At 37.8% G+C, this 129,002-nt stretch overlaps 3 protein-coding genes and 1 long non-coding RNA gene across 5 annotated transcripts; 3 read left to right on the top strand and 1 right to left on the bottom strand.

Moving 5' to 3' along the window:
- Window positions 1-425: 425 nt before the first annotated feature.
- c5h12orf10 (chromosome 5 C12orf10 homolog) lies at window positions 426-59,407 on the top strand. The gene is made up of 7 exons (XM_004068672.4): window positions 426-750; window positions 1,488-1,600; window positions 7,152-7,311; window positions 9,956-10,105; window positions 13,796-13,918; window positions 14,272-14,453; window positions 58,902-59,407. Exons 1-7 carry the CDS (start codon window positions 478-480, stop codon window positions 59,089-59,091), a joined length of 1,191 nt encoding a protein of 396 aa, XP_004068720.1. The 5' UTR covers window positions 426-477; the 3' UTR covers window positions 59,092-59,407.
- Window positions 59,408-65,233: 5,826 nt separating this feature from the next.
- LOC101160062 (leucine-rich repeat-containing protein 3) lies at window positions 65,234-70,243 on the top strand. The gene is made up of 2 exons (XM_011474861.3): window positions 65,234-65,616; window positions 67,228-70,243. Exon 2 carries the CDS (start codon window positions 67,295-67,297, stop codon window positions 68,150-68,152), a length of 858 nt encoding a protein of 285 aa, XP_011473163.1. The 5' UTR covers window positions 65,234-65,616; window positions 67,228-67,294; the 3' UTR covers window positions 68,153-70,243.
- Window positions 70,244-71,248: 1,005 nt separating this feature from the next.
- Window positions 71,249-123,705, bottom strand: col2a1a (collagen type II A). Of its 2 annotated transcripts, XM_023954654.1 has the most exons (54): window positions 123,365-123,705; window positions 119,859-120,068; window positions 118,316-118,332; window positions 117,784-117,816; window positions 117,202-117,234; window positions 116,901-116,954; window positions 115,674-115,775; window positions 114,981-115,058; window positions 113,250-113,294; window positions 112,320-112,373; window positions 108,489-108,542; window positions 107,435-107,488; window positions 106,863-106,916; window positions 106,716-106,769; window positions 106,451-106,495; window positions 106,302-106,355; window positions 105,945-105,989; window positions 105,747-105,800; window positions 102,314-102,412; window positions 98,771-98,815; window positions 98,367-98,465; window positions 98,139-98,192; window positions 97,862-97,969; window positions 97,597-97,650; window positions 94,862-94,960; window positions 93,507-93,560; window positions 92,982-93,080; window positions 92,649-92,702; window positions 92,108-92,161; window positions 91,714-91,767; window positions 91,348-91,401; window positions 90,528-90,572; window positions 90,352-90,450; window positions 85,654-85,761; window positions 85,506-85,559; window positions 85,240-85,293; window positions 83,443-83,496; window positions 83,246-83,299; window positions 80,997-81,104; window positions 80,612-80,665; window positions 80,476-80,529; window positions 79,784-79,945; window positions 78,659-78,766; window positions 75,851-75,958; window positions 75,681-75,734; window positions 75,286-75,393; window positions 74,934-74,987; window positions 74,711-74,818; window positions 74,549-74,602; window positions 74,266-74,373; window positions 73,313-73,604; window positions 72,895-73,079; window positions 72,515-72,757; window positions 71,249-72,412 (listed from the first exon to the last, which is right to left on the bottom strand). In XM_023954654.1, the coding sequence occupies exons 1-54, from the start codon at window positions 123,456-123,458 to the stop codon at window positions 72,266-72,268; spliced, it is 4,476 nt and encodes a 1,491-aa protein (XP_023810422.1). In that variant the 5' UTR covers window positions 123,459-123,705; the 3' UTR covers window positions 71,249-72,265.
- On the top strand, window positions 85,571-93,872 carry LOC110015112. The gene is made up of 2 exons (XR_002290197.2): window positions 85,571-85,788; window positions 93,482-93,872. It is a non-coding gene; the product is annotated as an uncharacterized LOC110015112 (long non-coding RNA).
- Window positions 123,706-129,002: the final 5,297 nt, after the last annotated feature.

The raw sequence follows: 129,002 nt of genomic DNA, 5'->3' as shown, positions 1-129,002 counted from the left end.
AGAAAATAATACTCATCAAACAGGAAAACACAAATTTCCACTGTGTTAATTTTTTAGGATCTCATCCATCCACTTAACAAGACTTGTTTTAGATTTTATTTCTTTTTCCTCTTTATTTCTTTCTGTTTTGCCCATTCAGTTTTTGAGTGTGATTATGTTGTGTAATGATTTTGAAGTTCCCAAAAATAAATAAAAAATGCTAACGTATGTGGTTTTATTAATTATCCACTTCACATGTGCAAAAAAAAAGGTACAAACATTGTTAAAAATATTACTGTTTTTTGTTTTTTAGGTCTTATATGTGTGTTAGATATTAACAATTGTTTATTGTGCAAGTGACTGTGAATGTCTATAAATTGAAAAATGTACAATAAAAAAAAAAAAAAAAAAAAAACTTCACATGTGCAAATACGTCATATCCGGTCCGGCTCTCAAAACAGTCCGCCGTTGTCTGCCCTCGTTTGAAGTCTCGTGTTGATGTTTTCTGTTAGCGTGTCTTTACGTAAATTAACAAAAATATCGTTTTATGTTCCTTTGTGCAAACGTGTCGGTAGTTTGTTGAGTTCACCACACAGCTCTGTATTCACAGTAAATTGTAGCTGCATCGTAAAACGACACATGTCAAGTGAGCCCAAGAGAATCCGCAAAGAAAAAAAGATGAGCGCTAAAAAGATTGGAACTCACAATGGCACTTTTCATTGCGACGAGGTTTTAGCCTGCTTCTTCCTTCGTCAGTTACCGGAATACGCTGTGAGTACGCTGCCGTTTACAATTGAATAAATTAGACATATTTAAATTGGCGAGGAGTGAGTCATGTTTATATTACAAATCCTAATTTGAGGAGTTTCAAAAAATATTGGACTCAAGTGTAATGTTAATAAACAACCACAAGGAGGCGCTGTTGTAGAAATAAAGTAATCTCCTTAAGAGCAATCTCCAAATGTCATGTTTGCTTCGAGGTAACTACATGCGTACAACGTAATACAATAACAGCAAATTAAATGTACAGTATCCTTGTGTAGTTTTTTTTAAAGAATAAATTGCCCAAGTATATCTCTTTATCACAATTTATCATTTATTTATTAATAACAATAATTAGGTATTTGTTTTCATTAGATTTTTTTCTTGTGCCTAAACATTTACCAGTTCAAATAAAACATTGAATGGAAAAAGAGTCATTATAGTCCTGCTTTCTAATTAGTTATAAAAATGCATACAAATTTATATCAATCAGTATAATCAAACCTGCCTATAGTCTGATGTGAAACTATGGAAAAATAATGTAGGAATTTAATGAGTTCAAAAATGATGGAACGGTTTTTAAAGCTTAGATTCGTATATTAAATCATGGTGACATTGCTTTGAAATGCAAATGTATGAAAATGCAGGACGCTTGAGGCAAATATGAACTCCATAATTGATTAACATTAATTTTCATTCTTTTAAAACCTAATCAGAGTGTTTATTTTTTGCTGCTCCCGGGTCAGGATGCTGAGATTGTTCGCAGCAGGGACCCCGCCGTTTTGGCCGAATGTGACGTTGTTGTCGACGTTGGAGGAGAATTTGACCCAAAAAGGCATCGCTATGACCACCATCAGAGGTACTAATCTCTCTTTTTTTCAACTTTATTTAAAATAAGGTTACTGTCCTGCGTTTTAATTTTGATAACAAATACAACATTTAAATTAGTACAAATAAAACATCTAGAAAAACACAGAAATGTGTTAAAAAGTGCAGCAAATCAAAAAAAGCCATGATAAAAGGCGTGTAGTGGATAAAGTAAACCTGAGGTTTTACCTGCTGATTGCCTCCTGAAGAGAATCCTTTAGGGGTTTGTGCACCACGTAGAGATCTGACAAGTATTTATTTTCTGCACCATTAAGCTTAACTGCTAGCTGATGTAGGGACTTAAATGACAGTGGTGATGTGTTCACTTGTTCATAGTTCTGGGTAACATTCTAGTAGTGGTCTTGAAGCAGGAGGGGACGGTCCTCTGGCTGAGGGAGAGGTTGAAAATGGAGGTGAGGACGTCTGTCAGCTCGTCCAGGAATCTTGTCTGGTCCTGCCTCCTTGTGGGGGTTGATGACACAAAGGTGTAGTGTGGTCCCACCCACAACTTAGAGGCGGATTTCTGATAAACTATGCCGTTCTGCAGAAACTGGGTCTTAGAAAATGATAGTTTTTTTTCTTTTTGGCCAAAAAAGACATAATTCTAATTAAAAGACCACTAGGAATGCTTTAAGTAGATCAAAATATGATCAGGGTCACACTTTAAGGTCCACAAACAATAATTGTTGTCTCATTGGGCCAGTTGTTCAAAGGTAAGCTGATCGGATTTTGGTGATCGGATTGGATCAAATCTTGAAAATGGATTGTTCAAAAGGGAAAGAAGGAATCTGAAATCGGATTAGATCCAATTCTAGTTCTAATCTGGATCAAACTTTCAGTTTGTGTTGTTCAAAACTTGTCTGTAGGATTTGGATAACTTTGATCCAAAAAAACTGGATTATCCTGATCCCAACAGGGGGTAGGATTTAAAGGTGGATTCCAGGAGGGAAATGTAGAAAAACTTTAAAATTGGTCAAATAATACATTTGTTTCATTTAGGGTTTATACTTTTATTTATATTTGGCTCTTGACTTGTGTAACCGTTGTAACAGTGATGAAGTAGATACAGTAGACATAGGCTACCAGTTAAGCTATTCAGTAAAGTAAAAACAACCAAAGCAGAACTGCAGATCCGCCTCCTAAAAGCAGAGCTTGGAAATGCTGGTCTCTCCTCCTCAGATTAAAAAACTCCCTGAACATTCTTTATTTTGTTAACTATCGGACATTTAGCCATTTTATTTAAGACGTTTTCAAAATATCCACAATGTATTTGTTAATGTATATTTGTTTTTTTATTTTTTGTGATTCAGTCGAGGGGTCATAAAAGAAATTATGAATGGAAGTGGATGTTTGTTATTTTTGTGTTTTGTCTCAGAATAACAAACTCTTACAGTGACCCCATGTTGGCTCTTCTACCTGTTCTTTACAAAGCTGGGAGCCCGTGTTGTCATATGTTGTCCCATTTAGAGCACAGGTAATCTGGATTTGGTAATCTTGAAAACTGTGTATCTGGATCAGGGTGATCCAGTCCAATGTTGCTTTGAAAAACCGGCATAAAAGTAAGACGGATTACCTGATCCTGCTAACGAAAAAATGTGATTTCCAAATCCGGATCATTTTGATCCAGATTAAACTTTTTGAACAACTGGCCCATCGTTTTGCTATTGTTTCCTGTTGGTGAGAAAACCGTTTTTCATGATTTTATTTTCTTTTAAGAAACTTCAATCCCCAGTTATTGAATTATTTGCTCAAATGTCATCTTGAAAAAATACCAGGTTAATGTGGTTTTGGCTTTCAGTTGATAAAAAGCAGTTTTAGTTTCTGATAGACAAAATTGGCAACCTATCATAACTCATCTCTGATATTAGTCGTGGGCTTTTGCTGCTCCAACATAAAAGTGCTGCTGTCGTCGTCATTATCTGGCGTGATGAATGAATGGGAGCAAACATTTCCCAGTAGCTCCTCTCATGATTTCCCTGAAGCGCTCTGATTAGAAGGCGGAACAGGCTCCAAGCTTTTTATTTTTAATATCTTCCAAAGTTTCCTTCTAATGTTTGTGCCGTGATGTTGAGTGATAAGTTCATTCCAGTTAGGTGTCCTAATGACAATCAGAAATGGCTTTTATGGCCATGACAAAGATCTGACAGGACTCTTCTCCTGGCAGGTGGTTAGTGATAATTAGCACTTCTTCAATTGATCGCCCCCCTGCTGATGTTTCATAAGGCACAGAGTCTGCCACATCACAGTTAGCGGGGGGGGGGGGGGGGGGGCTGTCACTCATATGGCTGTGATGGGAGAAATAAATGGGACTGGACAAGATTAAATGAAGAACATGAAGTTGACAGTAGCTTTGGTGCAGAGCGAGTCGATGTAAAAGCATTTCTTTAAACTTTTAAATATGTATTGCGAGTTTGACAGCAGGTAATGGCAGATTTAAACACCTTAACATTTACGCTGCTGTTTTTTTTTTTTTTGTATCCAGTAAAAATAATTCAAAGTTTTACTTTACAGAACACGCTCTGATGTAAAAACATCATTTTCTTCCTGGACTGATTATGATTTATGATTAAGAACTGTACTGAGAACCAAATAAAAGCTGCAAATAGTCAACTTCTGTAACTTTTGCCAAAAAGTTTTTCTGGATTTGTTCAAACATCTACATTTAATTTCCCAACGTTTACAAGAAAAATGTCCTTTTTCAAACTCAAGTTTTGCAATATTTCTGGAAGGACAGGCTGCAGGGAAAAAAACACAAATAAAAATGAATTACAATCAGCAAACAGGATAAGTTATTGATTTTAATTGCTGCAGATAAATGACAAATTATATCAATACTGTGTTACGTCTTGGCGAATGATTACTTTTCCCTGCATCATTACCAGTAAATTCATGTGATTGAGCTTAGAGATTAGGTATGGAAATGTGTAGAAATCATCTTTTCATCTATTGTAAAAGTGTTCCCAGTGGTCTTATGATGATGCCGTTTTTAGCCACAACAAAAAAACTCGTTTTCTAGGACATATTTTCTGCAGAGCGGCAGAAATTCATTGGAGATTCGCCTTTGATTTTTGGGCGGGACTAACCCTGCACCCCCTTCCCCTTTACTGTTACTAGGAGCTCCTGCTAGCTTACAGCCCTTCACAACCACAGCCTAACATAACCGGTGCAACAAAAATGACGAGCAATATTGGAGATATCCAGCCGTACAGTTTTGAGTCAGATACCACCTAAGACGAGGTAAACAAAGACGTTCATGGATTTATTCAGTTATTAGTGGATGCATAACAATAGAGCGGAGCAGAGAGTTTGTGACCCATCCAGTGTATTTGGGTATTTAACGAATTATCTCTTTTTCCAATGGTCTTTTTTTTGTCGTCTTCTAATTCACAACAATTTGAGTTTTGAGCTGAATTTTCTTCATATATGTTACAGGAAAAATGTACCTGCCCCAGATCTTCAGATGTTCCTTATTAGTAAAAAAAAGATATATTTCTGAAGGGAGAGATGGAAAATACCAAACAAAAAATAATCATAAGCAGAAAATTGGATCAGTTATCAATTAAGATTGCTGCAGATAACCGCAAATGACATCAGTAGTGGGTTTAGTCTTAGCTAATGAGTACTTTTCTGTGCTTCATTACCACTGAATTCAAGTGATTAAGCTTAGAGATTAGGCCTGGAAATGTATAGAAATGGGTACATCTCTTTAATGGAGGGTTTATGGACACAGCAGGGCTGCCATTTCTCTGTTCTTGATTATGTGGACACACTTCACTCGTTTATTTTTGGCAATTCTTTTTCAGTTTTTTTATTTACAAAGAACAATAACTGGCCGAAACATCAAGATGTCCTTTATGTTGTGACTGTACGGCACACTGAGGAAAATGCTGCAGGCCGGAAAAAAAAATCAACCCTCACTCTCTGGAGGCCACTTTAGGTGCTATAGTTCTACTTTCATTACAGTGCTTCCTGAAACACCCTGAAAACTGCTCTGACGTGCCTTAGTGGACCTGAGAACGACATTTCTGTGCCTTCGTCTCTGAAGCGACCTCACTCATCCTTCCATCCTGTGGAGACTGCTAAACAATCCCTCGTTGATTGCAGTTCTTTTTAAAAGCTCGGGGTTTCTGCTCTGGATTCTGATGTTACACAACTGCTTTTAGTGTCATGGCTGACGCCCTGAAAAACCACAAGCCAAAGCCATCATCCATGTTTTGCTTCAAATTTTAATTTCTCGCCTCAAACCAAATCGTTTTCTTTATTACCGTTGTGTAACATTTTTAAAGAGTAATGTTTACGCCCGCTTTAAAACCACACAGCCATTCCACTCAGGGATTTTCCTTTCTCCTTTCTCCTAATTATCATGTAGTGATAATTAGCAAAGGAATGTCACAGCTTGGCCAATTAGCCCTTTAATGGAGGTGATTACCCCCCACTCCTCTAACATGTCACTCATTCATTTGCCGCTCTGTTTTCCTCTGTGCTGGAGCCCAAGCACCCTAATTACACCAGAACTAAATGCTTCTTCTGTGCTGGAGACCACCCATCCCAGCACCTGTCAGGGCAGAGGCGCCCTGTGTTCGTCTGCGCTCTCACTTCTAAACACGCACAAGAAAACAAATGTCAAGGAGTGGTGAAGAATTGTCCATTACTGTGATTTTAGTGTTGGAGCAAATACTCTTTTGATGATTCTGTTCTCTCTTCCGCCTCAGCTCTACAGGTAAATTTGGGCATTAATTCTCTATAAACCTTTGATTTTTACATTGATAGCAGTTAGATCCATCATTTTGATGACATTTTGCTGACCAATCATTGAAACTGTCTTGAGGTTTTAGTCTATTGAGAAAAGTTAAGATAACACAAGGCATTTTAGTGACTTTTAGTACTAAAATTAATAGGCTAATTACAGAAACGTGTATTTGACATGAATATAGTTTGCAGTCAGGCCAGATCACGTCCGTGAGTAGGGATTGTTCCGAGTTGGTCTGAATCAACATCTCTTTGGCAACCACTCACCAATCAGGACTGAGCTTGTTGAAAGGCCACACCCCTACCACTCCAAAGCGGGCTCAGGAGAAACTGTCGAAATGTTTCCAATGTTTGATGTGAGACCACGTACTTTTATTGAATACGGTTTGTCAGTTTAGACGATTGGTCAGTTTATAACCTGAAAAATTGCACTAAAGAAAAAATATTTTCAAAAATAAACGCAAAATAAACATTAAATAGAATGATTGAGTTGTTCACCTTTCGACTTATCCCATCATGGTCGCCACAGCAAATCAGCTTTCACTGATTGCACAGGTGGTTTTGCAGAGAGTTGTGTTCTTCCTGACACAACCCTGTATTTTATCCAGACTGGGGACTGGCACAGGGAGATCCATCCCTTGGCTAGACAGGGTCTTGCCCAAGGACCCACACTGGATAAAGCTCATTGTGCCCTCTGGGAATCGAACCCTGATTTCCTATCTGCCAGTTCTGCACTTAACCGACTGAACTTGGCAATACTTGAATTCAGTTATTTTTGTGTTTGTGCTCTTCAGGGGTTTTACCGAGAGCTTCAATAGTTTGTGTCCGGAGAAGCCATGGGTCACCAAGCTCAGCTCGGCCGGCCTCATCTACTTACACTTTGGCCGTCGGTTGTTGGCGCAGCTGATGCAGTTGAAGGAGGATGACCGGCTGGTGGAGTTGCTGTATAACAAGGTAAGAGATTACAAATTGATGTCCAACACCCAAAAATACCTACATAGCCTACAATGCCTTACATAGAAAACCAAACCTAAAGAGGCTATTTTTAAAAAAAGCTAAAAGGATCGATTACAGTTTCTTTAAAAAAATTACGTCTTCTTGAAATGTCTTTTCTCAAACCACAAGTGTTTTCAAACTTGTTAGTATTTAAAAGTAACAATAGTCTCTGGTCTATCTGTTCGGTGACATAGTGAGTGGTTTCAAGATGGGAAGGAAAATCATAGATATTCATGCTGAAGGTGAAAGCTTTAAGACCATCTTCAAGCAGTTTGATCTTTCTGTGACAACAGCTGCACATTTGATTCAGAAGTTTAAGGCTCAGAGGACTAAATTCAACCTCCCTGGTTGGGAAGTCAAGAGGAAATTTAAGAGACAGGTGACAGAAATGGTTATCAAAGATCCCTGAACAACCTCCAAAGACATTAAAGGTGAAATTCAAGATCAAGGTACGTCAGTGTCAGATCGCGCCATTGCTGTTTGAGCCAAGTTAACCTCATGGGAGACGATCAAGGAAGATGCAACTGTTGAAAGCAAGTCCCAGGAAGAAAGAAGTTCAGAATGAGAAGTCACAAAGCATCTGGAAAAAGGTGCTTTGAACAGATTAGATTTTCTTTTTCGAGGCACACCAGCTCAGTGTCCAAAAGGGAGAAGTTCAGAGAAAAGAAGACTGTCTGCTCCGTAAAACATGGAGGAGGCTCGAATATGTTCTGGAGCTGCTTTGGAGCATCTGTGCAGACATCTCAAGACTATGAATAAAGAAACCCTCTGACATGCAATTTTATGCTGAATTTTTTTTATCTATGTCACCATCTTCAGAAATTTGCCACAAGAACGTGTTTAAAACACCACAAAAAAACACCAGTGTGTCTTGAAGGAAAAAGTGCAGCCTAGGTCTCAATTACAGACTTTGGCTATGTCTGTATTCCCACCCTAACCCCTATATAGTGCACTATGTAGTGTGGTCCCCATTTTGTAGTTCTGTCCGAATCTACAATTCCCAAATCGAGTGCCCTAGAAACTTCCCAGAAGTCTCTGCGAAAAACCAGTGAGCATCGATGCTCACGAGATTGGAGAACATAGACCACAATGCATTGCATCTGAACAATTTTTGTTCAAAGAAATGTATTTAAATGTATTTTTTTAATAATGTTTTTATCTTCAGAAGACAGTGGACTAATAAATAATTGTTGCAAAACGCTCCTATCAAATAAATCTTAACTTCATGAAATCGATGACGTCATATTCAACTTAAAAAAAAAGTAGTGAGCATGGTGTCCGAATTGCTTTTAAAATTCAGGGCCCTATATAGTGCTGCACTATATAGTTTTTTAGTAGTTGGGGGTTAGGAAGGGAATTCGGACACAATTCATGTCCCTTCAACATCCCAACGACCCAAAATACAAACATTAAAGCACCGGAGTATAGACAGCACCGAAACGTTGAACGGTTTTGAAGTGTTCTTCAGTTGGTCCTGATTTAAACCAGAATACACCCTTTAAACCTGAGATAACTGGAGCACTTTGTGTATGTATGACTGTTGTAAAGGCAATTTACCTGCAGTCTTTGTTTTCAAAGGTAAAACTGGATTATTTAGTTTTTATATATTATTTTTCTTTTAAATTTGCAGTACCAAATGTGATTTTTAGTGAATGTTTTATTATCTGTGTCATTTTTAAGTACCGGTAGCCATCTTTTTTGTTGTTGTTCTTTTTCAATTGTAGTGTAAGCAACAATGTTATTCTTTTGTTCAAGATTATGGGGAGGCTGTGGTAGAGCGGTTGACCTTCAATCGTAATATTGCGGGTTCAATTCCCGCCTTAATCCCCCCATGTGTCAAAGTGTCCTTGGGCAAGACACTGAACCCCACCTTGCCTCTGGTGGAAGGTTGGCGCCAGTGTTCGGCAGTGGAGCCGCCACCAGTGTGTGAATGTGTGTGTGACTGGTTGAATGGGACTGTGACTGTAAAGAGAGGTAGAAGAGCGCTATATAAATGTACGCCATTTACCATTATAGACTAGAAAAAAAATTAAAAACATATAAATGTTTTTATTTCCACATTTTGGACAAACGTGTTCAATTCTTGTTACATAGTCATGTATGTCTGTTAAATAGTTAAACCCTCAGGAGCTGCTGGTACCCAAAGGCTCTCAGTCATTTCAGTCAGCTAAATATGACACCAAAATAAATAATATATCTTTTTAGGTCACTTATTCTTTTAATATGTCTGTTTCCTTTTAGTCCCAAATGATCAATTGTATTGTATTTTTGAAGTGATGCATGTCTTGTTGTCAGTTATTAAAAAAAACAAATTGAACGCTCCGTTTTTTTGTTCCAAACCTCAGTTTCATTTGCATTCGACTCATAAAATGTCAGCTCTTTGATAAATTAACCTGGTGGTGTTCTCAGAATGTGATCTTTGTTCACTAAACATGTCTCCTTGTGTTCTGTGAGCTGACACCGGAAAAATGGCTCCTCTCCAATCCAGCATGTTGTCATTTCAGCTGACGCTTCCTCTCTGAAAGTCTTCAACTGATTTCATTTGGAACATTTACATAGGCATTTGATTATTATGCCACATGTCTCTTTTGTTTAACTGCAGCTGTATGAAAACTTTGTGGAAGAGGTGGACGCCATAGACAATGGCATCTCACAGTATGACGGGAAGGCTCGTTACAAAATCTCCTCCACACTGAGTTCCCGGGTGGGGTATTTGAATCCTCGCTGGAACAGCAAGAGTCAGGATACAGAGGTGAGTCTAATTCCAACAGTATGACTTAACAAAGTGCAAATGGTGTTAAAAGCATTGTTTGCTAGGGCGAGGTAGATGTTATTGGCACCCGAAAACAGAGTAGCCATTGAAGAACCATTGCTTTGGGTTCCAAATGGAGAGAATGGAGCCTGAGGAGGTACCAGGTACATTGGCTGGAGTTTGCTCCACCAACCTCAAAAATGCACCAAATCAGGTGAACCTGATAAAATCTTTGGGAATTTTGAGTTCACTCACCTGCCAATCAATGAACACGGTTCCAATTCTGCAGAAATTTGAGCTTTAATAAACCAAAACAGTTTATTTTAAAGCTAATTGTTAGTGTTTTGTTGGATGTTTTAGGATGGGAGTCAATGGAAACTGCTCCTTTTTCAGAGTCCAGATGCTATCCAGGCTGTGTATGTGTGAGACAAAGTGTCTCGCCTCTTGATGATGAACCAGGCTTGAAGAAAGCAACAAAGCTTTGGTCTTGGTCGTGGTGGAGAGGTTTTGGTCTGAGCGTTTAAGGTTGTGGACGGGTGTCTCTCTAAAGAGACCAGGTCAAACAGGTGCTCCTAACTAATATACAGGTAATGAGAGGAGGAAAGAAGAGCTTCTTAAAGAAGACCTAACACATCTGTGAGGGACAGAAGTCTGGCTTGTTTATAGAAGGTAAATACTGGGGGTGGCTGGGCGCTCCTCCTTCTTTTTCACATTCCACCATCCATTTTAGAAGAACATAAACACTCACCTGAGCACAGGTGTTAGCTCACCTTTGCACTAATAGTTTGCATGATTGAATGAATGAAAGATTTCACACTAGTTGGTTTAAAGGCATAGGTATGCGTTCGTGAACACTATCTGTTTTGTGTACATGTTGACATGTGAACATTTTTTGCAGCTAGCAGGTGTGTTGATAACATTTGAGTGTGTGTGGACAGGCCCCGCCCTTTTTGTACCACATTTGAACCATACCGTAATGATAAACAACCAGTAAACCTGTCTGCTTTATGCTGCTTCATGGTCTTACCCCCCCCTCTCACTATCACCCCCCCCCCCCCCCCTCTGACATCCCTCCCTCTTCTTCCCTTCTTTCCTTTTCCGTCCGGTCCAACACCAAAGATTTTCAATCATGGTTGAAATGAATAAAAGTTTGGCCTCAATTACAAAAGGGGTTTGTTCAGTCGCACCTTTGGTTTGTCTGAAGATTAATAACCCCTCTTGTTAAAGTAAAATATGTCCAACACAAGAGGCCCTCAGCTCTCATCTGCCTGCCTAGCTGTTGGACAGGACAAGTTAAAAAAAAAAAAAAAAAAAAAAAAAAAAAAAAAAAGAAGGTAAATACTTATTTTCTGTACCGTTAAATTATTTGAAAATCCTCAAATGAACATTCCTAGATCATTTTTGTACATTCTGTCTTTATTTTTGATAAATATTACATACCTCCCATGTTGAACTTTTTGCCCCTCCATAAATGTATTGTTTTTGCAATGTAGGATGAGTTGTAAATATATTATTACAAATGAAATATGCAGGTAATGCTGCTGGTGACAATTTCCATTTTAGAACTGCAGATTTCTGCGGCAGGAACTTTCCCTGCAGTGATTCCCACGCTTTAAACTTTCTGATGTATGTTAAACCCAACACCACCTATGGATTCAAACAGATCCACTAAAAATATTAAACAGATGGAGCAGCGCTGAAAAGTGTGCAGCTTTTTAAATATGAAAATAAAGGACTCATTCGGAAAGAAAAGGCTAAAAAAAGACAGCATCTCAAACCAAGACTGCAACAAAATGCACATCTTTGAGCACAGTAATGTTTCCATTCTGCACAGATAGTAAAGAAAAGTAATGTTGTGATTTCATGCACCTTCACGGACTTTGCTTCAGTGGTTTCAGCATTCACAGCTTGCATTATTCTACTATCTGACATGTGGGCCATGCTGAGAAACAACTTACAAGCCTGGACAATTTGTAGCAGAAATGGGAGGGATACAAACACACAACTTCAACTACTCACTTTTATCTTTTTAACATCTGAAGATTATATCAAAATATCTACAGAATTAGAACTGGAACTTGATTATATTTCAGAATTGAACAATTCTAATAATTGGATTTGCCGATTTACAAAAACAGTCATACAAATAGTTGGCAAGCATTTGGAGATTATTTTCCAACATAAAATAATATTTAAAAAAAGATTGAAAAAAAACATTTTTATTGTATTTATTTATTATAAGCAACATTAAAATTAAAAGTTCAGATGAACGCTAACAGACGTGTTTTATATCCTTTAACATTATGTTACACCAGACTTTTAAAGATCCACTTTGATGAAAATTGTGTTTTTGTTGATTTTTTAATTTTCTTGTCACATTTATATAACAAAAATAAAGAAAATTAGGCTTAAAATTGGATTTCAGAGTATTTATAAATCAAATCATTGTAAATCAGGAGTGGACTGAAAATGCAGTTTGATGAAGTTTGTAGTTATTTGGAAGCTACATCCGGCAGGCCACAAGCTTCCTGCTCCGCTCCATTCCGATGCATCCACTTGCAGACAAATAGATCCATGAACATCTTTGTTTTCCTCGTCTGAGCTGACATCTGGCTCATAACTGTACGACTGGATAGCTCCAATATTGCCCACCATTTTCGTTGCACCGCTAATGTTAGCTTGGGTGCGTGAGGGGCTGTAATCTAGCGGGAGAGAGTGTAAACAAATGGGTGATGGGAAAGGGGGGGTCGAGTTGCTCCACGCCAACAGTCCCGCCCACAACTCAGAGGTGAATTTCTGATGACCTCCTGCCGCTCTGCAGAAACTATGTCCTAGAAAAGCAACACAGGTTTTTCTTTATTTTGGCTAAATATATAATAATAATAATTATTATTATTACAATTAATATTTTAATTAAAAGACCACTGGGAACACTTTTACAATAGATAAACTGATATTTGGAATTGGACTTAAATAACTTTTCTCATTGATAAATGTCAATTGATTATTCTTAGAAAATGTGATCTAAACTGTAGAGTCATATATATTTTCAGTTTTCATTTCTTTAAAATATAAATAAAGGTTTTTCTAGTCTGTTGACAGTCGCTGTGGCTAAACAACAATGGAAAATGTGCAGAGTGTTGTGGGGCAGTGGAGTCAAATCTGTGCCTGAAGGTTAATTATAGGCAGATGCAAAGATAGACTTGGAAAAGGACCTAATTTATTTATCTTTGTTGCAAATGCCGAGTGGAAAAGCCGGTCAGGAAAGAAGCAGATGTTCTTCAGCACAGAGAGCACAGCTTCTCACTCAAGTCCATTATAAAGACACGTTTTCATCTTATTGGAGTTTTCCGGATGTATCTTTCATTGTGTCAGGCTTTCCTTTTAGCTCCCTTTAGGTGATTCTTGAAGGCCATTAGAGACTGCGGCTCGGCGGGCTGTTGCAGACTAGGAACAGATCTGGCTCGAGTAGAACTGTGATGATTTGTGTGGAGCTGCTCGTTCAAATCTTTATCTCCTCTGCTATCTGACTTTAAAACAGAACTCGGTTCAGTGAAATTTTGGTGACAGATGTTAGAAATGAATTGATTATATAAAAATGGTATCTCAGTTTCTAATAACCTTAATGATAATTCTAACTTGCGCTCTTTGTTTTTTCTTCTTTCTTTTAAATGAACGACATTGTGTTAGGAGGGTTTCAGAAAGGCAATGAAACTGGTTGGGGAGGAGTTCATGGACCGCGTGGATTTCTACAAGTCCTCCTGGCTTCCAGCTCGTGAGGTGGTGGAGGCAGCAGTCAAGGAGAGACATCAGGTAACAGAACTTGGTCCAGATTCTGTTTCTATCGTTTTGGCCAAATGCAGCAGCTGCAGTGACTGACTGGTTGTTCTTCCCGTTGTGTTTGCTTTATTAATGAAGAGTTATTTATGACTTGCCATTTACTCCTCAACACCGATCTGATTGGTGGAAGCTAGTTGCAGATGGACAGTCATTATAATGGCTTTTTTTATTCAGACATTTTTCTGCAAGTGAAAAGGATAATTGGTTGTGCCACCATATTTTATTTTTTATATTCTACGTCGTGCTCTATATTAACCCTGATCTCCATGTTTTTGCAAACAATGATTGAGTTCCATGATTTTGTGCTTGTCCTTTATTGTTTTCAGGTTGATCCCAGTGGGGAGGTGGTACTGTTCTCTCAGGGAGGATGTCCGTGGAAGGAGCATTTATTTGACTTGGAGAATGAGCTCCAGGTGGAGACACAAATCAAGTTTGTCCTTTACCCGGACCAGAACGGACACTGGCGAGTCCAGTGTGTCCCTGCTGATCTCCACTCCTTTCAGAACAGGTACTCCTTTAGTTTTTAGGATTATTTTAAGGCAAGAATCTCAACCACCGTTTGTTTCAAAGTCACTTGAAGGTCAGTCCTGCCCTCACGAGAACAGCTTTTGATCGTTCATGTTAGGGGAACGCCTTGACGGAGTTACAGTTCCAAAGTCAGGCATGCGGAGCTCACAGGAGAGTTGTGACTGTCTTACAGAAAAGGAAATTTTACCACAACAAGCTTCTTTGAAAACACAGCGACAAGCACATCTTTTGGGTTTTCCAGCTGATTTGAGCTCTTGTGACAGAGATGAAACAGGGTACATGATTTAGCTTTCATGCTTGCTCTGGCGTTTGACAGCCGCCCGCAGAGGGTGTACATGTTCTATACTGAGAGAAGATCTCTTAACACAGATAAAAATACTTGTTTGTCATAAGACAGAGACGCTTTTGTCAAGGCAGCGGTTTTGTTCTCACATTGCTCCCACAGGAGCTGAAAAAGATGTAAACACTGTGAGCCACCTGAGTCCCGTTTTACACGCGCACACACACCTGCACGCACACCCACACACACACACACACACACACCCACACACCCACACACCCACACACCCACACACACACCCACACACACACACATACACCTATCACTCAAGTGTTTCTTTGCAGGTTTTTTTCATTATAATGCATATTTATGCATTGTTGACCTTTCTCATGTTTAAAAATGTTTTAATAGCAATATGACTTTAAATAATAGCTGCGTTTCTATTGCAAATATGCGCAAAACTTAATCGAAATTCTAGAAATGCCAAAAGAAAACTGCAATTTCGCAATTACCGGTACTCTGTTTCCATAAAATCATTTATGCGAATAAACACAAACCAACTCGCATTAAGTCATTCAAAAACAGGGATGTGAGCTAAGCTTGGATTTGCAGCATAACGTTTCAAATTTCCGTCTGTGTTTATCTCATGGAAGACACAGAGGATATTTAGAGATCGGATTTTTATATTGTGATTGTCCACACATGTTGATGCCAGGTCTGAAGAGGTTACAGAAAAGAATCCCACAATCTCTAAAAAACAACCAAAACTAATTAATGGTTCCATTGATATGTCATGAATACTCATCATATTTATGCTACAAAATAAAATCATAATTTATTTGTCAGAGTGGAGATGTATAAACTACATCTGATTAAAAATGTTCAATGGTTGTGGAGATACTAAAGCTACAGTCACAACACTTTCCCCACATGACTAATCTTTACTAGTTAATAGTTAACTGTTTTTACTAGTCAATATAGCTGTACTAGTTTTACTTGACTGTCAAAGCTACTTCATAGAAGTGCTCTGTGTAAGTGTTAAACAATAAATGAAGGTTAATAAAAGAAAAATAGGGGAAAAAACCCAGATCTGTTTATTAAATCCATTCATTTTTTAAATGTTTTACAAAAGTCTCGGATTGGGACTCGGAATCGGCAGATACTCAAAATCAAATGACTCTGAATCGGAATCAGGGCCAAAATAAAACCTGATTGGGACATTCCTATAGATTACAGTTACAATGTTTTGTGATTATAAATCTGACAACATTAGAATAACTGTAAAGAGCAGGTCTGTGTACTGTCCCCCATCAAAAAGTCTGTACCTGAGTACAGGTAAGTGGTAAGCTTTAGGCTTTTTTATGCAATAGTATTAGAAAACATTAAGGAAGGTCTATGTTTGTGCCTTTGGGTGTAGCTCAGGTACTTCTAAAGACTGTCAATGAGAATTTGCACTGTAATGTTTTTAGATGATGATCTATGATATAGAAGGAACATTTAGATATTTAAGCCTCTGATGAATAATTTGAACCTAATCTTAAGTTAGCTACAAGTAAAATATTCACAGAGACATCATTTTAGAAGGTGATAATAGGGCTGAAGATAGATGACTCCCTTTGGTCTTGGTTGTAGAATCATTGCAGACGTTTGTCCTGTTTTTAGGACTGCATCATGCTATGGTGGTTTTCTCTAAACAGACATGGAAGCTATGCTCTTAGTATTTTGATTTGGGATCAGGAACCAACACTTTTTCTGTGATATATATTTTTACTACAGGACGTTTTACAAAACGTTATGGTCTAAAAAGGCAGATCCTGGAAAATTGTAAAAACAAAAAGTGTCCTGGACAGAGTTCTGTGAATCTCATTCTTTTAAAAATGTTGCAAGTGTAACAGGTAATGAAACTAAATGTAGGTGTAACTGAAACAGAAAAAGCAAGAACAAAAATTAAACAAAAAACAGGAAATAAGAAGAAATAGAATAAAGAAAGCCTTTCTTTAGGATTTTTAGTCTGCTTATATTTTGACATGAAAATACTTTTCCAAAGTTTTGTAAACAATATATCAAGCATTTAAAAAGGTATGGACAAAATAATTGGACAAAACATGATTTAAAACTTAAAATGTAAATAATTGCAACAAAATAAAATAAAAAATTGGGCAGGGTCCATTTTAAGGTCACATATTTACAATATTATTATCAATATTTATGTAGAAAGTAAAGTAAGAAGTTTCAAAGAAAAAAAACATCCCTAAAATCGAGACTTGTGGAACCCCAAAGGAGCTGTAAAGCAAGTAATGCTCACAAATAGCCAATCGGGTACCGTGTACACCAAATCTCACCAAAGTTATGGCGCCTGGAAAGTAAAATTTTGTGGTGTTTGCAGTAGTTTCAAATTCTTTATTTGAGACACAGATTCTCATCTGCTGATGTTTTTGCTCAACAAATGCTGACTGTTAATTCAGTGAGTCAGTTGCTTTGATTTTACACAAATTCAAACACAACCGGATTGGAAGGAAAAGTTTATTTAGCTGGATCTAATGAGTGTTTAGTGTGCTAGTTTGTCTTTTGTTTGTCTGTCGTCTTCTTTTCATGTATTTAAAGTATTATGTATCTTTCATTAACCAGATGTAAATATTTTAAGTGAGAGAATGTCTGCCTCACACAATCTCTCACACACTGCACAGCAACAGCAGTCAGATAATCTTGATTTCTAATCATGAGCTTCAGCTGCTGTGCTTCATGCTTCTCTTTGAATTCAACTTTTTAGTTGTAGTTCAGGACAGATGCCTCACGTTTGGATCAAAAGGCAAAAATGAAGCGTAATTATAATACCAGTGTGTACCATTTTTACCTGCTTAGCAAGGAAACAAGTTTTTAGTGTTTTCTTAAATTGTAAAAAGCAAAAGGTACACTGATGGTGGCTGGATATAAAGTTCCATGGTATTTGAAATAAAACACTTTCTCGACGGCAGATTTTATCAGCTGTCTTTTCATTAAAGTTAATTCTGTAAAAGCCATAATTAAATTTCATCTATCAGCACTCTGCAGCTGGTGCTGACACTCGGACGAATATTGTTTGGCAGTGAAAAGGCAAAAAGGTTTTGTAACAGCGTAACACAACCACAAGTTGTTTTTCTGTTGTTTCTTTGAGATATTTATTTGACATTTCATTTGTTGTGCTGCTTATCTCATATTTAGGCAAGTCTTTTTACACAAATTTATTTAGGAAAAGCAAAAATAAATGTTGTTTTAGCGGGACAGTGTTGATTTTATGACTTCTTTGTGACTTGGTATCACTTTTAAATGAGCATAGGCACACTTAATGATAGTTTAAAGGTCAGATTAGATTGACAAATATTACCATCACTTTTCATAAACTTTAGATTTGGTTATTTTTTTATTAATATGTCCTACTACATGAATCATTAAAGTTTAAAACATGGATTCCTCTGTTCTCATCTCGCTGATGCTGATCATGTGTAAAACTAGATTCTTTAATATATTTATAATGAAATATTTGCAGGAGGTCAGGGTTAGTCAGTGCTAGACGGAGGGATTAATTGTTCTTCACTCAAAATGAAATTAAACTTTAATATCTACCATCTTTTTGTTATTAATATTAAAATCGGGTGAGCTTTTACTCACATATGTTGGAATATGGGAGTATGTGTTTTTGGAAACAGCGTCGTTTAGGGGATCAATTTAGGACAGACTGAGCAGATGACGATAAATGCTTGTCCTCTTTTTGCTTTTTAATTAAAACTCAAAGTATTTTTTTATTACATTAGAAATTGCTGCTGAAAAAAACTTTTTAACAAATATTTATGAATTTAGGAAGATATTCTCCAGAAAAACAAATCAGTAATGCAACAGCTACATTTTGAAAATCATAAAATGGAAATAATTTAGCAATAATACACTTTGGTGTTTCCTGTCTTCATCAGACATTAAAACCTATTTCGTGTTGGAGAGTCATTCTTTCATTTGTTGAAATGCTAGAACAGAGGAGTTATTCTTGAACTGTCCTTTTACTTGAACCAGAATATGCTTTTAGCTTGGCTATTCACTGGTCTCATTACTGATTAAGGGTTGTTTGAGAGCAGTGGGAGCCTTAGAGGGCATTGTGCCCGTTGACACTGGTAGAACGTGAATTGCCATTCTTTGTCAGTTTCATCAGCAGGTGCTGTGTCTATATTCACCTCTTTTTACGATCTGCCTCTCTGGCTCTCTAACAGTTTTTTTGGTTCTCTGCTTCGTTCCTCATTTACTTCAGTTTTTTTCTCTCCATAGCATAATCGTCTTTCTAGTTTTTGAATTAATTTTTCTCTTTAGTTTCATATCATTATCGTTCCTTATGCTTTATGGTCATTGAAATCGTTAAAACCCTTTAAGCAATTAAAATCTTTCATTAATTGAAAAGTTTAGCTATTTTCTGAAGTTTTTCTAGTTTGTAGCTAAAACTAAAATGTTTAGCCTTTTAAAACCTCAGATTTTCAGCATATATTTCTAGTTGGAAAGATAATAAATCAGGAATTCTCCCTATTTTATAAGACTACCGTAATTTCCGGATTATAAGCCGCTACTTTTGTCACACGCTTTCCACCTTGTGGCTTATTCAATGATGCAGCTAATTTATGCATTTATTTAATTTTTTTATGCATTTTTCTGACAGGCGCTCAAGCAGAAGGGGTAAGAGTGAGACAGGGGGAATATGGTCTATGTGTCGAGGAAGACACAAATTTACTGTAAATTCCCGCATTGTGAATGAATAGCACGAACAGACCCTCATCATGGAAAATGCAAGAAGAAATGCATATGACGCAGCTTTCAAGTTAAAATTAATCATTTAAAGCAGTGTGAAAATATCCACTATCACCAACGGGTTTGGAAAAGCCGGTCTGCTGCGTGACGGAGAGGACAGCGCAAGCTCAGGAGAGAATTGGCCTCAGGATGAGAGTGACACTGACAGTGTCACTTAGACGTGCGCCTATAAGTTACTGCTGCTCTCAGTGACTTTTTTTTTTAACTCTCTCTCTCCGTGACTTTTACCGGTATGTTTTTTTAACCACCCCTGTTAGTGCTCTTACTACCATATAGTTGCCGTGTTACTGCCGTGTCACAGGCACTGTTTGGAAGAAAAGCTCAGGTATATTATTAAAAATGTGAAAAATCTTTCTGTGTACCGTCTTTCTTTGTAAGTGTTGAACCTTTCCTGCGATTAATTTTTTCTTTCTGACGGTGGTTGGAAAATGCAGGTGGATCTTCTTTTGGGGTTCACTTCCCCGTTCGGAACCTCAGAGCCTCCATAGCGGGTTAATAAAGAATCATTCACAGCTCTTCCGGGGGACACCTTCTTTTATTACAGTTCCCCTTCACTCTGTATATCAAACATAAACGTGCACCCCCAACACACTTCCGCTGTGTGCTCTCTCTCCCTCTTGCACTGCATGAGTTCTCTCTGCCTTCCGCTGCACGCGCTCCCTCCTCTTTCTTACACATGCACACCATTTCAGCACATGCACATCCTCATTCTACAAAACATGTTTCAATGTGGGCACATGCGGCTTACGTATGTACAAAATGTCTTATCCTTTAAAAATGGAATGCGGTGCGGCTTATAACCAGGTGCGCTCTATAGTCCGGAAATTACGGTATTAGTCTGAAGACAATTTTTTTTACAATTCCAATACCTGGGTTTCCCCATTGACTGCAGTGGTTTTTCAATGGGGAGAAAAATGTTTAATAGGCCTGCACAATATACCGCAAATTTATCGTTATCGCAATATCCAGCTCTGCAAGATCCATATCACGAAAGACAGCAAAAATCGCAATAAATTGTAAACCTTAAATGTGTTAATACAACCTTATGGCAGCTTGAAGCATTTAACAAATCAAATAAATCCCTTTATGCATTTGACCAATCGGATGGACGCCTTCACGTTGTTGACCAATCAGGTGGAGGCCTATGATGGTAGATGTTTGTCACCTATGTCGACGAGGGTCATTTGGAGTATAATTTTTAAACTGTTACAATGAAATCAGAATGATATTTTTGGTTATTTTGCCATTTGTTTATATACCGCAAATTATACCGTTTTCGCAATATTAATCTCTAATATCGCATATGGCAAGTTTTCCTCATATCGTGCAGCCCTAATGTTTAGTGTATGATGCAAGATGTGTGAAATCGATGTGACAGAGGCTGAACATGTCAAACCTAGAGGGACACTGAGGAGACCTTTAAAAACTGATGTGACGAGACAGAGCCTGTTAAAAATTAAGAAAAAGCTTTGGAGGCGGAGCCTGTCATAACTCTGTAGAGTAGGAGAGAGGTTTAGTACAGACTGATATAGGCAGAGCCTTTGAGAAACAAAGGAAACTGACGCACAGCCTAGTGTATTAGCGACATAGTGTGTCAAAATTTGGTGTTGCCTGTGAAAAATTGTTGTGAATGAGGCAGATCTTGAAAAAGATTAGTCTGATGGAGGCGGAGCTTGTGGAAAAAAGAAGTGTTAAAACTGTTTTAACAGAATCATAACGTATTAAAAATGTGTGTGGCAGAAATGGAATGTGTAATGGATTCAGAGCCTCTAAAAGAATGTTGGATCAGAAAGGGACTGTAGAAATGCCTGTATGAAGGAGGCGGAGTCTGTTAAAATTGATTTATTGGATCCAAAATTAATAAGTGCTCAAAGTACTTTCCAAAACAAGATTTTTAAATTTGCAAACATCTTCAAATCTATCTTGAATAATATTAGAGGTTTGAAGAAACTAAGGCAGAATCTGAATTAATTCCCCACCCCTACGGCTTCTCCCTACCCCCTACATTTGCCCTCCAAATGGAGAGGGAGAAATGGTGCCTTCAAAACCGGATGTAACTACCACTCAAGACGTCATTTTAGAAGTCATTACTCACATTTAAATGTAAACTTGTGTGCTTCAGAGCACACCCCGTGAAGAAATTTGTTTCTCCTCGACGTCACAAGCGCAGCGCTGATCTCCCTACCAGCGGAAGGATACCCACCCTTAAGTCTCTACAGCTCCCCCTAAAAAAAAAAAACCAGTTTCGGAAACTGCTAAAGCTCCAAATGCCCCTACAATTGGAGCAATTGGGAAGAGCCGTAGGGGTAGGAAATGAATTCAGATTAGGCCTAAAATGTTTTTTTCCACAATACTTCCAGAGAAAAAGTCACTTATAGACACAATGACCAACACAAAAAAAAGAAAACAAGAATGCCCAGTGTTAGAAAACCTCCATGTGGAGCCTATAATGTTAAAAATGAAAAGAGTTTTGGTTCAGATAATTGATCGATTCTCCAGAATTATGGAAAATTTTAATGAGAAATTCATCAGAGTCAACTGTTATTTCAGATCATCTTTTCCCTACTGAGACCTGAATGCATCTTAAATCTTATATTGACTCGTTACATCATACTTAAAGATCACCCAGCTTATTTAGATAAAGACAAATCTAAATGGATTCCATCCGATAATTGCTTCAGTATAAATGTCATAAAGGCAGAAATTCATCGACAGAACCTTCAGGCTCACAGTTGGGGAGGACACTGAACCTTGTTTCTTCGGGTAAACCTGCTCCAGGTCAGAAAATGTTTCTGCAACAAGTTAACAACTAACTCAAGCAAGTAACTAGTCCACTTTCTAAATTGGTTAAGCATAAATTCCAGTAAAAAATTTTATGCTAATAATGTAGCCTAAACTTTTTTAGGATTTATATCAATTGAATTTTATTTATTTTGTTTTAAACAAACTTTTTCATGAAATTAACCCATGGTTAGGTTTACAGTTATAACACCTGTTTGTGTTTTAGCCAATGATCTCCCAGAATGCAATTGTGATCTTAATTGTCTATACGTTCACTCTCATGAGAAAAGTGCAGCAAGAACATTTAAAAAACACCCTAAACATGATTTTCATTGGAGTGCTTGTTTAAATGTTCCAATTATGGTTAGGAATTTTTTATTTGGAATAAGCCACAAGAAAAACTAGAAGGAGCTGCATTTCCAGAAGAAAATGCAGGGTTGAATGCTGTATTGCTGAATGAAAGCAGAAATATGATGAAAAAGCTGAACATTGTAAAAGTAGAATGTCTAAAATAGGTCAAACATTGTAGAAGGAGTTAAGCATGAAAGCGAAAATTGTTAAAAAAAATGGCTGAACTGTCTTGCAAAATCCTGAAATATTTTCAAAAGTTTAAGGACCACCACGACAAGTCAAAGGTGAACAATGTAAAAGTAGAATGACCAAAACAGGTCAAAATTTGTAGACAGAGTTGAGCATGAAAGCTGAAATTGTTGAAAGATTTTGTCATAAAAAGGCCACCAACATTAGGTTGTGTCGACATCCCATAATGATTTCTAAACGTATTTTATATTCCAAAGCCTTGTGATCATTTTAATGTTTGAACGGTGTCTCTAGCTACAAGTATGTTGAAGTGACACAAGTATGTTGAAGTTATATTAATTTAAACAAACAAAGCATTCAGATTTGAAAAATACAATATGGCTACCAAAGAGTCTCCATCCAACACTGAAAACTTGATGTTATAATCCAAAGCACCAATCATTTGACAGTAAAAGTGGAGTCACGTCCTGCAGCACGAGACACTCTGGCAAATGCAGAGCCTCAAGATCAATTCTCTCAACTATGCATGTGCTACTAGTCTTTGCACACACTTCCATGTATAAAGGAGAGATGTATTGATCTTCAGCTAGCCAGCTGAATGATGCAGCATTATGTTTTCATTAAACCACTAACTTATGTGGTGCAAAAACATGATAGTCACTTCTCGTAACAGCCACCTAACTCATGGTTTGGGAATCAACACTTTCCCATGAGCCTTCACTTTTGAAAAGTCGAAGAATTTGAAGGACCAAAAGTGGTGGTAAAAAATTTTTGAGGTAAAAAAATTGTAAAAGGAGTTAAACAAGGCCTGAAATTATTGAAAAAATGGCTGAATTAATGAAAATTTGAAGATTTGAAGGAAAGGAATGAGCTGAACTGTTTCATACAATGGTTAAAGTAAGTAAAAACCTGTAAAAGAAGTTTAGCACAAGGATTCTCTATGTATTTTAATGGAGCAAAAAATCCTGGAAAATCCTGGAATATCTTAAAAAGTTCAATGATTTGAATGACCAAAAGTAATAACTGTAATAAGTTGAAAGAGCTCAACATTTTAAAAGTAAAATGGTAAAAAATTTTGAAGCGTCCGAACCGGGAGTCGAACCGGGCGACTTGTGCATCATAACTTCCCAATGCATTTTAATAGGGCAAAAATTCCCGGAAAAACTGGAATATCTTAAAAAGTAAAAGGATTTGAAAAACCAAAAGTCATAGCAATAATAAGCTGAAAGAGCTGAACATTTTAAAAGTTGAATGGTAAAAATCGGTTGAAAATTGTAGAAGTAGTTAAGTGTCAAAAAACGGCGGAAGATAGTAGAAAATGCAGGGTTGAATGCTGTATTGCTGATAGAAAGCTTAATTTGTAAAAGAAATGGCTGAACTGAGCTGAAAGAGCTCAACATTTTAAAAGTAAAATGGTTAAAAAAGGTGAAAACCTGTAAAAAAGGTTAAGCACAAGAATTCCCTATGTATTTTAATGGAGCAAAAATCCTGCAAAATCTCGGAATATCTTAAAAATTTTAATGATTTGAATGACCAAAAGTAATATCTGTAATAAGTTGAAAGAGTTGAACATTTAAAAAGGTGAATGGTAGAAAAATTTCAAGTGTCCGAACCGGGTGTCGATCCGGGAACCTCTTGCACCATAACTTTCCAATGCATTTTAATAGGGCAAAAATTCCCGGAAAAACTGGAATATCTTAAAAAGTACAAGGATTAGAAGTACCAAAAGTCATAGCAATAATAAGCTGAAAGAGCTGAACATTTTAAAAGTTGAATGGTAAAAATAGGTTAAAAATTGTAGAAGTAGTTAAGTGTCAAAAAACGGCGGAAGATAGTATAAATAATAATAATAATAAATAAAGAGAAACAGGAAAACAAAGGGTTGAATGCTTTACAGCATTCAACCAACTAGAAGGAGCTGCATTTCCAGAAGAAAATGCAGGGTTGAATGTTGTATTGCTGAAAGAAAGCTTAATTTGTAAAAGAAATGGCTGAACAGAGCTGAACATTTTAAAAGTAAAATGGTTAAAATAGGTGAAAACCTGTAAAAGAGGTTAAGCACAAGAATTCCCTATGTAATTTAATGGAGCAAAAATTTGCTTCAGATTTTGTCATAAAAAGGCAACCAACATTAGGTTGTGTCGACATCCCATAATAATTTCTAAACGTATTTAATAGTCCAAAACCTTGTGATCAATTTAATGTTTGAACGGTGTCTCTAGCTACAATTATGTTGAAGTTATATTTGTTTAAAGAAACAAATGCTTCAGATTTGAAAAACACAAAATGGCTGCCAGTCTCCATCCCATAATGACTTCAAACCTTGATGTTGTAATCCAAAGCACTAATCATTTGACAGTAAAAGTGGAGCCACGTCCTGCAGCAGGAGACATTCTGACAAATGCAAAGCATCAAGACCAATTCTCTCAACTATGCATGTGTCACGTGGTTTTGCACACACATCCATGTATAATGGAGAGATATATTGATCATCAGCTAGCTAGCTGAATGATACAGCATTATATTTTCATTTAACCACTAACTTATGTGGTGCAAAAACATCATAGTCACTTCTCGTAACAGCCACCTAACTCATGGTTTGGGAATCAACACTTTCCCATGAGCCTTCTCTTTTGAAATGTCGAAGGATTTGAAGGACCAAAAGTGGTGGTGAAAAAAATTTTGGAGGTAAAAAAATTGTAAAAGGAGTTAAACAAGGCCTGAAAATATTGAAAAAATGGCTGAATTAATGAAAATTTGAAGATTTGAAGGAAAGGAATGAGCTGAACTGTTTCATACAATGGTTAAAGTAAGTAAAAACCTGTAAAAGAAGTTTAGCACAAGGATTCTCTATGTATTTTAATGGAGCAAAAAATCCTGGAAAATCCTGGAATATCTTAAAAAGTTCAATGATTTGAATGACCAAAAGTAATAACTGTAATAAGTTGAAAGAGTTGAACATTTTAAAAGTTGGTTGGAAGAAAATTTTGAAGCGTCCGAACCGGGTGTCGAACCGGGCGCCTCGGGCACCATAACTTCCCAATGCATTTTAATAGGGCAAAAATTCCCGGAAAAACTGGAATATCTTTAAAAGTAAAAGGATTTGAAAAACCAAAAGTCATACCAATAATAAGCTGAAAGAGCTGAACATTTTAAAAGTTGAATGGTAAAAATCGGTTAAAAATTGTAGAAGTAGTTAAGTGTCAAAAAACGGCGGAAGATAGTATAAATAATAATATTAATAAATAAAGAGAAACAGGAAAACAAAGGGTTGAATGCTTTATAGCATTCAACCAACTAGAAAGTCTGCATTTCCAGAAGAAAATGCAGGGTTGAATGCTGTACTGCTGAATGAAAGCTGAATTAGCTCAAAACAGGGCTGAATGGACAAAAAAATGATGACGAACAAACTCTTTTATTTAGGCTCCTTAGGCTCTTTAGGTCGGGATTCTTTTTGGCTGAGAGAGCCATGAACACCATACATTTTTAAATGTAATTACATGAGAGCCATACAATATGTTTAAGTGAATGTGTGAATTTTATGTAATTTCAACAATTTTAAAGTACAAAACATCTGTGGATTATTTCTTAATATGATTGTGATGCTGTTGCTATTAATGATAAGTATTTCTTATGCGACTTCTGGTGCTGCATGGTTTTGCTCATGGTCTTGTAATCTGGTTCATACGTAATAAAAGCTCAACTCAAAAGACGATTTCAGAATTTGATTCGCAGATTTGGGGTTTTGATTCCTGGTTTTACAGTTTTAATGCCAAATAGTTTAGGCATTAATTTGACACCATACCTACATGGTGAGTTTAAGGTTCATGCAGGTGTTGAGACTTCCACCCGTTAAACGTGATCGTAGGTTAGTCTTAATGTTCTTTAGATGTGAGAAATACTGCTCACGTGCAGACGTAGAGCCAAACATTGTCAGTACAGCAATACTCACACGCTGCAGTGTGTGGTATGTGAATGATGGCTGGCTTGACCGCAGTTCTGTTGTGACCCACATTATTTTAAGAGAGGACCGGGGGCTGCCGAGCGGTAACGCCGTGCAAACACCCAGCCTTTCATTGCGGAGTGAAAGCGATCAGCGGCGTGAGGCTTTTTGCAGCGCATTAAGCGGTGGAAAGCCGCCGGCACCGCGCGATCCGCCGCGGATGCGCTGCGAAAAGCCCCGTGCCTCGGATCGCGCGGTACAGGAGGGCATCGCTTCGCACCGCATGATCCTCTCTTGAAATAATGTGGGTCACAAGAAAACTGCAGACAAAGTAGCTCTCATTCGGATCTGCGGTGTCAAATCAGCCGTCAGTGTGACAGGAAGCGCGTTTCAAGTTTTGACGATCAAGTGGTCTGCGTGTCAGCTTTTTCATTTCTTGCCACTTTTGTTGGCTTGCCAGCTCCGCTTGTCGCCGGCGACACAGTCACCGCTGTGTGGTGTTATTATAGAATGTCATTCCAAAACGGAAGAAGAAAATAAATGATGGATCTTGTTAACTGAGCAGGTCTCGACATCTCGTTCTTACAACTCGACCGACAGAACACGCTGACACGCTCCGGTGAAACGCTCCGGAGAAACCCTTTGTCTACGACCCAGATCATGTGGCCATCAAAAGAGCCAGTTATGGATCGCGAGGGTTCCCGACCCCTGGTCTAAACGGTGATAATTTGTGGGGGGAAAAAGGTTTAAATTAAGAAATAATCAAAGTTGACCATAAATAAAATTAAAAAGAAAAGCAAACTAAAAATATATATATTTTTGTAAAAGCTGATGAGCCGGGTCTTGAACCGGCGAGCTTCTGCAGGGGGTGGTGGGGGGGTTTCCTATGTATTTCTATGGGGGAAAAAATCCTGGACAACCTGGAATATCTTAAAAAGTACAAGGATTTGAAAAACCAAAAGTCATAGCTGGAATAAGCTGAAAGAGCTGAACGTTTTAATAGTCTAATGGTTAAAATTGGATAAAAACTGTAGGAGGAGTTAGGTGCCAAAAAACGGCGGAAGATACCATAAATAAACTAGAAGGAGCTGCATTTCCAGAAGAAAATGCAGGGTTGAATGCTGTAGTGCTGAATGAAAGCTGAATTAGCTGAAGAAATGGCTGAACTGTACTGGAAAAACCTTGAAAAGGTAAAGGTACAAAAGTCCTAGCAGGAATAAGCTGAAAAAGTTGAACATTGTAATAGTAGAATGGCTAAAATAGGTCAAAGTTTGTAGAAGGAGTTAAGCATTAAAGCTGAAATTGTTGAAAAAATGGCTCAACTTTTGAAAATGTGAAGATTTTGCTAATATGGCTAAAAGTGCTAGCACTGAAATCAGCATCATCAACTGACTCAAAAAAACACATTGTTTAAGAGTATCATATTGGTAAAACTACATGTTCTAAGTTGACAGAAAATCCACTTTTTTCAAAATGGCGGCTTTTCTATTAATTTTATCTCCATAGCAACCATTTTATGTTTCGGTCGCCTGGGGATGACGAACAAATCGACATTAGTTTCAGACAAATTGGAAAAAAGTAAACCTTTGGACGTCCTTAGCAACAAAGTTTGTTTGCTAACCACGCCCACATTCCTTATATGTCCAGATCCAGTGAATTTCAATATGTTCGGTTCTAGCCATGGATGAAGTTTATTGCAATATTTGCTTAAGATTTTGTAATGAAATGGCCACCAAACAGTAGGTTGTGTCGACATCCCATAATGATTTATAAACATATTTTATATTCCAAAGCCTTGTGATCAATTTAATGTTTGAACAGTGTCTGTAGCTAAAGGCATGTTGAAGTTATGATGGTTGAAAGAACCAAAGGTTTTCAAGGATTCTCAATGTATTTTAATGGAGGAAAAATCTTGGAAAATCCTGGAAAACCTTGAAAGGTTCAAGGATTTGAAAGACCAAAAGTAATAGCTGAAAGGATTAGGCTGAAAGATCTTAACATAGCAACAGTTAAAATGGTTAAAATAAGTTTAAAAAAACAGTTTAAAATCGCCTCACATTTAGGCACAAAATGGCCGCAAAACCGTAGTTGGTGTTGCCATCCCATAATAATTTAACAACATGATAGTCACTTCTCGTAACAGCCGCCTAACTCATGGTGTGGGAATTAACACTTCCCATGAGCCTTAGCGGCCGTGGGCGGGGCTAAGCCAGGGTCCTGACGTTTGTTCACAAGATGGCTGGAGCACATGTTTGAACTGCAGCTTCCAGCTACGAGGAGGAAAATAAAAAATACATCAAAACTAACTTAGATTTGCTCCCACTGTTTTTTCTAACATACATCGAGTGTTTGTGTGTGTGCTTTAAGCTGCTCTGATCATTTTAACGTTTGAATGGTGTCTCTAGCTAAAATTGTGTGGAAGTTGTAAGGGTTGGAAGAATCAAAGGTTGTCAAAGATTGAATGCTGTACTGCTTAATGAAAGCTGAACTTGCTGATGAAATGGCTGAACTGTCCTGGAAAATCCTGGAAAATCCCTAAAAGTTAAAGGATAAAAAGTCAAAACTTATGAGTACTTACTTTTTTCAAAATGGCGGCTTTTCTATTATTTTTATCTCCATAGCAACCATTTTACGTTTGGGTCGGCATGGGATGACGAACAAATCGACGTCAGTTTCAGACAAATCGGATAAAGTAAACCTTTGGACGTCCTTAGCAACGAAGTTTGTTGGCTAACCACGCCCACATTCCTTATATGTCCAGATCCAGTGAATTTCAATATGTTCAGTTCCAGCCATGGATTAAGTTTATTGCAATATTTGCTTCAGATTTTGTAATAAAATGGCCACCAAACAGTAGGTTGTTTCGACATACCATAATGATTTCTAAACGTATTTTATATTCCAAAGCCTTGTGATCAATTTAATGCTTGAACAGTGTCTGTAGCTAAAGGCATGTTGAAGTTATGATGGTTGAAAGAACCAAAGGTTTTCAAGGATTCTCAATGTATTTAAATGGAGGAAAAATCTTGGAAAATCCTGGAATATCTTGAAAGATTCAAGGATTTGAAAGACCAAAAGTAATAGCTGAAAGGATTAGGCTGAAAGATCTTAACATCGCAACAGTAAAATTGTTAAAATAGGTTTAAAAAAACAGTTTAAAATCGCCTCACATTTAGGCACAAAATGGCCGCAAAACCGTAGTTGGTGTTGCCATCCCATAATAATTTCAAAATTTATATTGAAATACAAAGTCTTATGAGCAGTTTAATGTTTGAACAGTGTTTCTAGCTAAAGGCATGTCAAAGGTAGGAAAGTTAAAAGCAACAAAGGTATCAAATTTGAAAACACAAAATTGCTGCCAAACCCTCCCAATCTCTTAATGATTTCAAACCTTGATTTTTCAGCATTGGTCATGTAAAACTAAAGTATTAGTGCAGTCATCTCATCCATTAGGGGGCACCATGTAAAACACTGAGCCATATGATTGAATCTCCCAACTGTGCATGTTTCATCAATCATAACACACTCATCCATGTATTATGGAGAAACAAAATGATCATCAGCTAGTTAGCTGAATGACACGGCATTATATTGTCATTTGAGCACTGACTTACGTGGTGTAACAACATGATAGTCCCTTGTCGTAACAGCCACCTAACTCATGGTGTGGGAATCAACACTTCCCATGAGCCTTAGCGGCCGTGGGCGGGGCTAAGGCCAGGGTCCTGACATTTGTTCACAAGATGGCTGGAGCACATGTTTGAACTGCAGCTTCCAGCTACGAGGAGGAAAATAAAAAATACATCAAAACTAACTTAGATTTGCTCCCACTGTTTTTTCTAACATACATCGAGTGTTTGTGTGTGTGCTTTAAGCCTCTCTGATCATTTTAACGTTTGAATGGTGTCTCTAGCTAAAATTGTGTGGAAGTTGTAAGGGTTGGAAGAATCAAAGGTTTTCATGATTGAAAAAGAGCTGAATTTGTGGATGAAATGGCTCAACTGTCCTGGAAAATCCTGGAAAATCTTGAAAGTTAAAGGATTTGAAAGACCAAAAGTCATAGCTGAAAGGATTAAGCTGAAAGATCTTAACCATGCAACAGTAAAATGGTTAAAATAGGTAAAAACTGAAGTTAAAAATCGCCTCACATTTAGGCACAAAATGGCCGCAAAACCGTAGTTGGTGTTGCCATCCCATAATAATTTCAAAACTTATATTGAAATACAAAGTCTTATGAGCAGTTTAATGTTTGAACGGTGTTTCTAGCTAAAGGCATGTCAAAGGTAGGAAAGTTAAAAGCAACAAAGGTATCAAATTTGAAAACACAAAATGGCTGCCAAACTCTCCCTATCTCTTAATGATTTCTAACCTTGATGGTACAGTCTAATGCATCGATCGTTTAAAACTAAACTAGACATACAGTAATCTCATACAGTAGGGGGCATCATGTACAATTCTGTGTCATATGATTGAATCTCCCAACTGTGCATGTAACATCAATCTCAGCACAGTCATCCATGTATAGTGGAGAGACATATTGATCATCAGCTAGCTAGCTGAATGACACAGCATTATATTGTCATTTTACCAGTAACTTATGTGGAGTAACAACATGATAGTCACTTCTCGTAACAGCCGCCTAACTCATGGTGTGGGAATTAACACTTCCCATGAGCCTTAGCGGCCGTGGGCGGGGCTAAGCCAGGGTCCTGACGTTTGTTCACAAGATGGCTGGAGCACATGTTTGAACTGCAGCTTCCAGCTACGAGGAGGAAAATAAAAAATACATCAAAACTAACTTAGATTTGCTCCCACTGTTTTTTCTAACATACATCGAGTGTTTGTGTGTGTGCTTTAAGCTGCTCTGATCATTTTAACGTTTGAATGGTGTCTCTAGCTAAAATTGTGTGGAAGTTGTAAGGGTTGGAAGAATCAAAGGTTGTCAAAGATTGAATGCTGTACTGCTTAATGAAAGCTGAACTTGCTGATGAAATGGCTGAACTGTCCTGGAAAATCCTGGAAAATCCCTAAAAGTTAAAGGATAAAAAGTCAAAACTTATGAGTAATACCACCTGAAAGAAAATTCTTCCATGTAACGAAATATATTTAAGTGAGTGGAACTGAATTTCATCAAGAAAGGCAAGGTAAAAAACCATGCAGAAAAAGTCGAATGCCAGAATCGAACTCAGAACCTCAGTATGATAAACCGTTGACCTTAGCCACTGAGCTAACACTTTAGTCACAGTACAATGCAGCCGGTATAAATAAATAAGGCTTGTCGTGTACCGTTCTAGTGGGCGAAGCCGAGTTGAAACGGTTTCATGCCACAGTTCGTATTTTACGTGGAAAAACGAACGAAAGTTTTCCCTTTTGAAAAGTAAAAGGATTTGAATGACCAAAATTGATGGTAAAAAAATTGTGGAGGTAAAAAAATTGTAGAAGGAGATGCATTTCCAGAAGAAAATACAGGATTCAATGCTGTATTGCTAGAAGAAAGTTTAATTTGTTAAAGACATGGCTGAACTGAGCTGAAAGAGCTCAAAATTTTAAAAGTAAAATGGTTAAAAAGGGTAAAAACCTGTAAAAGAGGTTAAGCACAAGAATTCCCTATGCATTTTAATGGAGCAAAAATCCTGGAAAATCTTAAAAAGTTCAATGATTTGAATGACCAAAAGTAATAACTGTAATAAGTTGAAAGAGTTGAACATTTTAAAAGTTGGTTGGAAGAAAATTTTAAGGGTCCAAACCGGGTGTCGAACAGGGCGCCTCGTGCACCATAACTTCCCAATGCATTTTAATAGGGCAAAAATTCCCGGAAAAACTGGAATATCTTAAAAAGTACAAGGATTAGAAGTACCAAAAGTCATAGCAATAATGAGCTGAAAGAGCTGAACATTTTAAAAGTTGAATGGTAAAAATCGGTTTAAAATTGTAGAAGGAGTTAAGTGTCAAAAAACGGCGGAAGATAGTATAAATAATAAACTAGAAGGAGCTGCATTTCCAAAAGAAAATGCAGGGTTGAATGCTGTACTGCTGAATGAAAGCTGAATTAGCTGAAGAAATGGCTTAACTGTACTGGGAAAACTTTGAAAAGTTAAATGTGCAAAAGTCCTAGCAGGAATAAGATGAAAAAGTTGAACATTGTAATAGTAGAATGGCTGAAATAGGTCAAAGTTTGTAGAAGGAGTTAAGCATTAAAGCTGAAATTGTTGAAAAAATGGCTGAAGTGTTGAAAATTTGAAGAAGTTGCTAAAATGGCTAAAAGTGCTAGCATTGGAATCAGCATCATCAACTGAATCCAAAAAACACATTGTTTGAGAGTATCATATTGGTAAAACCTACATGTTCTAAGTTAATAGAAAATCCATTTTTTTCAAAATGGCGGCTTTCTATTAATTTTATCTCCATAGCAACCATTTTACGTTTGGGTCACCGGGGCATGACGAACAAATCGACGTCAGTTGCAGACAAATCGGAAAAAGTAAACCTTTGGACGTCCTTAGCAACGAGCTTTGTTTGCTAACCACGCCCACATTCCTTATATGTCCAGATCCAGTAAATTTCAATATGTTCAGTTCCAGCCATGGATGAAGTTTATTGGAATATTTGCTTCAGATTTTGTCATAAAATGGCCACCAAAATATACGTTGTGTCAACATCCCATAATGATTTCTAAACTTATTTTATAGTCCAAAGCCTTGTGATCATTTAAATGTTTGAACGGTGTCTCTAGCTACAAGTATGTTGAAGTTATAATTGTTGAAAGAAACAAAAGTTTGCAAGGATTTTTTTCAATGTATTTCAATGAAGCAAAAAATCCTGTAATATCCTGAAATATCTTAAAAAGTACAAGGATTTGAAAAACCAAAAGTCATAGCAGTAATAAGATGAAAGAGCTGAACATTTTAAAAGTTAAACGGTTATAATCGGTTAAAAATTGTAGAAGGAGTTAAGTGCCGAAAAACGGCGGAAGATAGTATAAGAGGAAAACAAATGTAACACTAGAAGGAGCTGCATTTCCAGAAGAAAATGCAGGGTTGAATGCTGTACTGCTGAATGAAAGCTGAATTAGCTGAAGAAATGGCTCAACTGTACTGGAAGAACCATGAAAAGTTAAAGGTGCAAAAGTCCTAGCAGGAATAAGCTGAAAAAGTTGAACATTGTAATAGTAGAATGGCTGAAATAGGTCAAAATTTGTAGGACTTAAGCATGAAAGCTGAAATTGTTGAAAAAATGGCTGAATTGTTGAAAATTTGAAGATGTTGCTAAAATGGCTAAAAGTACTAGCACTGGAATCAGCATCATCAACTGACTCCAAAAAACACATTGTTTGAGAGTATCATATTAGTAAAAGCTACATGTTCTAAGTTGATAGAAAATCCACTCTTTTCAAAATGGCGGCTTTTCTATTGATTTTATCTCCATAGCAACCATTTTATGTTTGGGTCGCCTGGAGATGAGGAACAAATCAATGTCGGTTTCAGATGAATCGGAAAAAGTAAATTTTTGGACGTCCTTAGCAACGAGCTTTGTTTGCTAACCACGCCCACATTCCTTATATGTCCAGTTCCAGTGAATTTCAATATGTTCAGTTCCAGCCATGGATGAAGTTTATTGCAACATTTGCTTCAGATTTTGTCAAAAAATGCCCACCAAACAGTAGGTTGTGTTGGCATCCCATAATAATTTCAAAACGTATGTTGAAGTCCAAAGCCTTGTGAGCATTTCAATGTTTGAACGGTGCCTCTAGCTGAATGCATGTTAAAGTTATAATGCTTGAAAGCAACAAAGGTTTTCAAGGATTCATCATGTATTTAAATGAAGCAAAAATCTTGGAAAATCCTGGAAAATCTTGGAATATCTTGAAAAGTTCAAAGATTTGAAAGACTAAAAGTCGTAGCTGAAAGGAATAAGCTGAAAGGGTTGAACATTGTAATAGTAGAAGGATTAAAATACGTGAAAGTTTGAAGAAGTTTAAAATTGCCTCACATTTTGGCACAAAATGGCCGCCAAACTGTAGGTGGTGTTGCCATCCCATAATAATTTTGAACCTTATGTTGAAGTCCAAAACCTTGTGAACATTTCAATATTTGAACGGTGTCTCTAGCCAAAAGAATGTTAAAGTTACAATTGTTTAAAGAAGCAAAGGTGTGGCCAATGGAGCAAAAACATTGGAAAATCTGGGAATATCCGGGAATATCTGGAAAAGTTCAAAGATTTGAAGGACCAAAAGTCATAGCTGAAAGGAATAAGTTGAAAGGGTTGAACATTGTAATAGTAGAAGGATTAAAATACGTGAAAGTTTGAAGAAGTTTAAAATTGCCTCACATTTTGGCACAAAATGGCCGCCAAACTGTAGGTGGTGTTGCCATCCCATAATAATTTTGAACCTTATGTTGAAGTCCAAAACCTTGTGAACATTTCAATATTTGAACGGTGTCTCTAGCCAAAAGAATGTTAAAGTTACAATTGTTTAAAGAAGCAAAGGTGTGGCCAATGGAGCAAAAAGATTGGAAAATCTGGGAATATCCGGGAATATCTGGAAAAGTTCAAGGATTTGAAGGACCAAAAGTCATAGCTGAAAGGAATAAGATGAAAGGGTTGAACATTGTAAAAGTAGAATGGTAAAAATAGGTGAAAGTTTGAAGAAGTTTAAAATTGCTTCACATTTTGGCACAAAATGGCCGCCAAACTGTAGGTGGTGTTGCCATCCCATAATAATTTTTGAACCTTATGTTGAAGTCCAAAACCTTGTGAACATTTCAATATTTGAACGGTGTCTCTAGCCAAAAGAATGTTAAAGTTACAATTGTTTAAAGAAGCAAAGGTGTGGCCAATGGAGCAAAAAGATTGGAAAATCTGGGAATATCCGGGAATATCTGGAAAAGTTCAAGGATTTGAAGGACCAAAAGTCATAGCTGAAAGGAATAAGCTGAAAAGGTTGAACATTGTAATAGTAGAATGGTAAAAATAGGTGAAAGTTTGAAGAAGTTTAAAATTGCCTCACATTTTGGCACAAAATGGCCGCCAAACCGTAGGTGGTGTTGCCATCCCATAATAATTTTGAACCTTATGTTGAAGTCCAAAGCCTTGTGAACATTTCAATATTTGAACGGTGTCTCTAGCCAAAAGAATGTTAAAGTTACAATTGTTTAAAGAAGCAAAGGTGTGGCCAATGGAGCAAAAACATTGGAAAATCTGGGAATATCCGGGAATATCTGGAAAAGTTCAAAGATTTGAAGGACCAACATGTCATAGCTAGAATAAAATGAAAGAGCTGAACATTTTCATAGTCGAACGGTTAAAATAGGTGAAAAATTGTAGAAGGAGTTTAACTGTGAACTTCTGAACGAAAAATTCTCCATGTATTTCAATGGAGCAAAAATTCCCGGAAAACCTGGAATATCTTAAAAAGTAAAAGGATTTGAAAAACCAAAAGTCATAGCAGAAATAAGATGAAAGAGATGAACATTTTAATAGTAGAATGGTTAAAATAGGTTAAAAATTGTAGAAGTAGTTAAACGCCAAAAAACGGCGGAAGATACTATAATAAATAAAGAGAAACAGAAAAACAAAGGGTTGAATGCTTTACAGCATTCAACCAACTAGAAGGAGCTGCATTTCCAGAAGAAAATGCAGGGTTGAATGCTATAATGCTGAATGAAAGCTGAATTTGCTGAAGAAATGGCTGAACAGAGCTGAAAGAGCTCAACATTTTAAAAGTAAAATGGTTATAGTAGGTAAAAAACTGTGAAAAAAGTTAAAAAAAAAAAGATTTCCTATGTATTTCAATGAAGCAAAAATCCTGGAATATCTTTAAAAGTTAAAAAATTTTAAAAAAAGTCATAGCAGGAATAAGCTGAAAAAGTTGAACATTGTAATAGTAGAATGGCTATAATAAGTCAAAAAATGTAGAAGGAGTTAAGCATGAAAGCTTAAGTTGATGAAAAAATGGCTCAACTGTTGAAAATTTGAAGATGTTGCTAAAATTGTTAAAAGTGTTAGCATTGGAATCAGCATCATCAACTGACTAAAAAAAACACATTGTTTGAGAGTATCATATTGGTAAAAGCTACATGTCTAAGTTGACAGAAAATCCACTTTTTTCAAAATGGCGGCTTTTCTATTAATTTTATCTCCATAGCAACCATTTTATGTTTGGGTCGCCTGGGCATGACGAACAAATCGACGTCAGTTTCAGACAAATTGGAAAAAGTAAACCTTTGGACGTCCTTAGCAACGAAGTTTGTTTGCTAACCACGCCCAAATTCCATATATGTCCAGATCCAGTGAATTTCAATATGTTCAGTTCCAGCCATGGATGAAGTTTATTGCAATATTTGCTTCAGATTTTGTCATAAAAAGGCCACCAACAGTAGGTTGTGTCGACATCCCATAATGATTTTTAAGTGTATTTTATAGTCCAAAGCCTTGTGATCATTTTAATGTTTGAATGGTGTCTTTAGCTACAAGTATGTGGAAGTTATATTGGTTAAAAGAAACTAAGGTTTTAAATTTGAAAAACACAAAATGGCTGCCAAACAGTCTCCATCCCCTGATGACTTCACACTTGATATTGTTGTCCAAAGCACTGATCATTTGACAGCAAAAGTGCAGTCACCTCCTCCAGTATGGGGCATCATGTCAAATGCTTAGCTTCAAGATTTATTCTCTCAACTATGCATGTGTCAATAATCTTAGCACACTCATCCATGTCTAAAGGAGAGCTATGTTGATCATCAGCTAACTAGCTAGCTGGATGACACAGCATTATATTTTTCATTTAACCACTATCATATATGGTATAACAACATGATAGTCACTTCTCGTAACAGCCACCTAACTCATGGTTTGGGAATCAACACTTCCCATGAGCCTTAGCAGCCGTGGGCGACGCTTGTTCACAAGATGGCTGAAGCACATGTTTGAACTGCAGCCTCCAGCTATGGAAAGGAAAATAAAAAATACATCAAAACTACCTTAGATTTGCTCCCACTGTTTTTTCTAACATACATTGAAACGTCAAAGCTTATGAGTAACCCCAGCTCAAAGAAAATTCTTCCATGTAACGAAATATAACTGAGTTAGTGGAACTGAATTTCATCAAGAAAGGCAAGGTAAAAAACCATGCAGCAAAAGTCAGACCCCAGACTTGAACTCAGAACCTCTGTATGATAAACCCACCAGCTAACCCGCTGAGCTAACACTTTGGTGATGATATTATACATCCGGTATAAATTAATCACGCTTGTTGTGTATTATCTTGTTGGGAGAAGCCGAGTTGAGACAATTTCATGCCACAGTTCCTTTTTACGTGGAAAAAACAAACGGACATTTTCACTTTTGAAAAGTCTAAGGATTTGCAGGACCAAAAGTGGTGGTAAAAAAATTGTGGACGTAAAAAAATTGTAGAAGGAGATGCATTTCCAGAAGAAAATACAGGATTCAATGCTGTATTGCTAGAAGAAAGTTTAATTTGTTAAAGACATGGCTGAACTGAGCCGAAAGAGCTCAACATTTTAAAAGTAAATGCTTAAAAAGGGTAAAAACCTGTAAAAGAGGTTAAGCACAAGAATTCCCTATGCATTTTAATGGAGCAAAAATCCTGGAAAATCCTGGAATATCTTAAAAAGTTCAATGATTTGAATGACCAAAAGTAATAACTGTAATAAGTTGAAAGAGTTGAACATTTTAAAAGTTGGTTTGAAGAAAATTTTAAGGGTCCGAACCGGGTGTCGAACTGGGCGCCTCGTGCACCATAACGTCCCAATGCATTTTAATAGGGCAAAAATTCCCGGAAAAACTGGAATATCTTAAAAAGTACAAGGATTAAAAGTACCAAAAGTCATAGCAATAATGAGCTGAAAGAGCTGAACATTTTAAAAGTTGAATGGTAAAAATCGGTTAAAAACTGTAGAAGGAGTTAAGTGTCAAAAAACGGCGGAAGATAGTATAAATAATAACTAGAAGGAGCTGCATTTCCAGAAGAAAATGCAGGGTTGAATGCTGTACTGCTGAATGAAAGCTGAATTAGCTGAAGAAATGGCTGAACTGTACTGGAAGAACCATGAAAAGTTAAAGGTGCAAAAGTCCTAGCAGGAATAAGCTGAAAAAGTTGAACATTGTAATAGTAGAATGGCTGAAATAGGTCAAAATTTGTAGGACTTAAGCATGAAAGCTGAAATTGTTGAAAAAATGGCTGAATTGTTGAAAATTTGAAGATTTTGCTAAAATGGCTAAAAGTACTAGCATTGGAATCAGCATCATCAACTGACTCCAAAAAACACGTTGTTTGAGAGTATTATATTGGTAAAAGCTACATGTTCTAAGTTGATAGAAAACCCACTCTTTTCAAAATGGCGGCTTTTCTATTGATTTTATCTCCATAGCAACCATTTTATGTTTGGGTCGCCTGGAGATGAGGAACAAATCAACGTCGGTTTCAGATGAATCGGAAAAAGTAAACTTTTGGACGTCCTTAGCAACGAGCTTTGTTTGCTAACCACGCCCACATTCCTTATATGTCCAGATCCAGTGAATTTCAATATGTTCAGTTCCAGCCATGGATGAAGTTTATTGCAACATTTGCTTCAGATTTTGTCAAAAAATGCCCACCAAACAGTAGGTTGTGTTGCCATCCCATAATAATTTCAAAACGTATGTTGAAGTCCAAAGCCTTGTGAGCATTTCAATGTTTGAACGGTGCCTCTAGCTGAAAGCATGTTAAAGTTATAATGCTTGAAAGCAACAAAGGTTTTCAAGGATTCTCCATGTATTTAAATGAAGCAAAAATCTTGGAAAATCCTGGAAAATCTTGGAATATCTTGAAAAGTTCAAAGATTTGAAAGACTAAAAGTCGTAGCTGAAAGGAATAAGCTGAAAGGGTTGAACATTGTAATAGTAGAAGGATTAAAATACGTGAAAGTTTGAAGAAGTTTAAAATTGCCTCACATTTTGGCACAAAATGGCCGCCAAACTGTAGGTGGTGTTGCCATCCCATAATAATTTTGAACCTTATGTTGAAGTCCAAAACCTTGTGAACATTTCAATATTTGAACGGTGTCTCTAGCCAAAAGAATGTTAAAGTTACAATTGTTTAAAGATGCAAAGGTGTGGCCAATGGAGCAAAAAGATTGGAAAATCTGGGAATATCCGGGAATATCTGGAAAAGTTCAAAGATTTGAAGGACCAAAATGTCATAGCTAGAATAAGATGAAAGAGCTGAACATTTTCATAGTCGAACGGTTAAAATAGGTGAAAAATTGTAGAAGGAGTTTAACTGTGAACTTCTGCACGAAAAATTCTCCATGTATTTCAATGGAGCAAAAATTCCCGGAAAACCTGGAATATCTTAAAAAGTAAAAGGATTTGAAAAACCAAAAGTCATAGCACAAATAAGCAGAAAGAGCTGAACATTTTAAAAGTTGAATGGTTACAATCGGTTAAAAATTGTAGAAGGAGTTAAGCGGCGAAAAACGGCGGAAGATAGGCGTAAAGAATAACTAGAAGGAGCTGCATTTTCAGAAGAAAATGCAGGGTTGAATGCTGTACTGCTGAATGAAAGCTGAATTAGCTGAAGAAATGGCTCAACTGTACTGGAAGAACCATGAAAAGTTAAAGGTGCAAAAGTCCTAGCAGGAATAAGCTGAAAAAGTTGAACATTGTAATAGTAGAATGGCTGAAATAGGTCAAAATTTGTAGGACTTAAGCATGAAAGCTGAAATTGTTGAAAAAATGGCTGAATTGTTGAAAATTTGAAGATGTTGCTAAAATGGCTAAAAGTACTAGCATTGGAATCAGCATCATCAACTGACTCCAAAAAACACATTGTTTGAGAGTATCATATTGGTAAAAGCTACATGTTCTAAGTTGATAGAAAATCCACTCTTTTCAAAATGGCGGCTTTTCTATTGATTTTATCTCCATAGCAACCATTTTATGTTTGGGTCGCCTGGAGATGAGGAACAAATCAATGTCGGTTTCAGATGAATCGGAAAAAGTAAATTTTTGGACGTCCTTAGCAACGAGCTTTGTTTGCTAACCACGCCCACATTCCTTATATGTCCAGATCCAGTGAATTTCAATATGTTCAGTTCCAGCCATGGATGAAGTTTATTGCAACATTTGCTTCAGATTTTGTCAAAAAATGCCCACCAAACAGTAGGTTGTGTTGCCATCCCATAATAATTTCAAAACGTATGTTGAAGTCCAAAGCCTTGTGAGCATTTCAATGTTTGAACGGTGCCTCTAGCTGAAAGCTTGTTAAAGTTATAATGCTTGAAAGCAACAAAGGTTTTCAAGGATTCTCCATGTATTTAAATGAAGCAAAAATCTTAGAAAATCCTGGAAAATCTTGGAATATCTTGAAAAGTTCAAACATTTGAAAGACTAAAAGTCGTAGTTGAATGGAATAAGCTGAAAGGGTTGAACATTGTAATAGTAGAAAGGTAAAAATAGGTGAAAGTTTGAAGAAGTTTAAAATTGCCTCACATTTTGGCACAAAATGGCCGCCAAACTGTAGGTGGTGTTGCCATCCCATAATAATTTTGAACCTTATGTTGAAGTCCAAAACCTTGTGAACATTTCAATATTTGAACGGTGTCTCTAGCCAAAAGAATGTTAAAGTTACAATTGTTTAAAGAAGCAAAGGTGTGACCAATGGAGCAAAAAGATTGGAAAATCTGGGAATATCCGGGAATATCTGGAAAAGTTCAAAGATTTGAAGGACCAAAATGTCATAGCTAGAATAAGATGAAAGAGCTGAACATTTTCATAGTCGAACGGTTAAAAAAGGTGAAAAATTGTAGAAGGAGTTTAACTGTGAACTTCTGCACGAAAAATTCTCCATGTATTTCAATGGAGCAAAAATTCCCGGAAAACCTGGAATATCTTAAAAAGTAAAAGGATTTGAAAAACCAAAAGTCATAGCACAAATAAGCAGAAAGAGCTGAACATTTTAAAAGTTGAATGGTTAAAATCGGTTAAAAATTGTAGAAGGAGTTAAGCGGCGAAAAACGGCGGAAGATAGGCGTAAAGAATAAATAAAGAGAAACAGGAAAACAAAGGGTTGAATGCTTTACAGCATTCAACCAACTAGAAGGAGCTGCATTTCCAGAAGAAAATGCAGGGTTGAATGCTGTATTGCTGAATGAAAGCTGAATTTGCTAAAGAAATGGCTGAACAGAGCTGGAAGAGCTCAACATTTTAAACGTAGAATGGTCAAAGTGGGTAAAAAACTGTATAAGAAGTTAAGCTATAAGATTTCCCATGTATTTTAATGAAGCAAAAATCCTCGAATATATTTAAAAGTTCAAAGATTTGAGAAAAAAAGTCATAGCAGGAATAAGCTAAAAAAGTTGAACATTGTAATAGTAGAATGGCTAAAATAGGTCAAAGTTTGTAGAAGGAGTTAAGCATGAAAGCTGAAATTGTTGAAAAAATGGCTGAACTTTTGAAAATTTGAAGATGTTGCTAAAATGGCCAAAAGTGCTAGCATTGGAATCAGCATCATCAACTGACTCCAAAAAACACATTGTTTGAGAGTATCATATTGGTCAAAGCTACATGTTCTAAGTTGATAGAAAATCCAGTCTTTTCAAAATGGCAGCTTTTCTATTGATTTTATCTCCATAGCAACCATTTTATGTTTGGGTCGCCTGGAGATGAGGAACAAATCAACGTCGGTTTCAGATGAATCGGAAAAAGTAAACTTTTGGACGTCCTTAGCAACGAACTTTGTTTGCTAACCACGCCCACATTCCTTATATGTCCAGATCCAGTGAATTTCAATATGTTCAGTTCCAGCCATGGATGAAGTTTATTGCAATATTTGCTTTAGATTTTGTCAAAAAATGCCCACCAAACAGTAGGTTGTGTTGCCATCCCATAATAATTTCAAAACGTATGTTGAAGTCCAAAGCCTTGTGAGCATTTCAATGTTTGAACGGTGCCTCTAGCTGAAAGCAAGTTATAATGCTTGAAAGCAACAAAGGTTTTCAAGGATTCTCCATGTATTTAAATGAAGCAAAAATCTTGGAAAATCCTGGAAAATCTTGGAATATCTTGAAAAGTTCAAAGATTTGAAAGACTAAAAGTCGTAGCTGAAAGGAATAAGCTGAAAGGGTGTAACATTGTAATAGTAGAAGGATTAAAATACGTGAAAGTTTGAAGAAGTTTAAAATTGCCTCACATTTTGGCACAAAATGGCCACCAAACTGTAGGTGGTGTTGCCATCCCATAATAATTTTGAACCTTATGTTGAAGTCCAAAACCTTGTGAACATTTCAATATGTGAACGGTGTCTCTAGCCAAAAGAATGTTAAAGTTACAATTGTTTAAAGAAGCAAAGGTGTGGCCAATGGAGCAAAAAGATTGGAAAATCTGGGAATATCTGGGAATATCTGGAAAAGTTCAGGGATTTGAAGGACCAAAAGTCATAGCTGAAAGGAATAAGCTGAAAGGGTTGAACATTGTAATAGTAGAATGGTAAAAATAGGTGAAAGTTTGAAGAAGTTTAAAATTGCCTCACATTTTGGCACAAAATGGCCGCCAAACTGTAGGTGGTGTTGCCATCCCATAATAATTTTGAGCCTTATGTTGAAGTCCAAAGTCTTGTGAACATTTAAATGTTTGAACGGTGTCTCTAGCCAAAAGAATGTTAAAGTTACAATTGTTTAAAGAAGCAAAGGTGTGGTCAATGGAGCAAAATAATTGGAAAATCCGGGAATATCCGGGAATATCTGGAAAAGTTCACGGATTTGAAGGACAAAATGTCATAGCTAGAATAAGATGAAAGAGCTGAACATTTTCATAGTCAAACGGTTAAAATAGGTGAAAAATTGTAGAAGGAGTTTAGCTGTGAACTTCTGCACAAAAAATTCTCCATGTATTTCAATGGAGCAAAAATTCCCGGAAAACCTGGAATATCTTAAAAAGTAAAAGGATTTGAAAAACCAAAAGTCATAGCACAAATATGCAGAAAGAGCTGAACATTTTAAAAGTTGAATGGTTACAATCGGTTAAAAATTGTAGAAGGAGTTAAGCGGCGAAAAACGGCGGAAGATAGGCGTAAAGAATAATAAATAAAGAGAAACAGGAAAACAAAGGGTTGAATGCTTTACAGCATTCAACCAATAAATAAAGAGAAACAGGAAAACAAAGGGTTGAATGCTTTACAGCATTCAACCAATAAATAAAGAGAAACAGGAAAACAAAGGGTTGAATGCTTTACAGCATTCAACCAACTAGAAGGAGCTGCATTTCCAGAAGAAAATGCAGGGTTGAATGCTGTATTGCTGAAAGAAAGCTTAATTTGTAAAAGAAATGGCTGAACTGAGCTGAAAGAGCTCAAAATTTTAAAAGTAAAATGGTTAAAAAAGGTGAAAACCTGTAAAAAAGGTTAAGCACAAGAATTCCCTATGTATTTTAATGGAGCAAAAATCCTGCAAAATCCTGGAATATCTTAAAAATTTTAATGATTTGAATGACCAAAAGTAATATCTGTAATAAGTTGAAAGAGTTGAACATTTAAAAAGGTGAATGGTAGAAAAATTTCAAGTGTCCGAACCGGGTGTCGATCCGGGAACCTCTTGCACCATAACTTTCCAATGCATTTTAATAGGGCAAAAATTCCCGGAAAAACTGGAATATCTTAAAAAGTACAAGGATTAGAAGTACCAAAAGTCATAGCAATAATAAGCTTAAAGAGCTGAACATTTTAAAAGTTGAATGGTAAAAATCGGTTAAAAATTGTAGAAGGAGTTAAGTGTCAAAAAACGGCGGAAGATAGTATAAATAATAACTAGAAGGAGCTGCATTTCCAAAAGAAAATGCAGGGTTGAATGCTGTATTGCTGAATGAAAGCAGAAATATGATGAAAAAGCTGAACATTGTAAAAGTAGAATGTCTAAAATAGGTCAAACATTGTAGAAGGAGTTAAGCATGAAAGCTAAAAAATTGTTGAAAAAATGGCTGAAATGTCCTGGAAAATCCTGGAATATTTTGAAAAATTAAAGGACCAAAAGTCAAAGGTGAACATTGTAAAAGTAGATTGACCAAAACAGGTCAAAATTTGTAGATGGAGTTAAGCATGAAAGCTGAAATTGTTGAAAAAATGGATGTACTGTTGAAAATTTGAAGATGATGCTAAAATGGCTAAAAGTGCTAGAATCAGCATCATCAACTGACTCAAAAAACCACATTGTTTAAGAGTATCATATTGGTAAAAGCTACATGTTCTAAGTTGACAGAAAATCCACTTTTTTCAAAATGGCGGCTTTCCTATTGATTTTATCTCCATAGCAACCATTTTATGTTTCGGTCGCCTGGGGATGTCAAAAAATGCCCACCAAACAGTAGGTTGTGTTGCCATCCCATAATAATTTCAAAATGTATGTTGAAGTCCAAAGCCTTGTGAGCATTTCAATGTTTGAACGGTGCCTCTAGCTGAAAGCATGTTAAAGTTATAATGCTTGAAAGCAACAAAGGTTTTCAAGGATTCTCCATGTATTTAAATGAAGCAAAAATCTTGGAAAATCCTGGAAAATCTTGGAATATCTTGAAAAGTTCAAAGATTTGAAAGACTAAAAGTCGTAGCTGAAAGGAATAAGCTGAAAGGGTTGAACATTATAATAGTAGAAGGATTAAAATACGTGAAAGTTTGAAGAAGTTTAAAATTGCTTCACATTTTGGCACAAAATGGCCGCCAAACTGTAGGCGGTGTTGCCATCCCATAATAATTTTGAACCTTATGTTGAAGTCCAAAACCTTGTGAACATTTCAATATTTGAACGGTGTCTCTAGCCAAAAGAATGTTAAAGTTACAATTGTTTAAAGAAGCAAAGGTGTGGCCAATGGAGCAAAAAGATTGGAAAATCTGGGAATATCCGGGAATATCTGGAAAAGTTCAAAGATTTGAAGGACCAAAAGTCATAGCTGAAAGGAATAAGATGAAAGGGTTGAACATTGTAATAGTAGAATGGTAAAAATACGTGAAAGTTTGAAGAAGTTTAAAATTGCCTCACATTTTGGCACAAAATGGCCGCCAAACTGTAGGTGGTGTTGCCATCCCATAATAATTTTGAACCTTATGTTGAAGTCCAAAACCTTGTGAACATTTCAATATTTGAACGGTGTCTCTAGCCAAAAGAATGTTAAAGTTACAATTGTTTAAAGAAGCAAAGGTGTGGCCAATGGAGCAAAAAGATTGGAAAATCTGGGAATATCCGGGAATATCTGGAAAAGTTCAAGGATTTGAAGGACCAAATGTCATAGCTGAAAGGAATAAGCTGAAAGAGTTGAACATTGTAATAGTAGAATGGTAAAAATAGGTGAAAGTTTGAAGAAGTATAAAATTGCCTCACATTTTGGCACAAAATGGCCGCCAAACTGTAGGTGGTGTTGCCATCCCATAATAATTTTGAGCCTTATGTTGAAGTCCAAAGCCTTTTGAACATTTAAATGTTTGAACGGTGTCTCTACCTGAAAGCATGTTGACGTTACAATGGTTTAAAGAAGCAAAGGTGTGGTCAATGGAGCAAAATAATTGGAAAATCCGGGAATATCCGGGAATATCTGGAAAAGTTCAAGGATTTGAAGAACAAAATGCCATAGCTAGAATAAGATGAAAGAGCTGAACATTTTCATAGTCGAACGGTTAAAATAGGTGAAAAATTGTAGAAGGAGTTTAACTGTGAACTTCTGCACGAAAAATTCTCCATGTATTTCAATGGAGCAAAAATTCCCGGAAAACCGGGAATATCTTAAAAAGTAAAAGGATTTGAAAAACCAAAAGTCATAGCACAAATAAGCAGAAAGAGCTGAACATTTTAAAAGTTGAATGGTTACAATCGGTTAAAAATTGTAGAAGGAGTTAAGCGGCGAAAAACGGCGGAAGATAGGCGTAAAGAATAATAAATAAAGAGAAACAGGAAAACAAAGGGTTGAATGCTTTACAGCATTCAACCAATAAATAAAGAGAAACAGGAAAACAAAGGGTTGAATGCTTTACAGCATTCAACCAATAAAGAGAAACAGGAAAACAAAGGGTTGAATGCTTTATAGCATTCAACCAACTAGAAGGAGCTGCATTTCCAGAAGGAAATGCAGGGTTGAATGCTGTACTGCTGAATGAAAGCAGAAATATGATGAAAAAGCTGAACATTATAAAAGTAGAATGTCTAAAATAGGTCAAACATTGTAGAAGGAGTTAAGCATGAAAGCTAAAAAATTTTTGAAAAAATGGCTGAAATGCCATGGAAAATCCTGGAATATTTTGAAAAAGTAAAGGACCAAAAGTCAAAGGTAAACATTGTAAAAGTAGAATGACCAAAACAGGTCAAAATTTGTAGACGGAGTTAAGCATGAAAGATGAAATTGTTGAAAAAATGGATGTACTGTTGAAAATTTGAAGATGATGCTAAAATGGCTAAAAGTGCTAGCATCAGCATCATCAACTGACTCAAAAAACCAAATTGTTTAAGAGTATCATATTGGTAAAAGCTACATGTTCTAAGTTGACAGAAAATCCACTTTTTTCAAAATGGCGGCTTTTCTATTATTTTTATCTCCATAGCAACCATTTTACGTTTGGGTCGGCATGGGATGACGAACAAATCGACGTCAGTTTCAGACAAATCGGATAAAGTAAACCTTTGGACGTCCTTAGCAACGAAGTTTGTTGGCTAACCACGCCCACATTCCTTATATGTCCAGATCCAGTGAATTTCAATATGTTCAGTTCCAGCCATGGATTAAGTTTATTGCAATATTTGCTTCAGATTTTGTAATAAAATGGCCACCAAACAGTAGGTTGTTTCGACATACCATAATGATTTCTAAACGTATTTTATATTCCAAAGCCTTGTGATCAATTTAATGCTTGAACAGTGTCTGTAGCTAAAGGCATGTTGAAGTTATGATGGTTGAAAGAACCAAAGGTTTTCAAGGATTCTCAATGTATTTAAATGGAGGAAAAATCTTGGAAAATCCTGGAATATCTTGAAAGATTCAAGGATTTGAAAGACCAAAAGTAATAGCTGAAAGGATTAGGCTGAAAGATCTTAACATCGCAACAGTAAAATTGTTAAAATAGGTTTAAAAAAACAGTTTAAAATCGCCTCACATTTAGGCACAAAATGGCCGCAAAACCGTAGTTGGTGTTGCCATCCCATAATAATTTCAAAATTTATATTGAAATACAAAGTCTTATGAGCAGTTTAATGTTTGAACAGTGTTTCTAGCTAAAGGCATGTCAAAGGTAGGAAAGTTAAAAGCAACAAAGGTATCAAATTTGAAAACACAAAATTGCTGCCAAACCCTCCCAATCTCTTAATGATTTCAAACCTTGATTTTTCAGCATTGGTCATGTAAAACTAAAGTATTAGTGCAGTCATCTCATCCATTAGGGGGCACCATGTAAAACACTGAGCCATATGATTGAATCTCCCAACTGTGCATGTTTCATCAATCATAACACACTCATCCATGTATTATGGAGAAACAAAATGATCATCAGCTAGTTAGCTGAATGACACGGCATTATATTGTCATTTGAGCACTGACTTACGTGGTGTAACAACATGATAGTCCCTTGTCGTAACAGCCACCTAACTCATGGTGTGGGAATCAACACTTCCCATGAGCCTTAGCGGCCGTGGGCGGGGCTAAGGCCAGGGTCCTGACATTTGTTCACAAGATGGCTGGAGCACATGTTTGAACTGCAGCTTCCAGCTACGAGGAGGAAAATAAAAAATACATCAAAACTAACTTAGATTTGCTCCCACTGTTTTTTCTAACATACATCGAGTGTTTGTGTGTGTGCTTTAAGCCTCTCTGATCATTTTAACGTTTGAATGGTGTCTCTAGCTAAAATTGTGTGGAAGTTGTAAGGGTTGGAAGAATCAAAGGTTTTCATGATTGAAAAAGAGCTGAATTTGTGGATGAAATGGCTCAACTGTCCTGGAAAATCCTGGAAAATCTTGAAAGTTAAAGGATTTGAAAGACCAAAAGTCATAGCTGAAAGGATTAAGCTGAAAGATCTTAACCATGCAACAGTAAAATGGTTAAAATAGGTAAAAACTGAAGTTAAAAATCGCCTCACATTTAGGCACAAAATGGCCGCAAAACCGTAGTTGGTGTTGCCATCCCATAATAATTTCAAAACTTATATTGAAAAACAAAGTCTTATGAGCAGTTTAATGTTTGAACGGTGTTTCTAGCTAAAGGCATGCTGAAGTTACAATGGTTGAAATAAACAAAGGTTTCAAGGATTCTCCATGTATTTTAATTCAGCAAAAATCTTGGAAAATCCTAAAAAATCCTGGAATATCTTAAAAAGTTCAATGATTTGAATGACCAAAAGTAATAACTGTAATAAGTTGAAAGAGTTGAACATTTTAAAAGTAAAATGGTAAAAAATTTTGAAGCGTCCGAACCGGGAGTCGAACCGGGCGACTTGTGCATCATAACTTCCCAATGCATTTTAATAGGGCAAAAATTCCCGGAAAAACTGGAATATCTTAAAAAGTACAAAGAGTAGAAGTACCAAAAGTCATAGCAATAATGAGCTGAAAGAGCTGAACATTTTAAAAGTTGAATCGTAAAAATCGGTTAAAAACTGTAGAAGGAGTTAAGTGTCAAAAAACGGCGGAAGATAGTATAAATAATAACTAGAAGGAGCTGCATTTCCAGAAGAAAATGCAGGGTTGAATGCTGTATTGCTGAAAGAAAGCTTAATTTGTAAAAGAAATGGCTGAACAGAGCTGAACATTTTAAAAGTAAAATGGTTAAAATAGGTGAAAACCTGTAAAAGAGGTTAAGCACAAGAATTCCCTATGTAATTTAATGGAGCAAAAATTTGCTTCAGATTTTGTCATAAAAAGGCAACCAACATTAGGTTGTGTCGACATCCCATAATAATTTCTAAACGTATTTAATAGTCCAAAGCCTTGTGATCATTTCAATGTTTGAACGGTGTCTCTAGCTACAAGTATGTTGAAGTTATATTCGTTTAAAGAAACAAAGGCTTCAGATTTGACAAACATAAAAAGCCTGCCAAACAGTCTCCATCCCATAATGACTTCAAACCTTGATGTTGTAATCCAAAGCACTAATCATTTGACAGTAAAAGTGGAGCCACGTCCTGCAGCAGGAGACATTCTGGCAAATGCAAAGTATCAAGACCAATTCTCTCAGCTATGCATGTGCCATGCGGTTTTGCACACACTTCCATGTATAATGGAGAGATATATTGATCATCAGCTAGCTAGCTGAATGATACAGCATTATATTTTCATTAAACCACTAATTTATGTGGTGCAAAAACATCATAGTCACTTCTCGTAACAGCCACCTAACTCGTGGTTTGGGAATCAACACTTTCCCATGAGCCTTCACTTTTGAAATGTCGAAGGATTTGAAGGACCAAAAGTGGTGGTAAAAAAAATTTTGGAGGTAAAAAAATTGTAAAAGGAGTTAAACAAGGCCTGAAATTATTGAAAAAATGGCTGAATTAATGAAAATTTGAAGATTTGAAGGAAAGGAATGAGCTGAACTGTTTCATACAATGGTTAAAGTAAGTAAAAACCTGTAAAAGAAGTTTAGCACAAGGATTCTCTATGTATTTTAATGGAGCAAAAAATCCTGGAAAATCCTGGAAAATCCTGGAATATCTTAAAAAGTTCAATGATTTGAATGACCAAAAGTAATAACTGTAATAAGTTGAAAGAGTTGAACATTTTAAAAGTTGGTTGGAAGAAAATTTTGAAGCGTCCGAACCGGGTGTCGAACCGGGCGCCTCGGGCACCATAACTTCCCAATGCATTTTAATAGGGCAAAAATTCCCGGAAAAACTGGAATATCTTTAAAAGTAAAAGGATTTGAAAAACCAAAAGTCATACCAATAATAAGCTGAAAGAGCTGAACATTTTAAAAGTTGAATGGTAAAAATCGGTTAAAAACTGTAGAAGTAGTTAAGTGTCAAAAAACGGCGGAAGATAGTATAAATAATAATAATAATAAATAAAGAGAAACAGGAAAACAAAGGGTTGAATGCTTTATAGCATTCAACCAATAAATAAAGAGAAACAGGAAAACAAAGGGTTGAATGCTTTATAGCATTCAACCAATAAATAAAGAGAAACAGGAAAACAAAGGGTTGAATGCTTTATAGCATTCAACCAATAAGGTGACACAGAAATTAATTAGAGTAATTAAATTGATGTACTTTTACATTTTAAAAGCTAATTTGCCTTATAGCTCTTGTATTAGCATGAGACTCTTTTTTTCAGAGTTTGCTAATGTTCGCATTACGCTAGCTTGTGAAGATAATTTTAGTTTATTAAGCAAAGTCTGTGCTTAGTCCTCAAATTAACATAATGTTTGCATGTTTAACTAATTTTCCTGGTGTGAGTTTCTAGTTTCAGCTAATTTTGCTGATTGTAATATCAGTCTAGGCCATTTAATTACCGGCAATTTGGTCATAGTTATGATTTTCTTTTATTAAACTAATCTGGTCTTTTAGCTAATTTAGCTTACTTCTGCATCTTAAGTGTCCATCTAGTCACTAAACCTCATTTTAACTCTTCCACCATTTCCTTTTTTCCCCCAGACCATTTCAAATTCTCTTTCCTCACCCCCGATTTTACTTTTTTTAGACAATTTCTTCAGGCGTTGCCACCATTTAGGTTAAAATGAAAGACAGATACTTGTTTATGGCCATGTTGCATATCAAAGGTTTGACTTAATGTTTAACTCATGTTGAGGAAAACAAGAGAAATGACTTACAAGCTAGAAAAAAATATATAATAGTAATAATTATAAAAGCAAGGCATATCTCCAGATGGTTCTTTCCAGGGGCAGCCTTCTTCCTCCCAGCAGGACTATGCCAACTCTGCAAAAGAAGTGTCGTTATCACTTGTGTCCCTGCTTCTGCACCTGGGGGGAAATAGGTCTATTTTTATCTCCATCACACTGCTGGGGAAATGTGAGCCAGGAGAAGGAAGACTGAGTGAAAGGTTTCCTTTCTTGGAGCTGTATGTTGTAGGATAACAATATAGGCTGATGGCAGTGTGAGCCGAACCACAACTAATACTTTTGTTTCTGGAAGATCAATTGCTGCTGTCATTTATCAGCAATGGCCTTGCGCTGTGCCTGAAAGTAATGGTTGTTTTTTTTGATTATTTTATTGCTTTCTTTTTTCTTTGCAGTTATTTTCAGTAAAAGTAAAGAAAAGGTGCTTTGAAAATAGAATAGTGACTGATAGCTGCCACACTTCCCTTGTAAGTTTCTACAAACTTTTTTTAATTTACTATCAAATATAACTTGGTTGTGATGGGAGAGAATTAGTAATTGGAAGTTATTTTATGTTGTTTTTGTTAAACTAGCAAATATTAAAATACCCCCTCTAATCATCTTTTGATCAATTTTCAAGGCATTCCAAGTTATTTTATTTTTTTTACATACGATTATGATGTTTTAGCAAAAATAAAAAAACTGTCGTTTTCTAGAAAAATCGTTTTTGTAAAGCGACAGTAGTTCATTAGAACATCACCTCTGAATTAAATTGTGGCCTTCCCAGCATCCATCTGATAACATGCTGTCCCGCTAGCTTACAGCCCCTCTCACCCTCAAGCTAGCCGTAGAGTTCTGAGCCGGTTGTCATCTCAGAAGAGTAGCACAAAGACGCACATGGATCCATTTGTCTGCAAGTGGATGTATCAGAATGGAGCGGAGCACGGAGCTCGTGACTTGCCATAGTGGCTTCTATGTAACAAATACACAGCATTTTTTCATCTGCTGCTGTTTCACTACAATTTGAATAAAGAAATCTTCAGAAATGTATTTTTAAGCGTAATTTTCTTTATATAGGTCTTCTCATCATTGGAAAATCTTACAGGAGCATGTTAAAAACATGATTTTCATCAGATTGAGTCTTTAAATTCTTTTATTTTCCACTTATGTCCTAATGCTTAATTATAAAAAGTGTTTCAAATGTATAAAATCTACTTTTTGTTCTTGACTTTGTTGTTCAGGACAAAGCTTTGCCGCTTGAACTGTAACGTTTATCAAGTGACACAGTTTTCTTTACTGACTGCAGTTGTGTTTTGAGAGCCTTTGAACATGTGTTTTTATATATTTTTTGCAGGTTCAGTGAAGGTTGAACTGGTTCAGTTTGGGTGACTGAGTCAGCCGCTTCAGAATATTCAATTTTTTCATTCTGAAAAACTGTGTTGTGAGTCATTGTCTGTCTGTGAACTCTGCTCCAGTCGGCTCTGGTGCTTCAGAGCTGTCATCTCCCCTAAGCTGTGGACCTGGCTCTAAAGTGTTTTCTGTAATCATTATTGGGGGATTTATTGATGTTATGCACTTTGTGGTGAAACTATCATGGTTAAATCTTCTCTTCATAATGAATTTAGTTTTTGACATCATTTTAAGAAGGTTCATGACTTTGCTGAATACTGAGTTTACTTGATGGTAAAAAGGCATTTGAATCAGTTAGGAGTGTTTTTGTGTGTGTGTGCAGACCAGATATTTGTAATGCAATACATTACTATGGAAGTAACTAACTCTCCAGCTTGGCAGCTTTACATTAACACTCGTTGCACTGAACTGTATCAGATTAATATGAATATTTTCAAAACATATATAGATCATTTATGTATTTCTATACAAATGTGTCCAAGTGTGAAGACACTTGGACACACATATATATATATGTGTGTGTATATATATATATATATATATATATATATATATATATATATATATATATATATATATATATATATATATATATATATATATATATATATATATGTGTATATATATATATATATATATATATATATATATATATATATATATATATATATATATACACACACACACACGCCCCCTCTCACCCTCCGCGGGTGGTTTTTCCTCCAAGCTCAGGTCCTCTACCAGAGGCCTGGGAGCTTGAGGGTCCTGCGCAGTATCTTGGCTGTTCCTAGCACTGCGCTTTTCTGGACTGAGAGGTCTGAGGTCTTTCCAGGTATCTGTTGTAGCCACTCCTCCAGCTTGGGGGTTACTGCCCCGAGTGCTCCAATTACCACAGGCACCACTGTCACCTTCGCTTTCCATGCTTTCTCCAGTTCTTCTCTGAGTCCCTGGTATTTCTCCAGTTTCTCATGTTCCTTATTCCTGATGTTCCCATCGCATGGCACTGCCATATCCACCACAACGGCTTTCCTCTGTTCTTTATCCACCACTACAATGTCTGGTTGGTTCGCCATTACCATCCTATCAGTCTGGATCTGGAAGTCCCACAGGATCTTTGCCCTCTCATTCTCTACCACCTTCAGAGGTGTTTCCCATTTTGACCTTGGGATTTCCAGTTCATATTCTGCACACATGTTCCTGTATATTATTCCAGCCACTTGATTGTGGCGCTCCATGTATGCTTTACCTGCCAGCATCTTACATCCTGCAGTTATGTGCTGGATTGTTTCAGGCGCCTCTTTGCACAGCCTACACCTTGGGTCTGAGCCTCTATCGCTCTGGTGCTCAGGGCTTGTTCCTGAGCTGTCAGGATGAGCGCTTCAGTGCTGTCTGTAGACCAGCCCTTTCTAGCCATTGGTAGGACTTTTTGATATCAGCCACTTCAGTTATGGTCCGGTTGTACATCCCATGCAGGGGTTTGTCCTCCCATGAGGATCTGTCCTCCAGCACTGTATCCTCTGCTCTCCATTGCCTGAGACATTCACTGAGCACACTGTCATTTGGGGCCTTGAGCTTGATGTACTCATGCATCTTGTATGTTTCATCCTGGATAGTGGCTTCTACACTCACTAGTCCTTGGCCTCCTTCCTTGCGGCTAGCATACAGTCTCAGGGTGCTGGATTTGGGATGGAACCCTCCATGCATGGTGAGAATCTTTCGTGTTTTAACATCCGTGGTCTGTATCTCTTCCTTTGGCCATCTTATTATTCCTGCAGGGTATCTGATAACTGTTAGTGCGTAGCTGTTTATTGCCCGGGTCTTATTTTTGCCATTGAGCTGGCTACTCAGGACTTGCCTTACTCGTTGGAGGTATTTAGCTGTTGCAGCTTTCCTTGTTGCCTGCTCCAGGTTGCCATTTGCCTGCGGAATTCCAAGGTACTTGTAACTGTCCTCGATGTCTGCTATTGTTCCTTCTGGGAGTGAGACCCCTCCTGTGTGGACTACCTTGCCTGTCTTTGTCACCATCCGGCTGCATTTCTCAAGCCCAAATGAGATCCCAATGTCAGTACTGTAGATCCTGGTGGTGTGGATCAGGGAGTCAATGTCACGCTCGCTCTTAGCATATAGCTTGATGTCATCCATGTAGAGGAGGTGACTGATGTTGGCCCCATTATTGAGTCGGTATCCATAGCCAGTATTGTTGATTATTTGGCTGAGGGGGTTCAGACCTATGCAGAACAGCAGTGGGGACAGAGCATCCCCTTGGTATATCTCACATTTGATGGACACTTGTGAAAGTGGCTTCCTGTTGGCTTCAAGGGTGGTTTTCCACAGCTTCATTGAGTTTCCTATGAAGGCTCTTAGAGTCCTGTTGATGTTGTACAGCTCCAAGCATTCAGTGATCCATGTGTGTGGCATTGAGTCATAGGCCTTCTTGTAATCAATCCAGGCTGTGCACAGGTTGGTGTGTCGTGACTTGCAGTCTTGAGCGACTGTTCTGTCGACCAGGAGTTGGTGTTTGGCTCCTCTGGAGTCTCTACCAATGCCCTTCTGTGTGTTACTCGTGAATTGATCCATGTGCCTATTTATCTTGGTTGCAATGATGCCTGACATGAGCTTCCATGATGTGGAGAGACAGGTTATTGGCCGGTAGTTGGATGGGACTGCACCCTTTGAGGGATCCTTCTGGATCAGGATCGTTCGCCCTTCCGTTAGCCATTCGGGGTGAGTCCCATCTCTTAGCAGCTGGTTCATTTGTGCTGCCAGGCGCTCGTGGAGTGCGGTAAGCTTCTTTAGCCAGTAGGCATGTATCATGTCAGGGCCAGGTGCTGTCCAGTTCTTCATACCTGAGACTCTTTCTTGGATGTCTGCCATTGTGATGGTTACTGGATTCTGTTCAGGGAGGTTGCTATGTTCTTTTCTCAGAGAGACCAGCCACTGGGCTTTGCTGTTATGCGCTGTCTCATATACTTTTCCAGTACTGTTCAGTTTCTAGCCTTGGTGGGTCTGCGCGGCTGTTTTGACCCTGCCACTGTGCGTACACTTTTGCATGTTGAGTTGCGAAGCCTGTTTATTCGTCTGGCTTCATTGTCTCTTGTGTACCTTTTTAGGCGGCTGCTCAAGGCTAGGAGCCTTTATTTGGCAGTTTCCAGTGCTTCAGGTATGGGCATCTGGCTGTATCTCTTAGGTACTTGCTTTCTCATTGTACCTCTTTGAGCCTCTGTCAGCTTACTCACATCCTTCCGAGTTGCCTTGATTTTGGCCTCTAACCGTTGCTTCTATGGTGGGTACTGTTTTCTTCCATGGTTACTCTTGTAGCCAAGCATCTCAAGGATCACTGCTGCTGAAGTGTAAACCAGTTCATTGGTTTCTGTGATGGTTGTAGTGGGAATTGCCCTCAACGCTCCATTCACAGTTTCCAGTAGACTTTCAGGCGGTACATCCCTTAACCGTTGTAGCTGGTGTCGGGGTTGCCTAGTGTTCATTGTAGACATGATCTTGTTTTTCAGGTCAGTTGCTGCCTTGCTCAGCGTAATTGTGGTTGTTGGGGCTGTGTACCCAATCTCAGGGTGGGAGTGTGGTATAACCTCCTCTCTGACCTGTTGTTCTGGGTCTCCCGTGGCATTGTATTGTATCGCTTCAATCTCAAGTTGGGATAGGAGTTGCCGTTGTGGATGTTGGAGCACTGGGCTACCAGTTGTTATATATATACATATACATATATATATATATATATATATATATATATATATATATATGTATTTATATATATATATATATATATATATATATATATATATATATATATATATATATATATATATATATATATATGTATTTATATATATATATGTATTTATATATATATATATATGTATTTATATATATATATATATGTATTTATATATATATAAATTTCCTCCATGTTTGATAAATTAAAAATGAATTATTATTATATTAATTATTATATAGTACTATTAAAAATATTTTAAACTCTAGGAGTTTTTCTCCAAAGGAATAAAGCATTTTAACAATTAGCAATTAAAGTGGCGTAAAATTATCAGAAATTTGAAAAACAACAATTGAATCAGGGTCTTTTTAAATTTAATTAAAATCTTCCCAATTAACCTGAAACAGCTGACTAAAGTATTTGGTTATGATATCTGTGTCACTAATTGAAAGCTTGAAACACTGAAGAATCTGTTGTGCAATGTTTCCTCTGGTTTTCTGCTCAACACCCAAATAGTTGCAGAAAGTTTATTCGCATTAACAATATGAAAGAACTTGTGAAAGTTTAACTGAAAACATGAACAAAATTAGGAAACAGAATTCATTTTGCATACCCAAGGGCTTTTTATACCTTAAATACAAGTTATTATTAAAAAGTGTTCACATTTCTTTTTGCGGTCCTCTGAAAAAGGACAGTTTTGGGGGGGGGGGGGGGGGGGGGGGGGTAATAACAGCAGCCGTTTCCCTCCCACTTCTGTCCTCATTAGCAGCTCTGTTGACCTTTCCTCTGAGCTGTTTTCCAGTCGTACTGTGGAGAAATCGATCAGATCATTCTTGAGCAGGAATTGTACTGTTGCTTTGCTCTTCCAACGGGGATGTCAGGTGGGGGTCCGTAGACCCCCCCATATTAGGCAGAATTAGGGTATATTTCAGGGGAAAAATAGAGAATACAACTATGGAAACACATTTTAAAAAGATGATAACTTTATCCCTTTGAGTAAAGGTTTTAAAGAATGTCACTCAAAAATGAGCTTAATATTTAAGGTATAAAACTTTAGAAAATGTGAAAAAAAAATTGTCATTTTCAATTGGAGAACTTTTCATCAAGGCTGTCACATTATTCCTCAAACAAATGTAGTGTGCACCACAGATTTGACAGGGTTGAGTAGAGGTTAGGTGAATAGTTTTTTTTAAAACAAATTCTTTGGCTTCTGCTGCATTGGTGGCTGCTTTAAAGGTATTTAAAACCTATGTCAGAGACGGGGGAGTGTTAGAGGGAAGCAAATCAGAGCGAAATGTTGCTAAATATAAAAATGCTTAGAGGAGATTTGGGGCTATGGTAATGGAAATAAGAAGCCCATCAAAGCTGAAGTGACACACACATCCAGGACAACCAGTCATGTTCTTCAAACGATCTGCCCGGCTGTTGTTGACAGACGTGCTCTACATGCAGTAGGTGGTAAATGAGCTGCCCCGCTTTCTTGCTTTTTTATTTTATTTTACAAATTGTCAGTTTCCTTCTTGCTCATCTTTGCCGAGGCCGACTCATAGACTCCTGCTGAACCAATCATTTCCTCACTTTGGAAGATTGCCTGTTGACACCGCTGCCGCAGTATGGCTCTCCTGCCACTTTGCCCACTTGTGATCTTTTAAATTGCTGGAGAATTTAGCTGATTTTTTTTGCTTCCATTTGCTGGTGTTGATGGTAATCGTGCAATATGCTAGGGTTCCTGCAGTTTACCTTTGATGGCAGCAAAAAAGAGAAAAGTTTGGGTTTCACTGTATTTTTTGTTGTTTTCATCTCGAAAGAGATTCCAAAGATTCAGTGAAATGAACTCAGTTGCTCGTCTTTTCTTGCATTTTCTCTCTCTCTGTTTAATATGTTGAATTAGTATTGACCCAAATTATGTTGACTCATGTAAAACAATTTTCCATCATCTAAATAACCTTTCCAGCTTGATTTATGGTTTATTTTATTTAATATTTATGAGTCTAGAATTCATGTTTTTTTTCAGCCTTTTTCAGATTTGCATGCCAACTAACATGTTTGTAGGAAAGAACGTGTCAACAGGGAGTTGGCATCTGCCCTGTGTCCGTCTGTCACAACTAACCCTTCCGTCTTCCTGCTCCAGGCTGTCCCTTCTGGAAGAATGGCGCGGTATACGGGACGAAGCTCTGTCTGAGCTCAGCGGGATTAAGGACTGCATCTTTGTTCACGCTGGAGGCTTCATTGGCGGGAACAAGAACCAGGAAGGAGCCCTGGAGATGGCCAGAAGGACCCTGCAGGCTGCCGCTCAGTGCCCGGCTAACGGAAGTGGTTGACTGGTTGCACAAGATGGTTGAGGGCTTTTTTTTTTCTGCTGGCCAGTCTTACACGGAGGAGCAGCATTCAGACGTTGCTGGTTTTCTCCATCGAGTTAATGTTGTTTTACTATGCTGAGGTGGTAATGACAGGAAACAGGAATAAAATGAAACTGATTTATAAATTCAATGAGTCCCTTCCTTTCTGAAATTTTTGCCTCATAAAAGTGTCTGTTTTTTGTTGTTGTTTGCTATTGACTACCACCTCAAATTAGATTCTTCTTTTACCTGCTTGGTTAAATGCAACAGTAAACCTTTTTTCCCCCCTGCTCCTCAATTATCTATTGAGTTTTGTTGGGTGAGGTTAATAAACCGCCGTCTGACGAACCAGTACCAACATCTTCAAACCCTGGAAATATCACCGGCTTACCTTTTAAGGGCTTCATTATACAGACACCTGGACAATCGTTCCTCCTTTCATTTGCAGCATTTTCTGATAGTGCCGCTGTACAACAAAGAGATTCGCAGGCAGCCTCCGTTGGCTCAAGGATCAAAGCATCAATAATAAGGTCTGATTAATTTAAAGAAATTAATTTTCCCAAACACTACAAGGATAGGAGCCGGTGTTGTGACGAGGTTAGCGGTGCTGTCAATTGTGCAGTAATAAAGTCGGTGAATCTACCTTCAATTTTTCTCATTAATGCAGCAGCTCTCAGCTCTTGCCTTGTACTTCCCCTAGTCAAAATCTAAATATTAATAAAGGAAAAATCAATCAAATGATCATTAGTTGCAGTTTGAGTCTGAGTGGCTCCAGAAACATGCTTTTCTTGCATCTGTTCTTTCCATTTCACCGATGACTCAGAGATGTTCCCACAGATTTTAGTGGTATTAGTCCCTTGTGTGCTGGACTGCAGCCAAAGTCCCAATCCAATCTATAGGCCTTTTGTCAAAGGCCTCTTATGGTCACGTACTCCCCATTGTAATCCCTGCCAACTAATAGTAGTGTTTGTGGAGATTCAGGTGATAACCTTTTCTTACAATCCCTCTCTGAATGAGGCAGGACGCAGTGAAGGTGTATTCATCATGGTGGCCTAATTGGAGATGTTTCAAAGGAAACATCAATCTAAAAGGAGGGAGGAAAAACACCAACTTGCAGCTAAATTTGTATTGATTTGAGTTTTCAGGCGCCACTTTACCCTTGCATGCATGATCTCAGGCATATTTGTGATGAAGAGCACTTGCTTGATTGCAGTGCACAGAAAATCACTCCATGGATTTTTATTTATTTATTTATATGCGTCTTCAGAATCCTCTTGTTATATTTTTGTTTGGTGGTGGTGTATTTTGTAGCACAGGAGTGGTTTGCACTAAACTCTTTCCTGACACACATTAGCTTTAAAGCATTAAATGTTTATTTGCAGACAGTTCACAAAATATTGTAGAAAGTGTATTCATTTCCATAATTCCATTCAAAAAAATTAACCTTTTCTAGAATATCGATTCAGGTCCCATTGTTTAGTTGATTTCAAGTATTTATTTTGTTTATTTTTTACAATAATTAGGGTTCCATCTCATAAAACCCACAAAAACAGGATTTCAGAAAATTAGAATATTCTGGAGAAATCTGCCCAAAATGTTTTAAAGTGAGTTGCACCAACGGATCATCTACTAAAGCCAAAGGCTCCACAGATGTCATCAAATTGATTTAGTCTGGTACAATATGATCGATCCCCTCCATAGTTTGGGCAAGCCACAAGAGTTCCCACCTAAAGAGGCTGCTTGTTCAGAGGAAGGGCAAAATGTGACAGGAGAAACTATTTAAGAATTGAAGATTTTGAAAATAGTTTATTTTGATTGATTTAAAGGGATCATAATCTTTGTCCTCATGTAAAAACTGAAGTAAATTTTGATTTCTCCTCAGTATTCAAATTTTCTAAATCCTGTTTTTGTGTGTTTTATGCACTGGGGCCCCAGTTAATTTAAAGATAAACAAATACTAGAAATCAGACTTTAGACCCTGAATCTATATTCTATGAAAGTTACATTTTTTGGAATGGAATTATGGAACTAATACATTTTTCTATGATATTCTAATTTTTTTTTAAAAGGGTCTGTATATCCTATCTGCTTTGCAGTTTTTCAGTGACAAAGCAAGAGGCAAACCTTTGTGTTGGTCTGTGGTTGTAAGCATTTTTGTGTTAGCTCCATCCTTACATGTGGCCATACTCAGAAAAAAGGCAGCCGAGAGCCTCAGCAGAACACCTGCCCTCAGCCTGACCCGTTGTTAGTGGATTCAAGTAAGAGGGCTTGACAGCCTGCTTACAAACAAAGAAGAACATCTTCAGCATTTTCAGTTTTTTCTGCGCCGGCGAGCAAACTTCCAGGAGCGTTTCTTCTGCTTGTAGGCGTGCGTCTGTGTGATTTCCTCTTTCCTTTGTGAAACATAAATCATAATTATGCGTGTGAGCGGTGTGTCAGAGGAGTGGGTTCCTCCCGCTGGCTGTCAGATCTTTCCCAATGGCTCCTTCCGTTTACAAGTTTTTCTAGGGTTCGTTTAGTTTCCGCCTCCACGGATGAAGCCCAACACGCCGATGCCGAACTGCTTCACTTCACTGCAGTCATGTTCTCCAGTGGAGCTCAATCTGTCAGCACTGTCATTGACAAACGGCTCATGTGTTCATCTTTTTGAATCAAATTCCTGTGAGATGATCAGACAGGCTCTGTGCCCACCTCCCTCCCTACAGCTCTGCTTTACTTGTCTGTATAGTTTTTTTTCCCCCTGCATATTGAATTTTTTTTCACCCTCATTGCCCTCAGTTCAGGAACCAGATAAAATGGTAAATATTGTTTTTAGATTGAGGGATTTTCCCAACCTTTTCATATTCATTCTCATTACTCTTTTCCTAAAAAGAAAAACCCACATAAACCTCTGATGAGGAAATGTCAAGGGCAGAACAATGAGGAGGAGAGAAAAAGTCCATCAGCAAGGCAGGACGAGGAAGCCTCACACTGGCAGCATCGTGCATTATATTTATCAGGTGTGGAAATGTTCCCGGCTGATGGGAGCAGGACAGGCTGGGATGGTAGAAAAAGAGAGAGGGGGGAATATGAAGTGCAATCATACCTGTCAAACTCGTCCTTTCCTCCCTGAGGGCTCTGCTGTAGAGCTCCCAATATTGTTGCTGAGTGTGGACTTCACACTAACTTTAACTTTAACCCCCCCCCCATTAATAAAACCTCCCCACAGTAAATGCAGTGTACTAGTCTGCATTGATGTGCTTTATCTGATCCTGTTGTTAAAATGGAAATTTACTGTCGATGTGCGGGAGACTCCACGAGTCCAGCCTCTCGCACGCGCCTAGTTTAATGCATTTACTCCATGCCTGTCAAAGCCAATCTTAATTTTCAACGTGATGCACAGTGGCCCACTGTCCCCTCTCACAAATAAGGTCTCTCTGCTCGACCCGCCATGGAAAAAAATGGCCGAAAAAGCAGCAGAAGCCTTTAATGCTGCGTTATTGTAGCTGGATCCTGGTTAGAATCTTCTTTGTGCACCATTTTTTATGGTGATACATCTATTTCTGGTTGGATGGGACTAATTTGACATAAATCAGGTAAAATGATATTTTCCATGACAGCTTGCTGCAAAAAAGGAGGTGAGCGAACGATAGGAGGGAGTTATTAAAAAAACAGTGTTAGAGTCTGTAGAAAGCGATAAGACTCTTTGGACTCTGCTAATATTTACCATCTAGCAGGTTATTTTAGTAGGGATTTGGGACCTCTTACAGATTACTTTGTCTTAATCTGTTTAGCAGGTTCCGGTTCCCAAAAAAAGACAACAATCACAGTGAAAGCACAATAAAGAAACTTAAACAAGAAGCAGGAACCAAAAATAACTGACTTTCAGATGGGATTGTCAGTAATCAGATGGAGCACATTTTTAGGTGATTGCAGCATCAGTTGCGTTTTGTAGTTTTTGTTTTTTTTAGCAATTCGCACTTAAGTGACTCCAGCATCTTGGCTTTATGGAAAATTCATCTCAGCATGAAATTCCTGGAGAAACTTATGTCTAGGAAATATGTGTTCTTTGCTCTTTTTAGCTTCATGTCTTTACCGCTATATTGAAAAGAAAAAATGAGATGAGATCCACAATGTGAAGCTGCCACCATACTGTGCCTATTATTGGATGACACTGCATGATGGGCTGGTTTGGGCTTTTTCCAAATGCAGTATTTGGAGTGAAGGTTAAAAGTTTTTTTTTTAGTTTTTTGTTTTCTTTTAAACTTTCTTTAGACTTGGTGAGTGATGCTCACTTAGTAGCCCCCTGCCATATTCTTCCCCTACAGAAACTTACACTTTGTCTTTATATAACTTTATCTTTATTGTTTCTTTTTCTTTCACATCTATGACACTTTCAGCAGAAAAAAATGTGTTTTCATTTTGATAAAACAACAGTAACAAGAGATCTTTCACAGGATCAATTCCTGTAAAATGAAAGGGAACTGAGAAAAGAAATTCAAAGGAACTCAAACTCAAATTTTTCTGCCCCTTTAGATGAAAGAAAAAAAAAAGAGTGAAAAAAAGGTACTTTATCTAAACCTACATTTACATGTTTGCTATAGCATGCTTGTGGTTTACATGAAAGCATTTCGTACAGTGTATCACCAACACCACCAAGTGTGTATCCTATTTTTATATCCTGGAATTAATCACACAAGGTTTATTGATTGTATTTTTGTAGCAATTCTTTTTGAACAAATTGTCAAATTATGCTCAGTCTGCACCAAAGTTTAACCTCAGTAACCATGACCATATCTGAGATGAAGAAACAAAGAAGACAAAACACATTTTACAGTTTTGGTCATTTATTTAATGCTGGTTTAATCTTAGGCCAATAATTTCCCATGTAAATGTTAAATGGCCATCACAGTTTGGACTTCTTTAAACTAGGGATGCGATGATATAGTTTCCTCATGACTTGGTTCAAATAATTTTTGAGTCACGGTTTAGTTTCAGTTTGAAATATTGTGTAGTTGAAAATTACATACACAAAAAAGAAAAATTTCCTTTTTATTTTACTAATAAGCAAGTAACAATAAAACACAAAACAAAATATGTTTCAGTTAGCTTAAAGTCATACTTCGTTCATCTTTTGTTTTATTCTAGAAGCATTCCCTGTGGTCTCTAAAAATGATTAGGCCGTTAAATAAAATGAATCAAAAACCTGTATTGTTTTCTAGAACATAGTTTCTGCAGAGTGGCAGTAGTTCATTAGAAATGTGGCTCTTTTTTTAGACTGTTGGAGTAAATAAGCCTGCCTCCTTCCCCATTATCCATCTGTTTACATGCTCCCCCACTACCTTACAGCCTCTCACAACCCCAAGCTAACATCACTGGTGCAACAAAAATGGCAACAAATATTGCAGCTAACCATTCGTAGACAGATCTGAGCCAGATGTCAGCTCAGACGAGGAAAACAAATATGTATTTATACCTATTACCTGTTTGTCAGCAAGTGGATGCATCAGAATGGAGTGGAACTGCATTGTGGTCTCCTTTTTGTATTTTCACATTTTCAAATGCCATTTTCTTATCTGCTCCTGATTCCCAACAATTCAAATAAAGCAATACTCAGAAATACAATTTTAAGCTTAAATTTCTTTATGTGTCCTCCATCATCAGAAAAATGCCTCAAAAACACATTAAAAACACCAAAATGATGATTTTTCCTTGAGTGGGTCTTGAAACTAAGGCTGGTGCAACGTAGGCCTAGTAAAACGAATTATAAATCCTTTTTTAAATTGTGTTTGATACAAAAACCGTTTGGGTTTGCAGTAGAGATGCAACAATATACTTTTCACATGATTCTATTTAATGGTTGAACATATGGTTAGGTTTTGAACCGAGAATTGTGGCATCCCTATATAACACTTTTTTGGGGGTTTGTTTCGGGTTTTTGAATCTTTTAGATGTGAGTTTTCTGTCAAAGTTTTTTTCTTTTATTTAAATACAGTATAGAATAAATAAACAACTACTTTCATCTAACTTGTGAATTTGTGACCTACAATAGATCAGTTCCCCCCCTCAGAAAGAATGATCATAAGAATGTAATTATGCTAAATGTAATTAAGGGATTAACTAATGGATTGGTCCTGACTCCTGAGTGTTCACAGAAACTAGAACTCATTCTCTCTACACACTCACCATTTCCTGTAATTTATGTTTTTTGCGGGACACACGCATGCGCGCACAGACAGACCCGCGTCTCTCAGTGCGCGTCTGTGAGAGAGGGAGAGACAGTTTGCCCCACATCTCCATCGCTTGAACTGCCTGCGCCGGTGAGGCAGACAGCGATGCGCCGCCGACAGCGCGCGGAGCACGGCCGCAGCCTCCTCACGCGCTCCTTAAGGCTGATGGGAAACATGTCTCCCCGTCTGCCACCCGGACAAACTTCAAGAAAAACTACAAACGGAAACTAAATAATTATAATAAAATCAACAAGTCATCATCTTTCGCATGGATTTCCTATAATAAACCACCCAACAGGTAAGTTTATGTGTTTAGAATCTTTTATTTTTACTAATGTGCATTTTAATATGCTGAAAGTTTAATTTTTTTGTCTTACAGTTGAAAATGACATAAAAACAAATATAGTGTTTGCTTAGAATAAATGGAAAAATGCTGCATGGGATGTCACAACCTTTAGAGTAATCCACTTGGCCGGTTTCACCCAGATTGATATGATTTAGCCTCCATGAAATGTCAACAGAAAAGACTATCATTTGCAATTTATCAATTTATTTATTTGTCCTAATAAAAATTGAAAAGAATTTACCAAGAAAAAAAAAATCCCCACGTTACCTGGAATGAGCAAATGTCAGTACTGTCCATCTCTTTTTGTTTGATTTGAGAGTCTCCATCGGTCTACCTCATTTACCTTCATATGCAAAACACCATTATTTTGTTAACGAGGGATTTGAACACATCATTATTAATTATTTCGGTATGACGCAAAGCAGCGTATGGGACACAGGGGCCACTTGATGGGCATCACTGGGAGCCCAGCTGCCACATTTAGACCATTCTCCAATGTCTCCTGTCAACCACGCACCAAAACAACTTTTAATTTCGTTATAAAAACAGAAGGTGCTTGACATTTAAGAGGCTGGTCTTGTAATCAAATTCAAGCTGCCTCATGTGGTACAAAAACATCAGAAGGCCACGCTTCCTCGTAAAAAACAAGGATGTTCTGGAAACAACAAGCTGGTCTGCAGAGTTATAAAAAAAAAACTGCAAACAGAAACTTATCATGTCTTGTCCTCAAGTGGTTTTGCTTTTATGATTTAGTGACTTTCAGACGGCATGTTTTAAAACTTTTCCCTTGTATCTTCAGGAGGAGAGCGCAGATGGCAACAGCTGAACTGCTGCTGGGCAATTTCTTTTCTAGCTATGTCACTTATTGACAGTGTGGGACTCAGGCAGGATGGATGTTCTAGTGTTTAATAGTGTATTAGGCAATGCTTGGGCCATCGATCCCTCCTCTTTCCAGCCTCCCTCTTTACAACTGCTATCTCACCATTGAAACAAGATTGAGGAGCTGTGGCATCATAGGAAAATAAATAGAGAGGTAAATGAAATGAACAGGGATTGATCCTTACAATATGATGCCATTCTTTCTGCTTTTTCAATGAGAACTGAGAGAGAAAAGGGGCCCCAACAGAAAGAGTGCAAAGAGGAGCTAATCATGTCTAATGATTTATGTCCTCCTAATACAGCAATGCAAGAAGAGATTTCAATCTTGTTTGGCCAATTAAACCATCATTACTGCTGCTTGGACTGTGATTAAATTAGAAAATTAGTGCAATGAAATATGCAGGCGTCTTTTCTGAAAGTTGAATTTAAACTTGCAGCTTTACCAAATCGGATCTGCAAAGAAACATGAGTAGAGCTGTGTTTCTGACACAAACCTTTTATGTTTTTTTTTTTATAAATTCTATTCATGCATTTAGAAATGCATTGTCTCTTTTGCTACTGACCTTTCATTCTCCTCCTTTCAGATTAATCCTCTTGAGAGAGTTCATTCTGATTACACATGCTTGTAGATTTAAAAACAAAGCCATCTTTTTCCATCTGACCTCTTTTCTCTCAATCTGTCAGATTCTCCCGGTTCAGACCTGCCAGTGCATTTGGGACCTGATGAGTGTCGGGAGGCTATGGTGAGGCCATGTGCTCAGCCTGGTATGAGGAGAAATGTCCTCCCATCACTGAAGGAAAGAGGAGAGGTAAAGGATCTGATCTCTACTCATGCCTGTGCATGTGGCTCTATTTCTCGACTCTATGGGGCCACGCAGCCCCGCAGTGCCCAGCCAGCTGCCACTGCACCTGGGACACTGGCACGGTGCTCTGCTCGGACGCCGAGCTGCGGGCGATACCGGAGGGCATCCCCCCAGAGACCGTCTCACTTCACCTTGAGCGCAACTACATCCGTGAAATCCCCGAGAGTGCCTTCAGCCACCTCGTCCAGCTGCGCGACCTGTACCTGTCACACAACCGGATTGACTCGCTTGCCACAGGTGCTCTGAGGCATCTTGGTCCCGAGCTACGTATGCTGGACCTTTCACATAACCACCTGAGGCACGCCAGCAGGGAGGAGTTTGGTTCCACCCGTGCAAAGACACGCCTCTACCACAATCCCTGGCACTGTGACTGCGCTCTCCAGGAGCTGATGGAGACTCTGAACCTCGAACCCGAGACGGTGAATGGGATTATCTGCGAGAGCTCAGTTCGGGGTGTAGGCGAGGGGAGCAGGTGGGAGGACCCGGGGTCACAGGGGGAGCACACGGGTCAATCTCTGGTGAAGCTGTTGGACTCTGGGGTGAACTTCTGCAGCCTGCAGAGGAAGACCACCGACATCGCCATGCTGGTGACAATGTTTGTATGGTTCTTCATGGTCATTGTGTACGTTGTGTACTATGTTCGGCAGAACCAGGCCGAGGCTCGCAGGCATATGGAGTATCTGAAAAGTTTGCCCAGCCCCCGCAAGACACCCACTGAAACAGACACCCTGAGTACTGGTTTCTGAGCTCTGTCGCCCCGTAAATGGAATAATTGAACGTCATCTTTAATTCTGAAGAGCTGAGACGCCACAATGAATCAAATGTGGATAATGCAGACACAAGTGGAATGAACACATTTCTTTATATTTATGACATCTTTTAATATAATTTCTCATGGATAACTTCTCACATTTGTTTTACATTTTGTTTATTTCAACAGAAAACAAGTTAAAAAAAAACTAAAAACAACACAAGTAAAGTTTAAGTAAGATAAAATCATCTTTCTTTAAAATGAATCACCGTCTTTTGCGGTTCCCTCTTTCATCGCCCAGCAGACCTCTTGCTGTGCACTTTATCTTTCATTAAGCTGTAATTAGGGGAGTCTGATCAGCTGACCCTTAATGAAAACTTGAAAGGCACAAATCAGTTGGAGTGTGTTTGTGAGTTGCACATGTGCTGTTCAAACCTTTTCCAATTATGTTGACATGACACCGGTTTCTTTGGTGCCTCTGGAAAATAGCTAATCGAAATGAGTTTTTCATAAAGACATTGGTGCAGGAGATTAATTATATTGTCTGGAAGCTGCAGCAATCAGCTCAGAATTATTTGGTCAGGCACAGTCATTGACTGGTATGGGGAAAATTCAACCCACTTTCGTGATGGATTTGTGATGATGCTGTCTTCCTTTAGAAAAACCCGCTTTGGTAATCTCCCAACTATTGCTTCTCTTTTTTATTTATTTTTTATTTTTGTTGCCCTATTTTTCCAATTGGCTCTATGATAATTGATTCTATTATTTAAGTCACTGTGAAAATATGCAGATAATTTGAAATGAACTGAAATGATTGTTTAAGTCTAAACATTTTCAGAAGATATTTTTGGAAGAAAAAAAATGTTAGTCAAGGAGCTGCATTGAAAATCCTGCCTAGCTGCAGATTTAGGGCAAACCCTGATTAAAACTGACATGTCATTAGGCCTACTTGAATTAATTGTAATTATATTTACAGTAGATATACCTGTTGTTTACTGTGTCTAAGGGGAATGCAAATGTTTTTGACAAAAAATAGTCCATTTAGTTCACTATAAAATGGGTAAAAAAAAACGTTTCCAATATCCTGCTCAGTGTGTATTTTGAGGGTTCTATGCAGGATTATTGATGGTAAACAAATTGCAAAGTTGTGTTTAGATAATAGGTTTTCCCTTTCATTTGTTTCTCCACCTGCAAATTACTGGATTTTCTTAACTCCCAATACATCAACTAAAAAAAAAAAAAGAAGAAACAACTGATTTGGAAGACGATATGCGTTAATATTGTCAATCCATATTGTCTGCTGTGCTACTCTTCTTTTTATTCAATATAAATTCTTCTTAAAAGATAAATTCAGTTCAGTTAATAGTTTGTCTAAAACTATTTACTGAATAGTTTTATGTGAACACACACACACACAATTTCCAATCCGGTCATATAAACACAAATTTAGTCATATGTATGGAATTCTAGTCTTAAACTGTGGAAATCTACAAAACCTTCATGAAAATATTTGTAGATGGATCTTTAAAAATAATCTTTTTCAAATATTTTTGTAATTTAACAGAAGAGTTTGGGCTCAGATAAAGAAACTATTGTCTTTGTTTATGTTGTTAAAAAGTTTCAAAGCCAAAATTGGAAGTTTTTTTGAGGGCAGGTTAGAAGTTTGGCTGTGGGGGTGAAGATGCTGATCAATGTTGACATTTTCCCTTCTCTTCTCTAAATCCGCAACGCTTTGGATTGAAGCTCAGAACAAAATGGAATCGAGTGTTAACGTCAGCATTCATGAAATATAGTAGAAAACAAGCGTGCCCCATTTTTTCTGTGGTAATCTGTTAGTGAAAAGAGCCGAGGCAGAACTTAGGAAAGGTCAGCGCTCTGTGAACTCTAATGTGCTACATGTGCTGTATGTGTTTTGTAATCCTCGGAGCAAGAGCGGCTTAAGTCTGTTTTGTTCACACAGTGAGCATTAGTCAGCTGATACTGTTGCAGTACATGTGTTTGTAAAGCCCATGTGGAAAAAACGATGTTTGTTTGTGCTGTGTTGTTTGTGTAAATCAACATGCTATAAACATTTTCTCCGTGTTTACTGTTTGCCATATGTCTGATGTTAATGTGCCAGAACTCATTTCCTTTTAATATTGTCTCGTAGTTAGAATTTGAAGCCATGTTTAACTGAACTACTTAAAAAGCTTAAACATCTTTACCATCCATTACTTTAGCTGTGGCTATATTGAAATGGTGAGGATTTTGTGCCAATAATTCGTCCCCTTTAGTGTTTGATTACCCCATAATGAAGCAGACAAGTATTAGCATGTGTGCAGAAATCAATTTATTAAATAGTAGATGTTAAAAAACTAAAATCTGGGAAGAAAGTAAGAAATCCAATGTTTTAATATGCTCTCAGAGACCTATGTTTTATTACTCCTGCAAATTTAAAGACGAAGGTTGATGAGTAGAAGTAATAATAACCACAAGAATCCCTTCAGTTATCTTAATGAGCTGATCCGCCATGTTTCCCTTTTCCATGTACTAAAGGAGGAGAAACCATTCTGGTTTCTAGGAAGAAACCTATTCTAAGTCTGCCTTAAACCTCCTGTGTCCCCACTTTCCTACTTTACCCGCTTAAGGAAGACAAATATTTAGTGGAAGCAGGGCACAGGAGACAAAAAAAGAAAACACCTCCTCATGGTATCCACCATGAGGCTGAAGGACAAACAGGAAAGAAATAAAGGGCAAATGTCATCTGTTACATGGATTTGGTTTTTTATTTCCAATTTACATTAATTAAAACGTAACAAAAACAAAATCATAATAATATTAATATAATAATGCTTTCTTTTAATTAATAATAATACTATTAATAATAATTTAAAATATACACAACCTCAGACGAATTCCCCCTGTGTTGTTGCTGTGAATCAGTCAAACACACCTAAAATTCCTTTACCTTTGTAAGTGTGTGTCAATCAGAGGGCTCGCGCTGTGTGACAGGATGTGAGGGGGGGGGGGGGGGTCACAGCAAACAGGGGATCCAGCCAATGTAAAATCATGTGAGATTGAAAGGGTTGAAACTTGGTTTTTCTTTTTTTTCCCCACTGTGAGGTAGCTTTAAACACCAAAAGGAACGAAAAAAGATGAACGAATTTGTTCCTGAAAGCCTTAAATGTAAAACACATGTTTTTAATTTAAGTGAGGGGGCGGGGTCAATGCAGGAACATTTATAACCCTGATATCCAACATTCCATGCTAAAATGCTTTTTTCCTCTCTCAGAAAGCTGTATATATATGTATACACACATATACATATATATACATATGTACAAGTCACTACATGTGAGAACCTGGTTGTAAAAAAACACAAGCTGTTTTACAACAATAGCACCATTGACTTTATTATAATACACAGCAATTGATGATACACACTGTGGCAGCAGAAACAGGAGCTCCTGCACTCTGTCTGTTGTGTAGCTAGACTTTTGGTTTCAAACAGATTTTTTTTTATTTTTATTTTTTATTTGATCCAGTAGGGATGGGATGGGAAAAAAATAGGAAAAAGTAGGAGAGGAGGGGACTGAAGTTCTCTCTCTATTTTTTTCTTTAAATATGTGTAAATCCACTTTTTACTCACTTTGCAGCAAACCTAGTCCTACAACGCCTTGAGCCGAACCAAAACAATAAATAAATAACACCCACACATTGTTCTCCTGTTCCCTGGCATTTTCCTGTACTCTCATACTTACTCCTTTTATGTTTGTAGAAATGGGTGGTGGTGGCGGCGGGTGTGTGTGGGGGGGTGGGGTTGCATTTTACATAGAAGGAATTGGGGGATTTTGGGAAAGGAGGGAGGGAGGAGCTGACTGGAGGCAATGCTGGATGAAACACAAATGACAGTTACTGGTGCCACTCAGTGCAGATATCCTATGGAGTTCAACTTGGAAAAGCACTTTTTACTTTGAAAAGAGTCTCATTAAAAAAAAAAGTGTCTTGATTTTTTTCTTGTTTTTTGGTCGTTCTCTCCACGTTTTTCAGAAGCGTGCTCCTCATTCATTTTGTGTTTTCGTTTTCAAATTCCCACTTGTTCTTTCTCATCTTCTGGATTCTTCGTTCTTTACAAGAAGCAGACCGGTCCCACGTCGACGCCAAACTCCTGGTCCGCTCCACCAATATCCATGGGGGCAATGTCCACAATGGGCAAACGTGAGGTCTTCTGCGACCTGTATTCCATCACTGTCTTGCCCCATTTACCTGTGTGTTCCTGTGCAGGAGATAAAAATGACACGTCACTTCTCTAAAAAATCTGAGAAAATTCTCTTTCTTCTATGTGCTTTTATTTTTGATCATTGACTGCGGTCCTCACCGTGCAGCTGTCTTCCATGACGCTGTAAGTAAAGCGGCTGTTGCCCTCAGCTCTGATCTCCACATCATTGGAACCTTGCAGCAGCAAGGCCTTCTTTAAGTTGCCTGTTGAGGCATCCATGTATGCCACGCTGTTCTTACAGTGGTACGTGAGGTTCTGAGAAGCCTCGGTGGACAGCAGCCTCAGGAAATTCATTTGAATGGCAGCAGTGTTGGGTGCCAAGCTGTCATCGCCATAGTTGAACTGCGGTGGAGGGACAGAGTCAGAGTAACAAACAAAACAAATCTATTAAAGGTTTTAAAAACCCTTTTTAGTCAAACATTTAAAAAACAAAAGCCATCTCTCAGAAATTGAAAAGTAAAATATGCGGTGAAACCTACGTGGAATCCTCCATTCATCGTCTCTCCAAACCAGACATGTTTGTTTCTGCTCTTGCTTGACCACCAGTTCTTGCGAGGAATGCTGGAGGGGTTGGGGTAGACACAGGACTCCCCTGTCTCCATGTTGCAGAAGACTTTGATTGCATCTACCGTGCATCCTTGGTTAGGATCAATCCAGTAATCACCTGCACTTAGGAAAAAAAAAAATCAATCTAACAAAATAACAGTACAAGACATCCGTAAAAAATGTACACGTTATGAATTGCTATTCCTGCACGTTAAAAACCGACTGAATAAGTGTAAACCAAACATTTCCTAACACCAGATTGCAAATTTGACACAAATCTTCTCTTTGCCAAACTCAACTCCTGACCAAAACACCTGCCGGTTTCCTCCAATTCCTTTCGGCATCACTCACCGCTCTTCCAGTCAGGATGACAGAGCTTCAGATCTCTGCAGGTGCGGGCAGGGTTCTTCTTGGACCCCTCAGGGCTGCGGATGTTCTCAATCTGATTGTTAAGAGATTTGATTGTAGCGTCGACCTCAGCATCGTGCTGACGGAGGTTTCCAGCAGCAGCCTGGTCGGCCCTCATGTACCGGAGAGGATCGGGTGATTTCTCAGGCTGACCCAGACCAGCAAACGCAGACATGTCAATGCCAGGGCCTGGGGGACCTGGAGGACCAGGGGGTCCTGGATTTCCAGGAGGACCCTAAGAGACAAAAAGGAGGTGGCAATGTTGTGTAATTTTTTAAATCACAAAATAAAGTATCAGTTGATATGATCCCAGATCCATTAGTTATTTTTAATTGTTTATTAAGTTTCCTAAAATAAATTCTTAACTTTTCTTTGTAAAACTAAAAACAAATGAAATCTATTTTACACAAATGTAGACATTATTTAAAATTGTAGAAATTATTTGGTCTATTTCAATTGAATCTGGACAAAAAAAGAACAACATAATAAAATGAGTAAAGCTTATTTAAAGAGGCATAATGGCAGGTCCATGATAAAAATGCTTCAGGTGGACAAAAGCCACAATGTTTGGCTCGCATCACAAACAGCCTTTTATATATAGTGGACTTGTGTATGATACTTTTTTTATGATTTTTTGATCCTATTTCAGTTATTTTTTGAAATGTTAAGGTCTTTGTTTTGGTTTTTAAGGTTGAACGAGGTTTTTTTTCTGTAAAGCTATTTGTGTTACTAAGGTAAAAGCGCTTTATAAATAAAGTTTCATTTGACTATAAATCATGCTTTGTCTTTCTGAACTTTTGTCTTTTTTGAGACAAATCATCTGCTCAAAGGTTACTTTTACCTAAGTCTAATGACTGAGAAAGAGTCACATAGCATGGAGGTAGAATTTTACTCACAGCCGGACCGGAGTCTCCACCGCGACCACGTGGTCCAGGAGGTCCAATTGGTCCTGGTAGACCATTTGCGCCATCTCTACCAGAGGGGCCCACAGGTCCAGGTGGTCCCTAGAGGTGTTCAAGTTGTATTGGATTATTCATTGTTCTTGAAAAAATAATATCTTTTAAGTAATACCATCATAGGCATCAACACATAAAAAACCCATCAGCATTTGACTAAATGTAGATCATTTATTTTTACTTCTAACAGCTGAAGTTTTTTTTTTATAGCGTAGGAACTCACTCTTTGTCCAGCAGGCCCAGCAGGTCCAGTTGCTCCCTGGTCTCCAGCTTGACCCTATTGCACAGGAAGCTCAATAAATATCAGCAGGTTGGCAGAAAAAATGTACAATAGACTGAATCAAGAGAACACAAATTAGATTCGGATTTAGTTAGTCAAGCTTACTGGAGGTCCAGGGAGACCTTGCAGACCAGTGAAACCTCTGTGTCCCTTTTGCCCCCTCTCACCGCCTTCTCCAGCCTCACCCTTGTCACCACGAGGTCCTTGTGGTCCCTGTAAATATGGAGAGACATCAAAGCTGATCGAAAACTGGCTAAAGGGAGGTTTTTGATTTCAAAGCTTGATTTCACTTTTTGCAGCACAAAGTTTGTATATGCAGGACTCATACAGGCATTCCTCTAGCTCCTGCAGGTCCTGAAGGTCCAGCAGGTCCTTGCGGGCCCTAAAAATAAAGAGAAACATAAGAGATGTTCATAGCAAATCTAGTGAAAAAGAAAACTCTTTTGTGGTTTTTAACTATCATAACTGGCATGTATGCACATACTTGTTTAACACTGCATAAAATGTTGCCCAATGTGAATTTATTGAGTTTCATGGGCAAAAAAACTACCAAGTCTTCTAGCATACATGATCTGGGACTGTGGGTCATTAAATAATATCCTCCACCTGGATTTCCTATAAAATAATACCAGTTTTTTAACATTTTTTCACAGTTTGTTTGTACTGGAGTCATTACTTACTGGCTCTCCTCTGTCTCCTTGTTTGCCAGTGGGACCCACAGGGCCTGGAGCCCCTGGAGCCCCCGGGGCGCCAGAGGCACCTACAGGGCCAGTGTTACCCCGATCACCCTGCAGGAAAAAAAAAGAGTGTGACTGAGAAAAAGAATATCAGAAAAATGACTTTATATGCACCGGAAGACTGCCGCAGGAAAGGCAAATTAATATCCTTGACAGAAGCTTCACCAAAGCAAGATCTGTTCATATTGTAAGAAATGAGGGAAAATTCCTTTAAAGTTGCTCTAATCTGTGAATGTCTTTAAAGATTTCTGAAAACCCTGCAAGCAGATTAAGTTCAGTGTTGACTGCATCATTATGGAACAAAGAGGGTCGTGCCCTTTGCATCTTTTTTTCCTCACCTTGATTCCAGCAGATCCATCTCTGCCAGGTGGTCCATCAGATCCAGGGTTGCCCTGATGTACAAAAGAACAAGCATGAATAGTTTCCACCTCAGACTTACCTGATGTTTGAAGATAATCTGCATAATGTGGGATTTTATCATTGCATTGGTGAGAGATGAGCTTCTGACCTCTCTACCAGGTTCTCCAGCAGGTCCTGTAAGTCCAGGTGGTCCAACGGGTCCAGGAGGTCCACGGTCTCCTGGACCTCCAGGAGCTCCCTGCTTTCCAGGCTCACCCTGAGAGAAAAGAGGAGGATTTATTATATCACATAAAAAAACAGTTAACCTACACAAATTACCAGTAAGCATTTATCCTCCATTTACACTCTTGCAGCATCTAGACTTGCACTATTTTTTAACTTTGTAGTCAAACTGAATAATTTCTTAATGTGCTTTGTTGTTTGTTCGCAGATTTTGTATGCAGGCAAAGTAAGCCTTCAGATAAAGACGTAAGGAAATTACATTTTAATATACAAGCGATGACACTTGCTTCAGAGACTGTACTGACCAGAGATGCCATTAATCTAATTGTATATCAGTAAACTGGATGAGCTGTTAGCTTACTCTGTTCAGGATCATGTTTTTGTGGTCAGATCCACCAGGAACAGAAGCTAAGGTCATTTCAGTCAGAATGAGATATTGAGGTGACTGACCATAAACAGTCACCATAATTATCTATCCTTCAATGGTACTTAGTGTTGGTCACATGTATCGATATTGGGTCAAAGAAGATAACATGAAGTTCAGTAGGATAACATGAAGTTCAATAATATGTCCCCCTCCGCCCTTTCTAAGCACTGTGTATGGTTTCTTGATTGTGATTGGCTAAATTCCGTCACAATCCGCAGTACACTTGTGGAGGTACTGTTTCGGGGGCTTTCTGTGACACTTTCCAGCTCCTTTTCAAAATGTTGACTGTACACAAAATGAGGAGATGAGTTTCTCTGATCAAAACCAGTGGTTTGGACTTCTGAAAAAGATAACTATTCTTGTTATTTTCCTGTTTACATGATTTACACTTAGGACAGTGAGCCTTTAGTAATGAAAAACAATATGTAACATTTTATGCGGATCGAGATTCAATGCTGACAAAAGTTTCCTCTTTTTCCCCCAGACAAACCTTTTCTTTATTTGTTTCTGGTCTTCAAATATACATTTCAGAGTAACTTTAATAAAAATGTATTTAGATGTAGTTCTGTTCTATGTGAAGAAATGAAAATATCCCATTGCCCCAAAATGTTCCTTGAATAGTTCATTCTCATTTAATGTTATTATAAGGGTTCAAAGAGCGCTGGCTGATTGGTTTGCCCTCACACATTTTCACCTTAGCAAATCTGGCCCTCTTTGTAGGGGGCATTTGGACCCCCCTCCCCAAAACATGACTAATTGAAGCTCTGTCTGTTTTTAAAAGCTCCATCCTTGGTGAGTTTGGCATCATTACATATTTTCAGGCATCTCTTTTATGAATGCAAATAACTAAATAATTAATCCTCAGGACTTGTCCTCTGAGATGCTGTAAGTAAGGAATATGATTAATATCAAATGAACTTCTTGTCATTTGGCCTGCTGTTCCCATAGAATCACAGGATGGGAAGCTCTGGCGCAGGTGAGATGGTTTCATTTGATCAAGTTAGGACACAGCAGAGTCTGTCTGCTGGATTTCACTTTACTGATTCGCTAAACTTAAAGGATCAAGCTCATATGACAGGTTCATGTATATTTATGATAAACCGCAGCCGCAGGGACAGTGTTGTTTTCATCTTGTAAAGTATTTTTGAGCTAAGTGAGTTGTGAGTCTAGACATGCTCTCCAGTTTGTCATCAGAGCAAACTGTGGTCGTGGAGCCACAGCCAAGGCTGCATTGTGATTCTCTGGAGTCGTTGCTGCATTTTTTTTAAGCATAGTTTTCATCATGACCATGAAATAGATCAGCCATAAACTTGGTGGATGGTAATACAGTAAAGTAAATGAAGACATTTAAATGATGCAACAAAAACTTCATAAATGTAAAGCTGAAGGGAAAGTAAAGGTGCAGGATACTGTACATGCTGTCAAAAATCTCTTTTTGGTTCGCTTACTGGTTCTGCCTCCCTTTGAAGTAGGGTTTGCATTTAAGAGCACTTTACAGCTTGAAGACAATATCACATTTCTTCTAGTTGAGGCAGGAAAATATGTCTGTTAAGGAGCTGTGGACAAAATCCATTAGTGACTTGTTGGTAATGTGTTTCCAAACAACATTTTATGAATACTTTAGGAGAGATGCTTTTAAAAGGCTTGGCTTACAGCCATCAAAGGAACAATTGTGAAGCTGCATTGATCAGTTTCCGTCTTTGCTGGCCAACAAAAGCCAACTGGAAAGGTTTGGAAAAACCACATCATCATTTATTCGACATTAACAACACATGAGAGCAAATATGGTTCAGGACTGGAAGACAGGAAGGGAAGACTATGGTCATATAACATATGGTTGTTACGAATTTATGTAGTTAAAGTCTATTTATATAGCCAGTTAGTGGAGTATGTTTTAGTTTTAAAGTAGATGAAGATTTCAGAGTGAATAAATCCTGTTTATTACATGGTTCTAATAAATAAAACCCCAGAAACTATGTCCTATAAAACTACACAGGTTTTTTGATTTTGGCTAAAAATGGCATAATTATAGTTAAAAAACCACTGGGAGCACTTTTAAAATTGATGTAAAGCTGATTGAAGCTGGTCTTTAATCTTTTACTCCCTATGATATTTCTTCGTAATGAAAGCAGGTAGCTGCAAACCATGTTTTCCCTGAATTATTATACTGAAATTATGTTTTTTTTCATCAAAGATGTTCATGATGAATAAGATTTATATGAATAATAAAGTTGCAGTGTTGGAAGTATTTTTGAAGGCAGAGCTGAGCACATTGAACTTTGTCAGAAGGTGAGCCAAATGACTTACAGAAGGTCCAGGTAAACCTGGGAAACCCCTTTCACCTCGCTGTCCTGGCAGACCAACAATACCGCGCTGACCAGCCAGTCCTTGAGGACCCGAGGGACCTGAAGGGCCCTGAAAAGAGAGATACCAACACAAAACCCAACTCATGAGTCTGTTTTTGAATACATTTGTTTGTGACTTTTTTATTATTTTAAAACATGTAAAACTTTTATTTATCACATTTCTTTTATTAAAGAGCTGGCCTTTCATCCCACCAGAGGAAGTGTCAGTAGCAGAGTCAGCATGTCAGAGCTGGGAGTCAAGTCAAAGTATCTTTGAACCGAACTGAATTGTTAAAGCGCTGTTCTGAACACGGGCACATTTTCTCAGTACTGACATTTGAGATTTCATTCCCAGCTGCAGGTGGATGTTTCATCCTAAGTTCCTCCATCACCTCCCCAGTTTAAATGTTCCTCCGTCACAGACTGCTTTGCCTTTACACATGGCAACTTCCTGACACCAAGTTCAGTATGAACAGCCGACTGTAGATGACAGCTGAGACCCGCCGTTCAGCAAACGCTGCATTTGATGTGCAGATACAAGATTCAATTTCATATACAGAAAGAAGTCTATAGGAGGAAAGGCTCTCCACAGAGGAGCTACAGTATCTCCATGTTTGAGCAGGCTATTGTGTATGACACGGCATGTTATAATCTTGACTGTTCTTGTCATATTTATAATGGGTGTGTGTGCAGCAGTGAACTTAAGAAAGGTAAAAACCTGGAGTCTCGTCATCAGACTGTCATTGGATTGTGCTGCCCTGTGCTGTCACATGTCTTTGTCTGCTATGAGAGTCAGCCATGGACTCTGACAGCTCTGTGTATTAAATCAGTGTCTATTGCAGATAAAATTGGCCGTCTTGGAGACAGATCCACGCAAAAGTGGCCATAAATGTAGAAAACAGACATTTAGTATGTAATTTTCTCCACATTGGCTTTTTAGAAGGGATAAATGAGCACGTGTCATTTTGTGGATGCTGAAGAAACTAAAAAGTTACTTTAAACACAGTTTTAAGACGTTTAAGATTATTTAAAAGCTAGTGTCTTGAAGGTTATGTGGAAAAGTATGAATAAAAAATGACAAACTCACATTAGGACCATCCTCTCCGGCATCTCCTTTCTCTCCAGGAGCCCCAGCAGGACCACGAAGTCCAGCATCGCCTTGCCTTCCTGCAGGTCCAGGGTCTCCTCTCACACCCTTGGGTCCATCTTTACCAGGAGGGCCAGCAGGACCAGCAGGTCCGGGATTGCCCTAAACAGGAAAAAGGAAGGTGTTCGTTAAATTATTTATATGAAAATACCGCATTATTATAAAACTAATTTATAGGTCGGGCTTGTTTGCATGCACTAGCAAAACACAACAAAGCAGCATCTGTGCAGCCGTAAATAATTTTTTACAACACACAGCTGTTATACTTGAACACATCCTATATAAACTGTGCCTCCTTTTCAACAACTTTATAAAAACACGTTGAAAAACAAAGCTAAAAATCTACCATAACGCTCCTGTTGTTTCAGACAATGGAGGTGTGTGGGTAATAAAGAGGCAATAATGAGTGCTGCTTGTGAGAATAGAAATTAATTAGCCTTTCTTAAACATTTCCATTATTCTTTGTCTCAATACATTTTTACTGTTTGACATGTATCCAGTGTTTTCAAATCTCTTTATTGACTGTAGTTTTTATTTTTACTATATAACCTGTAATCTAATTGTAATTTTTTGGTGTGGTTGAAACACAATGAAAACACTGCAGGCTCATATAATTAGGATGAAGTACTCACATTTGGACCAGGAGGTCCTACTCGTCCAGCAGCTCCAGGGAAACCAGTGGCTCCCTTGCACAGAGAAGAAGTCATCAATAATCAAGTAACAATTTCAAAGAATTGAAAACAAAAACATTATCTTAAGAGCACTTACAGGGGGTCCCTGAGCACCCCGAGCGCCTTTAGGTCCAGAAACACCAGTAGGTCCCTGGAATAGAAAGCAATCTGTCTTATTGTCTTTTTGCTCTCTGAATCCTTTGGAGTTGTTTGCCTGTGAAAGTCCATTTCTTGTATGCTACAATGACTGACATCAATGGCTGTTAACCTCACTTTAGATTCAGTAGATAAAATTGTTGATCTTTTCCAACTCAACATTTTCCAGTGTGGACAGTCAGAAAGGGTCTGTCTTTCCATCTAACTTTCATCCTTATCAAAAATAAAACTACAATAAACTATACAGTTAGATAATATGTCATATTTTACCTAAAATCTGAATTAATGACACAAGCAGCTTAAAATACCCATCAAAAATGACATACTGCAGGTCCTGGTGCACCAGATGGTCCTTGGGGTCCAGGTGCGCCAGCCTCTCCCTTCTGCCCTGGTTCTCCCTGCTCTCCCTTGGTTCCAGGTTGGCCATCAGCACCCTGAAACAAAAACAAGGAAGAGTTGATGAAGATGTTGACACTAGCTTTCAGTAACCGAAAACTCCTACAGTGGAGGAACCTGAGCATAGCCAGAGTAAAAAAAGAAAGTACTTTACCTTCTTGAATGTATGCATGTACAAATAGGTTATGGTACAAAAGTGTTTAAATGTGCTTTTATTAAAGCCAAACCATTAGCTGAAAATTACTTTGAACTTCTTCAGTATTGCATTTACGCCCTGACCAATATTTGATTGTTCTTTCTAACTTCAAGAGTTAAAAGTTGATACCAAATTTTACTTTGATGGGGTAAAAGCTTGTTTATTTTTTTTTTATAGATGCAGTACTAAGTGGAAGCATTTGAGTATGTTTTATTCTTTCATGTAACCCCATGTTGCTTTCTCATTGATGGGGAGTAGACACTCAGCAAAGAGGGCAAATCATGGTTTTTTAAATAGAAAAATAGGAATTGTTTGAAAATCTTGCCAGTCTTCACACTATCCAGCATGGTAGGTTGAGTGGTCAAACGTTGCTCTGACGTTCTAAGGTGTTTAAACATATTAATAGGACAGAAAAATTAAGATTTTTTGTATGTCTTTTTTTTTAAAAATATTCCAAGCCTTGATTTCCAGAGACACAAATGCCTAAACTCAACTGCAGAGAGTCGTAGAAGTTGTACAACTCCTTATGGACATGACAGTTCTATAATTAGCCATTCAACTTCCTAAAACAAAAATCTACAGCTATAATTACTACAATGTTTGGTCTGATTAAAGGCAGATTGATTAGGAGTTAGTTGTAATTACTGAGATGATATATTTGACCTGATTTGGAGGTGGGAACACAGACAGAACTGTTGATTTAACATCATTCATTTGGAATTGTTACAAGGGGCCAAAGTGACTGAAGTGATCTGTACTGATATACTTAAACCAAAAAGCTATATAGTTGCAGTAGTAAATTCCTTAATCATATTTCCAATTGACAAACATGTATTCCAGGTCTTTTATTGCTCAATGACAGCTGTTTGATGTTGAAGACAATATGAAGGTCTGTTTCCTATCTCTGTGGTGACACGCGTTGATGTTGCACTATGTATACAGCTGAGAAAAAAAAAAAACACTTTTTACAAAGCTTCTGGCGTTATTTGTTCTGACACAAAATCTATAATTAATCTCAGTTCAACCTGAAGGGAGTAAAAGTCTTAAAATAAATTGTAGTGCCACAAGCATATAATGATGAAATCAATTTTGGAAGGATGTGGTTTATGAAAAGCATTTATTCTGTCTGGAGTCTTTGTGAAACAGTAAATGAATGAATGTTGCTTTGACTTCTGACAGTCCACAAACTGTCCACATAATTATGGGCTGGGAAACCGTAACAGAATAATTAATTACAAAAAAGGGAAACACAGACAAAGGCAGGTGGATATTAATGTTTTTGAGATAATGGCAACAAAAGAGAAGGGACTAAAAAAATAGGTCTATTCAAAATGACGTGTTTTGATATAAAATTCTTTTTTTGTGTGTTTAATCTTAAATGTATTTGTTTTTTGTGTTTATGTAATTCTATACTTATTCTATACATAGTTTTGCTGGTAGACACTCAAATACATGAGCATTGACTTATAAACTAGTGTTTTCTAATATACTTTGATATATTGTAATGTTTTGAACATTTACTATCAGACATATTTTTTTATCAAAAAATGCAAAAAGACAAATTAAAAATGTTTTGATGTGCATTTTCATATAAGATTGACTAAAATATTTTGTCTCTAAATATTAGCTGCTGCGTCCTTGTTCAATGAAGAGAAATGCTGGTTAGTTTTAAGTCATTTCAGAGCCTCGTTTTTCAGCAGAGCTCTTTGATAAATTTTTGTGCTATAGCTATGCCCTTATACATCAACATACATTGTACATTTAGTTTGATGTCAACCAATTTTTACAATTTTTTTTTAAATTAGTCGTTAGACATTCTTGCATTTAAAAGAAAATTTGTATTTTCATCATGCTAAAATTCTTAAAATACACCAAAGTAAAACCTCAATTAACAAAAAAAGATTTTTTGGTTCATCATTTGAGGTTATTGGTCTTTAACTGTATGGAAAGCTATGGAAATGTGTCGGTTTTAATCAAACTTACAGGAGGTCCAGCAAAACCAGCAGGTCCAGGAGGTCCGGTCTCTCCTCTGTCTCCCTAAACATGAAGAGCAAGATGAACAGGTTTAGAACCTTTTTAGCCAAGTGTAAAAAATACAGTATGACTGTAAATAAAGTCTGTTTTTCTATGTTTGCATGTGCATGTTAAAGAGTAACCAACAGTTAAATGGTGGCACTTACGGGAGCACCACGTGTACCAGGAGCCCCAGAAGGACCAGCAGGACCAGATTCACCCTACAAAAGAACAGAGGAACATCATCAGCAACACGCCAGTCTACATACAGTCTGTGCCAAACATTATGCCTTAAGTCTTAGCAAACACTTTTCATGAAGTTGCATTCACACAACATGGAGAATTGCTAGGGTTATGCCTGTTTTTAAGTCGGGGGACAAAACGAAACCTGAGAACTACCGTCCAATAAGCATTCTACCAATTATTTCAAACATTTTTAAACAATGGGTCACAACACAACTAACCACACATCTCAACAACACTCAAACATTTCTCCATCCAATGCAGTTTGGTTTCAGAAAATATCACTCCACTGATACAGCCTCTTGTTATTTCCTTGAAAATGTGAAACAGCTGCTTGACAAGGGAGGCTTTGTGGGTGCTGTTTTCCTTGATCTGAAATGCGCCTTCGACACTATTAATCATGATGTTCTCCTTGCAAAGTTAACTTATTTTCATTTTTCGAACATTGCCCTCTGCTGGATAAAATCATATAACCGTGACAGAAAACAAGCTGTACAAATTGAAAATTCACAGTCATCATTTATTTCTTAGTTGTTCAGATGAAGTTCATCAAGGCTCAATATTGGGGCCACTTCTATTTAGTTTGTATGCGAACAACCTGCCAGATGTATGCAAGAAATACAATTATATGCAGATGATACACTTCTGTATGTTCATGCCAAAACAAAAGCTGAAGCAGCTGCAGTTCTGTCTGGAGCCATGGTTCCAGTCTTTCAGTGGCTCCAAAAGTCGTGCTTACATCTCAATACTAAAAAGACGGTCTGCATGTTTTTTTCACGTCAGCCAACAAGGGAGGAACAACCATCTGTAGTGTTCAATGGGGAGCGATTGGAAGTTGTAGAACAATTCAGTCTTGGCGTTATCTTCGATTCAAACTTAACTTTTTAAGATCATGTAAAGAACATATCCAATATTGTCAAATTAAATCTGTCAAATTTTAAGCAAATGAGGTCTTCTCTGACTACTGAGGCAGCAAAGGTTTGTATGCATTCAATGATTTTTAGTCATTTAACTTATTGTCTTACTAAAATGAAAGCACTCTGAAACCCCTCAAGTCTCTGTTTAAGAGAACCTTGAAAGTTTTAGACAAAAAGCCTCTGCGTTATCATTACTGTGACATTCTAACCAAGTATGGCATGATGGATTTTGAAAGTTACTAAATGTACATGGATGCCTGTCTCATTTTTAAAGTTTTGAATGGGCTGGCCCCTCCCCCCTTATTAGATTTTATAGTTAACAAAACAAAGGTTGGAAAGGCACCAGGGCTTTAACTTGAGGTAACTGTAACGTTCAAAGGCGCAGGACTAAATTCAGCCAAACAGTGGTGTCAATCAGAGGTACACAGTTATGGAATATGCTGCCAAAGCACATTAGAAACTGTGAAAACTATCCTAACTTCAAAACAGCTCTTAAACAATGGCTGAAAACAAACCAGTCCTGAAGACATTGATGTTATTGTTGTCTTTCTTGGGTTTTTAGACTGTTTTTTTATTGTAAATAACCTGTGTAAATATTTGTAGCTCTAATATTGTGCTATTATATTCTGTTGTAAATGTAACTGTTGACCTTTTATCCTGCTTTAGGACAACGGATAAAATTTAGCTTCTGTGCTAACTCTGGCATATTTATGTAGAAGCAGCTGCTGAAACATTGTTTAATATGCACCGTCCTAATTCAAATAAATAAAATAAAAATAAAATGGTAAAAGAAAAGAAAAACACCTTTTCTCCATTTGGACCCCCAGGACCAGGAGGACCAATGGGACCAGTTAGACCCTGTGAATAAAAGCCAAAGAAAGTTTCAAATGTTAAAAAAGTAAGCAGTTTGTGAGCATCAAAAATGTAATTAGAGGAGCAATCAATGTAAGACACATTAATATATAGCTTAATATATAATATATAGCTATAGCTTAAACAATATTACAGTTTAAAGGAAATAACTTAAAACATTTCAGTTCTGTCTTCAGTTACTCAGGAAAGTCACGCACTCTGGCACCATCTTTGCCGGCAGCACCTTCAGGACCTTTCTCTCCTAAATCTCCCTGTGGGGATAGAAAAAAAAAGGTCCCTTGCTGAAATAATAGACATAGAACAAAAAAAAAGTGTTTATAAAGGTTTGGTCCTGTCATGACGCACTCTGTCTCCTTTGGGTCCAGGAATACCAGCAGCTCCTCTTTCTCCAGGCATTCCCTGCAGGCCCTGGGGTCCTTGAGCTCCGCGAGAACCAGCGGGGCCAATTGCTCCCTAAAGAGTTTGGAGGCAGTAGGAAAGGTATTTTTGCAATGACAATAACTGAATCGGAATCATCTGCTTTATTTTTAAATGTTTTTTTTTATATTTTCTACACTCCAAAATATAGAAAAGGTTATTTTATGGTGAGAACTTATTCATCAAAAGAGCCACCCTCATCGGAAGTGTGTTCAAGGTCAACAGCAGGTACAATAATAGCAGAGAATCCTCAAAATAAAGTTTTTTAAACTTCTTATTCTAATTACACATACGGTAAGTGCAATAAAATAAAAAATATATTTTTGTGAATACTCGAAGTACCTTTAACTCCCAATTGTTATTTCAAATGATGACTTAAGATGATGCTTAAAAAAATACATGTGCTTGTATGTAAGTCAGCTGACTCACTTCTCCTAATCCTTCATATAAGCAAATAATTTCTATTTCAAATAGACAGAAACAAAGGATAAAAGATTACCAACTTTCTTTTGAAAAATTGGAAAAAAAATTAACAGTCTCCCATTATTATGTTGTCCAATTCATTCTGATTTAGTCAAATTAAGGTTGAATTCCAACAAAAATTAATTATTCATAAAATAACAACAACCTGGCTCAAAATTGGTCAAATTAGATAGAACATACTTGTTGAAATGATACAAGCGCAGAGGATGTTTAGCAGCTTCCTGAACTAAAATATCATATCATATCTCTTTGTTAGACAACAAACATTTTTGCATTTTTGCTTTTGTTTCCTTGCTGTTCTCTCAAACCCCATCAATCCATGGTCAATGGTTGGCCTTTGATTCTGCTGGAGGTTTCCTTTGTTCCTAATTTTTCTTCAGTTCATCTCCACCGTGACCCGTTGCTTGCTCAGTTCAGAGATTACACCCAAAATTCCTGAATCTCAATCTGTTGGTCACACAGACCAATTTTATAACACAGTTAGGACAATCTAGCTCTTTTGAAATGATCTGGACGGAATGAAATTATGTCAATCTTTGGACAATAATGATAAGATCTAATGTTGCTCTACTTGATCTTTCTTTTTTTTGTTAGACATTTGTACAGCACAGGGGTCACCAACCTTTTTGAGACTGAGGGCTATTTCATGGGCACTAAGTGGTATGAAGGGTGCCACAGGACCCCCCCCCCCACACACACACACACACACGCACACAAACACAATTTGACGACATCCTTTTGTGTGCCCTATTTTTATTTGCTAATTTTACGCAAATAAATGCATGAAATTTTTAGACCCGTATTACAGGGGGGTTAAACTCAGTTGCAGAGGGGGCCTAAATCCAAAACACACTGTCAGTTGCGGGGTGAACAAAAAAATTTTTTATTGAACACACTAAAGCTAAACTTTAAACCTTTAAAGCTTTAACTTAACTTTAACTTTTTAAACATAAATATGAATAAAAACAGACAGGAATATTAATCCAGAATAATAAATATATTCTGTCAAAATTATGCAAATATGAACAAACAAAGCCAGGAAATATTAATAATTAGAAATAATAAATAAAATGATTCAGTTTTCTTTGCTCTTTTGTCATTTTTTTAGAGCGGAACTCCTGACATAATTTTTAGCAATAAGTTCATTTCTGCTTGGTGTGTGATGTTCTGTGAGAGTCTGGTCCTGCGTGTGTCTTTGGTCCAGTTTGTGATGTCCTGTGTGTGTCTCTGGTCCAGTGTGTGATGTCCTGTGTGTGTCTCTGGTCCAGTGTGTGATGTCCTGTGTGTGTCTCTGGTCCTGTGTGTGATGTCCTGTGTGTTTCTGGTCCTGTGTGTGTCTCTGGTCCTGTGTGTGATGTCCTGTGTGTGTCTTTGGTCCTGTGTGTGTCTTTGTGAAACGTATCAGAGGGATTTGATTATTTAAAAACCTTTTATTGTGAAAATCATGTTTAGGTCTCATAAATTAATCATTAAAAACTAAATTACAGAACTCATCACTGGGATTACTCCAAACATATTCTGCATTTTCCCAATTTTGTGGAACACCAAAAGTAAAAATACCCCAAAATCCTCAACCCTTTCATAAACAAATGATCTATTGTTTATTTATGGTCTGAAAAAGTGCAGCTGTTTTCCAGCCTGCATTACTATTTATTTATATGTTACTATCACCAACTAAACAACCGTAAAAATAATTGTATATGGAAAATACAGACCAGTATTAAAAATGTCCGCAATAGTTAGTAAAGAATGACATTATTAGAATGAGCTGAGTATTTAAGCCCCCCGATGATCCAGGTGTTGCGCAATGGTCTCCGTGCGCCGTTTTACTTCGAACCTGCGCCCACTACCCCTCCCCTTCTCCTCCTCACACACACACACACACGCACACATGTCTCTTTCTCAAAGGCGGGAGCGCCGATTCGCAAGTTTCCATACTCTGCCATATATTTCACGATAGCAGAACTAAAGTGCCACAATTACTAATAGCAAGCACTGAATCAACACCCTCTACTATCCAGGCAAGTACCGTTGCGCCTGAGTCTTAATTCACTATCCTCTTACTTAGTGGCGGCCCCACTGAACATGTCCGAATCTGCTACCCCTGCCCCATGCAAAGCACAAGAACGAAACTTACATATCTGTCCGTTTATTTTGAACACACCCACCACCAGCCAAACAGTATTAACCTCACTTCTGCTCACAGCTCCCTCACTTATGGTGAGTGATTTAACACAACCAAGATTCCCCACTTCCCATGAGTCTTAAAAGCTGAAGGCGGGGCCTTTAAGTATGTTGATTTAAGTATGTTATTTGTACACAGTATGTTGTTTTAATATGTTGATTTTTTATATGAGCAGTGCCATTTTTGGAGCATTCCAAAGCGCCAAAAGGGGTGCTCGGGGGTGCATGGGCGCCCGCGGCCACAGGGTTGGTGACCCCTGGTATAGCGTATTACAATGAAAAAGCTGGACTGAACTCTCAGAGTGAGTTTGGAAAGTGTGTAATGGTCAGTTGACTTGAATGTAAACATAGATGAATTGGGAAAAAGGTCTTCCTAATAACAATTAGTGTAAAAAAGTGCAGATCAATAACATTTAGAGTGCATCCAGATGCTGCAGAAAGTGGCAAACATCAGTGTTTGGAAGAGCATAAAATCAGCCTGGAGGGACAACTCCACAGTTACATTGAGACAATCAGTCCTGAAAAGACAGGAAACTGTGTGACATCCAGGCCTTATAGGCATTAAATCTTAATTTTATTCCCAAAGCAAATAAGAAAAACACAACTGCATAACAATAAAGAGGTGTGGGTCTTTAAAGTATGGGTAGATTAATAGAACCTCCCCTGTTACAAATTACATCCACAGACACCAAGAGATTTAAATTTATTAAGCAAGCCATTACTTTAAAAACTATATTTGTGAGACAGCACGTATTTGGTTATAAACTTTGCTCCTATAAACCAAATTCCAGGCCATATTTTGAGGGCTTTTGTCTAAATCAGTTTTTTTTTGAAGAATTATGGTTATCAGAACATTTTATCCATTTCAAACTTCATGCCTTTCTTTTGATGGTAAGTTTTCCTTTGATGCTACAAACAAAAGAATGTGGACATTTATGAAAACAATATAAATAAATGCATGCTTTTATTCATTTTGAGCAACTCATGCCCTCCTGGTCAGAACTTGTGAGACTTATCAGAACAGCTTTCTGCTGTGGACTCAGACACACAGCACTTATTGTACTCCCAATATCCAGTCATTAAGTGTAACTGCAGGGCTCTCGCAGAAGCCATTTCTGTTTGTGATTCCTCCTTTGATACTGCGCTTTACGCTGATTTAAAAGAACTCGTGACTGATGTACAAAGCAATGTCGTTTGTGCAACTGCATTTATTTACTTTCATAGACCTCATCCCACCATCACACTCATGCTGGCTCTGCAATCCTTATCTTCTATCTACTCCCATTCGACTTCACAGAAATAAAATCAGGATTAAAATCTGATTTAGAAGCAAACCTAAATGAAAACTCTAACCACTCTTACCTCTTCCTCTAATCAAAGTGCAGTGGAGACAAATAACTGATGTGGATGAGAATTATTGATCAAAACGCGTGAAGGTACAGCTTGAAAGGTAACACAATAAGCTACCAGCAAGAAATCCAAGCTTTTCTACTTAAAAAACTGAAGTTTATAGACTTACTCACACATAAAATAGGTGTAGAACTGAACTGACCCACTTTTGGCTCACGCACTAACATGGTAACCCTTAGAACAGCAATTCTTATACAAAACAGTAACTACTTCTGCTAATCTGTTGATTCAGAAAAAACTCTGAAAAGATGAAGACCTAAATGTGGCTAAAAATGTACTGCTATGTTGTGCTCATGTCAAACATTCCATAATCAAATTCTACTTTACGTGAAAGGATGTTTATCATCAAGATGCTGAGTCATGACACAAGTGCAATTAAGTCTTCTTCAAGGCTGTCTTATGCAAACAGTTGTCAAGACAGCAGGACTCAGCATTCATTTACAGTTACTTACAAAAAGTGACCCAGTTTGTTTGAGCCCCTATTTTTAAGACATACACAGGGACACTTTAGGCAACAGTGAAAGACTCCAGTCAGATTACTAGACTTACCTTGGGCCCATCAGTTCCAGGAGTTCCAGGTAGACCTCTGGGTCCCTGCAGACCTTGAGGGCCAGCAGGACCTCTCTCTCCAGGGAACCCACGCTCTCCCTAATAAATGAGAAAGCAACTATTTAGAGCACATTTTATAGATTATTGTGAAATCAAATGAAAGCTGTAAAACTCACTCTGGGTCCTGTGGCACCAGCAGCTCCGGCTTCTCCAGGAACACCCTTGAAAGACAAGTCGACAAGGTCACAAAAAAAAGGATCAGGGTTTTTTTTCAAAGAAAATAACCAATTTCCACAGAGTTTGGCAAAAATTGTTGTTGGGAGGTTTACCGAAAGGAAAAAATCAGTAAATCAGTAATGACGAATGTGAAACGCAGCCTATATAATACTGTTTTTCTATAATAAAACGATGAATATAGCCAAATTATTTAAATATTTAATTGCGAAATAATACAGTGTCACAACAATACTTATATCATTAGATCCATATGAAAGCTTGGTTTAAAACACACTGAAATCAAACTGTAAATAGTATTTTGTTGTCAGTCTTGGTACTAAATTAAACCTATTAGAGTATGACAAAATTGCTTGTCTACTTTGTGAGTTGTTTTGACATTTTTTTGGCTATGTCTGAGTTCCCTCCCTATTGTGAGACTATAGTGTGAGACTATAGTGTCCTGGATTTTAAAAACAATTCGGACACCATACTCGCTACTTTTTTTTTCATGTCGAATTTGATGTGACCGATTTCCTGAAGTAAAAAACTAAAATGGATACCTTACAAAGACTCTTTATCAATCCACTGTTCAGATATAAACTAAAATCACTTTTTTCCGCATGAAAAATGGTTCAAAGGCAATGCATTGTGGTCTACATTCGCCAATCTAGTGAGCATCGATGCACACTGGTTTTTCACAGAGACCTCTGGGAAATTTCTAGGGTATTCGATTTTGAAATTTTAGATTCGGACACTCCATTTGTCTGATAGGGCACCTACCTGATCACCAGGCTTGCCTCCCTCTCCAGGGGGGCCCGGGGGTCCAGGCAGACCCTGTGTGTTGAGCAGGAGAGGAGATAGTAAGAAACACAGAAAACCCTGTGCAGCAGACTTCTAACAGCAAAATAAACAAAGCTTCCTGCTGCTCTTCTATGACCTTTTGAGACATTAAAATTTAAAGGCTCACAGAAATGCTACTAGAAATTGTATTTTTTCAGCACTGCTTTGGTGAGTATCAGAGATAAGCTGAGGTAAGGTTTTATTTGTAGCATAAAAGCAACACAGTTTAAGTGTCCATTAAAGACTGATAAAAAAAAAAGCGTATTCAAACAGATTTTAACAAGCAGACACAAAAAAAGACCTCACCTGGAAGCCCGACGGACCAGGCTGTCCTTGCTCCCCTCTCTCCCCTGCAGGACCCTAAACCAATAATCCACAGCTCATCACACTGTTAACCGCTGGATTTCAGAAAACTAACACATTTTTATTTATATGATGGAGCAGAAACCCTTTTCCACTCTTTTTAACACTCGTGTGATCAGCGAAACAGACATTAATTCAGGGTGAGGGGCTGTAAGTGAGTTAGTCTGACTTTTCATTGTTTAGATAGAAGTGTCGAGGACTCATCTCGCAGACAGACCTATTGTTAAGTCAGTCTGGGAAATTGAGACTCTGAGGGGTGCTTCTAGGTGCAGACTGAGAAAAGACGAGATAATATTAAAGCCATAGAGTGTGGGACGGGGAAGGTGGAGATACATACAGCCGGGCCAGGTGGTCCAGCAGACCCCGTTTCTCCATCTTTTCCAGGCAGACCCTGAGGAGAGGTGATGGATAAAGATTATGAGTTCAGATAAAGTCACATGCGATAGCCCTCTGAAGACGGCCGAGTTATAGGAAAGCTTCCAAACTGGCTTTTTGTGTGGAAGTTTAACCAATAAGGAACAACAGATCAATCCAGGTCACAGTGACATTTTTATTTAAGAAGTCTAAAATAAAAAAATATAAATCATTTAAATCGTTTATAAAGAAAAGTTTAGAAAAAAATAAAGAGTAGATAACAGGACAGATGACAATTACAATATAGCAAAAACAGTTCTACAGGTTTTTATGAAAGATTAAGGTTTACACCTATAAAACAAAAAAAAAAAGAATGAAAGTTTCACTTCTTTATATCTCCTAAAAAATCATTTAATATGAATTCTGACACAATACGTTCCCACAATCCAGTCTAAACCGTTTTAAAATTAGTGCATCAAATGACCAGAAGTCCATCGGTTAAAAGCAGAAAAATGTAGACTTACTCTCAGACCGGGGGCTCCAAGAAGTCCTTTCTCACCAGACTTCCCAGGTTCGCCCTGAAATCAGTAAAAACAAAATGCAATTAAAAGACACCTGCTGCTTTGTTCGGCACCGGACTTATTTTTGGAGCTGAGAAGGTGAAAGGAGTGGAGAACAGTAAAGGGGTTTGAAGGTGCTCAGCAGCACACCAGATGGTGCTGATTAAATGTATTGTCTGTTGTTGATCCAAGGATATATTTTTAGCACGGACCAAAAATATTTAAAACGTCATGCAGACCTGCAGGTGAGCTGCTGAACAAAATGAAAATACCAAGCATATTTATCTTTGCACTTACGGTCGCTCCCTTTGGTCCGGGGAATCCCATGACACCTGGCTGTCCGCGGGCTCCTTGAGGACCAGGAGGTCCGGGACGACCATCCTCACCCGGAGCTCCCTTGTAAATTAAAAAAATTAGGTTAAGAACTGCAGATCTTGCAGAAAATGTTTTTAAAAAATTAACAGAATCTATCAATTTCATTGTAAAAGTAAATAGATGCTTTATTTTTGTGACAAAAGAAAAGGGTAATAGCTACCTATTTTAATTTAATGGTTTATTTTCTACCAGATTTTAAATATTTTGAGAAAAAGCAAAAAATTAGACAGTTGGAATAATCTCTTGACCATCTATATTGTAAAATGCTAACACCATGTGTTACAAAATCTGATTCACAAAGCTACCGGAGTATGTCTGACCACAGTCATATAAGTGTCATGAAGAGGACACATGTTGGATCAAGTCTGTCCCATCCAAAAGTTATTAAAAAAATAGTGTTTCCTGATTTCTTTTTATTGCAGTGGCAGCAGCAGAAGGTGAGCTTACTGATGGTCCAACTTTGCCTTGTGGTCCAGCATCACCTGGGCGACCAGTCAGACCCTGCCAGAGAGCAAGAGCAAGAACAGTGCAGATGAAATGCAGATGAGTCAGCTCAATGAAGACATGCGCTGAAGAGATGTGGGAAAATAGAACGTATGACATGGTTGGAAAAAAATGCATTATTACTTTTACTGGTTTATTGTCTTAGAAGCAGCAGTTTAATGCCATCAGCTGATGTCTTATTGCACAAGGAGCAAGGGAAACAAATTCATAAAGATTGAAAAATATACAAATTGATGAATATTGTGGCTGTTAACTGAAAACGTGATTGAACTTTGATGACGTTCCTAAATAAAGAAAGCACAAAACTTTTCCAAAGTTCAAATTGTGTTCTTTTGTGGTTTGGTAGAATTCTGTGGCAAGCTGTTACCAGTGTTACATGTTTATTGTATTTTGCTGCTTATCTATGCATGCAGCTGCACTGTGGTTTGGTGGTTAGCACTTTCAAATCACAGAAGGCCGTAGTTCAAATTCCAGCTGTGTCATTTCTATGTGCATGTTCTCCTAATGCATGCATAAATTTTCTCTGGGCACTCAGAACTGTCACCCACAGTCGGGGACAAGAAAACAGAGGTTCATTGGTGACTAATTTGTCCCATGGGTGTGCATGTGAATGTGTGGTTGTGTGTCTCTGTGGACTGGTGAGCTGTCCAGGCCTGTCTATAGCTGGATAGACTCTTGTGACCTTGAAGAGGATTAAGTGGTCATAGAGAGTGGATGGGTGAATCTATCTATCTAAGATTAAATAGAGTTTAATGCATATAGAAGGTTTGAATGGCTCTAATGCTGCAGTTTTAAATAGACATTTCAATTATATGACACAAATTCATGCTACAAGTTTTATTAGCTGACATGTGTTTACAGTTATCACAACACAGATCTTGGTCTTTGTGAATACATTTGTCTGACCTTTTATATATGTAGTTTTTGATTTAAAGAGAAAAAGGAAAATTTAAGTACTGAAGTTTAAATACACGGTTTTTGTTCTAGAGTTCAGCATTTATTTATTATTAAACACAACTTTTTGAGGTTGGCAAAGTTTCACAATTGCTCCAGATTTAACAATTGTATGTATACCTGGAAAGAATGAGTATGTTTGTGAAAAATTTGCAACATATTTGGTAACTCCTAAGATTTAGTGGGTGTCATAGCAACATAGCAACAGTTTTAACAAAATAGTTGAAAATTAAATCCTGATGAGTTGAATTGATATCAATAGCAATAGAGACCTTTTTTTTTTTTACATCTTTAGTTCACTGACACACAAGAGCTTTGTTCTATAAAAATATGAGAAAGCTTACTCTGGCGCCAGGTAGTCCAGACTCTCCAGGACGGCCAGGGTCACCGGTAGCCCCCTTGGCTCCACTGGCTCCAGGAGGACCGCGCTCACCTGGGGCTCCCTGTGTAAGGGAGTAGAAAGAATAAAGCCGTAACTCAGTCACTCCAGGAGGGAATGACACACTTTTCAAACCAAAAGGAAATTAGTTTTTCTTTTAATAGTGTGCAGGGGTTTCATTGACCTGCTGAAGATGAGAAGATTAAATTATGATAGATTCCTTTTGCCATAAATGAAACTGTCCATGGGAAGATAAAGTTAAATGAGATGTCGGCTTTGGGGATGTGGGAAATGTCGGTCAGTGGTGCAGAACAGCGTGTTGCTATGCTGCCCCTCTGTGGCCAAACAGCTGATGCACTTTACTGCTGACAGAAGCCATCTTACAACGTGGATAAAATAGCAAAGCTACATTGAAATAATCATAAAAAACAAACAAACAAAAAAACATACACAATTTAATTCAATAGAGGTTTGCATCGTGAACCGCATTAATTTAGTACATGCTGCTGGTTGTATTGGATACTACAGGTAAAAAAAATATGTTTGCCGTCAGGGAAAACTGAGTATATAAAAAGATAAAAGAGGGTCAGCATTAGATGACCTACATAAGTAATTGCTTCCCAAATATATTTTATTACAATGAAAATCAAAAATGTTTTTTAAAGTATAAATAAGAAACTCTACTTGAGAATTGGCATACATTAAAGTTACAGTCTAATGTAATGCTATTCTTGTTACGGCTCGTAACCGAAAAACCCAAACGCAGGAAGGACTCGAAACCAACTGTAGTGTAGTCAAAAGATTTACTCGAAAAACTCGAGGAAACAATCATCAGAGACACTGAACAAACAGGACGCTGCGACACTGAAAACAACAAGGACAGAAACTTAAATACCAAACACATAATCAGGAACTGAAAACAGCTGTGAGAAACAGGTGAACACACAGAGGGGGGAGGAGGAGGGTGCAGCTGCCAGCTGATCCATGACAATTCTAAAGGAATTAAACAAACTAAAGAAGAAAAAATCTGCTTCTGAGTTTTACATCTCAACTATTTTCGGGTGAAACTTTAATGATTTGAAACAACACCAAAATTTAGCTTATTGATCAGACATGAAACCTCTTTTTGTTAGTCTCTGGTTTACTGTAAAGCTACGTTCACACCAGCAATGTGCGTCAAGGTACCTACACACCAGCCCCACCTACACGTTTGGGCGCCCACTTTCACTGAAAGTGTACGCATATGCACATATATGCACATTTACGGCTTCTGCATTCAAAATGTAGCTACAAGTTTTGTAATAAGTTTTTCGACCACTTTTGAGTTCTAAGTACAACGCTCGCATCTTTTAAAAGCGTTCTTTAAAAAAATATATATTTTATATATTAAAAGCATATACAACAAATGTGTGAATGCCAAGGTGAAAGAGAGAGAAAATTCATGCAGACCTTATTTACAGCCATAGTACAGAAGCATCACATAACAAACTTAAAAAAAAAGGGCTACTAAGTTTGTAAAATAAAAAAGTACCATTCCTTTTTAAGCATTACATTGCCTTTGTTTTCATTTGTTTGATGATATTACCCTATTGCATTGACTCATGCAAGTGTTCAGAATTAGCTTTGGAGTTTGACCTATTTCCTTTAATGAATATGACATTTTCCCCAAAACGTAGTCAGTTGTGTTATGAAAATAAAGTTCTGGTCCATGTTATCATTATACCAGCCAAGAATTAGGTCTTTTTATGAAGTTTTGAAAGTTAAATCAGGTTGAAGTGTGAGCAATCCGGGACTCGGAGTTGGTAGTGATGTAAAGAAGGCGTCCCCTAAAATTCACGGTGGTGCCATTCATTTAAAAATTATTCATGGAGGAGAAATCAATAACCGTGGTTTGTGTCCGGCCAGACGTCTATGACACAAAGTTTTTCATATATACAATGTAAACCCGAAGAGGTTCAGTGAACTCAAAATTTATGAGGAAACTGATTACATAATATTTTTTAAGTTATCTTTCTAAAAAATTATAAGTTGATCAGAAATTAGAATGTTTGAGTTGACACTTACCACTAACTTAATTTAAACTATGCTTTTTACTTATACACAATCCTCTTGGGCTCACGGGGCTACCAGACCTATGGTGGGAGAAAGCCAGAGTCCCAACGCAAGCAAAGGGCCACACAGAAAGGTTTTCTGTTGCGGGTCCCCCAGCTGGGAGTTGAACCGGGGTTTTCTTGCTCTGAGGCAGGAACACTCCAGCCTCAGAGCAAGAACAGAGCAAGAACTCTTGAAGAACTCAATATGTGGCTGAGTTCATGTCATAACATTCATGGGCGTACGTTATGACGTAATCACGTCTCTTCACTCATAAGTTTTGACACCAAGGTTTTATTTACTGAAAATGTTTTAGTCCAATAAAGATGTAACTGAAATTACAAAGTTGAATCGGCTTATAGGTTTTAAGCGGACCTGACTTGTTTGCTACTTTTGAGTTGTATGATTGTAAAACTTTTGAGCTATGATATTTGCATCCCTTCTGCATTTCACATCAAGCCTCTTCCAACTGTCAGTGGTGGACATGTGCTAGTAAACAGTAGAAAAAGAAGAAGTCCCTCCCTGCTTGTGCAGTTTGAACACCATAAGCTAAACGCCAATTGAAGAATGTGCATCACTTGGTCAGTGTGAACGTAGCATAATCCTCACCTTCTGTCCAGCAAGACCGTCTTGACCAGGGAAACCTCTGTTACCAGGAGCTCCCTAAACAAACAAACAAAAAAAAACATGACTTTAAGCTTCTTGTGACTTTTTGAAATAAAAAGGTCAAATTTAGAAGCAACAGTAGTTCTCAGACTGCAACAGCCTTGTTTTTCATTAGCTTTATGCTCTATATGTCGACCTTAAATGTGTGGTACATGCTAAACAATGTTAGGAGCAACAAGTCCTGCTTAACAGGTCTGACAGAACTTACTCTCTCTCCAGGAGGTCCCAGTGGTCCAGCAGCACCAGGCTCACCCCTGGGTCCTCTTTTGCCTTCCTCTCCTTGGGGGCCAGGAGCTCCTTGAAGACCTGGGGGTCCCTGTAGATAGATAGAAAAAAAAATAAGAACCAGCTGTTGGGAAATCATGTCAGGATCCCTATTTGTGCACAAAAAGATGTGCATTTGTAATTTAGTTTCCATTTAGGTTTGTCGGGAATGTTTTAATTTTTTAATTTTAGGAAAAGAACAAAAGAAAACAAAAACTCACAATTTCCCCTTTAGGTCCAGCTTCTCCCTTAAATCCTGCAATTCCTGGATCTCCCTGAAGAAAAGAAAACCTTTGTTAACTTTTCAGTGAAACTGAGATGTCTGGACTTAACATTTTCAGCAAAGAAACTAGTTTTTGTCAAGTAAATAAAAAGAAAAAGGTAAACATAATTCCTAACAACTCAGCAATAACAAATGGCTTATCATTTTTCATGTGAAAAGGTCATACAGATGTTCCTTTTGGCCCAAGAGGTCCAGTTGCTCCTTGAGGCCCTGGAGGCCCACGAGGACCAGGGAAACCAGGAGCACCAGCGATACCAGGAGCCCCCTACAGACAGTCAGAGAGGGTCACTTAACAGGAGACTGGTAAAAATCATCAAACATCCATCTGTGTATGGATTTAAAAGACATCAATGAGGTTTAAATCTCAATGAAATCTAAACACCTTAAATAATTAACGTTTTTTGAAAATGGTGTAAAGGAAAGGAAACTTTAGGCACATAAAATGTATATTAGAAACAGTAGTGTGACTAACAAAAGTAGTCCGCAAATAAATATGTAAATACAGTCCTAAATATCTAGTATAAAAGTGGTCGGCAGCAGCAAATGGGAAACACAAAACAGTAAACTTACAGCTGATCCTTTAGCTCCAGGAATACCATCAGTTCCAGGGTTCCCCTGAAAGGAACATTGAACAAAACCATTAAACGTAGAACTGTTATTTCTTCCCACTTCTTCATTCAATTATTGCAGCAGTTTTCCTTTCATTAGAAACATTTATATTACTTCTACACACGTGATGATATGATAATATTTTATTTTAGATTAAAAGAAAAATCCAAATGGGAAAGAGAAGATGCAAAGGCCTTATAAACTCTCACCCCCGCATTATTATTATTATTATTATTATTTACCAAGGCTGTGTCCCACCAAGGTGGGGTAGCCTAGACAAGGCACACAATTTTAGCTCCCTCTGTCTCTTCCCCAAACCCTCCTCCTTCAGTGCGTGAGTGCGTGTGTGCGTATGTGCGTGCGACTGGTCTGAGATCTGGTCTAAGCCACACCACACTGCACCAGGGTCAGCTGCACAGCCCAGTGTGGGCACCTCCACTGCAGGGCCTCAGCCAAGGCTGGTTTCCCCTTGCCGCTTCATCCCAAGACCAGACCTCTACCACACCCATCCATTCATCCATAGACAAACTCTCTCCACCCATCCCTGTCCTGAGCAGCCTCTCTCCCCTGCACCACAGTCATCCCTCTTGCATTCAGCGCTCTTTTTACACCCTCTGTCCATCCCATTCGCGGTCTTCCTCTCATTCTCACTCCACTCACATCAGATTCATATACCTTTTTCACCAATCGCTCCCTTTCCATTCTTTCAACATGTCCAAACCATCCCAGTGCCTTTTGCTCTGCTCTTTCAGCCAACTCTCGCGTCACACCAGTTCTCTCTCGGATAACTTCATTTCTCATACGATCCATACGCGTCACACCACACATACTCCTCAAACATCTCATCTCAACTACATTCAGCTTCCTCTTTTCCGCCACTTTCAGACTCCATGTTTCAGCCCCATATAACGCTGCAGGCACCACCACACCCTCATACAATCTCCTTTTTGCATCCTTTCCCAGTGATCTACATTCAAACACTCTCTTCATTCCCCCCCATATCTTTCGTACTTCATTCATTCTAAACTCTACCTCTCCCCCCATTCCACCATCCACACAGACACACGACCCTAAATACTGAAAACACTCTACCTCTTCCAACAACTCCCCATTTAATGCCACATTCAATCTGCGTTCACCCTTTAACCTCGTACACCTCATCACCTTACTCTTTTCCACATTCACTCTCAACTTCCTTCTGTCGCACACCCTTCCAAACTCCTCAACCAGACGTCCCAAGTTCTCTTCTGAGTCAGCCACTAGTGCAGTATCATCTGCAAACAGCAGCTGATTCACACTCCATTCGCTGCCGTCAGTATTTATCATGCTCACACCCGTACCCGACACCCTTTCATTCACCTCTTTTACCACACCATCCATATACACGTTAAACAACCACGGAGACATCACGCATCCCTGACGCAGACCAACCCTCACAGGAAACCACTCACTCATGCTATTTCCCACTCTCACACACGCTCTACTGTGTCTATAGAAACTCTTCACACCTTCCAACAATCTACCATCAATACCATACATACTCAACACCACCCACAACGCCTCTCTATCAATCCTATCATACGCCTTCTCTAAATCCATGAATGCCCAAAACACCTCCCTCCCCTTAGCCAAAAACTTTTCACACACCTGTCTCACAACAAACACCTGATCCACACACCCTCTACCTCTCCTGAAACCACACTGCTCTTCACCAATCATACACTCAGTTCCCTCCACTACCCTATTAATCAGCACTCTCCCATATACTTTGCCTACAACACTCAACAGACTAATACCCCTAAAACTACCACATTCATACTTATCACCCTTACCCTTGTACAGGGGAACCACACACGCACTCATCCAATCAAGCGGCACCTGCCCATTTGCAAAACACACATTCAACAATCTCACTAACCACTCAATCACGATCGCTCCACCACACTTCAGGCATTCCCCAGCACACCCATCCACACCTGCAGCCTTTCCTACTTTCAACTTTCCCACAGCTTGCTCAACTTCCTCTCCTGTAATCAACGTTTCATTCAACTCTCCCAATACATTCAGTCTACTTTCCCTTCCATCCATCCCAATCACAGCATCCCGATCTTCCTCCACATTCAGCAGCCTCTCGAAATACTCTGCCCATCTTTTCCTTACTGCATTCCCCTCATTCAACATCCTTCCATCCTCTGTTTTCACTTTCTCCTCCCTCCCCGACACTCCCTTTCGCACCCTCTTCACCTCCTTCCAAAACATTTTCTTGTTCTCTCGAAAATTATCAGTCAACTGTCTGCCCCACCTTTCGTCCGCAGCCGCTCTTGCCTCACGCACAGCTCTCTTTGCATCCCTTTTCTTCTCCTTATAACACTCATATGACTCCCTGTCCTTTCTCTGCAGCCATACTTCGTACGCACATCTCTTCTCAGCTACAGCCAACCTTACATCCTCGCACCACCATTCACTTCCCTTTCTTAGACCACCCCCAACACGTCTCACACCACACACTTCCTCTGCACTTCCAACCACTGCACTTTTGAACTGTTGCCATTCTTCCTCCACTCCAACAACCATTTGCTCCTTCACCATATTCCACTTGCCACCTAATTCCTTCTGATACTCACACATTTTCTCTCTGTTCTTCAAAACACTCACTCTCAGAACTTTTCTTGCCTCCCCACTCTTTCTCGATCTCACCCATGGCATACCCACACGCAACCTTCCTTCCACCAAATAGTGATCAGACATACCTCCACACTCTCCCCTCCTCACATTTACATCTAGCAATCTACTACATGCAACCTTTGAAACCACCACATAATCCATCAGTGCTTTGTCAATCACTCTTCCACCACTCTGCCTCACCCACGTATACTTATGGATCTCTTTCTTTCTGAACCATGTATTCCCAATCACCATCTCTCTTTCAGTGCACATTCCTATCAGTCTCTCACCATTATCATTCTTTCCAGGAACACCATGCCCGCCAACAACACCCTCAATTTTCTCATCACCCACTCTAGCATTCAGATCTCCCATCAGCACTACATTCACATTTGCTCCAAATCCTTGCAAGCACTCATCCAAGTCGTTCCAGAAGGTCACTCTCTCCTCTTCATTCCTCTCACTGCCAGGACCATATGCACTCACGAACACCCACAGCTCCTTCCGAAATTTCGCTTTCACCCCCCGCATGAAACACATAATAGATTCTGAAAAACATGAGCCCACATAGATGGTTTTTCTCCTTATGACATTTGTGTAAATGGTTTATTTCAAGCAATCAAAATAAACTATTACTAAACAAACAGCAGAAATAGACATCGATCATTCAGGATATGACACTATTAAATATTAAAATTTCTCAAAAGGAGTTTAATTAATTGTTTGAAAGGGCCCACTTATATAATTCCACCCCATCTGAAAGACAGAATCAGACAGGGTCTGTAATTCACAGCTTTGCTGAGGTTTGAACTTTTCTTTTCATTAGGTTAAATAACTTACAGAAGCACCGGAGGGTCCAGGTGATCCAGGAGTACCGGACTCTCCACGGGGCCCTTGTGCTCCCTCAGGTCCGCGGGCACCTGTTGGCCCAGCTTCTCCCTGAATAAAAAAACACACATCACATGTTTATAAAACATAACATGTACAAAAAGTTAACCAAAACACCATGAATAGTCGTATATGTATATCTTTGTAGAAACAAAGTTCACAAAAATCTCTAAATATTTTATGAAATATGACAAAAAAACTACTCTAAGAAGATCTGTATTGTGTTTTGTTAATTGTTTTTTTCATTCAAAGCTATCAAGTTAATGATAAAGTGAAACGTTAGCTTAAACTGTGTTGCAATTTATGTAAGTATAACTGAGGACTGAAGGAAAATAAAATGTTGGCCATTTAACATACAGAGGGATCTAAAAGTCACTACTTGAGTATTATGTCTAAAATAACATCATCAACATAAATTCATGCATCACTTTTAGATAAGGTATGTAAATACAAAAAGAGGATTCATTTGGTGTCGTCATAATAGGGTTTGAAGGTATTTTAATATTGCAAACTAAATTCTTTGAAATTAGACTAAATCATGTGATTGTTTTGCAAAAATAAATGACATGGAAAGCTTAAAAAAAATCCATGTTTGAAGATGAAAATGGTGAATATTATAGGAATTTCAGTAAATAGTCTTCAGAGAAAGAAATGATGAAAATAGTTTTGTTCAGATAGAGTTGAGAGGAATAATAACAACTGTGCAATAAATTGTAGCACAGCAAAGCTTTAACTCTTTGTTTAGTCAAGCCCACCACACACATCCTGGCAAAGCCCCACATTGACAATCAATCAGATTCAACTAAATATTTTAGATCAATATAGATTTTTGATTTAATACATAAAAAGAAACAACATGGATGCATTGTTTCCTGTTTAAGCACCTTCTAAAATGTTATTATTCTTAAGCTATTAGAAAGAAACAATCCTGACTGACTTTAAGATTTTAGTAATTTTTAAATTAAATTAATCATAACAAATAACATGCACATCATGTGGCCCATTAAGTTGCTGACATCCAACTTCTTTACTATTGTCTTAGTTTTCATCTCCATTAAAAGCAGAACTAAAATTATTTTTTTGTGTGTCACTGAGACAAAAGTTGCACTGAGAACGCTATTTTCAGGTGTTTACTTGATCTTTCAGTCTCACATTTACACCTGTCACAATGTCGAAGCTTCAGTTCATACTTTAGGAAAAAAGAACATTGAAGCAAAGTCTTCTGTAAAAGATGTATTAAACGTTCCTGGAACTTCTACCATGCTTCACTACTGCCCGTAGACACTCATTGTATCAGTACTTTGATGGACATAGTAACTTGTGCTACAAACAAATATTTTAAGTTCTGCATAATCACTCCAGAGCACCTGCTAACATTTTTCTGCCCCCCCAGTCCCTGTCCTTTTGTGAACAGCTTAGATAATGCTTCATTCAACCCCATCAGGAGAAAGTTGGTTCTCTGGTAACCAACACACAAAAATAATACACACAATTAAAAAAGTAAAAATGAAAAGAAAAATAAATACTTCTAAGATATAAAAAACTCTTAAAATGCCATTATAAAACCTTGAATCTTAATCAAATCTTATTATGAAACCTTGGAAGCCGGGACAGAAAGATCTGTGACCTTAGCAAGTCTGCAGTGGGTGGCTTGTGTTGATGATGATAGCCTGCATCCTGCTTTTCAGTAAACCCGTTTCCACTGACTATCAAATTGCACAAATTGGATTTATGATAATAAATTGCGATAAAACAACTAAACGTTGTCTATTTCAGTCTTTAATTTAAAGGAACATATTTTCACACCTGCCTAAACCTTTTTGCATTCTGCATATCAGAAAATAATAGCTGCAGTCCAAACATAAACTGAAAAGGTTTTGGATTTGATGTTTGACTGATGCAGCCCTGTTTAAATTGTTTCACGGTGTTGTACAAAGTTTTTGTATTCATCCAATCTTTACATCTTGTGTGGTTAAGTGTAATCTGAGTCACAGGGACTATATTAGTATATGTTTTCTTCTCAAAAAAGATACTTATAGAAATAAAGATGACGAAGTATTACCCATGCTTCTCACGGAAAACCTTTTTTTTTCTGTAATTGTCTATAAACTGTAACTATAGTTGTATATGTAAGGATGATTCTTTTAGTGTATTAAAGCGGTTGAGTGTGTTACTTTAAAATTCTGTTAATAGATCATTTTCTGCTTTGTTTGTCAAGAAAAAACTGTGATGTAAAATCGAAACCTAGATCAGAAATCAAAGCATTTATTTTGATCTTTAAGCTGTCAGAATTTAACCTTTAAGGATGTTCGCAATTCTATTTTCAAAAGTTATTATTTTATACTTTTATGACTAACCATAGATTTGCACGAAGATTTTGCTGAAGTTCTGCTTGATTAGTAAAAATCTGTCTTAATTGAGACTAAATATTTTGAGTACTAACCTTCATCGGGCACCAGCCAGACTTTTACTACTGCTATGCACTCTCATGCTGCTGAATGGAATTTCTTCATTAGTGCAAGGAAGTTTGTAGACTAAACAGTATTGTATGACATGGTTTGGAATGATTGCTGTAGGGGACTTGGTTTTGGTTTCAAACTAGGGTGAAATATTGTACAAAAACAATAATAAAGTTCAGCAGGTTAACTTTTAAAAGGGTAGTGTATTTTGGTCAGATTAACCTGACTGTTTTACTGTGTATCTCCTTTTTACTGAGCGTATTTACATTCTTAAGGGTTAAAACTAGAAAAGCAAAAACAGAATAAAAGCCTGTATAAAACTCAGTAAATTTGCAAGTGGGTCACACCCAAATAGACAAAGAACTGATTCTACAAGACGCAGCAGATGCAGGTAATCTGAGATTTTAAACATTTCCCATCAGGGGACCTGCGTGGGTACATCACAAAGCCACACAAAGGTGCTCACAGACACATAGGAAACACTTTTGAGAGTGAGCAGAGAAAGTTATCTGTGTGTCTGAACACAGACGTTTTTCCAAACTTCGTCTGCTGTAACTATGTCAAAGAATGTCTTTGTGGGCAATGTCTGAGAGGCTTTGCACAGAATGAACAGATTATAAAACCAGCTTGAGGTGGAACGCAAACTTAAAGTGCAGCACCCTCAAGCACAGGGCTTACCTTGTCTGCCATGCAGGGGGAATAAATCAAATGTAAAGAAAAGAGAAAAAACTGGGGAAAAGAAGCCAGATAAACCCAAGAAACACCCACATTTTCTAAATTTCCCCATGTGGAAGCTAGTTTCTAAAATAAGCAGAGCAAAGTTCATTCATTCCAGCAGACAAAAGAGTAATGGGCAGTGAGTCCTAAATCAACAGTGATAATGAGGAAGAGGGGAAAAGAGGAGCTTGTGCAAGCCCATGGCTTACTTTGGAACCAGGGGAACCGGGGAAGCCTGGAGCTCCAGCTGGACCAACAGGACCCTACAGACATGAAAACATGAACTGTCAGCTCAGCTTGTCACAGACATTTGGGGCAGTGCGTCCCAGAAAGATTACTTTTAAACTCAGTGTTTCTCAACCAAGTCAACCCTTATCAGGAGTAGTTGCAGTTAAAATGACACTTACTGGTGGACCGGCGGGGCCGGGCAAGCCATCATTTCCACGTGCACCCTAAGTATAGAAAATAATAAAACATGTTCAGTACAGTTACATACTATGGGCAAAGCCTCCATCAGAACATTCATTCATTCATTTTCTTCCGTTTTGTCCCTTTCTGGGTCATGGGGCTGCCGGAGCCTATCCTGGCCACTTGTGGGCGAAGGCAGGGGACACCCAGCACAGGTCGCCAGTCTGTCACAGGGTCACAATCACACACCCAATCACTCTCACACTCACACCTATTGACAATTTAGAGTTGCCAATTAAGCTGTGCATGTTTTTGCATGCCCATCAGAACAATCACTCCTAAAAGAGGAGACCTACAGCAGCTCCAGTGGATCCAGGACGGCCTCTCTCGCCAGGCAAACCACGAGGTCCCTTAGAAGACAAAGGAGAGCACCCATTTTCCCATTATTTTGGGGACTGAAAGGTTCATTTTAAAGTTTGCTGTTATGTGGTCACAAATTACAAACCATTGGTCCAGGTGCACCACTCTCTCCAGGAGCACCAGCCTCTCCCTAGAACAGAGGACAGCTCTTTATATGACCGGAAATCTCAACAAAGGTACTTAATGTTTTGACAGATGCCACTTTTTCTTTATTTGTTTGTTCATTTCATTATGTAGCAATTTGAATGTCTAGACAAATCCCACATTATAATTGTTTTTTACTGTCACACTTTTTTTTTATTTTAAAAGCTTTGTAGACTTGCAGACAAGAACTTTGAAAAAACTCTTACTTTGGCACCAACAGCACCAGTCTCTCCCTTTGCACCATCAAGACCTGGATAACCCTATCATAATGACGAGGCAGATGATTGGTCAGGAATCAGAGAGTAGTGATGGAAACTGTTTACATGTCAGGGATCATCAGACAACAGTCTTACTCTGTGTCCTTTGATGCCAGGCAAACCTGGAGTTCCTGGGAACCCTCGAGCTCCCTGTAATGAAAAAAGTATGAGGAGGTGGGAGATCAATAAACAGAAAATGGTTAAATAATAGGCTCTGCTTTGATTTTTATCTAAATTATTTTAGAATTTTATTTTATAAAGCCATGGAATGCTTTCTGACGGTCCCATTTATGTCCCAAAATATTCCCTTTTACTTTACTGGAAGCAATGACACTGATATAATTCTTCAACTTGTTCAGTGTATAAACAAGTTAGTTTTACTAACTCAGTTTATGAACTCATGTATCACCCTAACCCATATGAACCCATGGTGACATCAGTGTAACAGAAAAACATCAGAAATGGTTTCTGTGGTCCACTTGGTTTGTGGTAAAATACACATACTTTGATTTTTAAGAAGAAATTGGTCTGGGTTCTTTTGGGTTAAAACTCAACAGCTTGCTAAGGTTGACAAAAACCTGAACATTTAAGATAAGTCAAATAAGGTTCATATTTAGCATATGATATAATGTTCAAAGTCAATATATCAATAATCTGAAATGACTCACCTGTGGCCCAGAAGGTCCACGCTCTCCTGATTTACCTGGTTTCCCAGCTTCACCCTGGAAAAAAAACAAGCCAAAAATATATTATGGTCATGCTTGTACACTTTTACTTTTGAGTAATTGTTTTCTTTTAAGTTTATTAACAATTAGAATAAGCATTATTTGTGTACTTAAATCAACAATAAAGTAGTTATTTGTACAATAGGTTTACCAAGATATTTTTCATATCTACTGCCACCATGTGAGAAAAAAGGGAAATTACAATTCATAACCTGTTTAATGGAAATACAAAGATAAGAAATTGTTTTGACAATAACTAGTCTAACAGTTTCTTGATAAAAACACTCAATATGAAAATCCAATGTAAACACGATTAAAGAGAGTTAGGGAAGTTGTGTTGGTCTCAGTCCAACCGTATATAATCAAATCAAATGAAATCAAATCAAATCAACCTTTATTTATATAGCACTTTTTCAACAACATATGTCACTCAAAGTGCTGTGCATAAAATACAATAAAATTTAAAAACAAGATGACAACACTAACTGTGCGACAACCGCCCCCCCCCGCCCCCCGCAAAAACACCCACACCCACACCCACACACATCAAAAAATAAATAAATATATAAAAAAGTGATAAAATGATAGAATGTAGAGACCTGGCTTTGTAATAATGTGAGAGTTACTGTATATAGGTGAGCGTGTAGTAGGCTTTTAAACTCATTAAAATGTTTTTGGATTATCACAGTTTGCCTGAACTAATGCATAAATACTGAGTGATTTTAAAAAAAGTAAAACAACAAAAAATCTAAACTATTATTCAAGAATTTCAGCCACAATGCAGTGTTTGTGCAGGTACACTGACAGTGTTGTGTACTTGTAGTGCTAATTTTGATAGCTTCAAATTAAGACGTGTCATCTCTGAATTAATTTCAAAACACTTGTGATTTTTTCTGAGGCTGTAAACGGAGCTCGTTTCATGCCAACTTTGACTCAGTGAAATTCATAATGACCTAAAAAGCGTAGGAAATATCGATAAAATGAAATAAATACTTACGTCATCACCGGGTTTTCCGGGTGGTCCAGGAGGGCCACGGGGACCCATGGGGCCCTTTTAGGAACAGAGATAAACAAAGAAAATGTACAGTTACCATTCCCAACCAACAGAGGGCAGTAGCAAGCAATCTTTCGATCTGCTCACATTCTCTGTGACCACCATGGAGCAACACTTCCAACACCCTTCATGTGAAGAGGGTTTAAAATGTGTTCAGCAGGTATCCAACAGATGTCTTTTTACACATAGAACTCAGTTAACGTTTACTTTATTGTAAAACAGCTCAAATTCACAACGGAGAAACTTAATCCTAGCCACCGGTTTTTAAATATTTTCTTACCTTAGATAGATTTATCAGTAATATTCACCACAACTGGAATGAAGCTGTTTATGAAACTCAGAATTTTACATTTCACAATAATTTAAATGGGCTTTTGGAGCCACTCGAAAAGGGCTGTATCTGTCATAATAACTGTGTAATAACTGTTTTGCATTTCTGACAAGCTGTTTTGTTCCTGTATCGAATCTTGCAGTTCCTCAAATGACCACCAGAGGCTGGTTTTAAATAAATTATTTTTCTATTAATTTCTCTCATTAATGTTTAACTTCAAAACATAACTTAACTTATATTTGGTTTTAAAACTTTTATTAACTTTTTTATTACAACTGGGAGAATTTTTTTTTTAATCAGCTGCTTTCATTTTGTTAGAGCGCAAATTCTTGCACAAAAAGGGGCATGTATGTTCCTAATCAGGTTGGACAGACCTAAAAAAACTCTTGCTTTACTCTGTACGACACAAGTGATCCTTTTCAGGAAGTTGTTTAATTGAATAAACCCCAGCCAATTAGGCCACAACACTTAGGTTTTAATTTCCCCTTTTTGAATTCTATAGTTGACATCAGAGATAAATTTTCCAGTTATCATGAGATCATGCTATTTGCTCACATTTGGAGAATTCTGGGTTTCGTGGTGTCATTTCCAGCTGGTTATGGAGCCTAAAAACTGGTGTCAAATCTGCCTAAAGCAAACCAATGGGTCAAACAATTACAAGCTTTATACATTTATATATTATGTATATATATATATATATATACATATATATATTTATATATATATATATATATATATATATATATATATATATATATATATATATATATATATATATATATATATATATATATAAATATATATATGGCAAGCTGCTCAACGATCTGAAGAAGGAAGGGAGAAAAGATGGCATGAAAATGAATAAAAAGAAAACCAAAATCATGTGCAATGAAATAGCAAGGAAAAGGAGAAGGAAAGGAATAATTGTGGATGGAGAACAACTGGAGGAGGTGGATGAGTATAAGTATTTGGGAAGACTGCTAACACCAGGAAATGAGATGGCGAAAGAAATAGACCAGAGAGTAACATCCGCTTGGAAGAGATTTGGACAGTACAGTACGTTTCTGAGAGATCAAAAAAGGCCCATGTGTCTCAAGAGGAAGATCATGAACACTGTCATACTGCCATCAATTACGTATGGAGCTGAGACATGGTCACTTACCAACCGCCAAAGAGAGAAACTGGCAGTCACCCAGAGGAGCATGGAACGATCAATGCTGGGTGTTACGAGGAGAGATAAGGTCAGGAACGAAGACTTAAGATCAAGAACAGGGGTGAAGGATGTCATCGAGAAAGTGATTGAAGCCAAAGGCAAAAGGGCAGGACATGTAGCCCGAATGAAGAACCACGAATGGGCTAAGAAAACAACAGAATGGACTCCGTGGGACAGAAAGAGAGGAAGGGAAGACCGAAGAAAAGATGGAGAGATGACATCGAGCAGAAGGCAGGCAGCACGTGGACTCAGAGTGCCCAAAACCGTGATGAGTGGAGTAAGATGTGGAGGCCACCCGCCAGCAGTGGCGTGACAGGCTGATGATGATGATATATACATATATATATATATATATATATATATATATATATATATATATATATATATATATATATATATATATATATATATATATATATATATATATATATATATATATATATATATATATATGTATGTATATATATTTTGTTTTTGTTTTGTATTGTTCTGTATTGTTAATACTTTTTTTTGTATTGTTACTTGTTTTTCCTTTGAGCTGCCATAACAGGTGAATTTCTCCTATGCAAGATGAATGAAGTTCAGTTCAATTTAAAAACTCAAGCTCGTCACTTCTATTTTTAAAGACTATCTATTGTTCATGTGTTGAAGTCTGACCATGCAGTGGATGCATAATGTCAGGTCTGCTTTACAAACCTGACTCTTTTGGAAGTGAAGTTTGCATGTTTCCTGTTTTTATAGTAATCTAATTGAATCGGTTAGTTCAAAAGGGGCCCAAGTCCACAATTTTTCAAAATAGAGATATATGTTCTATGGTCTTCAAGGGAAAAGGTATCTGATTATGTGCAAAAAGGTCCCAAGTCCATTGTAATGTATTGACTATGCTTGACATTTAAAATGCATTAAGTGCAAAATTCCTGGACTTGGGCCTCTCTTTCATGGGTTTTGCTTTGTCCCATAGATGGCAGCACTAGATATCCAATATGGCAGCACCCCTGTTTAATTCAAGAAGGGCCCAATTCCAGAGACTTTAGTATGCTAGTCCTCTGAAATTATAAAAGTGAGGAGCTTCATATTATAGCATTTGTAAGCTATGAACTGGTGCTAATTCTGGGTAACATATTAATCATTTGGTGTACCCTCCCTTTAAGCTATGCAATTAAAATCGTTTCCTGGAAAAACAAACCTCTTGGACTTGGGCCCCTTTTGAACTAACCGATTCAATTACTTCCCATGATCAAGTATGTTATGTTATAAGACAATTTTTCTATTTAAAGAATGAAATTATCACAAACTCCTCATTTGCATCAATGCACTCTTTAATTTTGATTCACTTACTGAATCTACTGTTTAAAAAGACAAACAGCCAGCAGAATTGGCAAACACAATTACATTGTGACTTAATTAAATAACCAGCCTTTTTTTTAGAAATGAGAAAGCCTGGTGTTTTTTTTTTGTCTTCTTCAAGTATTTGACTTTTTACCTGTCGACACAAAGAATTATTCTGTGATAGTTTCCAGTACTTGCTTCTGTCTTAATTACCTGCTGTCATTAAGGTTCTTCTGTGGAGAAGGTGGCATTTCAAACAAATTTAGTATGTCATCATAGATGGCATACCCTGCTATGATCTGTCTGTGATTGAGATACAAAGCCCTCTTATTAGATGAATGCTTCCAGGGATAAAAATGATCAGCATGAAGGTTTCTCGAATGTTCCCAAATTAATGATCTATTAATTTTTGTGGACCTGAATTTGATTTTAATTGCTCCTAATGATGGTTTGGCACATTTTAAGACACAAAAAAGCACGTCTGACTTCTTCCATGATTAAATCTACATCAGCAGATTAGCACAGCGGTGTCTACCTGCTGAGAAACTAAGGGCATGCGGTCTGATTTCAGAGGTTAAGGGAGATATATAGGAGCTGGAATGATAGACAACAATATAAAAGTATAAGTTATTAGAAAAAATTGAACCTCATTATTTTTTGTTCTGTTTCTTTGAAAAGAAAACTACATTTTTTATTTTTGTTTTACAGAAATATGTTTTACAGAGAAGAAGCAGAAGGCCAGATTAGGTACAATCCTTTGCTTTTGCAAATAGATCAAATCTTTAGGTCTGTCATTTTGAACGGGAGGCATTGGAAGTGTTAAGGACTTACTTAAAGGCAGTAAAGGGTGCTTTTTTAAAAAAGTCTGATGGAGTACTAATGCACACTGAGAAGTACTTACAGATTGTCCGGGTTCTCCTGGTTCTCCTGGGTTGCCTTGGAAACCCTGTGGGCCCTGTCAAGAGGAGAGATGGGAGAAGTCTGATGTGAGCCAAACCTATTTCATTCTCTGGCACATGGAAGACAACCTGCAGATTTTACAAAAGTGGAAGCCATTTTGTATTTAAAGCTATTCTTCAACAGAAATCACAAACAAAACTCTTGTTTAAGTGCCTGAAATTGAGATTTGAATTTGTTTATGAAACTCTTTTCTGGTTGGTACATATGTTATTTTAAATTTCATTTACTGCTGTTATCTCATTGTTTTCAGTACATACACTATCAAGCAAATTATGAAGCTATTTGACCTCTTTCAAAGTATCCCAATGTTTGGAGAGTTGAAAGAGTAGCAGACTATATGTAATTTGCAGGGCTCAAATAATCCCATAAAAGTATCTAGTCTGTCTTTGAAAGCTCTTTAAAGGCATTTAAAGTACAGCGAGGATGAAGATGTTGAGCCAGTGGTGTAATTAACTGGTCAGGCGTCAGGTGGCTGTTTCTGTCTCAGTAATTTTAGACTGGAAGCAGGATCCATGTGCAGCGGAAAAAAAGGAAGGGCGTGTCTGCACGTAAGCCTATAAAGCAGCATGAAAGGTAATCTGTCAGGTGTATGTCTTGATTGTGCAGCAGGAAAACTGCAGCCAGAAGAAAGAAATGCTCTACATGTGCCGTGTAAACATGCATCTTTGTTGGGGTGTTGGCACAGTCAGTGCACCAGCAGAGGTCAGTGCTATTATCAAAAAATGGACGAGGAGGTGCAACAGACAAAGAGAAATGTGGCACTTTGCAATTATATGATTCAACTATGAGTTTGGTCTGTAAATGAGCACACCATCTCTTTTGCAGCTGCAGCCCGCCTATGCATTGTTTGGGAAGTCGAGCAGGTACTTACAGGTGATCCTGTGGGGCCAGGTGGTCCTCTGGGTCCCATAGGGCCCTGGGGAAATAGTAGGAAAGCAGAGGTACAATCTCAGATAATGATAGACAATTTGCTCTTTTACTATACCAACTTCATCAACCAGAAATTAGGTGAAGACTTTACACCGTGGTTCTTTTCAGCACATAATAGTGAAAACTTAAACATTTTACATCATCTAAGCAGAAACTAAAAGAAAAACGCACACATATATCACCTGCTTTACCCTGAAGCTACATAATACTCAACAGCTCCACTTGTCAAAACCATAACTCGTTAGAAATTCCTCAGTGGCATTCAGACCATTTTCTCCTTCCAGTCTTTCTTTTCACTCCATTTTCTGCACCCACTCCTGTTCTTTTTTTTTGGCAATTTAGTAAGTACTATGAAGTGTCTCAACTCAAATTTGTAGATAAAGTACTGCTGCTTTTACGTTGTGGTGAATATTTATTTCAGTGTGCACATAACCCAACATCTTAGGTTTTTCTATTCTCTGACTGAAACTTGATCTGCCTTCAATCTGGACTCACACAAGTACTTTTTACCACAAAGTCAGTGTTTAACAAGACAAAATTACAGCCTGTGGGAGTGATAAGCCAAGTTCTTACTGCCCATTCTTCTCTTGAACACCCTGATAAAATCAGGTGAAAAAGGAATGGTGGACTGCAATGACTTTGTGTTAGTGAAGTTTCCAAGTTGTTCCTTTTTAAAAAAAAAAATAGTTGATGACGATTACTTGGGAAAGGCATTCCACTGGACAAAACCACATCCCTTTCATTAGTCTTGTTTTTGTAAATCTTCATTAAAAAATTCAGCGAACGCAGCCAGAAAAAACATCACAGCCCGGCACAGATGGCTTCAGAAGTGAATGAAAGTCACCTTTCAGTTGGTGAGAGAAGCATCCACCGTGGTGTGGTTGATGCTTATCAATGGAGCTCTATATGTGCCTGCATTTCAGTAAGAGCTCTGTTTAAATATATGTAAGACATATGTTGGTTAATGACTTGGTATTTAGGTGGTTTATAGGCTCATGATCAAATGTGTTGTGCATCTACGCTGCTCTCTGCCTCTCCACAGGATGGAAATGCAAAAAAAACTTCAGCTGGTTTGAATATGAACCACTATTGTAGTGAACTCTCAGACAGACGTGTGGTGGGGCCATCAGTGGGAGAAAAACCGCACAGACTGATGCTAACTGCAGATATCTGATCAATCCCAGTCCTGCTTTACTTCTTCAGGCATCTCAGACGTCTACTGGGCTGCAACGCAACTAAGTAGCTTTGTGGCTCTTATTATTCATCCCCCAGCATAATGCTATATTATAAGCCATCTGCCCTGCCAGCTTCAACAGTTGCTTTTGTTTTAGCTTGAAAAGCAAAGAGAGTCGACAGCTGTTTCCTCAGACGTTTTCTTTCTGCACTCCAAAGGGAAGTTCCCTTTTTCCAGGTACTTGGTTGCTGGAGTTCCACCTTTAATAGATGGAGAGCTCACCTTCTTTCAAATTCAATCCCAGACATAGTTTTGGCAAATGTATGTAAAATGTTTGTATCTGTTTCCTTCTAAATTAAATTAAAATTAAAACAACAGTGCAAGCAGATTCCGAATTGAAGATTAAAGAACATTTGAAGTCTGACGTTTCATTTTATGTAAAAACAAAACAAACAAAACAAAAAAAGCATGCAGCAGCTTTGGTTATGGATTCCTTACCATTGGTCCTTGCATCACTCCCATTTGTGCTGCGCCAGCTTTCTCATCGAAACCGCCCGCCATCTGAGCAGCAAAGTTCTGGAAAAAGCAACAACAAAAGTCAGAACAGGATGGTCCAAAATTTTGGTGTAGTTATTTTTTTGTGTGATCTGCTGTATGGTCAATGGTGATGTCATGCTGTCATTTATCTGCAACAGGAAATGAACTTCAATAAAGGCCTAAACCAGCTCCATGTTTGTTATAGACTTTGCCTTGTTCAATTGGATTTTTTTTTTTATGGAGGCATACATTTTGACCCTGAGCTGCTTGGTTTTGGCAAACACAAGAAGCTTCCTTTTAGCAGCAAAGTGCACCACGTAAATTATGAAGGAGACAGAGAACAAATAGAGCAACTGAAAGGTTTTCACAAAGACACAACTCACCCCCATCTCCTTTGCCTGTATCACACCACCGTCTTCCCCCCCACCTCATCCTCCCACCACTCCAGCAAAGAATGAGAGACATTCTATGTAACTTACTCTTTCTTATCACACTGTTGTTCACCCCACTGCGCACAGTTTGGCTCATCTTTTGTGTCCTCACATTATTTTGCTGCTTCATTCAGCTTTCTTAATCAGTTCTGACCCCTTCTTTTCCTTAAATTTCAGCTTTCACAGTGAAGCCCAACACTTTGGACCCTTCTGAGACACTTACTCCACCAAGGCCAGGGGGTCCGTTTGGTCCTGGAGGTCCAGGGGGTCCAGGGTTTCCAGGGGTGCCAGGTTCACCATCTCTGCCTCGAGGACCAAGACTTCCCTAAAGTACAGAGAACAGAAGCAATTCAATGCAAATTAGTTTTTTTAAAGCAATTTTTGACAGCTTAAGCCTTAGATTGTCTTAATTTATTATATCATATATTTTATTAACTAAAATCAGGTCTACACATTGAAATCAAAAATGCATACTAATAGAAGAAAAGTACCATTAGAATTCAACATGAATGACATTCTCAAGCAAGAGTATTGGTATGCAGGTAGAAAAAAAATCCCAAATCTGTATTGATTTCCACTTCTTGGACATCAAGAGCGATTCATATAAAAACAGCCTTATCGGCAGAAAAAAACCTTTCACAACAGAGTACGCCAACATCTGACAGCAGAAAACTATCTTCAAACTGAAGTGACAGCAAACATGACAGAACTTGACATTTTTTGATCTGATACTTTTGTAAGGTGTTCTGCTGGAATGCCAGCATGCCTTCACAGTTAAAGTAATGAAATTAGTTGAAAAAGGAAAAAAGTCATTATTACTGAAAACCAATGTAAAGAATATTTTAATAGTTCCCCGCAAGCTAAAGTGCATGCTGATGATTCATTTTGCTAAATCTGACGAACTTGCATACCTGAGTGCATGCAGTGACACAACACCCCACCAGCAAACCCAGAACAAAACGTCCTCTTGAGATCTACAATTCTGCTTACAGTCCATTAGCCAAACCAAAATTCACCTTGTGTTTGAATCTGCATAAACGAGATGTCTACATACGCCTGCAGTCATTATCACATCCGTAATGTAACATTGATGAGGCGATCAAAGGCTTGCGAATGCTGTAACACTGGTTTCCCACACTGACTGATTGTCAGGCCTCTGAAACGAGCCAAGGTTTACATTATGAGTCTCCGACAGTCTCACATCTGTTAAACAACCCAGACCACACAGTCTAATGGCAGTGCCACGGTTAACCCGAGTTGCCTGGTGAAAGACTGCCATTCTTCAAATCTGGGTGCTCTGATACCCCCCCGCAGGACCTACAGCTACTGCATTCAATCAGACATGCTGTACTTGAAATCTGAGCAGACTGTGACTATAGATTTTCTGGGGGTCAGTGGGAGAAAATACCACAGAAGGGATACAGGGCGGCACAGTTTTTTGGAAACTAACCTTCTCTCCTTTCTCTCCTCTTGGTCCGCGGGGGCCTTGCTCTCCTGGTGGGCCCTGGATGAGCAGGAGAAGGAGACAATGAAGCAGACACTTGTACTAGGTTTTCTATTATTGTATGTAGTCTAAAAAAAGTCACTATAAAACCAAGTTCTTTTTTTACAATGGTTTCAAATTAAAATCACATGTCTAGCCCTCTGAATGACATTAAAACAGCATAAACTTAACAAACTGCAAACTGTGTACTTTATAGTACAGTGGCCTTTAGGAGAAGCCAGGAAGGGAATTAATAATAATAACATACCATTGGGCCAGATGGTCCTCTTGGTCCTACAACCTGTAGAAACGTAATAGGAAATAACAGAATAACTGGCATGTGTCATTTTTAAATATCTGCTTTTATTTCAGTTTGTGTGTCTGCACAAGGGGCTTTATCTTTTTTCTAATCAAAAACGGGCTAGCTGCTAATCTCTTTGAGCAAAGCATTACGAGAAACATACAGTAAACAATACCCTCTTATTTCCTGCCATGAACTTGTTCTTTCTCAGAGGGAAAAAGTGTTTCCAGGTGTGGGCTGCAGCCACAGCAGCAGGGGTTTACTCTCTGATGTCCTGTGAGGATCTTTTTGGGGTTGGTGAGGAGTCTTGTTGTGCTTGTCGATCAACAAGCCTTTCTCCCTAAAAGGACTTGTTTTTTCATATAGACTAAGACTATAGAAGCTATTGTTCTCTTGTTGGAAGATTCTTTTGGTGGAGTATTTAAATATTAATCACCAGAGACTCGCTGAGAGTAGATCAAGTGTTTTTATGTATTTATTGCACCTGTTTTATATGGAGATATTACATTTAATGTTAAAAATATATAATTTCCTGTGGTGTCAACTTACATCAGTAATGTCACCAGGCTCACCCTTCTGGCCCTAAGGAAAGAAATGCAAAGACATATTGTAGTCTGTCAAAGTCCTCACCCCTTAATACGCACATTTTGAACCTTGAACCTTACTGCAATTATAAAAAAATCATCCGAAAATCACAAAATCTTGAAAGTATTACCTGTAAAGTAACATAACCTCTTAATGCCTATTAATGCAAATATGCATCAAACCACTTTGGCTCCAAAATTTCCTTAATTTAGCATCTATTTGAAAGCAATAACAGAAGTAATTTTTTTTAAGCTGGAAAAAAATTCAGGCGTCAAGAGGTTAATCCAAAAACACAGGACAGAGTGTGAACAGGAAATCCACCCGTCAAAGCTCTTTCATATCAAAGACACTTCTAAATCCGCAAACTACAGGACTCATGCAGACACACTTGTAATTGTTGGTGAGCTTGACTTCACAGACACACAACATGCAACAATGTGAGCACACACAAACTCACAGATGTGTATATTAAAATATATATTAAAAAAATCCTCACCTTAATTCCAGGTACTCCTGGATAGAGAAAAAAAACAGAACGGTTAAAACACACATGGGTAGACCAGCATTTCCTCAAAACTAAACAGACTGTATTTTCTCTGTAATTAAGAATTCCAAAGAGCGCCACCAAAGCTTGACATTTGTGCCGGAAGAGCCCATTAGAACTGAATAAGTGTTGGTTGACCCACTGTCTCACACAAGAAACTCAAACACAGTTTGAGCAACAGTTATAAGAAATAAACAGCTAAAATCAAAGGAAGAACTACAGGTTATCCATTGCAGCAACATGAAATCTTCAGGGCTGCAGGATGTGTTAGATCACTGCAAAAAACTGAATCTTAAGAAAGTAAATTGAGCCTTGTTTCAAGAAAAGGTCTTATTTCCTGTCTTGCAAGAAAAATCATCTTATCAAGAAATAATATTGTCAGATTAAGAAAACATGTCTTAGTAACTACACATTTTTGCTTAAAATACGATTTCTTGGTAAGACCAATTTCTCATTCCATTGAATGATTTTTGGGTTATTTTCAAGTTTTATGAATGTTTAACTTATTTCTATAGGCCTGTTTTTGCAGTGATTTCACTACAGTTTATTGTCGTGATCATTCTTTGATAACAAAACAGCAAATTCAACAGCATTGGCTAAAATGAGCCTAAAAATATGACTTTATGTTAAGTTAGCAAAACTGATTTATCAGTTTGAGCACTTGCAATGAATAGAGCTGAATATCATTCCTTAAAATGAATAACTTGCCATTTTTCATGAAACAAGGCTCTTTTTAGTTTCTTAAGGCTCAGATTTTGCAGTGTGACAAAGTTTAATGAACACAGTCAGGTACATTTTAGCCAAAAAGAATCTTGACAACCAACCCGATTTCATGTTTTTCTGTCTTTTTTATAAAATATTCTGGACTTGAAACTCACTTTTTGTTAGTTCATGCATTTTACCTTCACAGCAGATATCAGCTGAATCCACAAGCATGCATTTGAAACAGTGACACCTCTGTTTTCACTGATGCTCCTCAACCTGTTCAATTTTCCAAGCTGGCTAGAGGAGTTTGGAGATCTGTGGCATCTGTGTTAATCAGGAAGCCATGTTGCTTTTCAAATGTGGTTAACGGTCCTCACATACTGCGAGCCTTCAGCAGTGAGTCGGCTACTTTTGTTGCCATCAGATCTGCAGAAATCCACAGAGAGGATATAGAGTAGAAATGTGAGGCAGTGTGTGCTTCACTGAGGTATTTCCTTAATGACTCCCACATGTTTTCATGATACTCAGGGAAGAAGAGAGTATTTAAACAAGATGGGCCCAAGGTGCACCAGCTATGGAAAAATAACAGTGGGGGCTTCATTGTAGTGAAATATTGTCAGATGTGTCACTGTTCTCAAGTGTTTTTTTTTATCATTTGTTTGCTTCAGGGACAGTCACGTATTCAAATTACTTGCTGAAACAGCATTTTTGTAATTTCTTGTCCCCAAAAAAACAACATGATAGGTACAATAATTTATTTATGAGAGGCGTGAGATAAATAAATTACAACCAGGGCTTGTAGGCTCATCAGAGGGGCAGATGGGACAACACTCTCCGAATGGGATTTCCGGTTTGGGGCAGTCTTTTAGCTCCACGCAGGTAATGTCATCGCACACGAGGGATCCAAAGTCACACACACAGATGCGACAAGGCTCTGGTTTCCATATATCCTTGTCATTGTAACGCTGTCCATCTTGAACACAGCTAAATTCATCTTCCACTGTGTGTGAGGTCCCAGTGAAGGACAACCAGCAGTCCAGAGTTAGGGAGGAAAAAGGAGATTAAACATCAAAAGAGAAACACACATACTTTGACATCAATAGATGATTGTACTGTGTCACAACACTCGTTAATCACAGATGAATGAAAACAAAGCAGATATTTTTTTTTAGCAGATGGGAAACACATGAATTGCACAACCAGGACTCCACATCAGAAATCTTTCAATAATAAAGGCTATTTTATTTAAAACTGTTTTGATAATTTCATCAATTACTGGGAATAAAAGCTCCTTACTGACACTTGTGCAGCCCAACTAACCTAATATACCTAAGTGTCTTCTTTGCAGCTAAAGAGAAACATCCTAACACAAAATATTTTTGCTATACTTAAAGTCTAAACGTAAAAGACTTTTAAAGAGCTTTATAATTACTATTATATTTTTCTTAATTAGCAAGTAATTGCGTACTATTTTTTTTTTTACAATGCATGTTGAGATATTAAGTTGTATTTTCCTAAAGCATCACAGATTATTATTAACTGGCAGGCAAGAAATATGCAGAAACATCCCTGAAAGAAATGACAATATTTAATATTAAAATTTTCATTGAAGTCATTAATCTAGTAAAAAACATAAACAATATGCTAAACTAGTTTCTCATTAGATAATGTCCAACTAAAAGAATTTAGTTGTTGCAGACTTGAGCTTTTATTGCATTTTTGCATTCAGTATCTCAGGTGGCCACAGGGTGGCGGTATAGGACAACAGAGTTGGATTTGTGCTGAATAAGCCTCAAGAAAGCTGCAGTAACTTCACAGGAGTAGTAGTCCATGTGGTTGAATTCCTCAACAAGTTAAATATAGGACAAGTTTACCTTGTGGGAGGCACCCTAATTTAGTACAGAGAGGACAGACTTTGCATTCACTAAATCTTTTGATTTTTGTTTTTACTCTTTACACAGCCCAAAAAGGGAGCAGAGTGGAAATTGATGCATGACTATATGTCGCTGTTGTACAGGATCTAAATAATATCCCATGTGAAAAATCTAACTATACAGATAATGATTTCTGTCAGTGCTTGATTTTTTTTCAGTCTGGCAGAGACTGTCGGCACCTGCTGAAAGAAATGCTCTGATTGGAGGTGGTGAACCAGAGCTGACAGGTAAGAGTAGTTCATGCTTCATAAACGGGCCTAAGGGTATGGACTGCAAAGACGGTGAAAGCAGAGGGTGGCAGTGGCACCAACTATTTACTTTTGCTCCTACTTCAGGTCTAGGTAACCCAACGGACCTCAGCAGCGATGAATGGTCTCTTTCTGGAAGTGGGACTGAGCGGACAATTCACAAACTGTTACCTTGTATAAACATGGGGTGCATTTTAAACCCCATCTGGAGGCCACAGCTGTGTGGGATGCCAGTTCAAACACGTTCAAGAGAAAAAAAAGCAGTACTCTTTCATGCGCATACCTGGCAGTTTTGATGTCAGGTTTTACAGGCCTGGATGTACTATCAAAGGGCTATACCAATTTTTCCATTGGCTGAGGTATCAAGGATTAACCTGATAGTGGAAATTATGAAACATAGGATCTTCTATCAAGTCAATGACTAGTATCATACTGGCTTGTCATAAAGGCAGATAATTTGTAACTCTGCTGTCTGCTGTCAGGACTGCTAAACTAGAATTTCTAAAAAACTCATGAAAGTAACCCAGATGTGTTTAGGAGAAGATAAAAGTTATCTATTCTTACTTTACTGCCTTTTCCTAGCTTTTTTCTGATACTCTTTTCTAACTTCTGATACCTTTACTGTCTCATGAGCGCCAGGGATGATCAGTCCAGGGCCTCAAAACTTATAGGCACAAACTTTTAGCAGAGGCTTAAAAGAGGACAGTGAGGCGACTGTGCTGAGGTCACAGTCATACCTCTTTTCTTCACAAAGACTGCCCCCCCCACAAAAAAAGAAAGAAAACGAAAGAGGCTTCTGGATGGTTTGAATTTTATCTAATAACTCTTTGTGTCTGAAAGGGTAACTTGACACTCCAAATTACTTTGACACAACTATTTCTTTCCCTTTTCACTTAAGAAAATAAATAACATTTTCTTTGCTCTAAAAGCTAACTAAGCTTGATTTGCTAAGAGCAAATACTTTTTTTTTTTAATTATAGTTATAAAAGTCTTTGTCCCATATTTTTCCATTCCCATTCCTTCCTCTCTTCCTCTCTAGCTCTTTCTCAGTGGGTTGACTGTCACACAGTACTAATCTCTGGAGCAGATGGAAATGCTTTAATCATTTGGAATATTACTTCTGGTCTCCTCTGGCATTTTAAGTGTCTCTTAAAATGCTAAATAATGATGGGCAGTCCTGCAGGTGCACAAAAAATAACAAGTTATGTAGTCTCTATGTGCTGGAAAAAAGGTTCAAATAATATCCTATTTAAAAGAAGTTTCAAATAAAGTTTGAAAGTTTAGTTTGAGAAGACTTGGGCTAGTGGTCCACATTTTTGCCTCAGCAAGCCAGGATTTGTCTGAATGCCCTCTGACAGCAATGGAATGTGAACAGTTTTCACCAAAGACCCTTGAGCCTTACCACCTTTCACTTTTTGCGCATCCCCTCCCCCCTTTCCCATATAAAATGAATCTGCAGTCTAAAGAGGAGTCTGCCAAGACCCCTAAAGCATCCACAGGTGTCAGACAGCTCAACTTTTACTAAGAAAGGAAGACATGTATTGCAAAACACATTATCTAGATCAGATTGCGTTTTAGTCTGCAATTTCAACTCAGGTGAAATTAAAAACTATAAAATTTTAATTTAGTCGATCAAACAACAGCCCGAAAAATCAAGACTTTATAAACCATTTTTAAATATTCTTCCTTCAATTTTGCTATGCTGTATATTTTTTACATTATATTTTAATTATACTTATCTTTTTATGCAATAACTATTGGTACATAAACTCCGAAAATGTCATCACCTAGAAAAGGTTTTGCAGAGGGAAGCATCCAAATATCAACAAACTTTGTGCGTAAAAGTGACTTAAGGAGACAAAAACAACTTAAAATCTAAACCAAAGTCCAGATTCTGTGCGTAGCAGGGTCTAAAGGGTGAAAATAATACCTTGAAAACCAAACCAAAGTCTAGATTCTGTGCGTAAAGTACCTTGAGGATGAACAAACTACCTTAAAATCCATACCAAAGTTGAGATTCTGTGCGTAATGCAGCACATTTTTGGAGTAAAGAGAGAGAAACGCTCCTCACATTAAATGCAACTGTTTGATCAGATAATGAAACTCTCACTTACGGTCGTCATCCAGCTGACATCTCACAACGGCTAATAAACAAAGTTGGGTTGCTACAAGTAGCAGTACAGTCCTGGATTCCAAAAAACTAATCATGTCTAAATATTAGACATGCACGGTCCTTATGGGAAAAGAAGGGCGCGAGGGGAGCAAATGCGTCTCTCGGGGTTTAGTGCTTTTTGTCCCCTTTCACAAAAGCCGGATCATTCGTCCTTCACACTTCCCAAGAAACCAATGGGGGAGAATCCAGCAGCAGGACCCGGACCTGCAGCAGAGACTCAGCACCGACCGCTTTGGGCCAGACGCTTTGGCTTTATGTGTCCGTTGCCTTCAATGAATCTTCGTTTATTCCTAAATATCAGTCCAGCCCCTTTTGCCCCCCTGTCAGGTTGAAATCTGAGCCCAAATTCCCTCCTATTCTATCCTCCAGGTTTCTTATCCCAGCCCCAGACCACTCCTTTCCACACGTGCCGAAATGCGCCCAGCAAGACTGGAACTCCCCTCCTCCCCATCACTCACTCACTCACTCCATCCTGCGTCCTCCTTTATAAATATTTGCAGAATACCATGCAAAAAGGTTCAATTGTACGTTAAAGTTTTACATTATGGATACGTCATGGGTATCATGGGTTATCTTGGGTATATTGAATTAGGAAACGTTTTCTTCCTGAATTTTTGTTGGGCTAGATTCGATATTACCTTTAAAACATTTTCTAATGAACAGTGGAGTGAATTGCTGCTCTGTCTGGAGGACCCTGACATTAGTGGTCACATGGTTTGGGTTTCTGATTTGTTTCTTTTCAATAAAAACATGTAACTCTGACAGTTAATTAAAAGAATATATATATATTTTATAACAACAACCAAAGCACTGAAACTGATTTGTAGTCGCATCAAAAAATATTGTATAGACCCCTACAGATATTTGTTAGCATAAAATCTGTTAGGGTGATCAGAGTTCAACACATTGACTTCTTTTTCCATGAAGTTATCATGAACCTCAGGAAGTTTTAACATTAAAGAGCTAACTATAGTTTAACCAATTACCATTCAATTTGGTTAAAATGTATATCTAATTTTTTTTAGGCAAAGTTGATACAATCAAACCAGTTTTAACATTTTTTAATCAACCCCAATGTCAGTTTATTACATTACAGTTTAGGATTTTTGTAGGATGTCCTTCAGTCTTCATGAAACCACCACAATGTCAACTCTCTGAGAGTCTGAATAAATTACATCTTAGACATTTTTTGAAACTACGCTATCACAAATATAAGACTTTGTTGTTTCAAATGGTTGCTCTCAACCATTTCCTTCCTCCCGTTTGACTCTTCTTAGCTCCTGTTTTAATAATAAATGACTACACCTTCTCTCACCTGGAGATGTTTAGGAACATAAAACATGACATTTTATCCCAGAATTTTTTGATCCATATTCCTGCATCACATGGTCTAAAAAAAGAAAATGAATAAAACCAAAGTTATCTTATAGTATTTAAACATTTACAGTTTTTATAATATCCTTAATCATGTCGAGTTGCCTCCTCCTATCATCTTTTGATCTATTTTAAAAGCACTCCCACCTGTCTTTTAAATATGATCATGCCATTTTTAGCCAAAATAAATGAATAAAAACCTGTGTTGTTTTCTAGTGTCTGCAGAACGTCAGGAGTTCGTCAAAGTTGCCTCTGAGTTGTAAAAGGGGCTGTTGGTTTGAGGTGGGCCTTCTTTCATTTCCCATATTCCTTTAGTTTACACGCTCTTCTGCTGGCTTATTAACCCCCAGCCTAATATTACCAGTGCAACAAAAATAGTAAGCAATATTGGAGGTATCCAGCTGTACAGTTTTGAGCCAGACGCCAGCTCAGACGAGGAAAATGAAGATGTACATGGATCTAGTCGTCTACAAGCAGATGCATCAGAATGGGGCAGAGCAGGGAGCTTGTGGCCTCCCGATTGCAAAAAATGTGATTTATTTATTTATTCATTTATTTACTTTTTACACAAAATTGTCTGATTCAAATAAAACAGATAAAAAACAGAAATAAAAGAGAAAAAACAGAAGTGACTATGTGCGCCTTTTTTTCCTTCTTTATCTTTAAAATGTGATATATACAGTTTAAATAAAAAACAAAGCTTTACAAAACAAAAGAGTTCAAGATTCTTTTAAGGCAGTATGGATCAGTGTTCTTCTGTTTTCATAGTGATTTGATTTTGATTTTAGATCAGACTTAAAGTCTTTCTTTTTCTTTAGAGGATGTGCTGGTGTGCTGGTGTGTTATTGTCGATGCAGCTTTTGGCTTTACAGTTGGATAGAGTTCCTGACATTTGACCTTTTAACATGTTAAGTTAAAAATGTGTTCAAATAAAATAGACAATTCATCAGTCTTCCTATATTGTGCTAACCAGTTATGTTTGTATTGGACTGAACTGTTCCCATCACCACACATAAATTGGGTTATACGTTACCATTTATCTGTTTTTGAGAAACTTGTTCCCAACAAATATTGGAAAAAATCTTTTATGTACATTTTATTTTATTTTTTTTTAAAAAGGAGCAATTATGAGGATTAAGGGACATGGGGGTATATTTTGTGTTTTTCCTTTTTGCAATTTTGTAAAAAACAAAACTATAGTTTCTAACAGCAAATGCATTCAAAGGATTTTTTTTTTTCTAATTTTTGATGAAGCAATTTATACAGAAATTAACAGTCTTGAGACAAATAATTTGGTTTCTTTTAAAGTAGCCACAATCTCACCATCAGAACTCTGGACAGAGCCTCTGTCACATGCTGCTGAGGCAACAAATCATTTGGGGAGGGGTCATGGAGACTACAGTGGAAGTTATTTTTTGTCTTCAGCTTTATTTTTGTGTTCAAATGTTAAATAAATATCAGAGGAAAGGGTCTCTGTTTCCCTTATAACAGTCCTCACCGCAACCTGTTGTGACCCCACATCCCTGACTTCTGACTCCAACACATTTCACTAGAAACAAAGGCAGCTGATGTTCTCAGAGGGGGCTACAGTATTTCCTTTTTCTGAGTGCCATGTCTGTCACCCAGGATAGAAAAATACCGGGTGAGTTAAATGAAGACTATAGATGTATAAATAACTTGATACCAGTCAGTGATCAGAAAAATGGATAACAGTCTTTGAACTCTGAACTCACGTAATAATGATTATAGGACACATTAAAGGTGGTGTTATTATGTAATTAAAGGTTTAATTTTAAATCAAACAAATGTATTGGCTGCTTTTGTAAATGTATGCAAATGTGTATTATAAATGGGTTTTTGAATATTTCGACTATTCAAAGTATTTGTTTAAATTCTACATCATGTGATTTGATATATTTTGGAACATTGTTGTGTTTTTTTAATATCCCCAGCACAAACAATTATAGACAGACTAAGAAGACTTGCTGTCTTGTAACTGTGTTCATTCACTGGTCTCGTAATTGATCTTTAAACCTGCGTGCTGGTCCTCATCAAGGATAACTTTTAATCTGCTATGTTATGTTAAAGACATAACTGTCATCAGAAAAAAATCTTTACCTAATAGAAGTTGACTTGCATCTAAATGAGGGTGCATGCTTTGGATTAGTTTTGAGGATGGGGGGTGAAGGGACATTAGAAGATGTGTCTAAAGAAGACAAAGCATTTCCGTTTGTCATCAAACTCTCCTGATTTGAATTATTGAATCCATTAATTGAAACAAATTACTTGTTTGTGTTTTAATAAATTAAATACTTTAAGCATTTAAATATGCATTTGGGTAGTGTGGGGACTGCCATGTTATTTGATATTAATTTAAATAGTTAGCTTAACAAGATACATGTGTGCTGAGCAGAGTTGAAATTCAGAGAAACTTTTTTGGAGATGCTTCCTCACGAAGAAAGGTAGAAGAAAGGTTGGAGAAAGTACCTATCTTCTTGACCAGAGAAAGGTAGTGTACTCCTTTTGGGTCGGTGGAGTGCTCCTGCCAAAGATGGAGGAGTTTAAATATCTTCTTCACGAGTGAGGGAAGATCGGAGCATGAGATCAACAGATGGATTGGAGCGGCGTCCACCGTTCTCCAGTTGCTGTATTGGCCCGTTGTGGTGAAGAGAGAGCTGAGCCTGAAAGGAAAGCTTTCAATTAACCGGTCGATCTTTGTTGCAATACTTACCTATACTCCCCTTCTTTCGGTCATGACCCAGAGCTCGTAACCGAAAGAACAAAGTCCTGAATACAAGCCACCAAAATTAGCTTCCTCCACAGGGTGGCTGCATGGGCGATCCTTTAGGGATAGGGCGAGAATTTCAGTAGAGAGCTGAGCAGAGCCACTGCTTCATTTCAAGAGGGCCAGCTAGGTGGCTTGGGCATCTGTTTCATATGGCTCCCGGATGCCACCCTGGGGAGGTATTCTGGGCATGTCCCACTCTCGGCTGGCCTGAGAACGTCTTGGGGTCCCCCCAAGCTGGAGAAAGTGGCTGGGGAGAGAGATGTCTGGGCACCTTAGACTGTTTCCCCCATGATCCGGTCCTGGAAGACCAGAAGAACATGGACTTTGATGGATTGATGGATGATTCTTTTGTTGGCGTAACAATTCACTTTTGACCCTACAGCATGGTGGCCTTGCGGAAGGACAGATGATTTTGGCCTTCTCTTGACCTGCCATCAACTGAAAGGTGCAGAGGGTTAAGATGCTTAACACATGTCAGACAAGAATACACTTCGGAAATGCCGTGAGCACCTGAACCTCAAGATGCATTTTATGCCCCCCCAAAGAAAAAAATATCTACAACAAAATGAGCTGCTTTGAAGAGTTAAAAATGTTGGAGAATGCTTGATATTGTGCAGCTATTTAGGAATGAAGTTTGTCTGGAAAGACAATCAGTGAGTATGAGAAAAAGAAAAGAAAGGGTGAGTGTGAGATGGGATGAGTGCAAACAGTGAAGAGAGGCTTAAAAAAGTTCAAAATGTTGGAGAAAAAGAGATGTGAGGTGGGTGGGAACGTTGGAATGCAGAATGAGGGAGGAGACAAATGAAAGAGGAGTGAGGTTGGGACACTGAGAATGGGGAAGACGAAAAGGTGCACAGTCACAAGGAGCTTTAACCAAAGCCATGTGAGATTTCCCAAGAAAAAACAAAAGCCATGACTTTACCAGCTGGGTTGGTCTCATCAGACGACCTGTAGGGGAAAATTACATTATTCACAGCATCCTAGTTTATACTATGGATAACTGTAAAATTATCTAAAGGTCTTTCACTTGAAAAAAATAAAAAGGTATTTAAAAAGTAAAAACTTTATCCGACAAGCTTCAAATGGTAACAAAATCCTTAATAAAATCCTTTTGAAGTAATCAACAGATCAAGGAGTCATCAAGGATTGTCATTTTCACCAAAGACCAGCAGCAAACAAACTACAAATTTGTTAAAAATGATGAATACAGTGAGTGTTTACCAAAAGTTTGGTTTAACCAGAAGAGCAAGCATGGACAAAAATAACTTCTCATAGCCGTCATTGCCTTATTTTTCTCTCATTTTCTAGGGATCATAGAGACCAAAAGACAAAAGTCTTTGTATAAAAGCAAGTTTTTCAGCTGAACTTTGGTGTTTATTGATGGGACCTGAAAAGTGTCTGGGAATTTTTAAGTCAA

Source organism: Oryzias latipes, chromosome 5 (assembly GCF_002234675.1).
Source record: "Oryzias latipes chromosome 5, ASM223467v1".
Taxonomy (NCBI): Eukaryota; Metazoa; Chordata; class Actinopteri; order Beloniformes; family Adrianichthyidae; genus Oryzias; species Oryzias latipes.
Note: the sequence above shows the minus strand (reverse complement) of the source record. Positions and strands in the feature narration are given on the sequence as shown.

Coding starts and splice junctions, on each gene's coding strand:
- col2a1a (XM_023954654.1), bottom strand. CDS start 123,458: ATGATTAGTTTTTTGGAATCCAGGACTGTACTGCTACTTGTAGCAACC. Junction 112,374..113,249: donor CTGGCCCCACAGGATCACCT/GTAAGTACCTGC, acceptor TCCTCTTGACAG/GGCCCACAGGGTTTCCAAGG. Junction 78,767..79,783: donor CCGGAGAGGATGGTCCTAAT/GTGAGTTTGTCA, acceptor CTCTCTTTTCAG/GGCCCTTCAGGTCCCTCGGG.
- c5h12orf10 (XM_004068672.4), top strand. CDS start 478: ATGTTTTCTGTTAGCGTGTCTTTACGTAAATTAACAAAAATATCGTTT. Junction 1,601..7,151: donor CGCTATGACCACCATCAGAG/GTACTAATCTCT, acceptor TGTGCTCTTCAG/GGGTTTTACCGAGAGCTTCA. Junction 7,312..9,955: donor TGGAGTTGCTGTATAACAAG/GTAAGAGATTAC, acceptor GTTTAACTGCAG/CTGTATGAAAACTTTGTGGA.
- LOC101160062 (XM_011474861.3), top strand. CDS start 67,295: ATGTGCTCAGCCTGGTATGAGGAGAAATGTCCTCCCATCACTGAAGGA.